This window comes from Erpetoichthys calabaricus, chromosome 3, assembly GCF_900747795.2.
Source record: "Erpetoichthys calabaricus chromosome 3, fErpCal1.3, whole genome shotgun sequence".
NCBI lineage: Eukaryota > Metazoa > Chordata > Cladistia > Polypteriformes > Polypteridae > Erpetoichthys > Erpetoichthys calabaricus.
In genome coordinates, this window is record NC_041396.2 from 71324470 (window position 1) to 71468648 (window position 144179).

The window sequence follows — 144179 nt, forward strand, 5'->3', positions numbered from 1 at the left end:
AGTGATGACTACTTCTCAACCCACTGGCTCATAGCTTGGCTTGGCAGGAAGATTGTCAATTTCTGATACACTAAGAGGAAGAGTTTAACAGTTTTCTGCTCCCCAGGCAGTGAACAGCTTATAAGGGTTTAGTTCAGAGCACGTTTCAGAGGTTGTCAGTCATTTTGGAGTGGTCCCCCTCCCTGAGAGAATCCCAGAGGGGGTGCCTTGAGAAAATCCACAGGGAGTTCAGTAATGGTTTTGCGTGGAATATCCCAGAGAATCTGTCCAGGATGGGATGAGTGTAACTAGTTTTAAGGGAATGCATAACGTCTCCTGATTGAATTAAAGTCACTTCCAGTTACAAAATCAGTGTTACCTCATAGGTGAGTTTTTCTGACCAGCAGAGATGTCATTCCTTAAATTATAGGTGTTTGTTCTTACCTAAGTCCATCTTACACCTTTTGATTCAAGAGGTCAGCAGAGTGGCCTCTTTAGAAATGTCAGTGCAACTCAGATTTACACCTTTGTTATCAGATGAAGTACAGGAAGATCCTGGTATTAGTGTTGTAGAATGGGTTGGCTCCATGCTTCCTACTTGCTTCTAGGAGCCTGTTCAACCTGTAACCATCAATAGTCTTAGACCGAGATGACCTGCGCAAATGAGGACACATGCATTCAGTAAGGGGTTGGTGCAAAAGTGGTTCAGTGCTTTTATTACAATCCAACAAACAGAAAGTGCAAACAGTCTCCATCAACTATATCCGTCACATTTTCTTCCTTTGTTTTTTACATCTACAGCAGTGAATTAAGAGAAAATAGCAGGACAATACACCATGTTTCCAGTAATTTTCACTTGAAGCCGTCTTTTTCACCTGCCCTATCTCTACCATTCTCATATATATACTGTAGAGAGAGAGTACTCAAAAGAATCTGTTATTTCCTACATTTTGTGTAAACACACTTTCTGGGTATCTATTTGTATCTATATTGTATACTGTATATATATATATATATATATATATATATATATACACAGTATACTGTATATATATTATACATTATAGAAAGGGCACTATATATGCACCCGACCCGACACTGATTCACACTGGAGGCACACATATAAAATAAATAAACTTTTATTTTCTTCAGCTGGAGGGCACGTCTTCCCCGTGTCCCCCAGCCGCAACACAGTCCCAAAGCACCAATACAGCAATATCAAACGCTCTCTCTCTCTGCACCACCACTCCTCCCGGGCAACCTTGTCCTCCTCCACCCAACTCTGGCCGCTGAGTGGTGGTTGCTGGCCCCTTTTATTGGGCACCCGGAAGTGCTCCAGGTGTTTGATTGCCGACATCCGGCTGTACTTCCGGGTGTGGCGAATATGCTGCCCAGACGGGCTCAGGAGTCCCAGCTGCAGCACCCCCTGGCAGCGCCTGCAGAAGCCAACAGGGCTGCATAAAACTCCAACCCCCATGAAGCCCTGAGGGAGTCCGAGGGAGCCCAGGGAGGCTGCCATCTAGCGTCCAGGAGGAGATACTGGGTTTCCCATCCTTGCTCTCACAGAAGATATGCTGCAGGGGCGTCCCGGCTGGGCATGGGCCCATGCCCCCTGCCGCAACATATATTGTTCATATATTTACAAAGTATTCAGAACCTTTCTGTTTGTACATATTTTGCTGTATTACAACGTTATGCTAAAATCATTTCAGTTCATTTTTCCATAATCAGGCAACACTCAATACCACAGACTGAGAAACCAAAAACAAAATTTTCTAAATTTTTACCTAATTTGTTACAAATAAAAAACTGTATATACAGTCCTTGGATGACATTTATTCAATTAAACAACTTTGTTTTTCAGTGCTTTTGTGCTTGGAAAACCAAAACCCAACTAAATAAAAAAGAAAAGGCAAAAGTAAACATCAAATAAATAGTAACACCAGGAAAATGGTGTCAAAAAACACTAGCCTAAAAAGTAAGCTAAACAGTAGCCCTACCTGGAGCTCACAAAAGGTTGCTTCATCCCCAAAAAAATCATCACCTGTCAATTTTATCAAAGCACTAACAAAAACACCACAGTGCCAATAACAAAACAAAGAGAATTTCAGAAGCACAAGTAATTAAAAATGTACATGATTGGGAACACAAAAGCAAACAAAGTTTTCAAAACACAATATGTTAATGTGCAGAAGATAGGCAGAAAGTCAAAATACCAGGCATATTTTTATAGTTTGTTAATATATTTTACAATAGTTTTGGTGATGTAATTTCAATGTCATTGAGTATGTTTTTTTCTGAATGCCTCTATTTTATGTGTTAGTTTTAATGGCTGCTGCAATTTTATTTATCTGGTCATTATTAGTGATGAGAGAACCCTGCTGAATTCACCTTGTGTTCGGCAAAATCATGGAAATGTTTGTGAACTTTGCCGAACTCCACCAAATGCATTGAAGTCAATGGGGAAAGAGGAGCTAAACTAGTTTTGAGTGGATTATAATGGTGCAATGGTCTTTTAAGTGTCCTTCAGGGCTAGGAAAAATTCTGGACTGATTATTGTGACCAGATATGTGATTTGAGCTGTGAGGGAGCAGTGCTGTCCACTGTGCCACTATGCCTCAAACAGCAAAAGATACAGACCAAATGAATACCACAAATAAAATACAATAAATGGGCACAAATTAGTAATAAGTAAATAAAATATAGAAGCGGTGGCATGGGACTGGTTTGTTACATTTTTTGAAGCTGCGGCTCCGCGCACAACAGAAATATGTTTTGTATTTCATGCATCTGTACAAATACTTCACACCGTCTTCTTCCATCAAGAATAAAGAAGCACCTTTTAAATAGTAATAAAAATTTGTTTTTAATATTTCACAGCGTGCCCTGTGTTTACTGTTGAAGGGAGGGGGAGGGTTCCTTTAACACTAGAATTACCAGAGCCTACGAAAAAACTCGTAAATCCGTCCCACCTTAAATCACATCTTAAATCCGTTTGCACCTCTCTGCCAGAGTCTTTTGTCATCTAAATGTGCTGATAAACACAAGCTACTAGCAGCCAGCTATTCCATCCCCCCACCGACTTAGAACGAACTTCTCCTAGCTCATGCCTTGCCTTGATTTGATTACAGTATCTGGGATTGAAGTGGAGTTTTAGAGTGGAAATAATATAGCGTTATTTGGAATACAGTAATCCCTTGCTATATCGCGCTTCGCCTTTCACGGCTTCACTCCATCGCGGATATTATATGTAAGCATATTTAAATATATATCGCGGATTTTTTGCTGGTTCATGGATTTCTGCGGACAATGGGTCTTTTAATTTCTGGTACATGCTTCCTCAGTTGGTTTGCCCAGTTGATTTCATACAAGGGACGCTATTGGTGGATGGCTGAGAAGCTACCCAACTTACTTTTCTTCTCTCTCTTGCGCTGACTCTCTCTGATCCTGACGTAGGGGGTGTGAGCAGGGAGGCTGTTCGCATATCTAGACTATACGGACGCTCGTCTAAAAATGCTGAAAGATTATTTTCACGTTGCTACCTTCTGTGTGCAGCTGCTTCATGAAGCAACATGCCGCAAGGTGCTTCGCATACTTAAAAGCTCAAAGGGCACGTATTGATTTTTCTCTGTCTCTCTCTCTCTCTCTCTCTCTGCTCCTGACGGAGGGGGTGTGAGCTGCCGCCTTCAACAGCTTTGTGCCGCGGTGCTTCGCATACTTAAAAGCCAAACAGCCCTATTGATTTGTTTGCTTCACTCCTTTGAAGAGGAAGATATGTTTGCATTCTTTTAATTGTGAGACGGAACTGTCATCTCTGTCTTGTCATGGAGCACAGTTTAAACTTTTGAAAAAGAGACAAATGTTTGTTTGCAGTGTTTGAATAACGTTCCTGTCTCTCTACAACCTCCTGTGTTTCTGCGCAAATCTGTGACCCAAGCATGACAATATAAAAATAACCATATAAACATATGGTTTCTACTTCGCGGATTTTCTTATTTCGCGGGTGGCTCTGGAACGCAACCCCCGCGATGGAGGAGGGATTACTGTACACGCATTTCATGTGTGTTCCGTTTCTATAGTAGTCTGTGCAAACACATTTTTAAAACAGAAACGTTTTTCATATTCTAATAGTAAATGACAAAATGTAGGCATAAACTACAGTATATAACGTATGAAGCCTGAAGTCCATATATCAAAGAAACACTTTCACAAAAGGTACAAATAAGAGAACACGTGAGCTTTTATTCAAAAATATAACTGCACAAAAAAAAAAAAAGCTGCGTTAGCATGCCACATTGACACTCTTACTACAACCACCGCGGTGGTGTAATGGTATCAGCTCCTGACTGGGAATCAGAGGGTGGCGAGTTCAATCCCGCACGGCTCCACTTCGAGAAGGGAACTGCTCTTATTCTTACAATTTTAGAATAACAACATAAATTTGATTTCAGTCTGTAACAGCCGGTGTAACTTATGATACTGGTAAAGGTTAGCTTTTTTTTTTTTTTAATTCACTTTTCAATCTCGCGGTCGCATTCAGAATCAATCCATACAACCCCATCTGACACAGCTGTTTTCACATAAATAAAAGTGCACTTTTATTCAAGACTATAACCGAAGAATAAAGAAAGCAAGTTACAGTTGGTTGTTGATACGACAGCTTGCGTGGTGCAATGCTAAGAACTGCTGATTTCAAGTGACGGTGAAATACGAAGAAGGCAGCTTCGCCAGCGTTTGTGTGTCAGAACCCTTTTGGGGTGGGGGGGGGGGGGGCGGTAGTATGCATCGTGGTACACTGCAGACCTATAGCGCATCTTTATGTCAGATGGGGTTGTATGGATTGATATGAGTGTTAAGGCTTGTTTTAACTTCATTTCTGAACACATGGCTAGTTTCCATGCATAATCAGCCATGCAGTGCCGTGTTCCCAGCGCACAGTGATCAGTGTTATATATTCATTGGCAGTGCTGGAAATACTGCAGGTTTTTTATTTTCTTTAAATGCATGTGGAATGGAAATCAGGCAGGTGGTTTCACTGAAGCCCCTGGGAGTTGAAACGACCGTGAGTGGAAGAAACAAATGCAGTTAGAGATGAGAAAAAAATATTGTACAGCACTGTTTGGTGGGCAGGGATGGTTTTAGAGTATCTCAGTAGCTGAAATGGCATTTTTTTTCCTTGTGTGCTTGTGACACAGTAATGGCCGGGTCAGCAAAGATCTTAGAGTAAGCTTGCGTGAAAATTTAATGCATGGCTGCTACAGCTCTGTGATGTCACATTTGGCATCACAAATAACATCATGGAGTGTTTTAAAAAAAATGTTTGACTAAACCAGCCAGGGACACAGCGAATTTCTAGGAAAATATTCAGCAAACGATGTCACTAGTGAACATGGCATATTCGCAGCGAATAACAAAATGGTGATTTCATTGATCAAAACAAGTCACTATGATGCTGTCTTGTTAATAGCCATGTGATGCACATGCATTTAACATGCAACATCACTGCAGACATGTTATAAAAGTAGTGGCTGAACTCCATTTTGTAACATTTGTTTAATTTCTGCCACTCGATTTAATAAAAGTTTTCCATTAGGTCTATTATAATAAAAACACAGACAGATATAACGCAAATGATTGAAAGAGCTGACATTCTTACTTTGAGTCATGTGGCAATGCCAGCTGTGTCACATGATCACATCATGTTATTGTGGCTACCTTAACAGCAAAATCAGCAATGCATAATTAATATGGAAACCCTTCTTCAATATATATAATATTGAGAGTTACTTTAACACTGCAGGAGCGAACTTATCACTATTTATACTAATAATGAGAGTTCTAGCCATTAAAAAGGGAAAATAAATTACAAACAAAAAATATTTAGAAAATTATCCTTTCCCTGCTTTCTTACACAATTTCATCTCAAGATCTCCTGATAGTAACACATATCTTTGTGTATTTCTACAAAGAAAAATTATGCTGTCATAAAAAAATAAGACATTTGAGAATCGTGTTGCTGGCTATTAAACAGGAGTGGAGGCATTGGATTTAAGTCATTGTTTTCTTGAGTTTACAGATCACAAAAATGTATCTTAATTAAAAACAGCCAAACACCTAAGCTCTATAGCAAAATGGGCATTGTTCTTTAGACAATTGTACAGATTGATTCACTTTCATGACATTTTGATGAAATAAAGCTGTGGGTTTGACCCTGAACCACTGTCTTCACAGACAGATTTATGACCCTTGTTATGTTATTACTTGAAGAAAATGTGACTCTGACTCTGAACACTGATACTGATCTTTTCGCAGGCCTAGAATGTTTCACTTTTTGCACTTAATATGAGACATTATTTGTGATTTGATTGCTATATGGCATTTTTGGGCCCAACAATATGTAATCATTATCCTAGTAATATTTGCCCTAACACAAATTGTATTGATAACTATTGCACAAACAGTATGTGTGTTCTTAGACACCATTTTTTTCTAGATCTTTATTATTATCTCAACATGTTGAATGGTAATAGTACCAAATATATTTAACACTACATGATTTATAAATCTATACTGCTTCTGAAAGGCATTATTTTAAAGATCTAAAATTTGTTATTATTTTATTTATAGAGCACATATTCCATACTTCAAGTGCTCAACAAATATTCAGAAGGGAATCAAAAAAGTTAAAGTACAAAGTCCAAAAAACTAAAGGCAATAAATCACATTAAATAGATTTTTTTTAAAAATGGTGACATTTAAACAAAACTGTAATTATGGTTTAGCCTTAAAAACTATTAATCAAGAACAAAACTAACCATGCTTGAAAACAATGTTAGTCAAAGTTAAGTTCCTTCTTAAAAAGATGGGTCATAATTAATAATGTATAGATGTCAATAAACTCAGCCAATGTAGTAATTTTAAGAAAGCTTTTTTAAAGTTCTGGTGAAACAGAGCTGAGAATTCTTATCACCTAAATGGGTTAATTTGGGTAAGAGATAAGATTGCCAGCAAAATTCGACCATAATGTAATGAAGCATTAGTTGGTAATACAGTAAGGAAGCATCAAAAAGAAAGTTTCCTTATGTGATGTATATGAGTTTAATAAGAGAGAAGGATAAAACGCTATCAAGATTTCTCACATTATAATTCTGTTTTAACCAGTAAAGATGAAAAATTACATAAGCTATATTTTAATGTCAGATAAGATGTACTATGTTTGTAACTTTGAGCTGTACGATATTGTGCTTCATAGAAATATGAGGTTATAAGCAGTCAGACTTTGAAGATAAATAAGCAATCTAAGCATTTTTATGTTCTCATGAACTATCCTATTTAAGGAAGACGGAAGTGACAAGTCAAGAAAAAATGACACCTTTTATTGGCTAACTAATGCAAGCTTTCGAGGCAACTCAAGCCCCTTCTTTGGGCAAGAAGACATCTTACATTTTGCCTGAAGAAGGGGCCTGAGTTGCCTCGAAAGCTTGCATAATGCAGTCTCTTTTAGTTAGCCAATAAAAGGTGCCATTTTGCTTGACTTGTCACTACACTCATAATGCCTAACACGGTCCAACACCCTACTACTACAGGAAGACTGAACTAAGCTCACTTCACAAGGTTTCACGGCAGAAATGCTTAAATTATAAGTTGATTTTGAGAAGGTCAGTAAAACCTTTGAAAACTTTACAGAATGTGTATATATTATCATAAAGGGAAGAAGGCAAGTCCATCATCTAGGCATTGGTTCTGCCAAACTATTCACAAGGTCAATTTTCCTATGTTGTCATGCAGATCTAGAAACGTTTTTGTATTTCCCTGGTACTTGGGTAAAGATGATGTCCAGTTGTTATATAGCTTATGACAGTGTCAAATACATATCTAGAAGTGAGCATTTTATGGTGTCACTGGTAATTCTGTGATGTTTTTCATGCACATTCTAGATATGTCCATCATTAATTAAATAACAAGAAGATTTTTAAGCAATTGAAAAGCATACTGTATAATGGGAAGAAACACCATGATCCTTCAGGAAGGCTTGGTCATAGCTATATGTCATTAAATGAAAGAAATTAAGGGCTACTTATAAGCATTTGTGTTAGGTCATCTGTATTTGAATTGCTACAGTCCCAGGGTGACTAATCTAACTCTGTGGGCAGATAAATCATTTTAGTTCTTATAGCATTATCTTTGGCAACACTTAGCTAAGGGCAAAATAATTCATTATTTGTAAATATTGTTTGATCAAGCAAATGAACTCTTAAGTGAGATGTCATCTTCAATCAGATTCCAAAAGTCTGTATTCTTTAAACTACACAGGCTGGTGGCCCTGATACAAAATATACAGGCTTGTGTATCTCATTAATATTCATTTACTGAAAGTATCACTTGTTTTAAAATTGAATATGTTCTTATTTTTTGCTCATGCACCACATAATGAGTAATTGAAATAGGAGTGCATTGTAGTTTGCTACACCTTTGTCAGTTGAGATATTATCTGAGGACGTTGACACATTCGGTTTAGCTTACAAAATCCTTTCCTTTCATATATTCACGGCAAGGGTATAGTATCCTATATTTTCATTTAAATAATTTAAAAATATATAAAGGGTTAAATATATTTGTTTTGCTCCTGAGATTAAGCTAATAGGTAAAGGCATAAAGTCTAGTTTATATAGTCTGTACTCACTGAAGCCAACTTGCATATACTATAAATATAAATAACAGAAATAATAAATATAAACAGAAAAAATATATATTGAGGAGCTTTTTTAATGAAAAATATTTTTAAAATATATCCACTCTTTAAAAGGACATTATTGAGAGTTGCTCAAAATCTTTTTCCTTATTTTACAAATAATAAAGGTTAATGGCATCCATCCAATTAAATGAAATACTACAGATTTCATTTGAACAGTTTTAATATGTAGATGGTTTTATTACATTTTTAAGGTTTCTATGAACAATTTTAAATGAACAAGACACACTCTGCATCCTTGGCACAGCTTGTGTGCCTTGCATTGTGTAGTTACACCCTCTTCCGGAGTATAACTTACAAATTAAAATGACCATTACACCTCATGCTGCCAGACTATGGCTCAGAGGACCCCATAACTGAATTAAGTGCAATCTAAAAATGGATGGATGGATTTATTTAAATGTATTATGCATTTTGGAGTAAAGCCTGAAATAACACAGTAAAGGCGTATGTGTTGCTTGGAGTGGGCCAACTTTTTCCATATTATTTAAATTACTATTGTATACTAACAGTTCCTTGCTACAGGATACTCCCTCCTATCCCTGGATCACATGTAAGATACAAAAGGTAAAAGGCCAATGCATCTACTTGTTCTGACAGCATATATCTTTTCATATATAATTAGGTTTAGTCACACTACAGGTGACCTGGATAAATAACATTACTTCTTAAGCATCCTGGGATTCTGAAGACTGTATTCCCTTGAGTTAGAACTAAATAATGTTTGACTTTTCTGCTTTGGAAACTTTTAATAGAGTTCATTTTGCAATCAACCTTAGCAAAAAGCACAGTGAACTCTGACTTTCTTGTATTGATTCTTTCACATGTTTACTGGCTGGAGTCACAAGAATCCTTTTTACGCTTTTCAAAAGGTCAATAATGTCAATATAGTAAATGAGGTAATTTTGCTGGAAGAGATCCAAGGAGCATCATTCTTAAACTTTATATGCATACCAGACTACTGCACTTGCAAATCAAATTCTCCAGATCCCAGGAAAGCATTTCAGTCAGAAAAGGTGATTCTATATAAAAATCTGAGTTTAAATCTGGTATAAAAGTTGCATTCACATATATTTTGATTGACAGGGTAACTTGGCTATCTCCTGTAAAATAAACTAAACTGTAATCTTAGCATTGGTTTTTATAACTAACTATGCTGTTTAACTGAAAGAAAGAAAAGTGGGCTTATTTTCACGTTTCACTTTTTTTTTTTAATTAAATGTACAGGTGTTCTGCAGCATGTTGTAAAATCCTGACATTTTCACCTATAAACACATTCAATACCTTCCGGATAGAACAAATGGCTTAAACATATGTCTATATATCCCAAATAATGATTCTTTTTTTAAGTTTTAATCTTTTGATTATATTAAGCTTAATTTTGTATACAGCAAATTGTAATGTTATAGAATGTACTGCTGCTTTGTTCCAGAGCAAGTGCAAACATATCAGTTTGTGCCCAAATGTCTGCAGTGGTGGAAATGTTGCTCAGCAGTTTCTTTGCTTCACATCTCTACAACCTTGCATTTCAGTCCTGGAGCTGTATGTAGTTTGTTTGTTCTCCCTGTGTCGGTTTAGATTTTATTCTAGGTACTCCATTTTTTTCGGGTTAAATACATGCAGTATAACTAGTCATTTATGCATTGAAAACTGCCTTAATATGGACACATATATTTATTGGTAATTTTTGTTTTGGTATTTGGTACACTTTATTAATCCCCAAGGGGAAATTGTCTTTTCATGTGACCTTTGGAGGTCAGAGCTCAGGGTCAGCAATTGTAAAGCACTCTTGGAGCAATTTTAAGGTTAAGGGCCTCGTTCAAGGCCCCAACAGAGTAGTGTATCCACTAAGCTGATATGCTAATCCTGAGAACAAACTGAACAGCACATTTTGAAAATACAAGTGTACTCTGTTGTTAAATGTACTGTAGCAAATACCAAGATGGAAAAACTGAGACATCCACTATGTAGTGGGCTTGTTTAGTTAATAATGACTGGTTCCGGCTGCAAAAAGACTGGACTGGCCAAATGTTCCATTCCAGCTCTACAAAGAAAACTAGAGGTGTGGGAATTCTCATACATAGAACAGTCTCATTTGTAGCATCAGATGTGGTATCTGATCCTGAAGGGAGATATGTGATTGTCATGGGCAATTTATTTAACTGTAAAGTGATTTTGATAAATGTTCATGCACCCAATGTCGATAATAGAGAATTCATGCAAAATGTATTTACATCCATTCCCAATGTGAACACTCATAAAATTATAATGGCTGTGTACTTTAATTGTGTTTTAAATCCACTCTTAGATAGGTCTCCTGTCACAGGGGTGATGACATCTAACGCTGCAAAGACAATTACACAGTTTTTAACTGACCACAACTTATCAGACCCCTTGAGGTTTCTAAACACATACTCAAGAACATATTCCTTCTACTCACCAGTGCATCATTGATTATTTCTTTATAGATAATAATTTCTTGCCTACGATTAAATCTTGCAAATATAACACTATTGTTATTTCCGACCATGCCCCTCTGATCTTGGAGCTAAAATCACTATGCCCCACATACTCATCTCGCAGATGGCGTCTTAATCCACTTTTATTAGCAGACAAGAACTGTAAAGAATTTATATCAAAACAAATCAGTTTCTTTCTAGAGACAAATATATCCTCAGAGGTCTCTGCAGGAATACTCTGGGAAACTCTAAAGGCCTTCATAAGAGGACAGATTATTTCATATCTTTCCCACAGAAATAAATTAGAAACCAAGAAGGTATTAGAGCTAACCAGCGAAATTAGTAGAAAACAATTTCAATGAAGTTGGGACGTTGTGTAAAACATAAATAAAAACAGAATACAATGATTTGCAAATACTTTTCAACCTATGTTCAATTGAATACACTACAAAGACAAGATATTGAATGTTCAAACTGATAAACTTTATTGTTGTTTTGCAAATCTTCACTCATTTTGAATTTGATGCCTGCAACACGTTCCGAAAAAGCTGGGACAGGGGCATGTTTACCACTGTGTTATATCACCTTTCCTTTTAACAACACTCAATAAGCGTTTGGGAACTGAGGACACTAATTGTTGAAGCTGTGTAGGTGGAATTCTTTCCCATTCTTGCTTGATGTACAACTTCAGTTGCTCAATAGTCTGGGGCCTCCATTGTCGTATTTTGCGCTTCATAATGCGCCACACATTTTCAATGGGAGACAGGTCTGGACTGCAGGCAGGCCAGTCTAGTACCCGCACTCTTTTACTACGAAGCCACGCTGTTGTAACACATGCAGAATGTGGCTTCACATTGTCCTGCTGAAATAAGCAGGGACGTCCCTGAAAAAGACGTCCCTTGGATGGCAACATATGTTGCTCCAAAACCTTTATGTACCTTTCAGCATTAATGATGCCTTCACAGATGTGCAAGTTACCCATGCCATGGGCACTAACACACCCCCATACCATCACAGATGCTGGCTGTTGAAGTTTGCACTGATTACAATCTGGATGGTCCTTTTCCTCTTTGACCCGGAGGACACGACATCCATGATTTCCAAAAACAATTTGAAATGTGGACTCATCAGACCACAGCACACTTTTCGACTTTGCGTCAGTCCATCTCAGATGAGCTCGGGCCCAGAAAAGCCGGTGGCGTTTCTGGGTGTTGTTGATATATGGCTTTCGCTTTGCATGGTAGAGTTTTAACTTGCACTTGTAGATGTAGTGACGAACTGTGTTAACTGACAATGGTTTTCTGAAGTATTCCTGAGCCCACGTGGTAATATCCTTTACAGAATGATGTCGGTTTTTAATGCAGTGCCACCTGAGGGATCGAAGGTCACAGGCATCCAGTGCTGGTATTCGGCCTTGCCGCTTACGTGCAGAGATTTCTCCAGATTCTCTGAATCTTTTGATGATATTATGAACAGTAGATGATGAAATCCCTAGATTCCTTGCAATTGTACGTTGAGAAACATTCTTAAACTGCTGGACTATTTGCCCAAGCAGTTGTTCACAAAGTGGTGAACCTCGCTCCATCCTTGCTTGTGAACGACTGAGCCTTTTGGGGATGCTCCTTTTATACCCAATCATGACAAACACCTGTTTCCAATTAACCTGTTCACCTGCGGAATGTTCAAAACAGGTGTTTTTTGAACATTCCTCAACTTTCACAGTCTTTTGCTGCCCCTGTTTAATGTAATATATTCCCCAGCAATGTCGAACACCCCAGAGATGATATTATCGTTGGATGCAGAAAAAGCATTTTATATGATTGAATGGAACTACCTTTTCACTACATTAGAGAAATTTGGGTTTGGCCCAAACATTTGTGCATGGATCAAACTACTGTATACCAATCCAGAAGCTTCAGTTTGTATTCACATTTGTTCAGACTACTTTAAACTAGAATGTGGTACCAGACAAGGATGCCCCTTGTCACCACTGCTATTTGCAATCGCCATTGAACTGGCAGTTCACTGTTGAAATGCTTACCAGATAAAGGGGATTATCAGAGAAGGACTTGAACAGAAAATTTCTCTTTATGCAGATGATATGGTTTTGCATATATCAGACCCAGAAAATACTGTGCCTGCAGTCTTAACAGCACTTACAGAATTTCAAAAGATCTCTGGTCTCAGAAATTAATTTGAATAAAAGTGTGCTCTTTCCAGTGAATTCTCAAGCATACAATATTAGATTGGACACCTTCCTTTTTATCATTGCAGCTCTTACATAAACTCTTACATAAAAAAACATAAAGCTCTTTTATGCTCTTTTTTAAGGAAGGGACTGAACTGTGCGTTGGTGATATGTGCACTTCATCTTGTAAATAAATGCATGTAGTGTGGCAAAATCTGTCTCCTGCCTGTTTGTGTCCAAGTTGGCATCACAACTTCTATAACAAAATTACTTACTACATAATTTGTACCCCTCCTCGAACCACCACCTTATCGTGGTGGAGGGGTTTGCATGTCCCAATGATCCTAGGAGCTCTGTTGTCCAGGGCTTTATGCTCCTGGTAGGGCCACCCAAGGCAAACTGGTCCTAGGTGAGGGATGAGGCAAAGTGCGGTTCAACAGACCTTCTATGATGAATAAAAAATTTGGACAGCATTTTCCCTCGCCCGGACGTGGGTCACCGGGGCCCCCCTCTGGAGCCAGGCCTGGAGGTGGGGCTTGATGGCGAGCACCTGGTGGCCGGGCTTGCACCCATGGGGCTCGGCCAGGCACACCCCAAAGAGGCAACGTGGGTCCCCCTTCCCATGGGTTCACCACCTATGGGAGGGGCCAAGGAGGTCGGGTGCAGTGTGAGTTGGGTGGTGGCTGAAGGCAGGGACCTTGGCGGTTCGATCCTCGGCTACAGAAGCTGGCTCTTGGGACGTGGAATGTCACCTCTCTGAGGGGGAAGGAGCCTGAGCTAGTGTGTGAGGTTGAGAGGTTCTGGCTAGATATAGTCGGGCTCACCTCGACGCACAGCTTGGACTCTGGAACCAATCTCCTTGAGAGGGGCTGGACTCTCTACCACTCTGGAGTTGCCCCCGGTGAGAGACTCCGAGCGGGTGTGGGCATACTTATTGCCCCCTGACTTGGAGCCTGTACATTGGGGTTTACCCCGGTGGACGAGAGGGTAGCCTCCCTCCGCCTTCGGGTGGGGGGACAGGTCCTAACTGTTGTTTGTGCGTATGCACCGAACAGCAGTTCGGAGTACCCACCCTTTTTGGAGTCCCTGGAGGGGGTGCTAGAGGGCATACCTTCTGGGGACTCCCTCGTACTGCTGGGAGACTTCAGTGCTCACATGGGCAATGACAGTGAGACCTGGAAGGGCGTGATTGGGAGGAATGGCCCCCCCGATCTGAACCCGAGTGGTGTTTTGTTATTGGACTTCTGTGTTCGTCACGGATTGTCCATAACAAACACCATGTTCAAGCATAGGGGTGTTCATATGTGCACATGGCACCAGGACACCCTAGGCCTCAGTTCGATGATCGACTTTGTGGTCGTGTCGTCGGATTTGCGGCCACATGTCTTGGACACTCGGGTGAAGAGAGGGGCGGAGCTGTCAACTGATCATCACCTGGTGGTGAGTTGGCTTCGATGGTGGGGGAGGAGAGCCCCCTGTCAGAAGTAGCTTCAACTCCCAACTCTGGCAGAACTTCGACCAAGTCCTGAGGGAGGTGGGGGACATTGAGTCCGAATGGGCTATGTTCTGTGCCTCTATTGTTGAGGTGGCTGACCGGAGCTGTGGCCGTAGGGTGGTCGGTGCCTGTCGTGGCGGCACCGAGGTGGTCAAAAAAACTCCTTGGTGGCAGGGCCCCGGGGGTGGATGAGATACGCCTGGAGTTCCTCAAGGCTCTGGATGTTGTAGGGCTGTCTTGGTTGACACGTCTCTGCAACATCGCATGGACATCAGGGACAGTGCCTCTGGATTGGCAGACCAGGGTGGTGGTCCCCCTCTTTAAGAAGGGGGACCGGAGGGTGTGTTCCAACTACAGAGGGATCACACTCCTCAGCCTTCCTGGAAAAGTCTATTCGGGGGTTCTGGAGAGGAGGGTCCATTGGATAGTCGAACCTCGGATTCAGGAGGAACATTGTGGTTTTCGTCCTGGTCATGGAACAGTGGACCAGCTCTACACCCTTAGCAGAGTCCTGGAGGGTGCATGGGAATTCGCCCAACCAGTCTACATGTGTTTTGTGGACTTGGAAAAGGCGTTTGACCGTGTCCCTCGGGGAATCCTGTGGGGGGAGCTCTGGAAATATGGGGTACCGGACCCCCTGATAAGGGCTGTTCGGTCCCTGTACAACCGGTGTCAGAGCTTGGTCCGCATTGCCGGCAATAAGTCGAACCCGTTTCCAGTGAGAGTTGGACTCTGCCAGGGCTGCCCTTTGTCACCGATTCTGTTCATAACTTTAATGGACAGAAGTTCTAGGCACAGCCAAGGTGTTGCAGGGGTCCGGTTTGGTGGACTCAAGATTGGGTCACTGCTTTTTGCAGATGATGTTGTCCTGTTTGCTTCATTAGGCCGTGATCTTCAGCTCTCTCTTGATCGGTTCGCAGCTGAGTGTGAAGTGGCTGGGATGGGAATCAGCACCTCCAAATCCGAGACCATGGTCCTCAGCCGGAAAAGGGTGGAGTGCCCTCTCAGGGTTGGGAGCGAGATCCTGCCTCAAGTGGAGGAGTTCAAGTATCTTGAGATCTTGTTCACGAGTGAGGGAAGAATGGAGTGTGAGATCGACAGGCGGATCAGTGCGGCGTCCGCAGTGATGCGGGCTCTGCATTGGTCTGTCATGGTGAAAAAGGAGCTGAGCCTTAAGGCAAAGCTCTCAATTTACCAGTCAATCTATGTTCCTACCCTCACCTATGGTCATGAGCTATGGGTAGTGACCGAAAGAACGAGATCGCGAATACAAGCGGCTGAAATGAGTTTCCTCCGCAGGGTGTCTGGGCTCTCCCTTAAAGACAGGGTGAGAAGCTCAGTCATCCGGGAGGGGCTCAGAGTAGAGTCACTGCTCCTCCGCATCAAGAGGAGTCAGATGAGGTGGCTCGGGCATCTGATCAGGATGCCTCCTGGACGCCTCCCTGGTGAGGTGTTCCGGGCACGTCCAACCGGCAGGAGGCCTCGGGGAAGACCCAGGACACGCTGGAGGGACTATGTCTCTCGACTGGCCTGGGAACGCCTCGGGATTCTCCCGGAAGAGCTAGAAGAAGTGACCGGAGAGAGGGAAGTCTGGGCATCTCTGCTCAACCTGCTGCCCCCACGACCCGACCTCGGATAAGCGGAAGAGGATGGATGGACATATTTTGTTTGTAATCAGAGGCTTTGTGGTGTATAGCATAGATGGGAGCCTCATTAACTTTAAAATTGCTTATGTATTATGTAGCAGACAACGAAAACTGTTTTTCATGACATATACCTATGTATATAGGTATAGGTCAAAATGGATGACATCTATCTTTGAATATTCTGTGCAATGTTGTATAAAAATGTTAAACCTATTACCGGTCCAAAAATAGTTGTACAGGGCATGTAGCAGACAGAGTGAACTTTCTAAGACATACAAAATAGGCCATCCCATCACAAGGCACACTCATGCCAACACTCACTTATAAGATACTCAATATAGACTCACTAAATAACTTAACACCCTCGTCTTTGGGATGTGGTATTAAAATCAGACTCACTGATCCGTGCAAATCTTGTGAGAATATAGAAATATGAAAACAAAAAACATGTTGAGATTCAAAACCTGAAGTTGCACCATTTACTACATCTGAAATACATCAGATATTTAATTGTTTTTATATGTTAAATCCTGAGTACTGTGTACTTTGCATTTACTTATTTACTTTTTGTGTTGTATTTTTATCAACAGTTCTAGGGAGACATGCAAGTATGAATTTCATTACACATAACAATAGACTTGTCTTCATTATACTTTATCAGCTTTAATGCATTCATTTAGAGCTAGAAATTAAAAACTAAACTAGTGATGGTGTTTGCATTTTACAAACTGTTTAAGATGGATCTTCAGTATTTCATGTAGTGTATTTATCATAGATTATGTGTTTAAAAATATAGCTCAATATTTCAGTGATAAAGATACAAATAAACACAGTAAGCAAGTAAATCATAGCTTAATATTTCTGAGGCACTTTTGGACTTCTTTCATTATTTTTTTTTGTGCTCAGTGGTTAATGACTGTACTCAATTCTTATTATGCCAACCTTCAAGCAAGGTGGCAGAGGTCCTGTGTCTGTCCAGATATCCCACTACCAGATGGCCAGTTTCTTTCTGTCTTTTCAATAATCCAGGAGGGGAACACTGTCTAGCCAGGCAACTTCCCAGTCTGACCTATTCCTGTTTTGACTGTGCAGCTGCCAACCATCAGCCTCACAGATATCTGGTTTGTTTCTGAATGCCTGTCTGTCCTTTAGCATAGATGGCAGCTGCTTTGTCTCTTATCTATACAATCTGCTAAACCGCAAGTAGACACTGGCTTTTTTTCCCCCAGTGTGCACGTACTCAAACTCTAAAATTCAAATATAATATGAATGAATGAGCAGGCTTATATATATAGAGAGAGAGAGAGACAGAGAGGCTCCTCAGGCTACGTGTTTACCTGCTCAGTAACTATTACTTTGTTTGGGGAATCCAATTGATATGGCCTACAACTGCACCTACAAAACTATATTTTCCGATGCTTCATGAAAGTTTTTTCATTTCCCTGAGATGTGGGAACCGTCACTAGTATGTCTATTTTTTCACCTTAAACTGGAAAATGATGCTATAATTTAAATCCCTGCTGCAGTGTCTTAAAGCAGCTCTTATTCTGGCCATGTCAAACTTAGGACTCTGTTCAGAGCTGTGAAATTTACCAAAGTTATGCTGCTTGGTTCAATTAATATGCCAAAGAGTTGAGGGACCTTTCAGTATGTCCAAACCACACATGTTTTATTTCTACACAATACCACAATGCACAATTAGTCACAATGCTCACAGTCCTTTCATTTATTCTGCTGCCTCTACTCCCCTCCTCACAAGCTCCGTCCTCTTCCACCTGACTCCGGCTTGCTGGGTTGTGGCAGCTGTCTCCTTTTAAAGAGGACCCGGAAGTGCTCTAGCTGTTCTATGATCACCTTCCAGCTACACTTCCGGGTGAGATGGCAGCGCTGCACTGGAGGGCTCAGCCGTTCTCCACACACCCCCTGGCGGAGTCCATGAGCCACAGCAGGGTTGAGCTTCCTTGCTCTGTGGCAGTGTAGCAAGCCAGGAGGACTGGTCTCTGCCATCCCAGGGGAAGTATTGCCCCAGGCAAGCTCCTTACCCCGGTCCTCCCTTATGGAGGTGTCCCGGCCGGGTAAGCATCCTGGCTGCCCATTACACTGGTAACATGGAAAAGGTAAAACTTTATAACTGTCTGTCTAGTTTTTTTTGTTTGTTTGTTTTTTTATGCTCCTTTATTGTTAAGTGGATCCACTCTGGAGTGTTATGAGTGGATAGTTTCCCTAAAGCTGAATGTATGACTGAGACAAGCAATCAGACACCTGATAGGAAAGGTTTCAGTCTGAGCTTCTGGGTGGTTCTGTGTGTGAAAGAACTTTGGGAATGATTTTCAAAATGTGCAGTGGTGTAAAATCTGTTTTTTGCTGTTTTATATTGCTTGAGGTGTTTTGAGCAAATATTGCTATGATTTTTTTTTCTACTTTGGCCACTTTTCTTATATCAGTATCATTGCAGGCTGACTATATGGAAACACTACCCAGTAGTTCTTTTGGAAAGTTCTCTTTTGTTCCGTTGATCATATAGTAGTTGGGATTGTACTACCACATTATGAAAATTGGCAGGCACTAGGGCAACATAAAATATCCAGGAGTTGAAGATGTCAATCAAGACACAAGCAGGGTCAGAATTATCAAAATCAAAATGATTGTAAATGTGTTAACCAGAAACCAGGGACTAAAGGAAAGTTAAAAGTCAGTAGCTTCATAGAATCATTGCACGCCAAAAACTTGAATAAAGTATCCACAAATTTGGGGATATACACACACACACGACACTGTCTTAAATAATGTTGCACCAATAATGGCAAAGAGCAAGCCTTTCGCCACAAGGAACAAATACCCAAAATGGCTGCTCTTGCTAAAAACACAATTGTGTTTTGCTAATTTCCCCACAAGTCAAGTCAAGTCAAGTTGGGGAGCATGCACTGGTACAGTGCGTTGCCGCACCCACTACACAACGAAACAACTCGGGATCCCGGTTTGCAACCCCCCAGGAAGACACGCAGTCCAGTCCCACCCTCCGGAAATAACCCTCTATCTGCCGCAGCCAGGTGTTACATGGGCGATGACTTGGCCTGGTCCAGCCACTTGGGTCCCCAACAATGAGGATCCTACGAGCTGGATCACCCTCGGGGAAACGCGTCACATGGCCGTAGTGCTGTAACTGACGCTCCCTTACAATGCAGGTAATGTGCCTCATTTGGGACTCCACGAACAACCGCTCATTCGACACAAAGTAAAAACAAACGGTAGCCAAGGGTTTTCCGGAGAGACACAGTACCGAAGGAGTCCAGTCCTCGTCTCAGGTCACTGGATAGCGTCCATGTCTCGCAACCATATAGCAAAACAGGAAGCACCAGGACTCTAAAGACTTGGACCTTCGTCCTTTTGCATAGATATCGGGTACGCCACACACCCCTTTCCAGTGACTTCATGACCCCCCATGCACTCCCAATCTGTAAACTGACTTCATAGGAAGAGTCACCAGAGACATAAATGTCACTGCCAAGGTAAGTAAACCTCTAAACAAGGTCAACACTCTCTCCGCAAACAGACACACAGCTGATGGCTGTGCCCAAGAGGTCATTAAAGGCCTGGATCTTGGTTTTTATCCAGGACACTCGCAAGCCCAGACACTCAGACTCCTCGCTTAGTCTCTCAAGCACCCTGATCAGAGCCTCCATTGTCTGCGAAGATCACAGCATCATCAGCAAAGTCAAGATCCATCAACCTTTCTTCACCAACAGATGCCCCACAGCTGCTGGACCACACGACCTTGCCCAACACCCAGTCCATACAAGCATTGAACAGAGTAGGAGCAAGAACACACCCCTGACAAACCCCAGAATCAACTGGGAAAAACGCAGAGGTCCTGCCTCCACTCTGCACAGCATTCACAGTACCAGTGTACAGGCCGGCCATGATATCCAGCAGCCTCAAGGGGATCCCACGAATCCTCAGGAAAAAAATACACATCACCTCTGTATACTTATGGCAATCAAATCCATATTATTCTTCCTAATCACTACACCATCATTATGCCTCATAAAGATAATATATCTTTTTATGTTTAATTCCAACTTTTAGAAAAATTTTGCTAATAATTATCTTTCAATGAGTAAAACACATTGTATTTTAATGTATAAATACTAAATATTTATGCCAGTCTCATAATTTTGAAATCAAGGTATCAGTATTAGGCTACAATCTACATCTAGTGACATAGCATTGTGCTGAACTACTATTGCATGAATAACTTGCACTTAAAGGTTCCTTTCATTTTTTATTTTTTTCCATTTTTTTCTAAATAATATCATTTCAAGATAAAAAGTGTTTCTGTCTGCAGGGCTGTAGATGCACAATACTACAAAAATCATTAGTTCGAAATTATAGAACATGCCTCGCATTTATAGGTACCAGAGTGATGTGTTAACCTCTTCCCATGTTTGCCACTCTGCACATGTGGTGTTGGGAAGTTATTATTTTTTTTATCAAATACTGTGTATCAGAGACACTAATCTTCAAACCAAATTTTAATTTTATAGGAGCAATATAGAACTTGGCCAAAATAAAGCACAAGGTGTATCCAAAAATGTAGACTTCCAAAATGCATTTTGTGCTTTATTTTTGGCTTTGTGAATAAAACATTTTTACATCCTTAAGCAACAAATTGTAAATATTAAGCATGCCATGGATCGATCATATACATGATATGTATAATCTTAGATTAATCTGAAATATTACATTACATGTAAAATTGTCATTTTTTGTGCATGTAACAATACTACACTACTACTACTTGTACTTCTCACACATTTACTCTTATTACTGAAATCCACTCCATGCTGTTAGAATACACTGTAAAAAATGTAAAATTTACAGTAAAGAACTGGCACCTGTGGTAGCCAGAATTTTACCGTTAAAAATGTTGTGCCAGTATTTTTAGATTTATGGTATAATTTTTAAAGCTGTATATTATACAGTAAATAACTGTTTGCAGTGTATTAGAATAGAAATTAAAGTGTATTAGAATAGAAATTAAAGTTTTACTGTAAACTGAAATTCACACTGTAAAAAATTTGCCAATCAATTAACTGTCAAAAATGCTGTCAGAAGCACATACCAATAAACAGCATCAGTAAAATAACAGCATTCAAAAAAAATGTTAGGCCATTTCATTTCATACATTGAAAAGAATTCAATGTTTAATGAAGTTATGGCATGTTGTCAGGTGGAGAACAAAAAAAAGTTTTTTGAGGTGTATGGTGTATTACAGGTTTGAAAGTTTACCGAAAACAACCCCCCATAAATCAGCTTCCATTACCTCAAAAAGCCTTCAGCACTCTGGGAAGTTTCCTAGCTCTGTTTAAGTTTTTTCCCCAACTGTGCAAAGGTGTGTGGGTCAGTAGGAACAATATGGTAAAAGAGGGTGTTCCCTTATGCAAATGTCATTACTGTATGCAAATTTAGAAATTGGTGCCAAGCCAAACAAAAAGTTGAAGTTCTGAAAAATTGCATCCTACTCTCAATTGTGTTTGTACATAACTGAGCTCTGCATACTGCCCTCTGTGGTGCTTGTGTTGAGGGTCAGTGCTTGCACAGAAACTGAGGCCTGCCAGTTATGAAGTCCAAAATCCAGTTGCAGAAAGTGACACTACATTCAAGGTTGAATTTGATGATTAGCTTTCATTGTACAAACAGTTTAAGTCAGTGTATTTTATTATGTTTATTATGAGGACTGGGCACAATTACAAATGTAGTATTGTAAAATAAATAATAAAATAAAATGCAGCAAACTGCAAAAACACAGTGTAACACTGTATGAACATTTATTTTTCAGATACTTATATAAACATATACATTGTTTTATTTTTAATAAATTAGTTTACAATACTTCTTTTTAAACATATGTTGTGCTTCACGTATGTTTTTTTGTATTTTAACCTTGCAGTTACAAAATTTAAATAAATAAAACATTATAAAAAGAAAAAAAACAGTGAAAAGTCAAAATATGAGAAAACTCTCTAGCTAAGAGATCAAATCAGACAAGCAAATTAGGATATTCAGCAATACGGAAGAACATCAGCTCCATTAGTAAGCAGTTACATTTTTTCCTGTACATTGCTTCTCGTTTTGGAATAATGATCTGGCTTGCATCCCAAAGACAGAAGCTTTCAGAACTAATTTACAGATTGCAATATAAGAATATTACAGCAATGTTTCACACCTCATGGGAATTTCTGTTGAGCCTGGAATAAATTCAACTATTTAGTCATGATTAGAATAAAAAATGCAAACCTAATTTGTGTTATGATGCATCAATAGATTATGAAAAAAAAAATCCGTGGGGCTAAGGGCATTTTGTAAACTTTATGCCTGGAATTCATTACTCTGCTTTAATAACAGCCTTAATCAATCAATCAATGTTTATTTTATATTGTGCCATTCACATTATGCACTGTCAAAAGGTACTTTACAGAGCAAATAAGACTAAGTTTTGTCAAATTGAGCTAATAACTTGAATACAGTAATACAAGCAGTTCTAGCCAAAACAGGAATGCAGTACTGTCAGACTGTGACACCTACTGTATAACATGTTAAAATCTAGTAAAAAGGACACAAATCTAAACAAAGCAAATACTTTTTTTTTCTTTTAAATAAGACTGAGTTGCTTGTTTGTGTGTCAGGTACCTAAGCACTAAATCAGAAAAAATCAGGTGCTGATAACGTGAACTTTTCGTTTAAGAGGAGACGCTTATCTCAGGATCAAACACAATGTGAAACACAAGGAACATACAAAAGATCAGAGGGTGAGCAAAATTTTTATCATAGGAAAGTCAAGATCACAAATACTCTGCAGCAACCAACAATGAGGGAAGGCAAGTAGATGGAACACATAAGAAAGTTTTAAATGGTGTATACAGCAGGTGCTCTGGGCTGTTGTTGAGCCCAACCAGGAGATGATAGAAAAAAATGTTTTATGAGCAAACAAAATTGTAGTTATAGTCTTACAACAGTTAAAATAACCAAAAAAAATCATCCAAATATAACAAAAAAACCCTAAAACACAAAAACAGTAAACCATGGTTAAAATAATTACTATAAAATTCCTAACAGTAGCATAATTTGTTCAATCTCTCTTACCAACCAAGTTTGTTCTTCTTCAAACCAATACTTGGATGCATCCAGCTAGGTTCTGCCAACTGATACAGTATAGGCAGAGCGTGATGATACAATGTGACATGTGATCTCCACATCACAAGCCCAGCAACTGACATAGTGACTATAGACAACATGGCTGCAACAAAGCAAAGACAGATATAAAATAATGACAACAAAACAATAAAATGACATTGCTAGGATAGCAATACGATGTATAATTATACAAAGAGAAATGTATAGATTCCAAAAAACAGAGCAAGGACACTCAGAAATGTCCACCATACATATTTGTAAGACATGAGTGAGCCAAGTGCAGAAAGTATTGTTGGGGTCAGTCAGATGCACAGACAAACAGGATTATGGACCACTTTCACCTTATGGTGGGGACTGATTAAGTTAACTGCTTAGACAAAAGAGGACAAGGTAACTGCTGATTGGATATTTTAAGCAATTGTGCATGATAAGACAATAACACAAACAGGACAAATAGTCAACTAAGAGCTTGGACAGGCACACAAGACAAGACTGGCCTGCTTAACAGGCCTGAATACCCAGTCTGAACAGTAGAAACAGCTTCATACAATCAGTACGGTAGTAGCCACATAATGAGACATGGAATGTCATATTGAAAAAATACAAACAGACTGTAGCCATGTCTCTAGTAGAAAATACAGTAGTTAAACTCAGCAAGACAGTTAGCAGCACAGCTGAAAAACTAAACAAAACAAAAAACTGTAACGTCTAATCTGGAATTCCTATTCAGTCCAGGAATCCATTTGCTAATCTAATAAACAAAATAAAACAATCTGTATTATTTCTAAAATAAAAACATAAAAATGACAAAGAATCAACCACAGTTGTGTTCTTACAGGTTGGCTATTTTGCTATACCATCTGTTGAACAACATGTGAAGAACACATCCCTAGAGCACTGGTTGAAGATCAATGAATGATGCTGCCAATACCAACATACAACCAAAATAAGACAAAATTGCATTCCTAAATAAAATAAAAAACTGCATACATGTTGAGAAAAGTACAAAATGCACACTTAACCGCCAAAGAGATGAGAATATTTAAAGGAATATCAGATGACTTCAATTGAAAAGAACCCCATTTGTCACAAACTTTGTGTCAAGTAGGAATGTGAACTCACCATTAAAGTAAAACAGTAAGAAATGTGTGGCAAGATATAAATTTTTAGGATTGTTGCTATGCCTCATTCTGTCCCTTATATATTCAAATTTACTTAAGTTAACCTGTTTGTGGCTGTCATAGATATGATACAAAGGGGTTGACAAGGGGTAAAATGTACCTGAAATGGGGACCTCAAGCTCCTACATCTTCTGATGTCCTGCTTGCCTTATTAGAATTTGACATCTGCTGTAAATATGTGACTGATTTACCCAAGTGTGTCTGTCTGGATGAGGTGTCTTGTCCACCTACCCAGCACAGTACTGCACACAAGCAAACTCTTTCCCATCTAACATCTGTTCTTCCTTCTTTCTACCCTTGCTCTTCTTTCTTCTACAAGTTTTGCCTTAGCCTCAAATTAAATTCTGACTTTATCCCTATGAATGTAGTCAATACAATACAATACAATACAATTTATTTTTGTATAGCCCAAAATCACGAAAGAAGTGCCACAATGGGCTTTAACAGGCCCTGCCTCTTGACAGCCCCCCAGCCTTGACTCTCTAAGAAGACAAGAAAAAACTCCCCAAAAAGAAAACCCTTGTAGGGAAAAAATGGAAGAAACCTTGGGAAAGGCAGTTCAAAGAGAGACCCCTTTCCAGGTTGGTTGGGCGTGCAGTGGGTGTCAAAAAGAAGGGGGTCAATACAATACAATACAATACACAGAACAGAACAAATCCTCAATACAGTATAAAAATAAAAAAAATTTAGAATTAAGGAGCAGAATTTAACAGTAGATGATATCCCATAATATGATTTGGATTTGTTTAGAGTCCTGGAGACCTCATCCATCAAGCTGCCTCCCCAATTTGGCTATTCCACGGCTGAAACAGTGCTGGGCCAGCCAATCCGATGAAAGGACCTCTCTTTCCCATGATTCCTGCGATCCTCCATCAGGGATGACTTTACCTTAGGCAGGCAAAACAACTTGGCAGGTGGGCCGTGGCACCAAGTGCCACATTTGAGTACCGAGAAGAGAAACAGAATAGGTGAGGGTTAGTATCCAATTATAACTATCATGCTAGTCAGCTTTAAATTGCATTCCAGAGTAACATTTGTTTTTCACCTATGAGCCTTCTATTGTTCCTAAAGGGCCAGGATTCCAAGATATGGTTTTGTTTAAACATTCTCTAAGTGGAACTGCACAGTCCCATATCATCAGGGATGCATTCATTTTGTTTAATCTGTTTGTATATATCATTTTACCATGTTGAGGATGATGTCATCATTGCCATTTTGCAAGATGATTTTTTCTTGGGCAGAGCCATTTTGTATTTTAGTTTATATAGGCATTCTCATTTCGTGTGTCTGAAATCTGTGATGGTATTTGGTTACTAGGCATGTGATGCATGTACCATGTGACCCATGACATCATGTCAGCCATGTTATATAATGTAGGAATACAGTTGATTTAGTGTCTGAACTAGAAAAAAATTGGTGTTAAGCAAACATTTTTCCTCGAAAAATACTGCCTCAGACTTTATTTTGTTTAACAATTAAAATTGAATTAACTCTCTTGAACCTGAATAATCTCTGTCTTTTTTGTGTAACATCCTAAAAAAACATTTATAAATATCACTTCCACTCAAGTTATAAAATTAGTCCATGTGAACCTTTTTAAAAGTTCCTGATGGGCACAGTGTGTATGTTTTCCAACATTGGAAAGAAAGGAAATCCTTCTTCTCATCTCTTTGTCTGCTCTTGGAATATCACTTATCCCCATCACCTCTCTAATATACTGATTTATTGACTAGTGTGTTCTAGCTGGAGGTGCAAGGCAGGAATTCATGAATGGAGACGTTGATCAATATGAGTAACACATTATAATTCAGGCAAAATTAAACATGCTGAAACTAAAGGAGACTTCTGGAGAAAAAATATGACAGTAACAAATGTGATTGTTTATCTGGCAGATTTTTTTTTTAATTTTACAGTTTTGCAATTAACAACACATTAAGCTAAATGAAGAATATGATGAAATTTGAATATCAGAAATAGGGAAAACTGAAATGGGGAATAAAAATCTAAAATTTTAAATGGCCAGGCTTGTGGGTTACAGAACTATTGTATTAATTTAGGTACCATTTGAATATACAGTAATAAACAATAACCTCCAAGACATAATGAAAGCACCAAACATGTTTTGACTTTCCTTTGCATTGTTATGCCACAGTGTTTTTATATTGCTAAAGAAGTGGTGATAAAGTACATTAAACATTAACTATTTTGAAAATGTGCAACTGTTCCAAATTGTATTTTGCACCTGGCAAAAATCTGCATAGATATGATGGTGGAGCTGCTAGTTTTGGCATAATTGTTGCACAGTACTACCAATTCATTCTGCAACATTAGGGAGCAGAATCCTTAGAGGCAGCACAGATGCGGGCAATTAGATATCTGACACAGTGCTTTACTGTCTTATTGTCAAGACAGGTTTTGATATGCCACATCAAGAATGCATTTCTTATATGATTTGACAAACGTCAGGGTATTGCACATGCAGTAGGAACTTATACAAAGACAACATCTGGTTTCTTGTACTTCTGAATGTCACTGGCAGTGCTGCTAAGTTAATGGATGCAGGGTAGATGTCAATATTATAATAAACTGTCAATTATAACACGTAAATATATACATACTGTAGGATTAAATGAAACTTTTAGAATGTTGCTATCTTCAAAGCTCAATAAATGATTTATTCTTCTCTGGGTGTTGCAAAGATGAAAAAAATACAAAGAGGCAATGAATTAAACTGCAAAGGTTTACCATTCGACATGAAATTGGCTATGCCCAAATGTGTGGTGTTTTTGTGATAGAGCAGCTGGCAGAGCCAAAATACACACAAGTTTAAAAAGAGGTACTCACTCACAATGATACAAAGATGATTAAGACTCTGCCAGACTTTGCTATATCTTCCATCTTGACATAACAAACGTAGTGAGTGAAAAAAATTCTCTCAGATTTAAGAAAATATTTTATACCATGTGCTTTCTCTCTTTACCCCTAATTGAAGGACACTGCATAATTAGTGACTCAGACAGAGTGTCAAGTGTTATAGCCTTAAGATTACTTTATCATATAACTTCTGTACTCTAGTGAATGACAAAGTAAAGAAACACACAAGAATAGCTGAGAGGTGTTGATCCCAGTAGCTTAATAATGCTACTCTGTGTTCTGGGACTTTCAGTTAGAGGATGAATAAGGTTCAATTTCAACTTCACTAGAATAAAACCCTTGATTGCATTTAGTCACTACTTTCAGAAAATAAAGGCAAAATCTTATTAGACAATTCAAACAACAGTATTTCCGATTGGAATCAAGAATAATGGACAGCATACAAATTATAATGAAGATCCTGGCCTGCTGTTACACTCTTACGATTTGGCACCTTGTGTTACATAAATTTACCTCCTTCCTCCTTTTTCTTTTATTTGTAGCTCTTTTCTCTCTTTTAATCATGTGAGCTCCTCTTTGAAGCTCAGCAGTCTGCCCCATCCAGTTTGCTTGTTTTTAGTGTCACTTATTGCACTAGTAAACCTATTTCTTCTATGTACAGTACTATTCCTGTATAAACTGTACTACCAGGGTCTTTCCTTCTTCAATTTCTGGGTTTGTATCCTTCATTTTACTGACCTTTTTGTTTCAATATCATGTCAAACTATGTTTTAAGTATCCCAACAATAGTTTACATTAAGTTTGCTTTCAGGTTATGTAATACTTACCTCGCTGGCAGCATTTTACCTTGGGTATTTCTCCTTAGCCTTTTTGTTACTGTTTTTCTTCTGATAAATCTAAGTTTACTCAAATGCATTACATGATTTGTCTATTTGATGTTTTGCATATGCTGTGGTTTGGTCTTGCCCTTGTGTCTTCTTTTTCTTATTTGCTGATTGCACTCTTTTATTTTCTGTGTTTAATTTCTGCTTTCCTTTTACTGTATTTGTATTTATTTTTGTTAGACAAGCCCAGTGATCCTGAAGGTGAGACATGACCTCCAATTTGTCCCTTCTTACTGACGCTTTTGCCCTAGGCACTACAGTAGCCAAGCCTTTTTTTCATTTCTATGCAATTCTCCCAAAACCCCTTTACCTGAGACAGTGGTTTATGTATTTTTATAATTTTATTGTATACATTTTGTGCTTCAACAAAATATATGTTCACCTGGGAGAAAGATGTTTTTGGGTTTAAAGCACTCATTTAGAATTGCTAGTAATTTTTTTATTTGTTGCTTCTTGGAGTATCTGAATATATGTTTCTTGTATTTCATTTTATAATAGTTGTGTATACAGTGATCCCTCCTCGATCGCGGAGGTTGCGTTCCAGAACCCCCCCACGAAAGGTGAAAATCCGCGAAGTAGAAACCATTATGGTTATTTTTATATTGTCATGCTTGGGTCACAGATTTGCACAGAAACACAGGAGGTTGTAGAGAGACAGGAACTTTATTCAAACACTGCAAACAAACATTTGTCTCTTTTTCAAAAGTTTAAACGTGCTCCATGACAAGACAGAGATGACAGTTCCGTCTCACAATTAAAAGAGTGCAAACATATCTTCCTCTTCAAAGGAGTGCCCAACAGGAGTAGAGAATGTCAGAGAGAGAGAGAGAGAGAAAAGCAAACAGTCAAAAATCAATAGGCGCTGTTCGAGCTTTTAAGTATGCGAAGCACCGTGCGGGAAGCATGTTGCTTAACAAAGCAGCTGCAAAGAAGCCAAGCAAGGAAGGGAGCAATGTGAAGGTAGTCTTTCAGCATTTTTTAGACGAGCGTCCATATCCTCTAGGGGGTGGGAACAGCCCACCTGCTCACATACCCTCCGTCAGGAGCAGAGAATGTCAGAGCAAGAGAGACAGCGAGAGAAAAGCAAACAATCAAAAATCAGTAGGTGCTATTTGAGCTTTTAAGTATGTGAAGCACCGTGCGGGAAGCATATCGCGCAACAAAGCAACCACAAGTAAGCCCAGCAAGGAAGGGAGCAACGTGAAGGTAGCCTTTCAGCGTTTTTTGAGGAGCGGCTGTGTCCTTTAGGGGTGCGAACAGCCCCGTGCTCACAATATATTTGAGGAGTTTTATTTAATACATAATACATGCTCTGATTGGGTAGCTTCTCAGCCATCTGCCAATAGCGTCCCTTGTATGAAATCAACTGGGCAAACCAACTGAGGAAGCATGTACCAGAAATTAAAAGACCCATTGTCCACTGAAACCCACGAACCAGCGAAAAATCCACTATATATATTTAAATATGCTTACATATAAAATCTGCGATAGAGTGAAGTCGCGAAAGTTGAAGCGTGATATAGCGAGGGATTACTGTAATGTTATGTATTGAAGGTGATGTTTTAGTTTATTGATTTTGATTGTAAAGCTGTTTTTATACTTATTTAGTGGAGGTGTTTCTTGTTCACAAGTGGTGGAAAAGGGGAAATGGACATCGACAAGCAGATTGGACAGCTGATATGAAGGTGCTGTATCTGTCTGTGTTGGTCAAGCCGAAGCTGAGTCTAAAGATACACTCTTGATTTACCGGTCAATCTACATCCCTGCACTCACCAATGTCATGAGCTGTAGTTAATGAGTGAAGAAAATGAGATATGCAGATATGCGGTTTCTTTGCAGTATGGATGGGCTGACACTCCATTGTAGGAAGAGAGGCTCAGTGATTCAGGAGAGCTTTAGAGTAAAATTGCTGCTCCGCCAGAGGCAGTTGAGGAGGTTTTGGCATGTTGTAAAGTCCCTCATAACTGCTCAAGGCACCTCAAACTGGTCAGAAACCCTATGACAGACCCAGGTCATGCTGGAGGGATCATGTATCTTGGCTGGCTTGGGAACACCTGGGAATTTCCCAGGAACAGCTGGAATCTGTAGCTGAGGACAGGGAAGTCTGCGCTGAACCTATTTAGACAACTGCATCTTGATCCTCATCAGGAAAAGTGGTTAAGTAAATGAGATGAGATGAGACATTTTGAAGATGAAGATCAAATCAGGGAATATAAAACTTGGTCAAATACTAATACAAAATTCATGTGCTGGGATATTGAACACTGAAATAGAGAACTGTTAGATGCAATGGGAATCCAAATTCAAGTTATATGTTCCTCTTTTAATTATACATTTTTTATACCACTGATATAAGAAATGCTCATGACTCAATTTCAAAACAGGTAGGGTTGGGTTATCTAGGAAATTTGCTGAGATTATGCTACAGCTCTGTACCAGTTGTTTGTATGGGTAGGTGGAAAGAAAAAATAAATCCATCATAAAAGCCTGGGTTGAATCCCACATGATACATGTATAATGCCTGCTTCAGGAATCTAAAACCATTTGAAAGTGTTGTGATTTTTGTGAAATTTTTGATTTGCATATAAAATTTGTATTTGAGGGAAACTAACGCAGGTTTCATTCCCATCTCACGTGCCCTCTTGTGTGGAAGTTTCAAATCTCCTCATTTTCACGTGTGTTTTTCTAATGGACTCTTGTCTTCTGTTATTAAACCAATTGGCCTGGTGTAAAAGTCATTGTTTCTTCTGAGTAGTGCTCTACTTACATAGCTTTTACTGTGATCTTTTGCTGTTTGGATATTGTCTACCTTACTGTAAGTGGATCATAGAAAAATAAGGTTGAGAGAACTTGTCCTACATTAGTAAGTATGGCTGTGTGCATGAGTGTGCCCTGCGGAACTGCAACCTCATTCAGGGTTGGTTTTTGTTCTGTTTCCGAAACGGCTGCAATATGCTTGGGCCCCTACAGCCATGAAAATAGCTTTTGCAAGTTTTAAAATGAATAAATGGTCAAGGCTTTGTGTGCAGTTGTAAATATTAATCATTCCTTTGCCTTTAATTCTTAAAAACTGTACAATTAAGCTCTGCTCAAAACTATCACTGTTTCTATTACCACGTTAAGCAAGCAGTTGAGTTTGTTATGGGTGAGATGAAATAGATTCAAATGTGTAGCTTATTACACGTATCATTGCCTCATACCTAAATCTTGGCTTTAAGAAACATCAACCCTTAAATTGCAATTTGAAAATGTATCCCGGAATGGCATTCCAGAGTATTGCAGCACTTTTTTCCCCATTTAGATATTTTATCTGCATGAGTTTTGTTTTTCCTGTTGCACTAAGCTAACTTATGAATGACTTTTAAGTGAACTACGGCTGCATCTTTCTCTTTTTATTTATTTTTTGTTGTTTAACTTAAATGTCTTTCAGTTTTGCTGGATGCACAAAACAACATAAATGTCAAATTAAGCTACATCATAGCAACAAACAGAAGAATTGAAAGAGGACAATGATGATAATGTCATTGAAATAATTAGCTTTTAGTCCTGCTAATGTAAATTAGGTGAGACTGCCAATAGAAGGTTTAATAAACACAATCATTTTTCACAGCTTTAGGCATGAATTCTTTCATTATTTTCTATTACAGCAATTATTCCCCACAGGCAGCAAAAAGCATGAGAATTTTGCCAGCCATCTCCATGTTCATGGCCTCACTTAGATATCAGTATAAGTTTACATATACCTGGCTGATACAACTAATTACCTGTCAGTTTCCATCATACATTTTCCTTTAGGATAAGTGGCTTTGTGCCAGATATCTTTACAACATTTTTTTGCAGTTGCCTTATGAAATTGAGTGATTTTCATGGCAATTTAAACAGTGATTTTTGTATTGATTCTGAAGGTAAATAAAATGTTGAAAGATGCTATTATAAAATATCTTTAAGCAAATAAGCAATTTATATGTATAGTTATTATAATTTTAATTCATGTTAATTCCTCTTGCCATTTTGGTACATCAAATAACATCCCTGGTATAAGGTACTGGTTTTAATGGAATACTGCAGATTACTAATTTATTATATTAAAAAAATAATTCAAACATTTAATTGGAAAACTAGTATGACTTAAGAATGCATTGTTTAACCATGATTTTAACTGATCTTCATTACAGTCACACATGCATGACAGTACTTTTTTAATTTGCTTTTCCTGGAAGCCGTTTTTATCATTTATTTTTACACAAAAGGGCCCCAACAGTGGTTCATCAAAATTTCATTACCTCTTTTTCAGACTGATTTTTTTTTGTAATTCTATATGTGGATAATTACAGTTTTAAGTCCATACTTAATGTTATGGCTGTGAGGATCCAAAGCTAAGTTAAGTAAACATAAGTCTGGGGACTGTCTGGGGAAAAAGTGTTAGAGGACAATGCTACCAAATTGATCACCTTAACTGAAGAGCTTGAAATAGATAGATAGATAGATAGATAGATAGATAGATAGATAGATAGATAGATAGATAGATAGATAGATAGATAGATAGATAGATAGATAGATAGATACTCTATGGTCTGAACACACACTGTAGTGGAGGAGGAAGGAGGAAAATATTTAAAAAGTTTATTAAAAATAAAGGCATTCACAGTGAGACGTTATGCAGATGTATTGCTCTAGGCATAAAGGAGCCCCAGTAGCATTCCTTGACACACTTCTGCTGAATGGTTCATTCTTTGAAAGTACTCAGCATGTCCGTGAGTGGATGTGCAGCATTGTTCATAATGGCACTCAGGTTTGTTTTAACAGTCTTCTTTGTTACTACCTCAAGGGTGTCCATAGTGTGCCCCATAACTGAGCCTGCCCTTTTAGCTTGTTAATTTGGTGGGCCTCTTTTGAAGTCATGTTACCAGCCCAGCACACCACAGCGTAGAAAATCAAACTGGCCATCACAGAGTTATAGAAGATGTGAATGATGTCACTTTCCAAATTAAATGAATGCATTTCTTTGAGCCTATTCTCTCTTTTCTTATATAGTTCCTATGTATTATGAGACCAGTTCAACCTTTCATTGATGTGAACCCCTAAGTACTTATAGTAGTGCACCAACTCTATATCCATTCCCTGAATACTGACTGGAGCATAGATGCTCAGTGGTGCTGCAAAAGTCTATAACTAGTTCCTTGGTTTTGCTGATGTTCTACCCAAGGTTACAAAATGTATCAGTTAGGAATGAGGTGGGAAACTTGAATATTTTGCATTTTGGGAGAAGAACTGTAGGAAAATACCATCCACTTAAACAGTAGCAGAATGTGCCACATCCAAGCAGTCTCTAAGCAGGCCAGGATTTAAATCCAGGCTCTTGGATTTAAGAAGCAGCAGTAACCACTGCATTACTGCATGAAAGTGCTAACCTTTAGCAGTTAAACAAAAAGTTAAAAAGAATGGATTTTTGATAATGTTTTAGGATGCATTTTAAGTAAAAAAAGTTATTGAAAATAATTATTTATTATGCCTTGTTTACAAAATAAACACGAGCAAGAATGTGCAATAAAAAGCTATAAGAATCAGCACAGATAAAGAGTAAAAAAAGCATAAAATAAGGACAATAATATAATAGAAGGCTTAATGGAACTTGTTTGTCTGCACAAGTAGTGTAGCTGTGTTTGTCCATTGTTTCCAAAATTCTGCAACTTCAACTTCCTTCATAGACCAATTCAGGCAATGAGTGGGATGCATATTCAAATAATTCCACAGTGCAAGTATCTTTGTTATAAAAGTTTTATGAATATTCGAAGCAAAAACAGCTCACTCTAAAACAAAGACAAAAATTTAAAACACAAAAATGAAAAGTTCTAATGTAATATGTTTCTGTGTAAGGCTAATGTATCTTGATGGTTTCTATTCATTACCACATGCATAAATACACACGCAAAATAACGGTCATACGTCAGAGCATATGATCAGAAAACTGTACACTATTGTTCTGTTTGAAAGCAAATCTAACAGTTCATGCTTCTAGCAGAGAGACTTTCTTCCTAACTGACTATTTAAACTTCTGTTACTACGGGTATATACCTGAGGAAGTTCCATTACATGTTACTTTACAGGGGTAAAGGATTATACCATTATTTAAGTAACTACCATTATCTAAGCAAACTCTCTTGTGAATTTTAATATTAACATTCACTTTTTAAGATTAGCTATTACAGTTGCAACAACTTTTTGCATTTAGTTTTTTTAGGTAAAACAACTTCTCTAATTTAGTTGTAATATACAGTATTTCTACATAATAGGTACTAGAAATGCACATATTTTGAAATGAATGTTAAACACTGCTAGTGAGGCTTTTCTTTTTTTTTTACTTAATAGTTTTATACACTCCGTGTTACTGATTCATCCTATTTGATTTCTCTTCTCTTTATCTAGTGGGTGGTGGGGGGATATGGCTTGATTTAACTGTAGGTTATCCATTCTCTAATTGAAATGGAACTTTAAAGTGTTATTACCAATGACTGACTTGCTGCTGTTTTAGGCAGAGCCACAGATGTTAGTGGGACACACACTGATGGAGTGTCCAGAAATAGGTCCAATGATGAGGTGAACAATTTCAGATCAAGTCGGCATATCATGCAATTTTGCTTTATTCTCTCAATTGCCAGCTCAAAATATTCATGCCTTTTAATATAATTATTACCATTTACCTTCATTGAGAAATGCATGCTGAGAAATGAGCAAACATCAGCCACTGTTAGGGTGTATTTTTCCATGGTTTAAATAAAGAATGTGTTGCCAAAATGGAAACGTTCAGCTTGCTCTATATGTACCACTTTTACTTTAGGACCATAGGACAAAGTGTTTCACTAGTTTACTTTTTAAAGAAACAATCTTAATTTAATTGGATGTTTCACAGACATAACTTTGCATAATCAGTCATATAGTCTTTTGTGGAGACTACATATATTTTTGTCAAAACAGTTCATGATCTTTGTAGACATGCACACTTTTCGTGGATAGACATCTCTTTTTGGAATCATGGCTACTCAAGCAATGTCATTGTTCTTAGTCATTCCAACCAAGGTACAAGATTCATCAAGTATGGTTTCCATTGAAAGTCCCTCCATTTTAATCATTATGCTTCCTGGAGAAAAAAATCTCTGTGCTATGTATTTCCTGCACTGACAGTATAAATAAAGAATAATTCTATTTTGTTTTAAGAAAGAGATCAGGCAGCATCTGCAGCCTGGTATTTATAAGGTGTCATTTATGACATCATGCAGCTGCTACTGTCTTGAAATAAATACTAGTAAATATTATTGCTCTGCCTGTTTTCTGTTTTTTATTTATAGTATACATTTTAAATATACTGTATACCGGTACAGCATACATATGTAAACTTCTGTCATGCTCTGCATCTAATATATCAGTGGATGAATTTATTTACAGAAGGCAACTAAATTATATCTTGGCACTATAGCTTCACCATATCCATTTATTATAATGTTAAAATTGCAAACAGCTGTAGATTCAATTATACACTATATATTTTATTTTTAGAACAGGTACACTGAAAATGTTTTTTTAAGTTTCTGATTTATTGATAACATATGAAAAAACCCTTAAATATAAGTTGCATGCAACTGGTGTCTAAAACAAAAGTGTTAAAGTGCTCCCATGGCATTTTAAAAAGCAAAGGAAAAAAGTGTCTTAATGAGAATAATGTACTTTCTCCTTAAAAAAACAAGATACTTACAATCATAGGTTGTAGCATTAATTTTATATCTGTCTGATTACTCTTTAAGCTATTGTGCATATATAGAGATATCCTGCACTGTTTTGCTGGGGATGGCAAAATCCAGAAAATAAATAAGAATTATTTTTCTGTTCAGTGAAGAATTATTGAGTAATACCTAAAATTCCATTGAAGACAAACTATTACACAATTAGGGTTGCAAAAGGAGGAAATTAGAATAGAAAGTGCAAATATTCAAACTTTATATGAAAACCAAATGTATTTTCTTGCATTATTTATTTCTCTTGATGGGACAGTCATACACAATAAACGTTGGAAAGCATCCCATTAAAGGTTTAGCACATTATCAGAAGGAATAATTAGAGAAAGATAGGTATTTTAAACTGAATGATGTATGCTGTACATACAGTGCATAAATATTTAATTAATATATTCAGTCATTGGTCCAATTGTTTCAGTCCTGCTTTACAATTAATAATTTAATACAAAAATACTACATTATCTAGGCTGAAAAAATCATAATTACATTAGAATACATCAAACAAGAAGGTAGGTTCTGTGGTGTAGTGGTTAGAGCACTGGACTTTAAGCCACAAGCTTGACAGTTCATTATCTACAGTATCTCTTATTCACTGTTTCCCAAGCAAGTGACTTAATTTTTTCCAAGGGAAATTGATTGGAAAAGTATATCTTATTGTAGAAACAACTGCTTTGGGCCATGAAGTAATCCTGAAAACATCTCACACATGCAATATTTGTTAGTAGTTTATAATTTTTTCTAAGAGGTTTATTTTCTGATTTCTATTGTCCTTGTAATATAGTTATTCCTGTTTTTATAAATATTAAATATCATTAAAGTGTTTACTGGGTGGAATGATCATACAGTGGTTAGTACTGCTGACCAATAAATGCAATGTGTTGAAAACCCATGTTTGATCACTGCACCCTTGTGGATTTTGAACATTTCCCCAGTTTCTATGTTGTTTATTCTCTGGGTGCACCATTGTTCCCACTTCTGACCCGTCCAGGGCCAGATCCCAGATTGTAATTGATGCTGCCTTCAGTGACCACAAAATGTTGCATAAGAAGACCCATGTTTAAAAAAGATGTCAGCTGAAGGTTTAGAAACACATTCATTTCTTTACATATGTAGTAAAAAGGCAGGAAAATAAGGCCAACTTACAACAGAAACAAAGGAAAATAGTGACATATGAATTTTACAAATCAACAAAGAGAAAAAAAGAAAAAACTGAAACTTTGGATGGATTTTATGTGATAATTAATTCAGCTTCAGGGCTTAGTTGTAGAATCCTATTAAATTAGCTACTGTGATTAAACTGAAATATAAGGACACATGCTGTCTTTACATAACTGTGTTTTCATTTTTTATAAAGATGAAAAACAAGCCAATAAAACTAAGGAAAATAAGAGTCTAATGTTATATTCCAGGTGATGAAAATCTTGGTTTAAATGTGGAGGTAAATATAGAGAACAATATTTCAGGAAAAAAATGCATGTGTTTTGCATGTTTTGCACATACGACCGGATAACTAAAATGTGGATGATGCAACAAGAGTTTTTTTATGGATGTTTTTCAAAGCTTCAGTCAACATCAACTTTTATTATATAATACACTTTTTTATCCCTGACACATGACATTAATATTTTTTCTCAGCCATCACTACAAACTACACGGGGTAAATAACATATAAGGAATATAATTTTTGGGTGGAGTAGTCCTTTAAGATTAATTTTAAAATCAACTTTTAATTATTACTATCAGATATCATGAAATACTAAGTGAATGTAAGTATGGCATTTTTCCAGTTATTATTGTGTAGTTGTCTACAGAACAGTGGCAGCAATTCACATTTAGGCATCAACATTCAATAACATCAATAACTTTAACTTTCAGATGTAAAACCGTGCCATTGGGGATGAATCTCACAAAACTGTTTTGCTTTTTTACTTCCTAAAATGACATGGATATGCTGTTTCTCAGAATTTGGAATAATATTTGATAACATTATTGGCTTGGGAAATTGACATATTCAGTATGTTTTATGTTTTTGTTTTCACGTTTGGACCACTGCTCTATGACTTAAATTTTAAAATATAAAAACAGATTAAGTATTTTTTTTAATTTATAAAAATGTATATTATATAATTCATGATTGCGAATAAAAAAAATATCACATTTATCCTTTAACAGCCAATAGTTTCTGTCCCAGTGCAGGATGATGCAATGGTGCAGTTTCAGTGCCATTTAGTAAAGATGCCAAGGTGTGCATCTCGGTTGATCCCTGTGTGGAATTTTCAAGAAACCCCTTTCACCCCCCCCCAATCCACCAACTCCAAGTCTGTGTGGGTTTCCTCCAACTCCAGTTTCCTCCCACAGTTTAACGACATCAGCTTAGGTGAATTGCCATTGCTAAATTGGCCGTAATGTGGGTGTGTTTTGCCCTGTGATGGACTGTTGCATAGAATTAACACAAAAACATGGCGTATAGACAAAAGTGGAAATGTGCCTAAAAAATTTTAGAAAAAACTTTCCAAAACTGTGTGTAAGCCAACTTCCATGCACTTAAGCTCCACAAATTCAGGTCAGCATTAAAAGTAACACATGTGCACATGCCTGCCGTCCCACCCAGACTCCTCCCAGAATGACACCCCTTTGAATATGCAAATCAATATAAATAGTCCATTACATTCAGCATTTTGGCAAAAGCACAGGGAAAAACAAAAAAAAATCTTGAGCATATGCGGAGGTATACACTGGAGGCAAGGAAAAACATACTATTTGTTGGCTTAAGCAGTGTTGTAAATAACAAAAGGAAAGTGAGGCAATGTGGCGGAGACACTCGATAGTTCAAGTTCAGTAAAATCGCACAGTGCCCAAAAAAAGAAGTGGTCAAAGTCGAGGTGAAAAGGAGAGTTATAGCTTGCCGTCAGAGTGTCATATTAGGGCAGAGAGAAAAGAAAAAAAAAAATAGGGACACAGTAAAGAAAAAAAAGGTTGAAATGTAGACTTTAATCTCAAAATTTCCACTTTAATCTCATAGTTTATTTTGTCATTAAAGTAGAACGTTGTAAACTTCATCTTAAGATCGATGTTTTATTTTACTAGAATCTCTCAAATCCCATCATAACTAAAGTAACATGTGTCCACCATGATATTACAGCCCTCTGTTCATTTTAGAATACTAATATATATACTTGATGTCATTTTCATGATGAAATGCATTAAAGCATGTACTAAACATGTGGTACGGATGATCTGGCACCCCATCCAGGGATTGTTTTTGACTCCCCTGTCCAGGGATTGTTCCTGCCTCTCGCAAGATGCTTGCTGGGACACACGTGACCCTGAATGGAATAATTTAATGCAGCAGTACTGTCCTGTCAAACGTGCCAGCCCCCAATTCCTGTCCTTCTGTTTTCTTTCTCCACATAACCAATTGACACACAATGAGCTCTGCAATAAATGTAAAGTCAGCTGTAAGCTTAGAGCGCCAATTCTTCAAAACTTTTATGGAACATTGAAAAATCTTCATTATACATGTTTAATTATTCCATCCATACTGGGCCATGCCAGTCCCAGCAAACATCAAGAGTGAGACAGGAACAAGTTCAAATAGACTGCGGCATGGCTAAGTGGAATCCATTCAGATATTTGTGGCTTTCTTTAGGCAGTGTGTGCTATAAATGTCCTCCAGGGCTGGAAGCTATATCCTGATAATCCTCTATGCTCTCTGTACAACCCGCTCTAGAGCTTTCCGATCAGCTGCTGTGCAGCTATGATTCCGCACACACATACAATGAGTTAAAATGCACTGAGAGCAACAATGCTAAAGCAGCTTTGGTATTTGAAATAGTTTGTTCATTCCATGCACCATTATATTGTTACAGAATGATTACAATCAAATGAATTAAATATGTAAATGATATGCAGTTAATCCTCTTTAATAAAACCCCTGTGTGCGTCCAGGTGTCCGTGTGTGTGTGTGTCTTCTGTTGAAGTGTGCATCCGCGGGGCACTGTGCGATGCTTCAAAGCAGATGCTTCAAAGGCCACCTGACGCGTCACACAAGACAGACAGGGTGGGACCTATAAAATATCGCACAGCCGATCCAATCAGATTTCGCCAAATGAGGTAAGGCCTAAAACATAAGGCATGAAAAATCAAATCCGGTACTGAGACGCGGTGACCAGCTTCCCCAAAGAGGTGGGATTAGTGTTTGTTGTTGTGCAAGTGTTCACTCTGAGGATGTCAGATTTGTGATTAAGAAGCTTGGCCCGGTAAAGTGTAATGTGTCAGTCGTTGAAGGGGTTTTCTGAAATATACGAATTTTCATGATATTACAATAGGATGACTTTTAAAAGTAGATTTATTTTCACGCACATAAAATCCGTTGCTGGGGAGACGCCACACATACAATAATCAGCTGCACGCAGGGCACGGTGCGATGCTTCAAAGCAGATGCTTCAAAGACCGCCTGACGCGTCACACAAGACAGGGAGGGCGAGACCTATAAAATATCATGCAACCGATCCAATCAGATTTCGGTAAATGAGGTAAGACCTAAAACATAAGGCACGAAACATCCAATCAGGTACTGAGACGCGGAGACCAGCTTCCCCAAAGAGGTGGGATTAGTGTTTGTTGTTGTGCAAGTGTTCACTCTGAGGATGTCAGATTTATGGAAGTACAAACCAGTATTACTGCGAGAGAAAATTAAAGGCACACAATACAGTGACACATATTACAGCCACATATTTACAAGAAATGTTGTCTATAATGAAATTTTATAGAAAAATTTCATGAGGTAAAAAAATAGAAAATTTTTCCTAAATATCTTCTTCAGATATCTAACTTTTACACTAAGGCAATATTAATTATACTTACTGTATTGTTATATACGCTTCTATTTTATTTTTATTATTATTTTACTTTAGGCTTCTTGCAAAAATATTTTTGACAAAAAAAAATTAGGACAAGAAACAGAATGAGGTCAAGGTCCCTTGCCGTATAATATAGACTGTTCCTACTAATGTTTATGCACTACTGTTCTAGCGCCCGTTATTGTAACGGGCTTAATGTCTAGTTTTGATATATTTGATAAATCCCACGTCACTGAGACCACACAGAAACAGTAGCACTGCTTTGACGCTGGGTACCGCCAGTTTGCAAAACCTAGCAGAAACCTGTTTACTTAAGGGGGAGTGCTACCATGAGAATGTGTATGGCTTTACGCCAAGTTTAGTTTTTAAACATCTCAAGGTGAACATCGAAACAGGCATATGCAACATTTTTGAAAAATGGCGTACACACCATTTATACATGAGGCCCTATGTGTAGTTTCTTCCCTGTGATTGCTGGGATAGGCTCTAGCTGCCTGCTGACCCTGCCCAGGATAAATGTTGGAAACGTTGCAATACATAATACGTTCCAGCTGTGCTACTGTTTTGCCCCTAGTCAGTAGTGTCAACCATTTGGAATTAATTGGAAATTCTAAAAAACATTCTTATGGAATGACAGGCAACTGCCGGGGGTCTTCCAGTTTCTTTTTGTGCCTGTTTAGCTTTTTTGAAAATCTCACATTTGTTTTTCTGACTTGTCTTGGCATTGACCTTAAGATATTATCCACCACTATGCTTAACGTTTCTGAATCAGATCTATTTGTTAGATTGATGCAAACACAACATTCGTAAAAAAAAATCACTAATTGTTTATTAATGAAGAAAGCAGAACTCGTACAGTATTATGTTCAAATATTGTGAATTAAAACAAAGTAAGTGAAATAATCAGGGGATATTTAAAGCAACTAAAAATTACTGCAGTAAGTTTTCTTCTATTACTTGTTATGCAAAATTTAGGATAAAATCCTGATGATGAAATTAAATTGAGTTGTGCACATAATACACACGAGTGGATAATAGCATTATCACTAAAGGTGATGTGCTTGATTATTTTGGAAAAACAACTACAGTAGTCATAAATTTAAAGGTTTAATGGCACTGAAAAGTGGTTCATAAATATTATTTACAGTATATACTAACATAACAATGAAGTTTCTAACAGCATTAATAACCTTTACTTTGGATGAAATTAAATTGACTCCCAGAAAAACATTAATATTTATATTTGTAATAAAAAAAGTTCTGGAATGCTTTAAAGGTAAACTTTCTATTAGCTGGAATTTGGCAATGATAATGCTTTTTGGAAAAAAAAAGGAATTCTGCATAAAACGTGTTTTCATATTAGCACATTGCAATATTTTTTAATAGGTGTACACTGCTTACAAATTAATTAGTAATATGACAGATTTCTTTACACCTAGCATATTCATGCTTATTCATTGATCATATTCATGATCATATTCATTGATTGATAAATATTGATCATATTCATGCATAATCATTGATCCAATCAAGATCACAAATCAAAATTAAAACCAGCTGTAAGTGCACTTGTGATTGGATCAATTAGGACATATTTGGAGGTAGTCAGAAATGGATAGCAACTTTATTTAAATGGAAATGTGTTTTCTGTCTGCATACAATACACATATGAATGGAAGCTGATTTTAATTTTGCATGGGAAGGTGACATTGAATATCTTTGCAAGCCTTTCATTAGTATTGAAAGTGTTTTTAAATATGAAACAGTTTATGAAAAGAAAAGCCTTTTCATTAAATGGAAGTAAGTGGAATATAGTAATACACAGTATACATAACTGAAAATGAATTTTGTTATTAATTCAAGTTTAATAAGGGCTAATGGAATCTAGATTGAAAATGCAACCACCTTTTTGGCTTAATATGAAGTGTATGTGTGTGCTTGTTAATTTCTACTTTATTGGAGAATGATTATTACATGCTGGTGATCTGAAAGAGTGGACAAAATAAACAATTTGCAAATATTAACATATAAAGAAAACACTTGGAATACCTGACACTTTTCCCCACATGCTCTAACACTGCTCTCCTGTCTTTTTCTTTCAGTCTCATGTCAGTTCTTTGTTATGTTATGTTCTTTCGACAAAAATTTCAACTTCCCTTAAATCTTCCTTCATTTTCAAACTCTCTATGCTCTGCCTAATTCCAATCAACATAAATTATCTTGTCTTGGGACTGGCAAACAAAATAATTCTTGCTTCCCACTGGAAGATTCCTGAGTCTGTTATTGTTAACAATTGGCAGTTCTCGTTCTATAATTTAAACCTCCTTAAATTATCTGCTTTACGGATTAATGTTGCCTCCAGCAATTCTACTGAGAAATGGACGACTGCTGCTCAGATGTTTAAATCCTGGATGACTGCAGCCCCCTGAAACTGTTTTCTGTTACTGATGCTCTTTTTGCTTTGCTGCTGTAGTCTGATTGTGATCCTCTTTTTGCTCCTCTTCTTGAGTGACTGGGTTATCCTATAATATTTACCATTACTCATACTAGGAATAGGTGGATTAGACTGGGATTGTTTTACTTTTATTATTGTTTCTTTTTATATCTCTTGTTGTTATTCTGTTTTTGATTCAATTAAAAATTAATTACAAACAAAAATATTTCATTAAAATGGTTCTTTTATATGGAATTTTAAATTATTATTTTTAAGGTCAGGAAATAAAACACATTTTATTTATTTACAACTTAAAGAAAAGGTATTCATAATACTTAAGTCAGGTGTTTGATTTGTCCACAAATTAATCAGGGAAATGCAGGCTCAAAAATAGAAAGGACACGACAATGAGATGCTTGATGACAGTCATTTGAGGAAAAGATAGAACTACACTTATAAAGATTTATCTGTCAAAGATCAAGGACCACATGCATAAACAGTACATACACACAAATATGTTGTGTACCCCCGTTTCCACACTCACTTTGAGATGTATAAAAACTGAACTTGGTGTAAAGCCACGCACAGTTTCACGGCAGCCTCACACCATACACATGCAAGTTTCTGCTCGGTTTTGAAAACTGGCAGCACCCAGCATCAAAGCAGTGCTACTGCTTCTGTGGTATGCCTTTCTTTTTATATTTGCATCAATGATGCGGGATGTATCAAATACACAAGATTAATTCCTGACCATTTACAAATTTAATTCACTTGATTGTAACAACTTTGAAACAATATAATGATGCAAAGAATGGCCAAACGATTCCAAATATCATAGCTGCTTTAGCTTTGTTAGAAGACATCTCAAATGGAAGAATTAGAAGAGAGCACATATTTATAGATGATGATGACTGGCTTCTAAGTCGATTTCAGTTTTCAAGATCTATCCTCTTGGACCTGTGTGCTGAACTGGTGCTGGCTTTACAATGGCAGACTTTGAGGAATTGTTCTCTACCTGCTCCTTTGCTACTTCTATCCACTCTCGGGCTTTTAACCACAGGAGCTTTTCAACGTGAACTTGCTGATGATTGGGTATTTCATAAATATTATTGAGTTGCGCCATTCCAGCTGAATAGGATGGTATTATCCACTTGTCATCCAGATATATAAGATTTCCTTACACTGTGTGTAGGAACTAGGAAACATCAAAGTGCAATTCGCAGCAACATCCAGTTTTCCAATTGTAATCAGAGCGGTCAGCTGCACGCTCATTGCTATTGCAAAGGCGCTGGACAAGTTACATCAGCCAGGGATGAATCACCAAAAGAATGAGCTTGCATTACATCATCTATAGCAGTGTGGTGTCTCCACACAGTTGCAAGTGCTTTTTCCAACTAGTGTAGTAGTCCTTTTAAAGATAGAAACTCACCTCAAAGAGCCATATAAAGAGCAGAGAATAGATCCATTGTGGCACTTGGTGAAGATGCTACACTGTAAAGGTGCCTTCAGAGAATGAATTTATTATGTAAATAGAAAGCATTTCCACTCTATTAATGTCCTGCTCTATAGTTCACAGAAAGTATGTCGTATTGTGCAAGCATGTAGTGTGCTGCATAATGTGGCACACAATCATGGCTTGCCCATTCCTGAAGAGATATGATATGATGATCCTGACCCTGACCCAAGAAATGATAAGGCAGATTGGACAGTGTTACAACTTTGTTTGAATGTAATTAGCAGAATGTAAAAACAGGTAACGAGATGCAGCATTTATTTTTTAATCAATTCATTTAATATGTGGTCAAAATCACATAGTACAGCCCTTATATTCCTTTATTCATTGGGCCATCTCTTACAGCATCACAATTTTTGTGACTCCAGAACAGAGTCTGTCAGCACATAGCCAGAGAGTCACCCAGTGGCAGAGGTGTATGTGCAGCAGCACCTTCGCATGGGGGTCATCTTTTGTAATATTGTCTGAAACAAAATAAACAGATGGTGGGCTGCGAATCGCTTTTCACTTGGACTTTGATATCTGACTACTTTTTTATTTCAGGCATTGTGCGACCTTCTGAACTTGAACTTTTTTTCTGCATCACTCCCTCAACTTCCTTTTGTTGCTTATACCACTATTTAATCCAACAAATAGTATATTTTTCCTTGCCTCTACTTCACATTCACTGAATTTTTTTTTCCACGTGCTTTTGCCATTGTATTTTAACAAAACGCTGAATGAAAGGGCCTATTTATATTGATTTGCATACTCAAATATATGAAATTCTGCGAGTGGTCAGGGTAGGGCTGTAAACATGTGCATGTACCTTAAATTTCACCTTCATTGAGATTTATAAAGGGGAGGTGCGTGGAACTTGGCATGCACACAGTTTTATGCATCTGGATTTTTTTGTGCATATGCACATTTCCACTTTGGTTCATATGCCATGCTTTAGTGTGAATTCTATGCATGACATTATAATTGAGGCCACAGGTCAATATTTGACTGTGGAAGTCTGACACACTGAAATATTTATTACATAGGCTGGAGATCATTCTGATTTAGCTGTTACATTTAGGTTTAGGAGATTCTTCTACTGCTTCTGTAAATAAAAAATTCTTCTGGATGTTAGTTGAACTATATAGGAAGATCTATAAGGGATTCTAATTTATTGAAATCTTCACAACTAGCATATGTTGGAATATATTATATAGTTGAACATTATTTGAAGATCAAATGCTTGAATATAAAGATGGCTCTCTATGGTTGTAACTGGTCAAAACAACAGATGGCTTTTATATTTTGCTTTTTTATGTGGGAAAAGGTGATGATTTAACAATAGAACTAATGGTTATCGTTTTAGTTTCAGAATCAGTAGATAAAGCAAAACACCAAATATGATTATATGCTCTAATCAAACTCCCAATTTACAATATCCTTAAAAATGTTAAAATGTCATCTAAGTAAGATAGTCTTCTGGAAATATTATATTTACATAATAGTTAAAGTCATTTGGAAATCTGTGTGGGTTTTGTGTTAGTGCCAGCACATGTGGGATGAAGGGATATAAAAATTACAGATAGAGTTGCCAAAATGCAATAAAGAAAGATTCAAATAAAATAGTTGTGGCAGCTGGACATTATTAAAAGCATTGCATATGCAATTATAACAAGGGAAATTGCACAACAAAAGGAGAGGTCAGACACCTGTTTAAATGGGATAAGTTTTCTAAGCCATTTCTTTGGAAAAAGTCTTTTATTCTACAGTGCAGTGATAGAATTAGATATTCAAATATTGTTTAAATGGATCCTTCACCAAAGACAAAGGCAAAAACTGTTTAAAAAGCGGAGCACAATTTAAAAAACTGCACATTTCTGTGAGGCAGAGAAACTTCAAAGTCAGTTTTTCTTAACCTTTGTTGGTGTCATGACTCAGTTTTTCACCTGTCATCACGACCCACACGGTCCCCTAAGTGAATTAACACACCAGTCTCAATGGGGAATGGGGAGGTCAGTCTATGGTAACGTGCAATTGTGCAATCACCAGAGCATCTGAGAATTAGATGAATCAAGCCCGATTGCCAATGCTTTTCCTCCTTGGTGAATTGAGCACATTGTCAGAGTTGGGATTGGTGAGGTCATCCAAGATTGGTCACGATACACCTGTGATGCTGTTGCTGTGAATCAAGTGTAATTGTCGGAGCAAATTGTTTTGTGTAGGGCCTGGTTGGCAGCCCACAATTTAGGAAATCCTGCTCTAGGGAAATGCTCAAACTATTCTTGAAATATCTCAAATGTATTTGAATTGAAAAATCAAATAGATACCTACGGTTAATATTAGCACTTCATCCTCCACATAGCAGATGGCAGTAACATTTCTTTCTCTGACTAGAGAAAATCTAATGTAACTACGAGTTTCTGTGCTGCCTGAATCTTCACATCTAGCACTATCAGGAGGACATTTAATTAAGGTCTATATACTAATGAGTATAAAGTGGAGAGGAGGGACATGGCATAAATGTTGGCTAGGGTGGACAGAAAAATAAAAAAATCTCAGTTGGTGGGATTATGGAGAAAATAAATCTGTCAGGTTCTAAAGATAAAAGAAAATCCAGAGCACCCCATAGACATTCTAAAGTCCATGAATTTGTCAATGTTAACAGGATACTCTTTTTATCTTTTCAGCATGTCAAGTGGCTGCAACATACTTAGGCCAAGGTACACAACGCCACCACAGAATACTGAAAAAAAAAACACAAACATAATGATTAGTGACCAGCCTATACAGTAAATGAAAATCAAAAAAATAAAATTTGATTTAATGAAAAGAATCTATTCCCCCTCCTCTCAGTATGAAGGAAAATTAGTGATGCTAGTAATTTAACTGATCAAGAAAAAGCCAGATAAAAGAAGTGTGTTTTTTATTAGTTTTTAGAAGTGCTTAACTGAACTGGCCTGGCTTATCTCAAATGGTAAAGTGTTTCAGATTTTCGGTGCTTAGAAACAGAAAGCAGCCTCACCAGTTCTTTTAATGCTTCACTCTCAGAATATTGAGCAAACCGGTGTTAGAGGATGTACTGTAAGATAAAAATTAGGAATGGAAGGAGACAATCCATCCAAAAATATAAGAAAGTGCTAGATATAGAGCCTTACATACAATTAAAAGTATTTTAAAATCTATCCTAAAGGACACATCAACTGACTGTAATGATTCTAAAACTGGTGAGATATTCCTAGATTTTCTCTTTAAAATTCCCTTTAAATTCTTGCTGTTGCATTTTGGACTAATTACAGCCTATTTTTTTTTTTTGGTAATCCTCATAGGAGTGTACTGTAATAATCTACATGGCTAAAGACAAAAGCATGTATTAACTTTTTAGCATCCTGCAGAGACATAAAAGATGTAACTCATGCTGTGTTTCTTAAATGAAATAATGCAGTCTTAGTTATATGCTTAATGTGCAATTTCAAGTTTAGCTTTGAATCTAAACTGAAACCTAGATTCTTTACTTCTGTCCTTATTTGTAAATCCAGATGACCTGAATTATTTCTAAAGTACTTTTTTGTTTGCTGCCAATAATTAACATTTCTGTTTTATCCTTGTTACATTTAAGAAAATGATTATTTATCCATTTGATGATGCTGGTAAGACACTAGGTCAGAGGATTTACAGCCTCAGGATTATCTGGTGCTGTTAACAAATAAATATATGTGTATCGTCTGCATAACTGTGATAATTAACTTTCTGTTCTGAAAAGATCAGGCCTAATAGGAGCACAAAATATAATAATAAGGCGCACAAAATAGGAACTCTGAATGTATAAATGCCACAACTGACAAAGAATTTTCTTCCTGTAGTATACAGTAAGAGTGAAACCAACTCAAGGCACTAGCAAGAAATCCAACCCACCATCTAAGGTGTTCAATAAAAATAGTGTGATTAGTTGTATCAAATGCTGCACTCCAAAAAGAGTGAAAAGAAAGGCAGAGGACTTGGTGACAACAGTAATTATTAGCCCACACCACTCCTCCAAGGACCTGTAGTCAAATAGTGGTCTGTTTGTTGTTATGTAGAGTTTAACACATTCTACTCATTGTTTTACTCCAAGTATTTCGTTATTTCCTACATCTCAAATGTTAAGGCTAATTGCCAGCTCCTAATTGGTCATATGTGTCTTGCAATAGACTGGAATTCTGTCTGCAGTTGGTCCATGACTTATATCAAGTCATACGAGAACATTGTCTGAGTGTGCATAGCCCTTTAATGAAATCTGAACGTTTAAAAAAATGATAGATGCTGTATTTCTATCCATCCATCCATCCATTATCCAACCCGCTATATCCTAACAAAAGGGTCGCGGGGGTTAGCTGGAGCCAATCCCAGCCAACACAGGGCCAATAGATTATATAATCTACTTCAAATCTATAAATCCAGTCATTTCAATGAGAACATTATTCCACGCAGGCTGCAAGCTGTTAATAAAATGAAATCTCTATAACAATGGTGACAGAATACCTTTGTCCTACATACACACAGACAAACACACACCCACATACACATATATATATATATATATTATATATATATATACTGCCTATATATATATATATATATATATATATATATATATATATATATATATATATATATATATATATATAAAGCATATAGTAGAAATTTAGAACCGCCATTCAGGCTAATAGCATCCTCTGGGTTGAATGAAGGGTAGCAGAGGTATGAATTGAACCATGGAGACCATAACATTCCACTGATTCAATGCCTCTCACAATAAAAATTATTAACCATGAGTTGTAAAGGAACATTGCCTTCTAATGTGCTACTAAGTTCCCAAGTGTGTACAAATATTAGCTTATGTTAATTGTGATAACAGGTTATATTAAAACAAAACAGTTCCACTTTTTCACATGGCATTGTTTATGAGTTAAACTTTCATAGCTTTACAAACTGTCTTTTACAACATTATTGGTAATTTTTCAGCTAACCAGAGATCTTTAAATTCCTACTTCTTTGTTCATTAAAATTTTAATTAATAGAGAGAAAAAAATGTAACCAGCTCAATTAAAAAGGTTATTTAAACACAATAAAAAAGTCCTTGTAATGGTCGACAAAGATGCACAAATATGGCAATTAATGGCTAATTAGCCAAACAGCAAAATACTGTTATTAAGAAGGCATTGTTTTTAAGACAGTATTAGTGAAATTTATACTGTTCATTTTTATATTTGGTTCAGAGTCCTAAACTGACTCCAATACACTTTCCTTTTAAATATGTGCCAGTGAGATTTTTAAGAAGAAAAATAAATGAAAATAGTAATTATAACATGTAATAACTGGGACTTATACTTGTTGTGAAGACAAGTACATAGGTTCCAGCATAATGAGTTGGTAGACTCAGCTGTCAACCCCATTTATTTCAGGTTGAAATAGAAAATCAAATAAAAAGGCACACAAGGGTGCAAAATAACAGCATAAGCTGCCAGAATTAATGAAGAGGGTTCCTAGTGGTCAGGAAGGCTTTCGGGTTTAGAAAAACACTGACTCATTGTCCTTTTATATGAGTCGTTTAGGGCGGGATTTGACAGAGAAAGGAGAAATGAGGTCATTGCTCATCATCTTGAAGCTTCTGGACTGTGGACAGAGGGGAAGAATGCATTAACACTGGCACCTTAGTTGGTTCTGGATGGCATTGCTTATTCTCTCAGAGACTTTAAGATGACTCTGAGTTGTTTGTGCCATATGAAATGTAAAGATCAGACAGTAAATGCTAATAAATTCATCTCAAGCACTTTGGTCTTTAGTTACAAAGTTCTATAACATCATCCATCCATTTTTTAATGCCTTTATTCCAGCACAGTGTCACATCTTTGATTACCTTACCTACCATTCAAAGCAAATAAAAGAAGCATATTTTTTCTTATATTCTTCCCTCTAAACTACATACCACAAAGACAGATTCTCTGAGAAAAATATATAATATTGTAGAAAATCAAAAAGAAGACCTATATTATTTCACAGCACTGTATGCGCAAATAGAAGATGAAAAACAATGATACTGCAATTTTCAGTATTAAATGCCCTGTGTACTCTGAGTTTGACTTCTGAGAAAAGAGTTTATAACAGTAATTTAATTTATTAAACATATACAGCAAAACAGTTATTCTTGGTGTTGTTTCTGCCACCCAGAAGCCACCCAAATCATGCACAACGGTTTCTGAGAAAATAATGCCTAATTAAGCAAGAGATGAGCCAGTATAATGTACCAATCATCATCTTACAGTAAAAATATTTTAGGCTATATACTGTTTACATATATGAAACTGTATAGTATTTTCAGCAGGGGTACTTTTCTTCAGCAGATTAAAGTTTGAAATCTTAATTTGGTCAGGAGTACAAAGCATAAATGTGGATGCTTTACCACACAGCTTTACAGACAGTTTAACAACTAAAATCTGAATGCAGTATAACCACTGTGAAAGAACCTGCATATTTATTTGAAAAACATTTAAAAATGTCACAAGTTGATCACATATCACCTGAAGAGTGTGTGACAATTTGACAGTTTGATTCTGAACCTATTTTTAAAAGGTTGTACTTTAGGGTCACAACTCACTACTCAGGAGGATCAGGAGCTTTAGTACCATCATTTTTGGTAGAAACTCCATCAAATGATAACATAAAAATCTACTTTAAAGCACGTGTAACCTATAGTCAAGCAAAATCTGGTTCTGAAAATACTATAGGTTTGCTTTACCCAATATTACTTCCAAATAAAAAATGGGAGAAGACATTGTAATGTATTTTACTTCATTCCACATAGGAAACTTCCATCCACCAGTTTTTCTACGTCTGTCATTTCACATCAGAGACTTCTTTTTGCTTCCAGATTATGGAAAAACTTTTGTAACAGAATTGGCATATGAGTTATTTTTTACTGTAGGCTATCATCCCGAAAGTAATGGGCAAACAGAATTGCTAAATTAAAGCCTGAAAAATACTAAAGATGCACCTGTTAATTCATGTCAGTCTGTCTGGCATGAACTGTAACCACTGTCTTGAAATGTTTTGTTTAATCTTGCAATAGGAATATTTCCACCTGAGTATAAACCATCACTGCTCTCAAACAAATTTACATACATTTCATTACCAAGTCTAAAAAAGTAGCTTGCTAAATTACAAACAAACGTAAGTTAGTCTGGGAAAATTTATTGATGGTGGGAACTGTTGCAAAAACCTAGTCTGGTAAGAAAGTAAGGCTAGCTATAGAATTTAAGGAAAGGCAGAAAGTACCACTTATTTCACAAAACATCTGTCTGTGGGCTCTATCCTGGAACCTGGGTCCTAGATACATTGGGGGATACATGATTCTTAAGCACACTGGCACACTGTCTTACCATTTAGCATTCCCTAGCTACTTCTACTACATCCCCTTCTTTTCCTGGTTAAATCTGATTTATTTTAGTAGATGCAGACAGAATGTCTCCTCTGCCTCCTGTTAGTGTAGACTTGAAATAGAAGTCTGAAATGTAGAAAACTCTAGATTCTCATAGCTATTATCTAAAGTTTACTACTTAGTTCATTAGGAGAGTGTATGGAAAAATGAGGATCGATTCTGGGTACTCATGCTATTCATGCCTTGTGCTCAGTAAAATAATTCCATCTGTGTCATCCATGTAAGCAGAGGGGCCTTGTGAGGAGCCATAGAAGAAGGGCTCCATAATGATACACTTCTTCCCTTTGAGACTTAATTTATGCTTAGCACTGCTCTTTTTGAGTGTCTTTGTTTTTCTTATTTTGTTATGGGCACTGCCATTTTCTGTATGTTTTGTATGTCTGCAGCCATATTATTTATAACTGTGATCCTCATAACTGACACATCGTCACCGGCGTTGCTATGTGTCACTTCATCATTATCATGAGAGCCTTTTAAATGAACAGTATGTGAGAATTGGATCCCATTCAAAATTTCCTTGTCTTTTTACAGTGTATTAGAAGCAAAAAAGTATTTGCCAGAAGATCTTAGTGTTATAATTCATTGGTTTATTTCCTGAGTACATTTCTTGCTTTGTGTATTGGGCTGGAACACTAAGTTTTTCTGATTTTCCTTGAACTTTGATTTATTATATACCCAAGCCTACATTCGTGATAATACCCTTAAGGTTCTTCCTCCATGGTTTTATCTTTTCCTGACACTGCCTCAAGACTTCCTAATTTTGATGACAGGGATCTTTAAAGTATCCAGAAAGTAGAGATGAGTGCTGTTGAGAGCAGCTCCTACACAAACTCAAAACTGTATGGCACTCCTACTTCTTAAACAATTTACTTTTTCTGTAACATTTTGTTTTTTTCTAGCTATTTGTATCCAAAAAATATGCCAGCCTGTGAACAAAATAATATTCTTGGAAAAATCGGCTGAAATGGCAGTTGAATGTTTGAGATATTAAACCAGGGTTATAAATATTATGTAAGGTTCCGAATGATTTTGTCTTTTTAACAAAATACACCACAACTCCCAAAACTCAGAATTAAACAAAGTGGAAAAACCCTTAAGAGGCAAATTTTTAAGGAGCATAGAGTATTTAAAGTTCAAAAGGCAGATACACAAAGATGGTGCTGAAGCATGTGTTGAGACAACTAAGCATCATCAAGGTGTTCCGAGCAACCCTGAAGTAACTGAATAAAATGTTTAATTTATGGTATATCATAAAATAAAAAGAAATGTTAAACAAAATTAAATTATAGAGAACTAATTTGTGAAATGTTCTACAAGTAGTACCAGATGTCAAACATCAACAAATTCTGAGATCAGATCTCCAGCCCAGTAAGTATTACCTTCTAATTTTAACATTATTAAACAGATAACAAGACATAGCAATTAATGTATAGGGCATCTACCCATTGGTTTACTTTAATTTGTCCACAACATGCTACTACTTTCTAGGTGGGTTCAGGGGGTGGGGGGGTGGTGGGACCAAATGCAATTTTGATATACGGATTCCTAAATTGTGAGGTGATATACAGCTATGATAGCATCTTGTGCCAATTTATTTGTTTTGTACTCAGGAGAGACAGCCTTTAATACTGCATTTAGTCCTAAAGATAGATAGATGCAGGCTCTTGCTACAAATATCTTGTATCTCTGTAGCTTACAGGTGATGTTATACTTTAAGCATCATCAGACTCTGATCTCTGGTGATTATGAGTTCAATCAGCCAAAATGAGATTTCTGTACAGGGTCACAGGGCTCAGTATCATTATCTCCCTTATTGGAGTTAACAATACATGAAAGCACTGAGGTGGAATTGCTGCTCTGCTGAAGTGAAATGAGTCAGTTTAGGTAGTTTGAACATTCTGTGACAATGGTTCATGGGCAGCTCTCATGAGACATGAAGCAGACGTGACCCACTGAGAGAAGTTCCTGGGAAAGACACAGGACATGCTTAAGACATTTTATCTTTTAGCTTGCTTCTTAGATCTTTGTGTTTCTAACATCAGCCCTGCCTCAATTCATGTCTGACTAGGTAATCAGTGAGACCATGGCACTACATGTTTCACCACAGAAAAAAGGTCAGGGTAAGCCATAAGTAAAGAATACTGCCCTCTAGCAGATTGACCAAACACAAGCCATGAGTAAACAAGATCTTTAACTTTACTGATAGCACTGCCACCAGAACACTGTTTGCATTATGCAGTGGCTGGCTTTGAACATGCTTCTGGAGATCAAAGAATGATCAAGAGAAGCACATCCCCAAAAACTATCTCACTTCAAGTTAGAAATCAGAACCTCTGGCTCAAGTCCTAAATCCATGCTCCTTCTATGTTCCTAAAGTCCAAATTTTGGCTCATATATTTAACATAATCAATGAATAATACATGATATATTATAATATTGTCCAGAGAACTCTAAATTTCTAAAGTTAGTTTGAAAATGGATGGATAAATGATATTATAATATAAACTGCCACCATGGTTTTATAGTTTTGCTGTATGGTGATTTTTTCTTCATCTCTATTTATACTAAACTTTAGCAGGCTAGTAACATTAGAAAAATTTGGACGAGAACTGTCCATTGAGCCCAACAAAGCTCACCAGTCCAATCCACTTCATTAAAAAATGACATTGAGTCTAGTTTTGAAGGTCCCTAAAGTCCTACTATCTATCACACAACCTGGTTACTTATTTCATGTATCTATGGTTCTCTGTGTGAAGAAACACTTCCTAATATTCGTGAGAAATTTACCTTTAACAAGTTTCCAACTGTGCCCCTGTGCTTTTGTCAAACGTATTTTTAAAGTAACAGTCTCAATCCACTGTACTAATTCCCTTTGTAAGTTTAAACATTTCAATCATGTCACCTCTTAATCTCCTTTTGCTTAAACTGAAAAGGCTCAGCTCTTTCATTTTTTCCTAACAACATATTTCCTGCAGTACTGGAATCAACCTACTCACCTTTTTGTGGACTTTTTCCAGCACTTCTATATTGTTTGTACACCAGAGATCAACATTACACACAGTACTCCAGAAGAGGCCATAACAGTGTGTTCTAAAAATTAAGCATAACCTCCTTTGTTTTAGTTTTTAGTCACCATGATTACTGTAATGCACTCCTGACTGATCTACCTAAGAAGGACATCAGTCGGCTGCAGTAATTCCATGATGCAGTAGCAAGAATCTTAGCCAGATAAAGAAAATCTGAGCACGTCTCACCAGTTTTAGTGTCATTATATTGGTAACCCATGTCTTTTAGAATTGACTTTAAAATACTATTAATAGTATATAAAGCCTTAAATAACCTTTCTCCTTACTTTGTTTTGCAATGCCTACCCCTGTGCATTTCAAGTCATAACCTTCTGCAAATTACAGCGCCAACCATGCACCAAAAATCTGGAATACTTTACCAATAGAGATACGCCAGGCTAACAATGTAGATGATAATAAAATAAAAACTTTTTTTATTTGGCTTGTTCATAGCTTCATAAACTAAATATGCATAGAATTATCATACTCCTCAAAGACAAAACAAAGAAGAAATAATTTAAGATAATTTATGTTAGGAAGAAGGCCCAGGTAGGGCTGGGTGGTCCTTTGGCCTAGAACCTCTATAAATTTTGTTTTCTATCTCACCCTGGCAAACTGACCTTGTCATCAGACTGTCATTTAGAGACTTAAAAAAATCTAAATTTAAGGACTGTTTCTCTTAATTATATATACATATTATGTAGGTGTGCATTACTAATGTTTTTATTTATATACATTTACTTATATATCCCCCTGTAAACTTGTCTTTTTAATATTATTAAAAAGTTGTGCATTGAAATTACTGTCTGCATTAGGGGGTGTTTAACAAGCTCTTAAAATAAGGCCTCTTTTCCTAATGCTTTGCAGATGAATCCAGACAAGTTGTGGCTCATCATCCAACTGAAGACGTTATGCATTTAAATTCTGTTTTACAGAAGCAGAAACCCTTCCCTCCTCCTTTTCTGTTCTGCCTATCCTTCCTAAAAACGTGTAACCATCTATGTTATACTCATCCCTATCTTTGTTATTTAGTCAGTTTTCTGTTATTGCTATAATATTGCAATTATGTTCAGCTACATACAACTGTAACTCACTTGTTTCATTTTTGATACTTCTAGCATTAAGGCAACCTATTTTAACGTGTTGATTATTATACTTTTGCACTTAATCCTTGGGTTAGAATTTATGTTACTATGCATATTTGTTTTTACACTATTTTTCATCCCTTCATGTACAGTTCTAAACCTGGCTTGTCTTAAACTCTCTAACCCATTCTCTAACTTAAACAATCCTCTACTAACCAACTCACAGGCCTCCCCATTACACTGGTGCCCCTCCAATTCAGATGTAACCTGTCATGGTGGAACAGGTCCCATTTGTTCCAAAGGGAGTCCCAATGCCCCATAAATCAACATAGTTCTATTCTATACAAAGATTTGAGCCATGCTTTAAGTCTTCTGATCTTTTTAACTTTACCTGGACTGACATGTGGCAGAACTTTGGAGCAGACAATCTTGTCAGTTCTGCTCCTCAATCTGGCACTTAACTCTTTAATAGCCTGCCTTTATATTTGACATTTGTTCCAACATGGACAATGACATCTGGATCCATCCACCCTTTCTGTGAGTTCTCCCACATGAGCACTGGGAAGGCAACACACTGTGCGAGACTCTCTGTGTTCAGAGCAAACCTGTACTTCAGTCCTCATAATGATTGATTTCTCCACTATCACAAACATTTCATTCTGGGGACTGGTTTTGAGGTGATCCGCATGGGGATCCTCATGCCTACCTATCACCTCAGAATCTTCAGAGACACTGTCCAGCTCTGGAGGTCCCTGAAAACAGTTAGGCACTTCCAATTTTGGATTGATGCCCCTGGACAGTGTGAACCTTTGCCTTACACATACATCTGACAGTGACATATCTTTAAATGTTTTTACTAGATTCTCCTTGTGACCTACCTTAGGGGTGCACACCATCTCCATAAGGATACCCAGTTCACATTTGCCAATTCTTTACTACAACACAGACCAGCCAACTCTTCCTTCAGTTCAGAGATCCTGAGCTCGAGGCTCTGAAACAGCTGGCACCTCCTGCAGCTATAGCTTTCAAGGAGGACTGACTCCTCCAAACCATTCTCCAAAAAGTCTGACATGCAACAGGACTTGCATTGCACCAGCCTCATGTTTAAGATTTGGCTTTGGGTTACTAAACCTCTCAACCCTTTTTTTATGACATTTAAATGATCTGCCCAAATAATTAAAATTAATAAATTAGTAGATTAAAGAGCTACTACTGTTATTTTACATGTTCTGGACCCTTAAAATCCTGTAATACTCTTCCCCTTGACTGCCTTTTGTCTTTCTTTGAAGTCATTAAACTTTACTTTTCCCTGTCTATTTTCCTAACTTTGCACCACTCTTGCTTCCTTATATATCTCTCCAATTTGTACTCCTTCCTATTAATGAACCTTTAGCCTCTCACCCTCTCAATTGCATTAACTTTTCTGACGGCTAAGAACTGCTCTATGTTTCTGCTTGTCTGTTTCTACCACACCTGTTCAGCACTCCCTTGCTAGATGCCTTACTACGTACTTCAGGGCCCTCTATTAACCGCTTTCAAGTCAGACGCCTACCTGTACTTAAAATAATTCTTCTTCCAATGGAATGAACGTGTATGCCCTCGGTTTGTACTTAGTGCTAACGCTTTACTGTACGAGTGGTATATGGTTCTCTATCCAATTATTCTTTATATGCCTCAACTTTTTCTCACTACCAAATGACTGTTACTTTCAATTATTTGTTGCTATGTTGCCAGTTATTTACTTACAGACCTGTCAGTTTCAACAACTACTTTCTGCACTCTCTGCCCTGACTTATATTTACTTTTATTTGTTTGGCAGATGGTTTTATCCAAAGCGACTTACAACAGAGGTAAACAATTGAGTAACATTAAGCTGGGGCCTGTTTGATCAGTAAGTGCAATAGGACAGATAACAAAGGTTGATTGCTATAAGTGAAAAAATGTAATAACTAGTAATTTACAATTATAGATTATAACTGATAAAACAAATTAATCAACAATATAAAAGATCACTGGGCATAGTTTTTTTTTGGATTGAGACTTGATACCATGCAGATATGACATCACCAGATACTGTTCACTGGCAGACCTGAGTGGATGAGAAGGGCCAAAACACTTTACCCAGTGTGCTGACCCACTGACTACTCGGTAGGCAAGCATAAGGGATTTGAACTTAATGTGTGCTGCTACCGGGAGCCAATATAGCAACCTGAAGAGAGGTGTGACAGGTCTCGGCTGGTTAAATACAAGATGGGCTGCTGTATTCTGGCTTGATAGCACATGTGGGTACTCCGGCTAGAAATGAGTTGCAGTACTCCAGACACGACAAGACCAGAGCCTAGACCAGAAGTTGTGCTGCATCCATCAGATAAGGTCTGATCTTGCGGATATACAGCGTGAACCTGCATGAATGACAAACAGTAGAAATGTGGTCAGAGAAAGATAGTTGCTCATCAATCATCACCCCAAGGTTGTGTACACACTTGGCAGTTGATAGTGACAGTGAGTCAAGCTGTACAGAGATGGGGAGATGATCAGACTGGCTGGCCGGGATCACAAAAAGCTCCGTTGTTGACAGGTTGAGCTGTAGATGATGGTCCTTCATCCAGTTTGAGATATCAGTAAGACATCTTGTTGAGACTCTAGATGATAGCGTATTGTTCTCTGGAACGACAGGTACAGCTGTGTATCATTGGCATATCACTGATAAGGGAACCCATGAGATTAGATGATGGAGCCCAGCGAGGTGTTGTACAGAGAGAAAAGTAGAGGACACAGCACCAATCCTTGGGGTACACCTGTATGTGTCTGGTGTGCCTTTGACAACTTTCTTGCCAGGACAAGCTGTAGGATTTGCTCAAGATGTAGGACTCAAACCATCTGACAGTATTTCCAGTGATGCCAATGTCAGAGAGGGTGACGAGAAGGATGTCGTGGTTGACCATGGCAATGGCAGAAGAGAGATCTAGCAGAATCAGAACCAATGACATGTTGGTAGCTCTAGCAAGATGTAACTCGTCAACCACGGTTAGTACAGCCGTCTCAGTCGAGAGATTCCTCCTGAAGCCTGACTGGTTGGTATCCAGCAATCCATTCTATACAAGGAAGGAAGAGACCTGGTTAGAAACAGCATGTTCAAGTGTTTTGGATAGAAAGGAAAGTAGAGAGTTAGGTCTGTAGTTATTAACTTGGAATGAATCGAATGTTGGTTTTTTGAGAAGTGGGGTTATCAGAGCATGTTTGAAGATGGTGGGAAATGTGACAGAGCTGAATTAGTATATAGCATGGAACTGACCTATCTGTACTATTCTATTCTCTGCATCTCCTGGAGTACAAAAGAAATACTGCTATGCACCAAAATGTGGAGACTGGGCAAGATCATAAAAAAAACAAACAAACACGGTCACTGACTACAATTGTATAAAGGTATGCGAATGAATATAATGTTGCATTAGTACAACATTTTCCGAAATGTACTATATAGGTCATAAAATGAATTATTCCAAATGTCATATACCTATGTTTCTCTTTTTTGTCAGTGGGGCTTTAACATCAAGGACCAGAAGGTGCATACTAATTCAGCACAAGCAGGAACACTCAAGAATAAAACTGAATAAAAAAAAAAATTCACATCCACAATCATTTTCAGTCACGCACACAACTCACACCCACGTCCACAGTTTTCCCAGTCCCAGTCTCGATCACGCACAATATCTGACACTGTTTTCAAATAAAGAGGTTGTATAACAAAACAAGTTTGTTATATCACGTCTTTATCTGAAAACAGCATCAGATCGGGGGGTTGGAAGAGGGGGGTTGTGTGAGTGTGAATGTGACTGAGAGAATAAAAACTGAAAAAAAAACTTTTACAAGTGCTAAAAATTTACACCAGCTGTTACAAACGCAAATCAAATGTATTTTTTTATTGTATAATATTAACAACCAGTAACGCGCACTGACTTGAGCATTCATAGTTTTTATACTCTTTCTCTGTACGTTTAACATTCATTTACTCAGAGGTTGCTGCTTCCAGAGCAGCTCTTCTCCATCCTAGCGGCCTGTTTCTTCTCTTCTTTCGTTGGCATCTTTTCATGTTAAAAACGGTTAAGTCAATGTTTGTGTTGCAATTACTTAGTACGTTTTCTTTAATTTTTCACTTAAGCTAGAACTTATCTGCCTCAAGAATGATTTAAGATATGAAGAAGTAGGGAAAGTGATGGCGAAGGTGGTAGGGATGAGAACATCGCCTGTACACATACGCCTCATGGCCACCGTGCTGCCCGCTGCCGACAGTTGATTCAACAATAAAATAAAATACAAATAAAAAGAGGAATAACCTTGGAGGTCAATCATCACCCCGAAAGCAGATAGTAGACGTCACGTAGTATATGTGTATCAAATTTCAGGTAAATAGGTCAAACAGTTTTGCGAGCTACAGGTGATTTAAAATTCTGGACAGACAAACAAACAGCCACTCTACCGTATTATATATTAAGAAAGATAAGAGCAGCTCACTACTCAAAACAGTAAATTTGGGAGGCAGGCGGTATTGAACCAGCTACCTCTTGATTAGGAATCAGCAGTTCTTACCGCTACACTATGCAAGCTGATGTATCAAAAGCCTACCCTAACCTTCTTTCTTTTTCTTCAGTTATATGCTTTTGTTATACTTGTACCTTTTGTGAACGTGTTTATTTGATATTTGGACTTCATACCTTATACACTTCAAGTCTACATTTTGTCAATTATTACTAAAACATGAAAAATGTTTCTGTTTTAACAATGTGTTTACACATATGAAGTATACATATTCCAAATGACAATATATTATTTACCCTCTACAACTCTAGGCACTTCACTCCAAGATAAAAACTAACTACTGAGAACCTTCTTTGCGAATTGAGCCGCGGCGGTGGGTGGGGGATGGGATAGCACGCTGTTTGCTGCTTGTGCTGATCGACAAATTTACAACACAAAAGACAGAGAGGTGCAAAGGAATTTAAGGTGCGCCAGGATTACGAGTTTTTTTGTAGGCTTTGGGAATTCTAGTGTTAATTGTAGTCTGACAGAACTTTACCTTAGTTTTGATGGTGGCAGAACAAAAGAATGCATGAAGGGACTGACATTTAGCCAGCTCTGCCTAAGTCTTTCACTTCCTCCATTTCCTTTTGGCTGTGCTGAGGTCTGTCCATTGATTGTGGAGTGCTACTGAAAGCCAGGGACAAGAGAGTCTTTTGTGTGCAGGCCTGGAAAAGAGAGGGCAAACATTGTCAGGACAGGAGGACAGAGTGGAGCATAGAGTGTCTTAGGCAGTGTTGGTGTCGAGAGAGTAGAAGTGGTCAGGAGAAGGGAGAGCAGAGGAGACTATGGAAGAGAGGGAGCGGGGTTGATGGTGAAAAGATACAGTGGGGGGAGGAAAACAGTGAGAAGAGGGAAGCAGCAGAAAAAACTGAATGAAAAAGTGGTCAGACGTGTGTAGAGAAGTGACCATGTTATTTGTGGGAGTGCAGTTACGTGAGAGAACAAAGTCAAGTAGATTGCCAGCCTTTTGAGTCTGGGGGGTTTGGAGCTCTGTGATGTTGAAGGAGTAAAGAACATCAAGAAAGTCTGCAGCAGGAGGGTTGTTCTGGTGGATGTTCAAGTCCCTGAAAATTAGAAGTGGGCTGCCTTCATCTGGGAGGGAAGAGAGCAGTCCATCCAGCTCATCAAGGAAGATCCTGAGCAAGCCTGGAAGGCAATAAACAACAATGTTAATTAGAAAGGAAACAGTAATAGCACGGTATTCAAAAGTAGTGAAATTGCATACATTACCCAGATGGATGAATTTCCAGATCTTAGATGTAAGAATACCTGTCCCCCGTACCCTTACCACTGGAGCGGCAGGAGTGGGAGAACTTGAAAGCAGAGGAAAGTGCTGTCACAGCGTTTTCATGATGGAATTCATGTCTCTATCAGAGCAACCACTTGGAGACCTCTTTGGGTGGCAAAAGCTGGAATAAAATCTGCTTTGTGGACCGCAGACTGGCAGTTCCACAAGCCAAAGGTAAGAGGGTATCTGAAGTTGTGGCTTGACATAGAGGACAAGGGTTTTCTGGGTTTCTCCCTCTTCCGCTTAAGGGATGAGAGAAATGCTTTGAATTAATAAAGAGAATGTATTGTTACACATGTTGAAGATGAAATTGACAGGAAAACAAAAGAACGGTACCTTGGTCAAGAAGGAGTGTCCGTTGCCTTGTTCAGTGAACTCACACTGGTAGACTCACAGTCTGCACATGAGGATGGCTGACGTGTATGCTGATGTTTGTGCAACAGTGTCCTAAGTCTCCATAAGTGGGGAGCAGTTGTAAGCCCAGTTGAGAGCCATGAAGCAATTAACAACTCAAAGTAAGGGGCAGCCCTTGTTAAATAAAACAAAACTAAGCAGTAGCAGGCAAACAAAGAGATTGTATTGTTAAATTTAAAACATGATGCTAAGCAGTAAAATCAACCATATAACGATAATAATAACTAAGCACATAGAATGATGTATAAAGCACAAGTACAATCAGTAAAAGAAACCCAAACCTGAAAACACCTCTCTTGAAACAGGCCTGGAACCCAGAAGTCACTTGCCTTGAATATCCTAGTTTTGAATACAAGTAACAAGTACAAGCAACAATTAAGTTTTCTAAACAGGGGGGCATTTTTCGTACGTGGATTAGTCGTTTAGCCGGATGTAATTGTTGACGATTTGGCCTGATCCTGGATCTGTCGGTTTTTCGAAACTCTTGCTGGAAGTGTTGTCATAGCAACACATCCTAATCGTCAAACCTGCTCGGAGCAGGTTTGTTCTACGTAAACAAGGATGAGTTTACACATGTAATTGGTGACGGTGCGTGGAAGTCATCCAGTCATGGCTTCGCCATTCATGAATGAGCGACCAATTGATATTGGTGCGCAAATTATAAGAAGAGAATTTCATATAGAGAGGGTTCTGCACGATCGGCAAGATCCTTTATTGCTCCCGGAGGAAATTCTTTTCGAAAGATACCGCTTTAGCCGAGGGGGAATATTGTACCTCAAAGACTTATTAGCACCTTATATTCGAAGTCAAACTAGGCGAAGTTGGGCTCTCACAACCACACAGACAGTATGCATTGCTTTGAGGTTTTTTACAAGCGGCACTTTTTATATACTGTAGGCGATGCGGAAAAATCTATCTAAAAGTGCAGTTTGCCAGGCAGTTCCATGAAGAATCCAAATCAGCCTAACATTCTCATTACCAGGATTTCCAAATGTGATCGGGGCACATGGGACTGATCAGAGTGGAGTTTGATCAAACATTATTTGGAAAATGTACCTCTCCTCCTGATGAATAAGCAGACACAGTGTCTTCATGAAATATTTGACCTTCGTCAATATCTCGTTGGTCAGACACAGGTTCAAGGGATATGACATTCCCTGCAACTGACCCAACAAAAAAAGAGGGCTATATGGAATGTAACTATGGCACACATGGAGGACAAATATATGCAATGACCATCCTTTACCTGAAATGAAGTGACCACTGCATCCTGCCACTGGTTCTGAGGAGGAGCTTCCCCCTGGAATGCCCTCAGAAACAGGGCAATGGGCATTTTGCTGGAGAGCCAACTCTTCTGCAGGGGTTAGGTCTGGACCGCATGGACCTCCACCTGTTTTTTGCTTGTGTCTCTTCTTATTAGCTTTAAAATTAATGTTTTTTATATTATATATGATTATTTATGTCAACAATTCTTTAAATAGTTATATACCAATATTTACCAGTTTGAAGTATATTCTTGTACTTCACTTTAACCTGTTCCCCATGTTCTCCTTGTGCTCACGTTTGATCTGGAATTATGACATATTAAATAATAATTAATCTGACACATAGGAAATGAAACACTGCATTCAGTAAGTACAATGCACACTACTTAGCGTTTAATTTGTTGGCCACTTTTTGCCAGCCGTCTTTTCTGGTCTGGGCTGCTTTTGCAGTGTTACACCTTGTGCATATTAAATCTTGAAATTCTTCATGTCCTTCGAATAAAAAGGTCTTGCGCCGCATGTGTGAAAAAAAAAAATGCGCCCGTTCTTTCGTCATTTTGTTACAGCCTATCAAAGACTTGCTGATCACGTTTTCTAGACTCAATATATATGGGCTTTTCACTTAGCACGGGCACGCGCATTCATCTCGCATGATTAGATCCAGCTACACTAATCTAATACACGGCTGAAAAACCGACCTATCCCGGATGAGTGTCACCGGCATTAACTTATCCAAGATGAGGCACCTGATCTCGGATGATTTAAGCGACGTACGAAAAATACCCCCCAGTTCTCCAAAAACGTTTGTTCCTGTGAAAAAAAGCAAAACAGCCCTTCTAAAGGGAAAAGGCTTTCAAAATTCCTACATGGCTACTTAGCATTGATCAAAAAACAAAAGTTTCAGGAGCAAAATTTGTAATTTAATTAACTCTTACACTCTCATACAGCAGTAACATAAAACACTCAGCACCTCTTCAAGTTCATCTTGTAAGGATGACATCAGCAGGACACATGAAAATACAGTTTATTTGTTTGTCAGTGCATGGTGAAGAATAAACAATTACAAAAAAGATACAAATATTTTATTGAGCATTTCCATTTTATGTTTTCTCTCAAAGACCATCTGTCAGAAGGCCACATATAAAATTATTTATGCATCATATTTTTAACATATTTTATTTGTAGATGCATTGATAGTGAGCTGAAAATGGCTCTCACAGAGATCTATGCAGCAAATTAAATAGTATGAACTTACAATGTCAATAATGCAATAGAAGGTAAACCCATTAAAATAGTCATATAGTTACATCAGCAAGGTGATTTACACAGAATTAATGTACCATGAAGAGAGTATGTTGGAACATTCTGTTGCTGGTAACAAATAGGGCATTTATGAATTGCAAGCAATTTGAAAGTAATCTGCTCGTTTCTGTACATTGAAACAAACATGACACTCCTATAGAGTCATGCTGTGTCAAATTTAATGAATTTGTGTCCTCGACAGAAACTAGCAGTAGAATGTGGCATGCTAAAATAATATTCATATCTTGAAATGGGACCCTAGGGAAGAGTGAGTAATGGGAAAAACTCTCAGATGACAGCTTTTTTTTTTAATAAATGAGCTCTTTTAAAATGCTAAGGCAATGAACTTCAGGAATATTCTCTTCATACATTTATTCAGCAAGTTTTTTCTTTATTTTATTTTAGTGTTAAAGATAATATTGTTAATAAAAACTCTGTGTGTTACAAAGAAGCACTTTAATAAAATATTATGCTAATAAAATCTTTACACTGTTTTGATGATTAATGCGTATAATTGTAAGGCTAGAATCTTTTTTTAAATACATTTATTGTTTATGAAGAACATTGGATGGGTTTAAATGTATATCAGATTAAATGTTACAATGTAACCCTATGTACCTTATAATGTATATTATACATCTACACACTTTTATGGAACCATTTTGAAAGATATTTGAAATTGCATCACCTGGTAGCACATTTGCCAGTTTTTCTAAAAACTCTGTCTCATAATAAATATTATTAGAAGCTTAACATCTGGAAATTGGAGCAATTTTAGAGAAAAGGATCAGAAGTAGATTTGGGCAGTCATTACTGCTTTGACTCCTTACTAGTCACTATCTTTTTGGAGTTTGCACATTTTTCCTTGATTGTTCTCCCATTCCAAAGATGTGTAGGTAAGGTTGATTTATAAATTGATTATTTGGTTGATTGCTGTGTGAGATTGTGTGTGGTGTGTCTGGTAGATTCCTAATTTGTTCCAGATGCTGCTGGTATAGTCACCAGGGGCCTCATGTATAAACGGTGCGTACGCACAGAAATGTTGCGTACGAACGTTTCCACGCTCAAATCGCGTTGTATAAAACCTAAACCTGGCGTAAAGCCACGCACATTTCCATGGTAACTCATATCTTGGCATACGCAATTTCTCCACTCGGTTTTGCAAACTGGCGGCACCCAGCGTCAAAGCAGTGCTACTGTTCCTGTGTGGTCACCCTTTCTTTCTTAGCTCCACATTCCTGATGCGGCTTTATAAATACACTGAAACTAACTGCATATTGTTTATTAGTGTAATGCATCTGATTGTAATTAACCTGCAGCAATATAATGGTCCAGGAAATAGCCATAGTATTCCAAATACCATAACTGCTTTAGCGTTGTAACTCTCACTGCATCTTCTTCTTCTTTCAGCTGCTCCCGTTAGGTGTTGCCACAGCAGATCATCTTTTTCCATATTACTCTCACTGCACCACTTGGAGTATTTATATCACTGTATCTGAGTGGGGAATCACAGCAGCAGTTGATTGTAAAGAGAATTATCGGTACACAGCATGAAGCAGATCATGACTGAGCCAAGGCAAAACGCTTCAGAGACTTTCCTGTACGGACTTCGTGGTTTAGAAAAAGTTTCATCCCAAGAACTCTAAACGCACTCAATCAGTCCATCAAGTGCTCCTTGTAGAACTGTTTGTACTTATAAGTACAATTACCTCACTGTAAACTTGCACTACAGTTATAATATTGCACAACCTGCGCCACTTTATGAAGCGCGTACCTACATATGATAATGATATCATTTTTAAGATGAAATGCAGCAAAATATGTTGATTATATTATACAGATAAAACTTTAACTTCATTTAAATAATCTTTATTGTTAATAATTAAACATGTGAGGACACGGTGCCGCAGCGCTAGCTAGTTCAGGGATTGTTCCTGCATTGCATTGTATTCTTGCTGGTGCTGACGCGACACTGGAAGGATAGACGGATATAATAATTAAACATGTACTACGAAGATATTTCAATGTTCCTTAAAAGTTTTGAAGAATCTGCGTTTTAAGCTTACAGATGGCTTCACGTCTATATAGCTGATTGTGTGGCGATTGGGTTTTTGGAGAAAGAAAAGTAAGGACAGGAATTGGAGGTTAGTACGTTTGAAAGAGACAGTACTTCTGTAATAAATTATTTCATCGAAGGTCGCGCATGGCACCGCAAGCCTCTTGCGTGAGACATGAACAAGCACTGCGCCACCGTGTTCCCATGTTTAATAACATGCTTTCATTCCTATCATCATGAAAAAGATATCACGTATACATCTCATTATTTTAATTATTCAGAGAGCTGTAATATCATGAATGTAATGGATTATATGTCCTATCGGAGAAAGAGAAAGCCCGTTTAAGAAGCAGGTAGTGATTCACACACGTAGAGCACATAGAAGATCAAATACAGAACAAAGCATTTAATGTGCCACTTTAGTTACAATGGGATTTGAGAAACTAGTAAATTAAACGATTTTAAGATGAAGTTTATGATGTTCTACTTTAATGGCAAAATAAACTACGTGATTAAAGTGAAAATTTCGAGATTAAAGTTGACATTTTGTGCTTTTTTCCCACTGTGTGCCTGTTTTTTTTTGTCTGTATCCTAATAAGCTTTCATATGACACTCAGACGGTGGGCTACAACTCGCCTTTTCACGGCGACTTTGATATGTGATTTCTTTTTTATTTCGGGCACTGTGCGATTTTGTGAACTTGAGCCTACGAGTTTCTCCGACACTCTGTCACTCGATCAACTTCCTTTTGTTGATTATACCACTATTTAAACCAACAAATAGTACGTTTTTCCTTTGCCTCCACTTGGTATTCGCTGAAATTCTTATATTTCCCCCCGTGCTTTTCCCATTGTCTTTTCACAGAAGGCTATTTATATTGATTTGCATATTCAAAGAGGCATAATTCTGGGAGGAGTTGGGGCGGGACTGAAGGCGCGTGCACGTACGTTACTTTTCACGCTGATTGGGATTTATGTAGTGGAAGAACGTGAAAGTTTGCGTACGTACAGATTCCTGCATCTGGATTTTTCTGTGCGTACGCACATTCCCGCTTTTGTGCTTACGCCGTGTTACAGTGTGAGTTCTACGCACGGCGTTATACATGAGGCCCCAGATCCTGCAGCCCTAAACTAGACCATGGATTTAAAGAAATACATGAACAGAGACGTTAAACACAACAAGGCCATTCAAGTAACAGCAGTTCCGAACATGTTCTGGTGTGTTTCCAGAAAAGCATGGTAATGCTAAGAACATTGCCAACTCCATTGTAAAGATCGATCATTAATTTAAGGGTGTTTCTCAAACCCCATCATAACTAAAGTAACATATTCAGACATTTTTAGTACCGTATATGTGTTCCCCAACCTAATCATTAATCACTATGTGCTTCTTAAACAGGCTTCCTCTTACACTGACTGTAGTCATCACATATAATACACTAAATTCAAATTATGATAGCTCTCTGATAATATGGAATAGTAAGATTTATACTGAGATTATAATATTTTATACTATTATAATATTTTCATGAGATTATAATATGTTCATGAAGCATTTACAGTATAATAATTTATAAATACATTGTTAAACTTATTTAAATAATTTAGACTTAATAATTGCAAATTCATAAGTTAGTAGTTCTATGTTCTTTAAAAGTTTTGAACACTCAGTGTTCTAAAGTTGCTGCTCGCTTAACTTTCATGCAGATGTAGTACAACTAATTATGTGGAGAAGCAGAAAGAAAAATGAAGGACATGGGCTGGGGTTGATATACTTGGATGGAGAATGTACTGTGTGTGGCTGCATTAAAGAAAGCTCATCCAAAATAATATCCATTGAATTCTATGTTTGTGTCTTTGATTATCCCACTCACAAACCCATCACTTACATTATTAAAATTGATAAAGGGCTCAGAAAGAAAAGGAAAAGGATAAAGAAGCTAAAGTTCCATCAAAGTCTAATCTGGCTTCAATTTCACAGTACAGCCTGCCAGAGACTGACCTGGAACAGGCGGCCAAAGGAGCAGATCTGCCAGGACCTGATGCTGCAGCATCAGCTCCAGCTGAGAACAAAAGTGGGAACGAAACTGTGAGCGATGTGGGCTTGGAGAATTCGTCAATTCCAGGAGGAGTATTGGAACCGAGCATGGCCTTTTTATCCCTGCTGTCAACTACAGCTAATGACACCCGAGAGTCAGCAGCATCAGCCCCAACCTGACTCACAAATACACCTATGGAGTACAGAAAAAACATAAAGGCACTGTCCAAGCTGAAGAAAATGATTGCTGTTCTTGGGGAGGACATAAATTATATAAAGAGTGATGTAAACAAAGATATGTGGGATATAAAGAAAGAAATAAAGGACCTAAACAAGAAAAATGAGAAACAGCTTCAGGATATAAATGACCTGGAGAAACAATTAAGTACTACGTTTATTACAATCTTTCCTGAAATTCTAGAGAAAATTGATGAATAAACTCAGGAAAATACGAGTAAGTTAGAGAGTAAAATTAGAGTAATTGCTGCTCAGCTTGAAGATGTTAAGCAAACGTTTATGAATCTTATTGGAATGGTTGAGCAATCGACATCCACTGCTGATGAAAAAACAATGGCTACAAAATCAGAACGCAAAGTGCTCAGGCACAAACTTGCTGCGCTGAAAGATAGGTATGGAAGGAACACCATCAAAATCAAAGGTCTCCCTGAAAAACATGAAAGTCCAAACCCAGTGAAATGCCTAGCTGAACTACTCTCTAAAATAACTAGGGAGGACTTCAAATTGGACACTGAGATCTCAGCAGCCTACCATATACATGGATTAAATGCTCCAAAACCAAGAACAACAAATTACACCTTAAAGAAAACTTGATTACTTTTCTCAGACTGAAAGATGAGATTATATTTTAAAATAAGTGCATTCATATTCTCAGATTTCTCCCCTTAAACATCTGTTGCATTATACAGAATTAAACAGCATTAAACAGCAACTACATGGAGCTGAAATCACATATAGCCTCTTGTTCCTTGCCAAACTGAAAGTGGTTATTGAAGGTTAGTTTTACATTTTCAGCTCTCCGGATAAAGAGAAAAAGAGCTAATAAGACTGATCCTAACATCCTTTTGAAACATAATCATGGGTCATATCGTGTTCTGACAAGGCAAAGAAGATTCTGCTTGCAGCTTGCAACTTGGTCCATTGGTAATGTGACATTTGCCTTAACTATACAAGCTATTTCCTTTTCACCCACCTTTTGGTTAAATTTCAATTATTGTATTGAAATTTCTTCCATTGAATATATTGTGTGGTTTCTGAACTCATGAACAGGATGACACACTGAAGTGCGTCCCGAAGCATGATTGCCGTGTCCGTGGAAGATTGCTTGTCCGTTACCGGGGCAACCACAGGCTCACAGCACTGCAGTGCCATGGAAACAAATCTGAGCCGAATACAGTTGTGCTATAAGCACCTGTAATTGATGGGTGATGCAAGAAACATTATAAATGCAGGGAAAAGTATTACTTGGCCACTAACCTGGCCACGACCCTGCCTGACTGCTGTGTCTGTGATTGAGAAAATTGGTAGATCCCACTACAATAAATAACTGTGTATACCAGCTGAATAAAGCTCGTTTTACTAAGACACACCCTTATGTTTTGGGGTGTAAGACAGTGACTCATGTGTCACAATATGTACATTTTGGCAACCAAAAAGTAACTAGATATTTACAGTGTTTTTTTTTTTTTCCACATCATGCCCTTGCTTTATTGTATCAGGAATTGTCTCTTGGCATGTCAGAGGACTGGGACTTCATGATGTGTGTTCTTGCCGCAGGAACAATTCTTGAATGGGGCACCAGTTCTTCACTACCACTGTCCACCGTGTCCACACGTTTAATTATTAACAGTATACATTATTTAAATTAAGTTAAAAATGTATCCGTATAATGTAATATATTTACTTTACTGCACTTCATCTTAAAAATGACATCAACAGTTCCAAGAAGATAGCACCTGGAAATCTAAATTGACTTAGAAGCCAGTCACCATCATCTATAAATATGTGCTCCCTTTTATTTATTTTTAATTGAATTCCATTATTGTTTTTGTATGGTACAATGAGATTCAATACGCAAATACTCCATAAACTTATTTTCCTATAAAACGTTAAAATAACAACAACAACAATAATAATACGGTAAACAACAATGAAAAGTTTACAATATGAAAACATGGCTCAGGTTGTGCAATATTACAACTGTAGTGCAGGTTTATAGTGAGGTAATTGTACTTATAAGTACAAACAGTTCTACCAGGAGAACTTGATGGACTGATTGAGTGTGTTTATAGCTCCTGGGATGAAGCTGTTTCTGAACCACAAGGTCCCTACAGGAAAGGCTCTGAAGCATTTGCCGAATGGGAGAAGTTCAAATAGACTGTGCTCTCTTGTCACAATCTGCCGTAGAGCTTTCCGAGCAGCTGATGTATAGCTGTGATTCCACACTCAGATACAGTGGGTTAAAATACTCGTGGTGGACTGAGAGTAACAATACTAAAGCAACTGGGGTATTTGGAATAGTTTGGCCATTTTGTGCACCATTATATGGTTACAGATTGATTAAAATCAGATGCCTTAACCTAAAAAACGATATCCGGTCAATTTCAGTGTATTCAATAAAGCTGCGTCAGGGATGTGAAACTAAAAAAATAAAGGAAAAGCACACAGGAACAGTAGCACTGCTTTGACTCTGGGTGCCAAAAAAAATGTGCCAAAAACTTGCATATGCAGTGGTTTGAGTTGGCGTAAGAATGTACATGGCTTTACACCGAGTTTAGTTTTTATACATCGTGATGTGAGCATGTAAACGGGCATACGCTACATTTTTGTGCGTACGCACCGTTTATACATGAAGCTCCTGGTCTTTCTTTCCCCCAACTCATAATCTGTCCCTTGCTACTATCTCTTTCACTCCTTTACCACCTAATAGCTAACGTGTGGTGAGCGTACTGACACAAGAATAGCTGCCGTCGCATAATCCAGTTGGACACTTATACATTGGTGGTGGTTTAAGTGGTTCCTTGTCTATTTTAACCACTTTGAGTAGGTTAGAAAAGTGCTTCATAAATGTGATTAACAATTAATTAGTTATACTACTTTTTGCCTGTTTGTGCATCCACTTTCAAGTAATTATTTATACAGAGCTTCTCATATTTAACAAACACACAAAACAAGAAAATGTAATATTAAAAAAGTATTATTATAAAAGAAAGAAATAAAAATGAACAGGAAAATATTACTTTGTGAACATACCGATACCAGAAAAGGTTACAGTATATGTTCACAGAGTTAGAAACACAATAACCAGAAATGAACATAGTGTATGTAAATGAACAAAGAAAACAAAACAAAGAAAACAAAACTTCTAAGGGAAAATAACCATTTGTGTAGTGGCCAAGGTTCTCTGAAATTTATATAGTTAAATTCTGTCTGATCTAAAACTAAAGAATATAATGCATCAGAAGGAGTAATCCAAAGTAAATGTCTACCTTACCTCTTGGTGTTGAGATTAATACTTATAGTAGTTATTGGTTTCTAAAACAGAGCTGTCAGGATTGCTGTGACCCATCAAAGACAACCTGGTGGCCCCATTTTCAAAACCATCACTCTGAGACTGAAGTTCTTAAAAAATTGATTCAAATTTTAACTGTCTTTAAATTTTCTCACATAGTTTTTAATCATACATATCTCAAAATGTTCAACAATTGTTGCATAAAATTAGGACTACCTTAAAGTAGTTATTGACACTAGAGCTTTGGTTCTCAACCTGTGTATAACACAAGCAGATGTTTGGAAATATATGATTAAAAAATAAATAAATAACTGAGGAAAGAGTGGCCCTTAAAAGGACCATTGCTTATGCACCAACAAACTAGAGTCTTTATGCTCGACTGCTTTTCAGTTCCACTGCTCCATCTCACAGTCCTGCAAGACTCCACTTCCATCTGTGCCAATTTGAAATCTCCCACTGCTCGGTTGGGGTCTGAAGCAATAGCTTTCTATCACTCCCCACCTCTTTGAGCCAATCCATGCCAGGTCAGCAATCACTCTCCTTGGCTGATGGATTGTTGTGAAAGAAACTGTGTTAACAGGTAAATGCTGTCTTTTTCACTCCCTCATTGCAGTCTCTCTCTCTTTCTGTCACACACACATATTCTGTCTCTCGCTATTAATACATAAATGCACTTATTCTAAATTCAGGATTGTTTGAGTTTACCCTTCCAATAATGAGCTTGAGACAGAAACCAACCCTGAATTGACCAATAGTACATTCTAGGAGATACACACTAGGACAATTTAGAGTTGTGAACTAACCTAAAAAGTAATTCTTCCAGATGTAGGAGAGAATATATAGAAAAACCAACAAGGTGTAACATGACAATTTGTGTATTCCATGACATTACTCATGTGAATAACCTTGATGGAGTAGAATAGGTCTTTCTCCTGATCTGTTCATGCTCTATTTGGTAAAAGATGCACACAAGAGGAACAGTGTGCCACTACATAAGTAATTCTAAGGAGAAAGGAAGGACAGTAGCACATCACAAAAGTTGCTTTAACCTTATCGTCTTTAAAAACGAATAGTTAAAGGATCAAGTTTTCTCACACGAAAACATAACTCCTTTTCACATTTACATTTACTACAAAAGCTAAGATGGTCAAGAAAGTCTATGACAAAGACTTTCACATAAGCACTGAGTATGAAACAACAAACACTCAAAGAGGTTATTGTCTTTTTCCAAGTATATTTATGTGTATACTAACATGGCACCAAACTAGTATGGATTAAAAAATCCTTACTTTGCATGATTCAGTTTCCAGAATCGCAAAAAACAGTCATTATTGTTAAAGGTCACATTGCCATTGAATTGCTACAAACAGATCTTAACAAGATGAAAGATATAAAAAAAGGCATTTACCTGTGATCTTCACAAGTGCAATTTAAAGTTGTGTCATTTGCCTGGTGACAGGAAGCACCTTGAAGTAATTACCTCATGTTTAAAACTTCTAGCTTTACAGTTATCAGTTTTTAATTTAAATCAAGGAAACGTGTAATTGCAGTTTAGAGAAAAAAAAAATCTCTTACTCTATTCATGTTTCTGAACTCTTATTTTTTATTTTTTTTATTTTAAAAAGAATAAGCTAAATAAGCTTCAGCTGTAAAATGATTTTGATCTCCACTTGGGTCATCTTTATACTTAAGTAAAAAACCCATGATATTTCCACTGAAAGATGATGTGCACATTTTAAGAGCATAAATTAAAGTAGTTTCACAAGTTGAACCTTCTCTTCAAGTCATTGCTAGGTGGTCAGAAGTGAACACCACTACAGTTTCTAATCCATTTATTTCCCATTTTATCATGGATAATAAACATAAAAAACTCACAAATTCTTTGCAAAGTATATAATATCATGTCAAATAATCTAATTCAGGTAATATATTAACATACTGGTGGATTACATGCAACCTTTTTTTTAAAGGAGCTTTATTCCTCATTTTGACACCTGTAATTGCAATTTAACTTGTAAAATCTGATTAGAAATTTGATTCTGACTAATTATGCATATTGTCAAATACACTAACTAATTAAGGCTACATTTAATGTATTAAAAATGACATTTAAGATACTGTTGATGTATATAGTGTACATTAATAATACAGGTGATTGTAATTTCAAATTGTCAAAATGTAACTACAGATATTTCCGTAATTGAAACTGCCTTAAAATCCCATTGGATAGTCTTTTAGTTTTCAAAAGTCAACATTAAAGACATCTGTAGTAAAATAATAAGTGCAGACATTGAAAATAGGAATCAACACAAGGCATTACCTGTTTAAAACAGTTCGCCACATGTGTTCATAAGGTCATCTTGAAAGATAATGATTTAGCTCAGGAAATACTGCAGGCCAGGAATTAATTGATGGACTGATTTATTACTTATGTAAGATATACACAAAGCTAACAAAAATATAATTTGTGTTCATTATGATATTTGTGTGATGTATTTTAATGAAAGGACTAGTAAATTGTTTATCCTACTAGTCCTTCAGGCTAAAATTGTCTCATGCTTTAGTAAAGCTTTTTTTTTGTCCTGCTGAAGATTTTCACTTGTCAAATCCTCCAACGGGGGCAGCACGGTGGCACAGTGGTAGCGTTGCTGCCTCGCAGTTAGGAGACCCGGGTTCGCTTCCCGGGTCCTCCCTGCATGGAGTTTGCATGTTCTCCCCATGTCTGCGTGGGTTTCCTCCGGGCGCTCCGGTTTCCTCCCACAGTCCAAAGACATGCAGGTTAGGTGGATTGGTGATTCTAAATTGGCCCTAGTGTGTGCTTGGTGTGTGGGTGTGTTTGTGTGTGTCATGCGGTAGGTTGGTACCCTGCCCAGGATTGGTTCCCTGCCTTGTGCCCTGTGTTGGCTGGGATTGGCTCCAGCAGACCCCCGTGACCCTGTGTTCGGATTCAGCGGGTTGGAAAATGGATGGATGGAAATCCTCCAACAAGCAATATCTCAAAATTGCAATATTATTAATAGGAAAGAAAAGTATTTGAAAATAGTCCTCCTTATTTTCTTCCCATCACACTCCATCTTGCCTCCCAATAATGCTAAGATCCATGATTTCAGGGTCTTCATGTTTCCTCACATGTCAATCAGCAAAGCACACTGGAAACAAACTATTCTTATTAATAAAGGTGTAAAACTGGAGATCTACAAGAACAACACTAGTATAAGTTACTTTTTCCTAACAAGTATGGAGACATGGTGCAACTAAAATGTTAAAATATTGTAACTTTTCAATATAACTAATACTGTAAACAATCCTTAGCTCATATATATTGTATGTACTATATATCAGCAGTGATACTTACAGTAATGGCCTAAATGCTGTCTTATAACAAAACTTCATAATAGCTCGTAAGTTATTAGCTTTAACTATACAAAAATACTAATTAAAAGGATAAATTTTCCACATGTAGGCAGATGATAATGTAGAGTATTAATATAAAAAAAACAGTGAACAGTAATAAAGTTATTAATTAAGAAAATTTACTGTAGTACAGATAACTGCTTATAGTGTTTCTAATAATATTAAAAGCCTGAGCAGTCTGTATGTCTATGAATTTAATTAACATTTTAATGTGGGGTATAGACTAAAAACACTGTTAATGTTTGCCAGATTATTTCAATACAGTAAATATCAATAGAATGTTTAGAGCTAATCAAAGATCTATGTAACTTCTCACATTGTAAAAATGAAATAAACAGGAAAAAATTAATAAAAATACACAATAATACATAATATGAATGGTACTGTAAAATAAAAATATTATGTATCAAAGACAGTAGTATTTTATAGTAATATTATATATGCGGGAGAACCAAAAAAATTCTTGGAATATAATAAAATAAAAAAAACATTTATTATGAAACTTACATCGCTTCCCTTTTTAGTCCCTTTCTAATTACTCTCCTTGAAATGCAATACTTGCATGCAGTGTTAAAGCATTTAAAGAAAAGCATAAGGAAAAAACTTGACATTGCACAATTAGATAGATGGAACACTATTTGTGCTCAGAGGGAAAACTCGCTTTTTACAGAAGCTCTTTAAATAAATTAAGACACACACATGCACATGTATACCCGCAGACGCACACACACACACACGCCCATACACACACATATACATACAGTACATACAGTATATTGTCACAAACTTGACAAAAAGACACAAAAATGGTTGGAGGCAGCTACCTATATTGTTTTCCTGGCTGCAAAATTGGTTAAATAGTGGTAGTAGAGGTTAGAGTCTACAACAGAACTGATTTGCTGGTACAAAGATGGCGGCTTTAAAGGAGAGTGAAGGAAGTGATGTCATCATTGGGGCCGGAACCGGAAGTGGTGTCATTGGGGCAGGGACTGGAAGTGATGCCATCATTAGGGTCAGAACTGGAAGTGATATTATTGGGCCCGGAAACCGGAGGTGACGTCATCAGGGCCATGCAGAATTTCCCATAACTGGTCTGCAGAGAAGTGAGAGGAAGAGTTAGTACTCTCCACCACTCCCTGGTCTGACATGGAATTACTCTCATACATGCCCTTTAGCTGTCTCCCATGCGCACGTGTGTGACAATGTATACGGTTAGGCCCATAAGCATTTGGATAGTGATACAATTTTCATAATTTTGGCTCTGTACGCCATTTAGAAAAGACAGCCATTTTTAATACATGGTCCCCTGAAAGTATTTGGACAAACTAACATATTCATGAATAAAATGATCGTTTTCAATAATTGGTTGAAAATCCTTTACAGTCAAATGCTGGGTTTCCACCCTAGAGATGCTTTGCCGGGCCTTTGCTGCAGTTGTCCTCAGTTGCTGCTTGGTTGTTGAACTTTCTGTTTTCAGTTTAATCTTCACCAAGTGAAATGCACATCCAATTGGGTTGAGGTCAGTTGATTGACTTGGCCTCTGAAGAATATTCCACTTCTTTGCCACTTGGTTTGCTGTCAGAGTATGTTTTTGCTCATTGTCCATCTGTACTGTGAATTGTTGTCATATCAGTTTTGTAGCATTTATCTGAAACTGAGCCCACAGCATAGCCCTGTACACCTGTACATCTCTTCTCCATATTCTTCTCTATCCATCATTCTGGTACATATTGATCATAATTTAATTTGTCCAAAGAAAACTTCTCCAAAAGTGGACTGTTTTTTAAAAAGAAATTTCTGGCAAAGTCTAATGTATCTTTCCTATGCTTGAGGATTACCAATGGTTTGCACCTTTTAGAAAACTGTCTGCATTTATTTTTGTGAAGTTGTCTCTTGATTGTAGACTTTGGCAATGATAAGTTTACCTCCCAGAGAGCATTCTTGGTTTGCCTAAATGTCATAAATTGTTTTTTCTTCACCAAGGAAGAAATTCTGGGATTATCTAGCATTGTTGTGTATCATGGTTGTCCAGGCCTTCTGGTGTTGCTGAGCTCACAATTGCATTTCTTCTTTTTAAGAATGTACGAAATGGTTGATCTGACCACTCCTGGTGTTTCTGCTCTCTCTGATGGTATTTGTTTGTTTTTTGCAGCCTAATGATGGCCTGCTTTTACTTGCACATACAGTTCTTTGGACCTCATATGGACAGTTCACAGTGACAGCTTTCAAATGCAAATGCAACACCTGCTATTTATAAGATAAATGTCAGAAAAATGACAATTTTCTAAAAAGAAAGGCCATACCTTTCTAACTAATAAAGAGTTTAACCTCTTCACAAGGGAAGAAAAAAAATGGAATGAGACAGTGAAGGGAATAAGTGCCTGTATGTCATGAACTAACTTGACTCTCTTTCAGGCACATGCAGTAGACTCGAACTGGAGAGCCTCGTGGCAATTGGTAAATCAAGTATATATTTGATTTATGCAAGTTGTAATTTTTAAACAATTTTTAGACAAAGTAAATAAATGCAATTCTATTTAAAAAAAATCCCTGACTCATTTTGCACAATGCATGGTATATTTATTTCTCAAATATATTTGGAGTAAGTCAAGTACAATGGAATAAAAAACAAATTCGGGAAACCATCATAAATTAATGTTTACGATATGACTGATCTTGACGTGACGTTTAGTGCTGTGATGGTTTTGAGAAACCCACTACTATATCATACATAGCTGCTAACTAATGTTTATCAATATGGTACAAAGATATATTAAAAATCAAAACAAATCAAATCAAATAGCCTTTTATTGTCAATTCACTATATGTGCAGAACATACAGGAGAATCGAAATACTGTTTCTCTCTCAACTTCGTAATACAATAAAATATAAAAAGTATAAAGTATAACATATAAGATAAATAACATTAGAACTTGTAAAGTAGACCTGTGTACAATGTGCAATAGTCATTAGTGCAAAAGCCAATTACAGTAAAAAATGAGTAGGTGCATTATAGAGTAGCTTATGAGATGTACAAAAAGACAGACAGTTAGCAGCAGATGTAATATTGAGTCCTTATATAATACCAGCTGAGGTAGGGTACTTGGTAGATAGTGACTCTTGTTACGGTCCAGGGGCAGGGGGCAAGGGGGGGAATGGTAGTGGACAGAGTTCCTGACAGCTTGGTGGATGAAGCTGTTAGACAGTCTTGTGGAGCGGGCCCAGAGGCTCTGGTACCTTTTCCCTGAGGGGAGGAGGCTAAAAAGGGAGTGAAAGGGGTGGGAGGAGTCACCAGCAATGCTGATGGCTCTACAGGTGAGACGGGTGTGGAAAATGTCCTTGAGGGAGGGCTGTGGGGCACCAATGATCTTACTGGCCGCATCCACTATGTGTTGCAGGAACTTCCTACAGGATGCAGTGCAACTTCCATACCACACAGAGATACAGTTAGTGAGGATGCTCTCGATTGTGCCCCGGTAGAAAGAGCACATGATGTGGGGTGGAACTTGTGCTCTCCTCAGTTTGCGTAGAAAGTAGAGGCGGGTTTGAGCTTTCTTGGCCAGTGGTGTGGTGTTATCTGACCAGGAGAGGTCCTCTGAGATGTACGTCCCCAGGAACTTGGTGCTACTCACCCTTTCCACAGCTGCACCATCGATGGTCAGTGGGGGGTGCTGTGAATGACTTCTCTTGAAATCGACCACAATATCTTTGGCCTTTCCCACGTTCAGGAAGAGATTATAGTCTTTACTCCTGTAGTTGGCTTCGTCATTGTTGGTGGTGAGGCCGACCACGGTTGTATCGTCCGCAAACTTGACAATATGATTGGTACACAGTCGCGGGTCAGCAGGGTGAAGAGCAACGGGCTGAGCACACACCCTTGTGGGGCCCCTGTGCTCAACGTGATGGTCTTAGAGGTGTTATTGCCAACTCGGACATTTTGTGGCCTCCCTGTAAGAAAGTCCAAAACCCAGTTGCAGAGAGAGATCTTGAATTCCAAATGGTTGAGTTTTTGTATTAGCTGCTGGGGAATGATTGTGTTGAATGCTGAACTAAAATCTAAGAACAACATTCGCACATAGGAGTTCTTTGAGTCCAGGTGGGTGAGGGGTGATGGAGAGCAGCAGAAATGGCATCCTCTATGGACCTGTTTGACCTGTATGCAAACTGAAACGGGTCATGGGAGGGGGGAAGAATGGACTTAATGCTCTGCATAACCAGCTGCTCAAAGCATTTGATGATGGTGGAAATCAGTGCTACAGGCCGATAGTCATTATAGTTAGATACAGTAGTAACATCTATTTGTAATATTAATAAATTTAAACCATATTTTACAATCATTATCTCTTTTTTCTTATGAAGGAACATCCATAGCCTCTGTCTTTGTAACCCTTCATTATTTATTTATTTACTCCAGAGGATGTGTCTTCATGGCCTTCTAAGCTTTCTATGGCATAGTAAGCAGGTATGTTGGATTATCGATTGTCACCTCAAGTTAGGCTGGGTACATAAAGTTTTGGTAATGCAGTAACAGATGCAATCATTATTCAGTACTTACAGAGATTAGAAAAAATACCAATCCAAATAATCAAAAAACATTTTTATTATCTTGAAATTTCACATATTTAATTTTGAAAGCTCATTCTCATGAGGTTTTTGGTTTCCTATTTATGATGTATGCTGATTATTCAAGAAGTATATATTTAACAAAACTTTAGCAAAAAATCATACTTTGAGCATAAGACTGAATAACTGACATGAAGATTATGTAACACAAATAACGTAAAAAAAATTTCTTATTCTGTGGATGTATGTCATTGTACAGAATTGGTCGCTATTGGTTTCTATTATATCATTACATTTTTTTTCTCAATTCTGCACAAAAAAATGAGATTAAAACTTTTATGAGCTACATGGAGTAAGTAATATATGTAAAAAAATATAATTTTAGGGTGGAGAATTTCTTTAAGGAATGTGACAAGGCCAATGTCCAGTTTCTCAAGCTCCACTTCAGATCATATTTGGCTTTTTCAAGGTGCTTCTCTTTTTAAGACGATCTTTGAAGTCTTTTTTAAGAGGTATTGTATGCTCTGTATGATGGGAAACCCAATTGAAAGTACTGAGATGAGGAAGCCCAAAGAAATGAGATAAAGATGTAAAGTACTGTTGAAGAAGAAGTTGTGTAAGGCATTAATACTAGACACCTGGACAGGATCATTGCTATCAAACATTTTATGTTAAATCTAGCCTCGGATGTACATGTATGTTATAAAAATTTACCTTGAATAAAGGCATTTATTATGATGATTTTATTATAGTAAAGTACATGCAAAATAAGAATAATTCCTGTAAGAACATAATAAATGTGACTAACAAGAAGACGCCATTTAGACCATCAGGTTCATCCAAATTTTGTTTTCAGCTCTACAGCATACAGTAAACTGTGGTATTGCTAAGGGGAATGTGGGATAAATTAGTACAATGTAGACTTAGTTTATAAATGACAGTTTTTTTAAATGTCATGCTTTATTTAAATAATACTGTAAAACACTGTAAATTTCTATTTAAAAAAGAGTCATTGCAGAAGAGCATCTATGGATTAATGTTTCTACAGCCTCCATCACCTTATTTTCAATTACATACAGGTATTGTCTTTATGCATTATCTCACACAAAGTCTTGTTAGCAAATCTAGAAAAAATACACCTGTGAAATCACAAAGGAAAATGGGTTGGAGGAACACAAATAATAATAAAGCCATGATCAGTTCTCAAGTAGCACGAATGAACTGTCATCATTTTATACTACAGATGAACACATCACCTTGCCTCCTCGGCAATACTTACAGTTTACACAGAATCTAATTTTGTTTGTGTACATATAAAGTGGATTCAAAAAACATTCTGACCCTTTCATTTTATACATACTTGATTGTTTTCTGTATTAAATGTTAAATAGAAAAGTTTGATGTTTGTGCTCACAATCTGCTCTCATAATAATCCATCATGATAAACTGAAAACAAAGGTTTTCAGAAAGGTTTACAATTAATTAAAAAATCAAAAATTCAAGTTTATTAAGTTTGACTTGATTGTATGCAATGTTACTTACTATACTGTGCTGTTAAAGTAAGTCTTGATTGTATGGAATGTTATTTTCTTCAAATATCTGAAATCTCTCATTCAAATATGTATTCAGACTCTTAATTCAGTTCTTTGTAGAAGCCCTTTTGGCAGAAATTACAGCTGTGAGTGTTCTTGGGATAAGTTGCTGCAAGCTTCCCACAACAGGATTTCAGCAGTTTATCCCTTTCTTCCTGGCAGATTCTCTCAAGATCTATTAGACTGAATGGGAAGCATCTGCAAACTAGCATTTTCAGGTCTCTTCACAGATGTTCAATGGGAATTAAGTCTACGCTTTGGCTAGACCATTCATGGACAGTCAAAGACTCTTCCCAAAGTCACTCCTGCACTGTCTTGGCTGTATGTTTTTGGTCATTGTCATGCTGGAGGTGAACCATCACCCTCGTCTTACGTCACAATCTCTGTATTTGGCTGCATTCATCCTTCCCTAAATTCTGACTCCTTGTCCCTGCCACAGTGAAGCACCCCCATAACATGATGCTTCTACCAGCATACTTCACCATGGGGATGGTATTAGGCAAGTGATGAGCAGTGCCTCTTTAGATGTTATACTCATAGTTCTGCCTAAAGAGTTCAATATTTGTCTCATAAGACCAGAGAATATTTTTCCTCATTCTTTCAGAGCCCTTTAAATGCTGTTTGACAAACTCTACCATAAATTCCTGATTGATAGAGTGTTGCTGAGATGGTCATACTTCCAACAGGCTCTCGCATCTCAGCAGATGACTTCTGAAACTTTGTTAGAGTGACAATTGGGTTCTTGGTCACACTCCTAATCAAGTTCCTTCTTGCCTGGTTACTCAGCAGTTTGCCCAGACAGCCAATTTAAGAAAGAGTACTGGTGGTTCAAAACTTTTTTCATTTGACAATTATTAAGGCCACTGTGCTCCTAGGAACACTTAAAGCTATACAAATTGTTTCATGCACCTGCTCTGATCTATACCTCACCGCAGTTTGGTTGTAGAGGTCTACAGAGAGTTCCCTGCTTGTTTTTTGTCCTGACATACGGTTTGAATTCAGAGTCCTTATATACACAGGTGTGTGCCTATGCTCAGTCAATTTAGTTTGCCAAAGATGGACTCCAATCTAGTTCTACACACATCTTAAGGATAATTAAAGCAAACAGTATGGATCTCACTTAAATCTGGTATGACACCGTAAAGTGTCAGAATGCTTACCATATACTGTATACTGTAAATGAGATATTTCGGGTTTTGATGTTTAATAAATTTGCAAAACCTTCTGAAAACATGTTTTCACTTCTCATTATGGGTTATTAAATGTAGATTGATGGGCAAAAATGGCAAATTTATCTAATTGAAATTGAATCTGCAACACAGCATAGAGAAATTAAAGGAGTCTGAATTCTTTCTGAAACAATTGCATCTGAATACATAATATCATAATTTCACATCATCAGAGCATCACTCAGTCAGGCGTTTTCATTAGTCTCTTTTTGGCAAAACTCATTCCAGATTATAGAATTAAGGAACATGCATTTGCTGCTTGCTTTCATTATACACCGTTATGTTTTATTGTAAATAGATGCCGATCTCCTTCATAGCAACATATGGCAAATAAGAAGAACAGTGTGAATATGAATGAAAAGTGAGAGTAAAGCAATCTGGCTTCTGATGAATAAGGTGCACTTTGAAGAATGTGTGTTATAGTATGCCTGCATTCATTTCATTTGTTACTTTGTGTAAAAGTTATATTGTTGGTGTTCAGGCTATAGTTTATGATTAAAAATCTGGTCATGAGAATTTGTGTTTTATTGTTTTTTGCTGTAGCTAATGTCACTGATGAATGCATCTATCATCTGTTTCTAAAAGATTTTTCCGAAATGTCCCCTTACCATATAACCTAAGGCACAGCTTTTCAAATAAAGCAATTATATTAATCAAGAATTAAAAAAAAAAAAGGTAATGGTTGGCTGGTTGCTCATTCAAAGCAGAATTATTATCACAGGTCATATGGAGTATTGTCAAAGAACCCTCATTTTAGTTGTCAGAAAGAGGCACTGCTTATCATGTGTTGAGGTGGTGTCCAACCCCTCTTAGCACAGTGAAGTTATTGGTCTCCAGATGTTATGCCAGTTGCAGAAAATATGCCCAAAGTCATCTTTTCCAAACCAACCACCCCAAGTTTTCCACTGCACAACTAATGAAAATGGGCACACTGAAATGGTCAACATGTCACTGTGCTTTTGTTAAGATTATGTAAATTAAGGGTATAACTGAAAATCATAGGAAAATAGTGTAGTTTGATGCCAACTTAATTGACTGTCATGATTGTTCCAATTAAGTTAAAGAAAACCTCACAAACAGCAGGTCTATTGAAACCCAAACGTGGAATCAGGCTTTGGAATGGTGTTCACTTGCAACTAGTCAATAATATTGTTGATCGCTGAATGGTTGGGCATATCTCTCTATTATAAAAGAAAATCTTGAGACGAGACGAGACTATTGCCAAGAGATTTTTTCAAGTTCCACCCTCCTATCAACGATTTACGGTTAAAGGCCCATACCCATGGTCCTCTCACCTCTCATTTGTTTGAATGCTTTTGTCAAACACAGTTCCTGCACTGTCAGCTCTTATACATTTTTACATGTTCCTCTCTTTAAGTTCCCAATAAAAGAAGACTTACTATGTCCAAATCTTATTAAAGAATTTCATCCTGAAGGTTTATCAACAGAAGAAATGAGTACGCAGGCAATCCTAGCACCGTGAAACAATGAACTCAAATGAATTAATGCGAAAATTGTCGATCGGTTACATGGCAAATTGGTTAAATGCATATCAATAGACTATGTTGAAACAGTTGGTGGTAATTGTGCGGAAGATGAAAACATCAACTTACAATATTCCATAGAATATCTACAACCGTTAACACCGTCCGCTCTTCCACCCACCGAATTACTGTTGAAAGAAGTATATATCGTAATGTTATTGCATAATTTATGTATGAGTGATTGGTTATGCAATAGGACAAGATTAGTTGTATTCAAAATTGGTCGAACAATTCTGACTTGTAAAATTTTAACAGGCGACAAGAAAGGTAATGTAGTACATCTTCTGCGGATAACCTTAGACACCAAAGGAGATCTTGATATGCCATTCGTATTAAAACATTTACAGTTTCCCGTTAGAATAGCTTTTGCTATGACAATTAACAAATCACAGGGAGAAACATTTTAAAAAGTTGGTTTATTTATTAGAAAGAAAGAAACAATATTCACTCATGGGCAGTTATACGTTGCGTTGTCGTGATGTAACTCCAAACACGGAATCAAAATTCAAAACGATACTGATGTAAAGTTAATTCCAAATATTGTTTTTACTGAAGTTTTACAGTAAAAGTGTAAGTTTAAAAAGTGGTTGAGTATTAATTTCAAAGCCAAACAGAATGAAAACATATAACGCAAAGAATACCCCTAATGCAACATGAAACATAACTTTCTATCAATTTATTACGTTTTACTATTTATTAATATGGTTAATTACTCTCTGTAATGTAAAATAGTTAGGTCTATTATGCATATGTAACAATTCCCATGAAAATAACAATTTGCTTAAATTGTATTCCCCATACACGAGCAGCAGAGCCGCGAAGTGGCTAGTGTGTAGCGTCTGCACGAGAGTTGCTGAGCGAAGTGAGCAGGGGGCAGATCACCCTAGTTATCGATATAAATAAACATCTTCAATTGGTATCAAACATTTGCCAAACTGCAGCTGTTACTTTTTTTTTTTAATCTGTCAGGCACTCATATTCTCAGCTGGAGGTGTGTAATGGTAATGACTTAAGCTAGTTTTGCAGTTGTGCGCTGTAGTTGAGGAATGCATCTTGATCAGTACATCAGGTACAAAGTTTGAATGGGAAGATCGCAGCTATATGTGGCTTTGGAGCTTGCAGATTCTGCATGCTGATTGTTTCTCACTCTTTACAGTGCTTGTTTAGGATGCTATCTAAAAAGCGATCACTCGCTGTGGAATTTTGAGACTTTGCCATTTATATGATGGAATGTCTGTTCATACAGTGGATGACTGTTTTCCAGGCAAATGGAAGTTGTCAGCAACATTAAAATATTTTTCATTCACCATCAATTTTCCTAAATAGCTTATTCTTGGCAGAGTCGCAGGGCAGCTGGAGCCTATTCTTTTTGGTGTTATATTTTACATATCCTAAGCAGTGAGATTCAGGCGCCAAAAAAGGAAAGTGGTGGAGTGGTGGTTCTTGTTTGATATTGTGGGCAGTGCTTGATGTGTACCAGCAGTGCTCAATACTTCATGGGAATTCCCCACTTCCTTAAATATCATGCACTAATATACACACTTACCAACCTTAAAAGTATTTCCCCCTGCCCTGTCATATAAAAGCAATAATGAATTGGGAGTTTCAACTTCAAGCACTGCTTGTGGGCAAATAGGGATGTAATTGTACTGTGCACACAAGATCCATCCATCATCCAACCAGGTATGTCCTAAGTACAGGGTCACAGGGGTCTGCTGGAGCCAATCTCAGCCAACACAAGGCACAAAGCAGGAAACAAACCCCGGGCAGGGCGCCAGCCCACTGCAGGCACACAAGATAATAAATTTAAAATAAACTGATTACACTGTATATTCTAAGCAGTGCCTTATGTTTTTTAAAAAGCCAGTACCATTGTCCTTTTGCATATACATTAACACTCAGCATTTTGTGCCACGTCGTTAGCACACATGATAAGAAAAGACAAAATGTGCTATAGCCAAGCTACAATGAAACAACGAAGTACACTTTTTTGTATAAGGAAAGAAAAAGATTTTAGAAAGAGAACAACTGAAGATGCTGGCTATGTTTGAGTGAATAAAAGTAATTAGTAACTTCTAGTTTCCTGTTGGTACACATTTATTCAGATCCATTTTACGTGGCAGATCTAATTTCTGGGGTTTGGGCCAGTATGGCATCATGATTTGTAGCAATTTTAATTGAACTTGAAATGAATTCTCTTTGGATCATTGTAATAACATTACTAAAAATGGCTATGTGTGCTGGGTTGCAGCAATCCTGCATCCCTAGCTAAAATGCCCAAGAACCACTCCCCCATAACATCTTGAAGAACACTTTCTACAATACATGGGTTGAGCAGCTAATTATTCATAATCTACAAACATCTTTCCATCTAACCCAACTCATGTAACCCAACAATGGTATCGGACATCATCAATATTTTGAAATGACAGCATGAATTTTTAAGACATTGCAAGTGTCTGGTGGCTTGGTGACCTGCATAGTTCATGTAGGTTGAGGCAGAAAAAGTTGTGTGGAGTTTTCATGTCAACCCACCAACCACAAGGGAAAGTGTAATGGCAAACAAGACAATACCGACTTGTTCTTTTGAAATGAAGTGTAAATTGTATTGGAGTTGGGACTCATTTGGGTGGTTAAAAAAAGGCTACGTATAGCCAAGTTCACCAAATTCATGGCATTGTCTTTTGAACCAGACTTCATCAACCAAGGTAGACTCTCGCCTACTCTAAAGTTAAACCACCAGAAAGACCCCAGACAAATGCAGAAATATTCTGACACCTCAGGTTTGTGCTGTACTGTTTGTAATGTTGGAGGAGAGGGATACCTCATTGTGACTGTGAGTTGCAGCTGACGCATTTTGGTAGCAAGTAGGCACTGAACAACAATTTTGAGGTCTTCTGCCATTACAGAGACATCTGAGTCAGTGTTCAAGAGGGTACTATTTACTGCCTCAGTAGTTTTACTAAGAGACATCAAAACTTAATAAAGAGAATGAGAGTGATACCCGGAAGGGCATAATTATTAGGAGGAACAACATTCCTGAATCCAAGCAATGAGTTGTTACTGAATTTCTGTACTGCTCATGGAGTGCCCATAATATGCACCTTTGTTGTACACAAGATTTCACGTGTCCCTGAATACCTTGGGGAAAAGGTGAATGATCAACTTTGTAGTTATGTCATCTGATCTGAGGCCATATGTTCCAGACAGTTAGCTAAAGAGAGGTGCCATACTATCATCTGTTCACCAACTGGTAGAGAGCTGACTTTTATGTACAGAGCACCTGCTGGACAGACCTGGAAAACCCATACTGGCATTGAGGCCATGCTAGAAACACCTAGAGGATGCCTAAAAGGAGGCAGTGTCAGAAATAATAGATGGAGTTGTGTTCCTCCCTGTGGCTGAGGAATCAGTGATGATTAAAAAGCTCAATAGTGGCAAAGTTACAGGAATAGATGAGGTGTGACCAGAGAGGTTGAAATTACACAGGTATTGACTAAGGCACATTAAACAGCTTTACATGTAAATCAGGGATGATGTTTGGAATAGACTGGCTTATGGAGGTAGGATAACCTCATTATTAAAAAGAAGACAGAATGGCGTGTTCCAATTATAGAGGAAACATACTCTCTGCCCCCTGAAGAAAGCCTGTGACAGAATACTAAAACAGAGATTCATCCAACAGTTGAACCTCACAGTCAGGAAAAGCAAAATAGATTCCACCTTGGCCTTGGGATTGTGAAGCAGCATTTTGTCCTTGCACAGATATATTAGAGGTCGTGGGAGTTTTCCAGTCCTGTCTACATGTGTGGTGTGGACTTGGAAAATGCTAACAACTTTATACCCAGTAGTCTCTTGTAGAAGGTGCTATAATAACAAGGGGCCACTGTGACAATGCAGGTTTGGCTCCACGCTCCCATCGGCTGTTAGGGAGCCCTTGAACCCAACACCGTCGGTAATGTCACCGATGAGCTAGACAGTGAGGACAGAAGAGGAGACAGAGCAGCAAGCGGGATTGGTGCCAGACTTTGATGAACCCACGTACCCGAGTCTGAGGAGGACATTTTTAAAGGACAGAGCTTTTTATGGACATTTATTTATTGCTGGTTTTATTTGTCTTTTAAAGAGTTCTTATTCTTTTAATGTTCTGTTTTTATGAAGGGGAGCTTGGGTTGGTTTTATTGTGGGGATTAATGGTTTTAGTGCTTTTATTGTTTTAGTACAGTGTAGAGTGGCCGAGCTGTGGATCTGGTCTCCAGTTGTATAGGGTTGGTAGTGGCGTGGAGCCTTCCCATGCAACTGGAGTCTTATGGAGGGTGGAATGTGGTGTTATGGGTCCACAGCTCTTCCAGCAAAGGCCAGTTTGTTTTTAAATAAATAATCGCCGCACTCGCAGCTTAGCGAGGGGGCATGGTAACTGTAGCGAGCCACAGTGCGATCTGCGGTGTGGGCGTTTCTCACCTAAGTGCACAGGTGAGAGACTGCCCACATCCGTGGTCGTTCCTGTGGCTAATGGGCTGCAGCTGCCATGTCCTCTCCGCATATATAGAGAAGCGCGAGCAGGTAAAAGGGAGAGAAAGAAGTAAGAGAAAAGAAGTAGAAGAGAAAAGGAAAGAAACGGAGGTTGCAGGAGGAGGCAGGAAGCAGTGGAGAGAGAAAGTCGGTGCAGGAGAGTGAGCAAGCGAGTGCAGGCTCGTGCAGCAGCTGTACAGGTAGCTTGGGTGTTAGGTCGACACCCGAGGAGTAGTAGTAGTGGTCGCTCCCGCAGCGTTGATTTTGAAGGGCGGGAGTGACCGGAAGATGGATGACTCTCGCATAAGGCCGCGGACGGCAGCGGGAGTTAAGACTTGGGGTGTGTATTCCCCAGCGTGAGCGCCCCGGTCGCTGAGGAACCGAAGTCGTTGTCTAGAAGAGCGTACCGGAACCAGGGGTCGGTGAGGCGATCCAAACAGCTGAAGCAGGCAGAGAAAAGGTCAGCTGCATGTAGGGCGACTCTCCGGTAGAACAGCCCAGATGGGTGTAGCAGGGGAGCCACCAGGCTAAACGGAAGACATCGGGCTTTTTGATTTTAACATATTGCTTCCTGTGCTATTTTACCTCGTGGTTTTTAGAAGAGTTTTTCTATTGGTTTTAACCTCCACTTCACAACTGTTTTATGGATAATGTATTTATTGAATGAACTGCACAGTACTTTACTTTGAACACTGTTTTGGATTTGTTGTAAATAAAAGCACTTAGCACTTTTAAACCATCCCCTTGCTCATTGTTATTGCCTCACTGTCTAGCTCATCGGTGACATTACCGACGGTGTTGGGTTCAAGGGCTCCCTAACAGCCGATGGGAGCATGGAGCCGAACCTGCATTGTCACAGCCACTGCTAAGTACCATTCAGTATCTGTATTTTTGCAGTAAGAATTGTGTTTCCATACTCAGTACTAAGTCAAAACCATTCAATGTGAATGTAGGACTCTGCTAAGTGTATATCTTTACTCCTGTCCTGAAGATTCCCAAGGATAGGATATAAAGGTGCAGCTGAGTTTTGGCAAGTATCCAGTTTGTCAGGATTATTATAAGGCACAGTCCACTGGGGAAGGCCATGGAGCAGACCCAGGACATGCTAGAGGAATAATCTCTCTCTCTTGACTATCCTGAGAGTGTCTGGGTATTTCCAGACACTAGTAAACCCAGAACAAAACTGATGATGACAATAATAATGAATAATGATGTGAAATAAGATTAAGTTTAGTATTTAATTTTTATTAAACTCCTGAGCATATTCATATACAGTATGTAATAACTTATTAAGCCTTATATATGAGTCATAACTGCTTTATTCTCATTCTATAAAGACATTACTTTTGGTTCAACACTTTAAACCCTGTCATGTAAGTGTCTCTTCTTCCTTCAAGACAAAAGCAGCCAGCCTCTGCAAAAGAGTCATTTAGGACATATAATAAAGTCTGTATGCTTACCTGACTTGTCTATTGCTTTATCTTCACATGTCGATACCTCATTGGCCTTACTAGTGAAGCCTAAAGGCTTTGATGCTTCCTTCAGTTTTTACTCACTTAAGAATCTTTGACATATGAGGTGTGCCATATTTAGTAAAGCTAATGGCATGAAGGGCTCAGCCATTAACCTCAGTAAAGAAAAGCAAGGCCTGGTGCATTCAGAATGGCAAGGGACAATATTTCACCATGACAGGCATTAGCAATGAATAATTAAGCTTTTAATACAATGTTCTTGTGGTGAGAAGGGAAAAAAAAGATAATTTTACAATTGATGGTCCTTAAACCCTATTCAGCATTATTACCACACATTACAGAGAAAAGAGCTTTGATAAAATAAATAGCTTTTTGATGGCCTGGCCAAGGTAGTTATGGTTATTAGGTTCAGAATCTTTTCATGATGGAAGTGGAGTCCCACAGAGAAGATTTCATGAAAAATTTAAGAGAAGAACATTTACCCTGGAAAGGTTTCATGTATGAAGTCTGAAGCTTGCCTCAGGTCAGATGTGTTTTGATCAGACATAATGCTAACTTAATGTCACTGAAATAAATACTTAAGTAGCTGCATTTTAAACTGAACTAGATTTTTGTTTCTTTCATTTAATTGAAAGCCCTTAAAACAGCAGGATGCTGTGTGAGATGGAAAAACCTGTACATAGATGGGTTAGTTTTTTTATTTGAAATATTTAACTGGAAGTAACCTCAACTGTAAAATCCCATTTAATACAGTGACCTTAACAGCAGAAGTTTCAGTACACAGACTGGAGCTCGTCTACAACCAGTGCCACTCAGGACACGGAATTGGACATTGAAAGGTACACCTCTTCTGTCCTAGATATCTGTCCTGTTAGACATCTGGCGCCGCCGTGAGTGGCAGCCTTTTCAGCAGCTCCGTGTATGACTGTATATGTATGTGTACTTTTCTACTTTTATTTTTCTATTTTTATTTATTGATCACTGCTATTACTTTATTTTATGTGGATTCGTTCCCTGGGCACACTTACTTTTACAACGTGGGCATGGATTTTAACACGCCGAGACTCGCCTATTCAAGTACTCAACTTCAGGCGCTGAGAACAAATGCCAGTGCCGGTGTGGTTCCATATTTACCCGACGAGGTAAGAAGGCTGTATCGTGGCAGCAGAGCCGGCACTAAGCTAAAAAAGAAGCAGCTTGCGAGAAAGTGGCGTTTCAAGCCTTCGGTGCATTCTGTGATTCTGGGAATGTGAACTCAATCTCAAATAAGATCGACGAACTGGCTGCGCTGGTGAAAAATGTCAGGACCTACAGAGAATGCAGTTTGTTGTGTTTTTGCGAAACCTGGCTAAATAACACCATCCCAGATGCCAACGTGGAGCTACCCGGGTTTAGCACAGTTAGAGCGGACAGAGATGCAAGTACCTGTGGGAAGCACAAAGGAGGAGGACTTGCTCTCTATGTTAATACACGGTGGTGTCACTCTGGACATGTTAACGTCAAAATCTCCACTTGCTACAGGGATATTGAACTGTTGGCCGTAAGTTTACATCCCTACTACTTGCCCAGAGAGTTTGGACATGTCATTGCTGTTATCGTTTACATCCCTCCTCGGGCTGACGTGGAGTCAGTGAGTGACATCATCCATTCTGCTGTTGCTAAGTTACAAACGCAGCACCCTGAGGCGCTTGTGCTAATCGCTGGAGACTTTAACCATGTGACGCTGGACAAAACATTACCTGCATTCTCCCAGTATATGGACTGTAACACCCGGGGAAATAAGACTATTGATTTACTGTATGCAAACGTTAAAGACGCATACAGCGCCACCCCGCTGCCTGCACTTGGGACAGCAGATCATAACCTGGTTCTGTTTCAGCCTCACTATAAACCAAAAGTTAGAGTCCTACCTGTAACCACACAATCATTCAGGAAGTGGACCCCAGAGGCTGAGAATACTCTGAGAGAATGTTTTGGAATTACAGACTGGGATATCCTGCAGGGATCTCATAGTGAGAACATTGAGGAGGTTGTTGACTGCACTACTGACTACATCAACTTCTGTATGGACATTGTAGTTCCAGTAAGAACAGTACGCTGCTATGCTAACAACAAGCCATGGATTACAAGTGACATCAAGGGCCTTTTGAACCAGAAGAAAAGGGCTTTTAAAGGCGGTGATCAGCATGAGCTCAAGCGCGTGCAGAAGGAACACTGAGTCCAGCTCAGGGCGGCGAAGGAGCAGTACAGGAGAAAGCTGGAGCAGAAGTTGCAGAATAACAGCATGAAGGAAGTGTGGGATGGGATGAAGATAATCACTGGCTGCAGCTCGAAGCGGGGTACCACCATTGAGAGAGACGTGAAGAGAGCAAACCAAATGAACAACTTCTTTAACAGGTTTGACCACCCTAACCCACTCTCACTGTCACCTTGGAGTATTGCACCCTCCACACATCCTTCTGCTGATACCAGCAAAGGAAAGACATCCCCACCCATAATTACAACAGCGCAAGTGAGCAGAGAGCTGAGGAGACTTCGTGCCAGCAAAGCAGCGGGTCCAGATGGAGTATCGCCACGACTGCTGAAGGTCTGTGCATCGGAGCTGGGGGGTCCTCTACAGCGCATCTTCAACCTGAGCCTGGAACAGGGGAGAGTCCCGAGGCTTTGGAAAACATCTTGTATCACCCCAGTCCCAAAGGTATCACGTCCTAGTGAGCTGACTGACTTTCGGCCTGTTGCTCTGACATCACATGTGATGAAGACCATGGAGAGGCTGCTGCTTCACCACCTGAGGGCACAGGTTCAACACGCCCTTGACCCTCTGCAGTTTGCATATCAGGAGAAGGTGAGAGCGGAGGATGCCATCATCTATATGCTACATCGATCCCTCTCTCACTTGGACAGAGGCAGTGGTGCTGTAAGAATTATGTTTCTAGACTTCTCTAGCGCCTTCAACACAATCCAACCTCTGCTCCTTAGGGACAAGCTGACAGAGATGGGATTAGATTCAAAGCTAGTGGCATGGATCGTGGACTATCTTAAAGACAGACCTCAGTATGTGCGTCTTGGGAAGTGCACGTCTGACATTGTGGTCAGCAACACAGGAGCGCCACAGGGGACTGTACTTTCTCTGGTCCTGTTCAGCCTATATACATCGGACTTCCAATACAACTCGGAGTCCTGCCATGTGCAAAAGTTCGCTGATGACACTGCTATCGTGGGCTGTATCAGGAATGGGCTGGAGGAGGAATATAGGGACCTAATCAATGACTTTGTTAAATGGTGTGACTCAAACCACCTACACCTGAACACCAGCAAAACCAAGGAGCTGATGGTGGATTTTAGGAGGCCCAGACCCCTCATAGACCCAGTGATCATCAAAGGTGACTGTGTGCAGATGGTGCAGACCTATAAATATCTGGGAGTGCAGCTGGATGATAAATTAGACTGGACTGCCAATACTGATGCGCTGTGCAAGAAAGGACAGAGCCGGTTATACTTCCTTAGAAGGCTGGCTTCCTTCAACATCTGCAATAAGATGCTGCAGATGTTCTATCAAACAGTTGTGGCAAGCGCCCTCTTCTACGCAGTGGTGTGCTGGGGAGGCAGCATTAAGAGGAAAGACGCCTCACGCCTGGACAAACTGGTGAGGAAGGCAGGCTCTATTGTTGGCATGGAGCTGGACAGTTTAACATCTGTGGCAGAGCGAAGGGCACTCAGCAGGCTCCTATCAATTATGGAGAATCCACTGCATCCACTAAATAGTATCATCTCCAGACAGAAGAGCAGCTTCAGCAACAGACTGCTGTCACTGTCCTGCTCCACTGACAGACTGAGGAGATCGTTCCTCCCCCAAACTATGCGACTCTTTAATTCCACCCGGGGGGGGGGGGGGGGTAAACGTTAATATTTAACATTATACATAGTTATTGTCTGTTTTTTTCACCGCATTATTATCATTCTTTAATTTAATATTATTTATTGTATCAGTATGCTGCTGCTGAAGAATGTGAATTTCCCATTGGGATTAATAAAGTATCTATCTATCTATCTATCTATCTATCTATCTATCTATCTAGATTACATCAATACAAGCATTAATGAAATCTCAACAAACAAAAGGATTAAGACCTTACCTAACCAGAAGCCTTGGATGAAAAGAATGGTTAGACTCCTGCTGAAAGCACATAACACAGCAGATCTGGTGATGCTGAGATCTACAGAACATCCAGGGCTAACCTGAAAAGGGGCATCAGGAGAGCTAAACAGAATTTCTATCAACAAATTAAGGATCATTTCAAAAACTCTGTCCCTAGACATATGTGGCAAGGCATCCAGACCATCACAGAATACAGAAAGGTAAATACAAACTCAACAACAAGTAATGTATGTCTTCCTCACAAGCTAAACAACTTTTAGACTCATTTTGATTGGGAAAATAAAACCAACCAAAACTCCCTTCTCCAGACAACCAGCCCCTCAGAATTACCACCTCCGCTGTACAATCTGCACTGGGCAAAGTGATTGCATGCAGGGCTACTGGTCCTGATGGCATACCTGGGTGTGTGCTTAAGGCCTGCACTGGGCAACAGTCTAAGGTCTTATCCCTGCATGCCTTAAGGTAACAATGATTGTTCCAGTGCCTAAACTATCCTCTCTAGGGAGTCTGAATGACTACTGCCTTTTTGCACTCATCCCCATCATCACCAAGTGCTTTGAGAGACTGGTTTCGGCCCACCTCAAAACCATTTCATCTCCCACACTAAGTCCCTACCAGTTTGCCTGTGATCCCAATAGGTCATGGGAGGATGCCATGTCCTCGACTCTTCACGCTGCCCTGACACACCGGGATAACAACAACTCCTATGTCAGGATGCTATTTGTTGATTTTAGTTCCACATTTAACAACTTCCTCCCTGCATATCTGCAACCTTGGCATCAGTATCTCTCTTTGTAATTGGACACTGGACTTTATAACCAACATACCCCAGTCTGTCAGGTTAAACAACCATGCAGCCATCATAAGTTTGCAGATAACACCACGGTAATAGGACTGATCAGTGACAATGACGAGTCAGCCTACAGAGAGGAGGTTCAGCACCTAGCAACATGGAGTGCTGACAATAACCTGACAATAACCTCACACTCAACACCAAGACTGAAGAGCTCATTGTAGATTACTGGAAAACCAAAGGCAGCAGACACGCTCCCATGTAAAATGGGGCTAAAATGTAGTGTGTTTCCAGCGTCAAAGTCCTGGGCGTCCATACCTCTGAGGACCTTTACTAGACAAACAACACTTCCAGACTGGTTAAAAAAGTGCAACAGCGTACTTTACTTTCTGTGGAGGCTAAAGAAAGCCTGCCTATCTCCATGCAAAGTGAATGCATGAAGGGCTGCTGGTACTGATGGCATACCTGGACCATTTAATCTCCTTCCATCAGGGAAGGCGCTACAGGAATCTTTGGCCCCATACCAGCAGGCTCAGAAACAGTTTCTTTTGGATCATCATTATCATTCTGAACTCTCAATTCATACCACTAAATAGCTGACCTTTCTAAATATCAATAACTTCTGACTGTACTCATATATACAGTATATATATATATAGTTAGGTCCATAAATATTTGGACAGAGACAACTTTTTTCTAATTTTGGTTCTGTACATTACCACAATGAATTTTAAATAACACAACTCAGATGCAGTTGAAGTGCAGACTTTCAACTTTAATTCCGTGGGGTGAACAAAACAATTGCATAAAAATGTGAGGCAACTAAAGCATTTTTTAACACAATCCCTTCATTTCAGGGGCTCAAAAGTAATTGGACAAATTAAATAACTGGAAATAAAATGTTCATTTCTAATACTTGGTTGAAAATCCTTTGCTGACAATGACAGCCTGAAGTCTTGAACTCATGGACATCACCAGATGCTGGGTTTCCTCCTTTTTAATGCTCTGCCAGGCCTTTACTGCAGCGGCTTTCAGTTGCTGTTTGTTTGTGTGCCTTTCTGTCTGAAGTTTAGTCTTCAACAAGTGAAATGCATGCTCAGTTGGGTTAAGATCAGGGGCCTCATGTATAACGCCGTGCGTAGAACTCACACTATAACATGGCGTAAAAACAAAAGTGGGAATGTGCGTACACACAGAAAAATCCAGATGCAGGAATCTGTACGTACGCAAACTTTCACGTTCTTCCACTACATAAATCCCGATCAGCGTGAAAAGTAACGCACGCGCCTTCTGTCCTGCCCGAACTCCTCCCAGAATTACGCCTCTTTGAATATGCAAATCAATATAAATAGCCTTCTGAGAAAAGACAATGGGAAATGCACGGGGGAAAATATAAGAATTTCAGCGAATACCAAGTGGAGGCAAAGAAAAAAAGTACTATTTGTTGGTTTAAACAGTGGTATAATCAACAAAAGGAAGTTGATCGAGTGACAGAGTGTCGGAGAAACTCGAAAGCTCAAATTCACAAAGTCGCACATTGCCTGAAATAAAAAAGAAATCACATATCAAAGTCGCCGTGAAAAGGCAAGTCGTAGCCCACCATCTGAGTGTCATATGAAAGCTTATTAGGGTACAGACAAAAAAATAGGTACACAGTGGGGAAAAAAGCACGAAATGTCAACTTTAATCTCGAAATTTCCACTTTAATCAAGTAGTTTATTTTGCCATTAAAATAGAACATCATAAACTTCATCTTAAAATCGTTTAATTTACTAGTTTCTCAAATCCCATTGTAATTAAAGTAGGACGTTTAATGCTTTGTTCTGTATTTGATCTTCTTTGTGCTCTATGTGTGAATCACTACCTGCTTCTTAAATGGGCTTTCTCTTTCTCCGACAGGACACATAATCCCTTACATTCGTGATATTACAGCTCTCTGAATAATTAAAATACTGAGATGTATATGTGATATCTTTTTCATGATGATAGGAATGAAAACATGTTATTAAACATGGGAACACGGTGGCGCAGTGCTTGTTCATATCTCACGCAAGAGGCTTGCTGCGCCACGCGCGACCTTCAATGACATAATTTATCACAGCAGTACTGTCTCTTTCAAATGTACTAACCTCCAATTCCTGTCCTTACTTTTCTTTCTCCAAATCCCCAATCGCTATGTAATAGACGTGAAGCCATTTGTAAGCTTAGAACGCCGATTCTTCAAAACTTTTAAGGAACATTGAAATATCTTCGTAGTACGTGTTTAATTATTCTATCCATCTATCTTTTCAGTGTCGCGTCAGCGCAAGAATACAACGCAATGCAGGAACAATCCCTGAACTAGCTAGCGCTGCGGCACCGTGCCCTCACATGTTTAATTATTAACAATACAGATTATTTAAATAAAGTTAAAGTTTTATCTGTATAATATAATCAACATATTTTGCTGCATTTCATCTTAAAAATGAATACCGTCATCATATGTAAATACGCACTTTATAAAGTAGCGCAAGTTGTGCAATATTATAACTGTAGTGCAAGTTTACAGTGAGGTAATTGTACTTATAAGTACAAACAGTTCTACAAGGAGCACTTGATGGACTGATTGAGTGCGTTTAGAGTTCTTGGGATGAAACTTTTTCTAAACCGCGAAGTCCATACTGGGAAGTCTCTAAAGCGTTTTGCCGTGGCTGAGTCAGCATCTGCTTCATGCTGTATTCATGCTGATCAGCTGCTGCTGTGATTCCCCACTCAGATACAGTGATATAAATACTCCAAGTGGTGCAGTGAGAGTAATATGGAAAAAGATGATCTGCTGTGGCAACCCTTAACGGAAGCAGCTGAAAGAAGAAGATGCAGTGAGAGTTACAACGCTAAAGCAGTTATGGTATTTGGAATACTATGGCTATTTCCTGGACCATTATATTGCTGCAGGTTAATTACAATCAGATGCATTACACTAATAAACAATATGCAGTTAGTTTCAGTGTATTTATAAAGCCGCGTCAGGAATGTGGATCTAAGAAAGAAAGGGTGACCACACAGGAACAGTAGCATTGCTTTGACGCTGGGTGCCGCCAGTCTTCAAAACCGAGTGGAGAAATTGTGTACGCCAAGGTATGAGGTACCGTGGAAATGTGCGTGGCTTTACGCCAAGTTTAGGTTTTATACATCGCGATTTGAGCGCGGAAACGTTCGTACGCAACATTTCTGTGCGTACGCACCGTTTATATATGAGGCCCCAGGTGACTGACTTGGCCATTCAAGAATTTTCCACTTCTTTGCTTTAATAAACTCCTGGGTTGCTTTGGCTGTATGTTTTAGGTCATTGTCCATCTGTATCATGAAACGTCGCCCAATCAATTTGACTGCATTTAGCTGGATTTGAGCAGACAGTATGTCTCTGAACACCTCAGAATTCATATTTATGGACCTGTTATTTGAATTTTTTGGTAAGATGCTAAACTGCATTTCGTTGTACCTGTACAATGACAACAAAGTTGAATCTAATCTAATCTAATCTAATCCAAAAGCTTTTGTGTTATTTTCCCATAACTATCATATTTAATAATGTTACTTTTTAAAATATGTTCTTTAAAATATACATGTACAGATGTATTTATTTAAAGGGATATTCATAAAAAATGCCAGCTTAGCAGCATTTAAATTGAAAAAGAAAGAGGACTTCTTCCAGTCAAGTGACCCAAAGAGAAGATATAAAAGGGTTAGGAGAAGCGAAGGGGCAATTTTCCTGGATCACCAGATGTGAAGGAACTCTGCCAAAGAGGTTTTTTCAAGTGAGAAAATGCTCCCAACCTATTAATTAGGAATTACAGGATTTTGAAAAAAGAAATTTTAACTAAAGTTTTCTTAACTTTGCCCTTCAGCAATACCGGTAATTAACCAAATAATTCGGTAAGGCTCATACTTATTTTACCTTACCCACACTTCTGTGATTTTCCATCAGTCGGCATTTGGAGTTCAAGAAAGAAGCATTGGTTCTTCCTTACTCTTTGGATTGCCACAAAGCAACCTGCTAGATTGGAGAAAGGTTGAAAAGAGATCCTGAGAGGAAACGACAGTGTCATGAAAACGAGACGGACTGTGAACGGAGAGAAGCAGAAATGCTCCTCCACCACCACATAATTACAATTCGGACAGTGATTCTGAGTAGGCCGTTCCTATCGAATCAATGTCCAAGGGTTTTGTTTTGTAATTTTGTTTCCCTTATAAAAAATCATAATGCTGTGCGACGAAGGGCCCAGTTCACGACTGGCAGCCGCATTTAAACAGGGAGCCCTTCACAGACAACTTTAACACATGGCTAGTATATATATATATATATATATATATATATATATATATATATATATATATATATAAAAAATATATATATATATAGAGTTCTGCTTTGTCTTTGCACAGATAAAAAGTTTTATGATGCAGTCTTTACAGATGATGTCCAATTTTGTGTGGAGTTGTTGCTTTGTTCTTGGTCTGTATTCAAGTCGAGGATTCTTAATGCGTTGCAGTGGACTCTTTCTCTTTGCTGCATGATCCTTGTCAGTGCTGTGCTGTTGCTTCCTCAGCTCGCCTTCTGCTGTCATTTTGCCACCTCACAGGGAAAAGTCATTAGACATTCTGGCCCAAGAGTGTAGATGCTGAAGTTCCCTTCTTGAAATAGTGGTTTGGTTTCTCAGCCTTGTAAGACTACTGCTACTTAGCTTTGGCTTGACAAGTTGGGTCAAAGCTTCTGGTCCACAAAGAGAAGATTTTAGAAAATCATTTTGGAGAATGTGTTCAGAGTACCCCTGGGAAGCATCCCAGAGTTGACTATGATATTTTAGGGAATTTCAGTGAATGTTTTCAATTCACAGTTTTCCAAACTTCCTCATTCTCTGCCATTCTTTGCTTTTTCCCACTTACTTTGAGAAATAGGATGATTGTGGTTTTAAAGAAAGCTTGAACCTTCTCCTGATTGGATTAAATTCACTTCTAGGTACAAAAGTAATGTCTTCTAATGGGTGAGTTCTTCTGTCCATCTTAGTTGTCATCCCTTGAATTATAGGTGTTTGTCCTTGCTTGAGTCCATTTCATGTTGTTTGGATGAAGAGCTCTACAGAGTGTCCTCTGAGGAGATGTCAGTGCAACTCTGATTTACAGCTTTGTTATCAGATGAAGTCCAGGCAGATCCTGGTACAGGCTGGAGTTCAATCACCTAGTTTGGAACGCAAGTGAAGGAAGGTGCAGTTGGATGCCTGAACCCCTGTTAAATCTGCTTTCTTAACAGGCCTGTTGTGCCATGAAAGCCTAGCAGAATGGGCAATACCCACTTTGTCCTATAGAGTAGGCACATGTCATTCACTTTATCTCCAATATTTATTTCTCCTGAAGAATCAAAGGTTTGCTATTAAAAGCAAGCAGCGTGTGTGGATGTAAAATACATATCTAATTTTCTTGTGTCTTGGTTTGCTGACAGCCACAGTATATATAACTTGAAAAAAAGCAGTTGTAGTCATGTACACTTAGTCAGTTTGCCTGAAAACCATGAGCACAAAAGGAAATTAATAGTTTTGTTCCAAAGGAGAGCTACATGTGCAATGTTGGTGTCAAATAAAGCCATCATGATTTGTAATAATATTAGCAATGGATTAAGGAGTCTTACTATTGCCAATGATATATCTAGGCCAGCATTATGCAGCTGCTCCTTCAAGTAGACAATACTTTATGGAGACTGTTGGTCAGTCTGCATATACCATCCAAAAATACATACATAATCTTTTTTGTTTTATTTTTTTAATCTAAACCATGTAAACACTGATAGACTCATTACAGCATTCCTAAAATTCTCCATACTACTTGGATAAAATATTTTGTCTTGCTTTTACAGTCACTCTTCTGTATGTAATTCGAAATCTTCATCATAATTAAAGCATACCCCACAGAGGTTGGGGAATAGGTGGTTGTAACACTGGGCCCTTTAAACACATTGTTTTACTGTGTAGTTTTCACATCCCATGCAACGTGAGTAAAGCAAAAGGGTAGACAGTCAACATCTTTCATTGTTGTGAAGCAGAAGGGGGGTGTTCAAGATCCTTCCTCATTGCTATTCCTATATTGTTTTACGTAAACAGCAAAGTAAATCAATATGGACTACACCCTGAGAATCATCAAACATTCTTCTCATAATCAATCGCTATACTTCCACTATTTCTACTGTTGTTTGGACTATAGGTGATAGCAAAGTTTACAGGTTTTATTCCCAGGTATGAAAAGCTTCTTAAATTTCTCCCAGAATGAATTCACAAGTGTTGTGAGCCTCCTTGTAACATTAGATGTGGTGATGCTTAATTTTAGGAGTTAGCATTCTGTGTACCCAGTGCTCATATTTAATTATTAAATTATTAATGATGAACAGATGCAAATGACTCATAACTAATTCCCACAGTGTATACCATCTCATGCACCATTATTCTTCAGTAACGCTTTACTTTAGGTACTTCAACAATGCATCTATTACTCATTTACTCTTATGTACCAAGATCTTAACAAAGGCTACTTTTGGTCTTCAAAGTGGTTGTTCAACAGTGCAATGTGGTCTACTAAAATAAATTCACTTTGGAACGGTCAGAAGTATGTCAAGTGTGACATATTTCTCTTGATATTGCAAACTTCAGAATACAATCTGTACATCCTTCATATTTTATGTAATTTTACCAGCATATCAAATGCCACACAACACAGAGATGAATAAACACTTTACTGATACTTTGTGTTATTAATACCAAAAGAAGCCTTTGTTAAGGTCTTGTTACATAAGAGTGAATTAGTAATAGATGCCTTTTTGCTGTTTCTGAACTAAAGTGTTACTCATTCCTTAATTATCCATTACTGTTATCTCCATAGTGGCAATACTTTCTTGTGTTATATATGCTGAAGACCTGCCAGAGGTGTCCTACCATAATGGAATTCTGCCATCTCTTGACGGCAGTATATGAAGGGGGGTAATCCTGGTTCAAGCTGACTAAGGAGGAATGAATCTCAGAAGTCATATGGTTTTACAGCATTAATAAATTAAATGATAGCCCAAAACTAGATTTTAGGTTTTTTGGCATGCATGTTGACTCAGTTCTAAAACAAGAAACACACACTTTACAATACAAATGCTAGAAACGTATTATGTAGTTTTGTACATGGGAGCCACTTACAAGATCTGCATCATAGAATACTATTTTCAGGTTCAAAACATTTTGATCACCCCTCATATTTTTGTTTGTAGTGCAGTGTTAATTGCTGTTTTACAACTTACTTGCTAGCGCATTTCATTTCAACCAGCTTCTTAATGAACAGATGGAGTGCTATCCTCAATTAAACTTTTTTTATAGATCACTTTCTGTTCTTAACTGCTGCATGATCTGAACATCTTGAAAAAACTATAATTAATGAATGGAATTGTTATTGTAAGCATTATAATAACTAGTGTAATTGAAATAAAAATGCCTATAAAAATCTGGACATTCTGTAAGTTCTTTGACAAATGTGCTACTAAAAATCCCTGCACTTCACTATTTTCTACAGGCTATAAGCAGCTGAAACACTTGCCAAGAATGATACATCACTGAAAATCCATTGAAGCTACTCAATATGTGCCTTGATTTTAAGTGCTGATTACAACCAGATGATACCTACCATCTGTCTGAATACTCAACTTTGGCTTTGGACTATGACCTATTACATTTTTACTTATTCCGTTATGCAATCATTTGATAGCTGCATATCCATTGGCAACTCTTTTGCATAACTGTTAACACTTATTCTTAAATATGAACATTTGTCAATAAGATCTACTGCGTAATTTCTTGTCATATATATCACTAGTAATGACTGTACTCTAGTTAAAAACAATAAACAATCAAAACACATAGTTCTTAACTATTACTAAATGAAACAGCATTAAAGTGACCAAGCTGTATAGCAGGATTGGATATTGACTTTAAAGGACACAGCATTTTGGCTCAGCCTGTTGAAATCTACAAGTATAAGTAGGGTAGAATGTGAACTGTGATCGACACACTACATGAAACACCAATGAGTAGCAATGTAGAAGCTCACTGATGTGTTGTTTTCCTCATTTAAAAATTTCAATTGACTGTAAGAATTACATAGTCTTTTACTTTTTCACATTCTTCTCAAATTCTCGTTTTTTCATTCCTCTTTTAGTGAAAGAATATACTGCATCATAATTCATAAAAAGTCAATGAATAATAAAGACCTCTTTCTTACTATTGCACTGATAGAAAAATCATTAATTACAGGATTATTTCAATCTAATTTTTAACTCCCAGGGCTGAAGATGTATTTTATTTTATAATAAGTAAATAATGAAAGGCACTAAGATTTTACATATTTGACATACTAATTGATGGTACATTTTTAATATATAAATTGCCCCAGAGTAGTATTTGACAACTGTAGAACTGTAGCACATAGTAAATGTTAAACTGTGCTTATAACCTCACTTTTCTCTGTCTACATACACATCAATATTTAACATTTGTAATTAAACTTTTGCTGACCCAAAAATGAATACTAAGTCATATAGTGGAGCTGGCAGTAATGCAAAGGCTAAGATAAAATGCATTTTTTTTCTTTGCTCATACTCATTATTTCAATATATTCCATTTAAATTGTAGTAACATTAGAAAATTACTATTACAAAGCCATTTTTCATTGTCAGCTTGTTAGCTTCAACATTATAATTACTTTTTGCCTGCATTTTGCAAAATATGTGCTATTAACTCAGTTTTACACTGTTCATTTAATTATTAAAGCATTTGATGTGTTAGAGTATTTGTATCAAAGTATATGCCCAATTTGAGATATTTTTATACAGTTATCGTGATATTTCTGCAACTATAATTTATATATGAACCTGAAGTAAAGTCCAGACTGTTTGTTTTTATTATGAAATAATGTATTTACTAGTATTTTTTAAGACATGTAATTTTTAATATATATATTGTAAAGAAAGCACAACAAATAGGATGAAGGTTTGAGGATTCCATCCGATATACTGTAGGCAACATCAACAAAACAAATGTTCATTCAAGACTGAGTTTAAATCAAGACTAAAAAAGAGGATTAACCGGTCTGGTTACATATAAAGGAGACAGGAAGGGGTGGGATCATGACCGGAAGTGAGGTCTTGTAGGAGGCATGTTCACCAAGGAAATAGGCAGAGTCTTAGGCAGGCTTTCCTTCTGCCAGTCTGTGGAGAAAGGAGAAAAGGCATTAGTACCATTCAACAACCCCAGTCTCTGTGTCTTACTCCCAGTTAAGCCCTTAGACTGCCTCCCAAGCATGCATGTATGACAATATATTTTTTAAATATATGTATTTAATAAAACTTTTTTTATTTTTATTAATTTCACATTTTGAATGTAATTACAAATTTGACAGCAATTAATAGCACCTGACAGAAAAAAGTAACACAAACTCTTGGTACAAAGGATATGTGGAAACTGAGTCCAACTTAACTGTTAGTTAGAAGTCTGTAATTGTGGATTGGTTCCAGAACAATTGTTAAAAGATGCACTTGCTATTTCTTTAAAGTTTTTTTAAGGAGAAACTGTTATTTCATTAGCAAACAATAATGCAATATATGCAGATTTTTTAACTAAACAGATTTATAAAACAAAAAGTTGTATAACAAATAAAAAAAAAAATATTCAAATGATTTTAATTCATCTGGATTTGTTCAATACATTTTTCTATAGTTGTTGACAGGATGCACAATTGGATACCAGTAGTTCTTCTCTGTCTTTGGGTATTTGTTTTGAAAAATAGAAGGCGCTGCATGGCTTTTCCTTTTCTAAAATCAAAGTTCAGTTTGTTTTTTCATATGAAATATTAAATATTATACCAGCTAACAAACTTAGGCACTTTGTATCTAGCTATCTGTCTTCTTTCCTCTCTGTTGATATTCCACTACTTCATGATACCCTGATCCTTTTAAACTTGTCATCCCAACATTTCACCCCTTACCAGCAGAACCTTATCTTCTTAGGCAGTCTTGCTATTAAGCTTCTCCTTGATTCAAAGAGAAAATATCCTGAGGCTGTCTCGATTGATAACTGGATCTCTTAATTTTATAATTTATTAATAAAACTCACTCTCACAAAACAGAGCACCCCAGGTCACTCTGCCAAATTTGTTGCAATGTCTTTCAGTGTCATCTAATGTCGCTGTGGCTCTTTTCCCAACAGACATGCTGCATACCTGATAGGCCCAAAGCCCACTAATGTTGCATAGGAAGCCTGCACCTCCAACTGTTTGGTCAAGTATGACTTTTAGTCAGCCTGTGCAATGTACCTCACTCTCACTCTCACTCCATTTCTGTCATTGGCTCATGATGCTGTGCTGTTCCTGTCAGCCATGGCGTGTGCCCGGGTTGCTGCTTGCTGTGAGGTGCAAAGCCAAATTGCTGCCTGTCATGAGATTGATCATCTGGCTGTGCTGCCTCTGTCACTGGCATATGCAGTGTTTCACATTGCTACTTGCTATGAGAAGAACCTGAAACAAAATTTTGAGGCCAAGGTGGTTAACACATCCAGTTCATGGGTTGTATAACAGGTATTATGGCATAAGTTGTCAATTGAGACCAAAATCAAAGTTCAAACCCCAGGGTATGCAAGGGTTTCTGTGAAAGACAAATAACCCTTAGCATTTTATTTATATAGATACTGTAGCTTACACAGAAAGTTATCTTCATCTCAAATTAATAAAGTCTCCACAAAAATGATAGCGGGCTGGTCTACTGCTGTTTGTGTCTGCTCCTTATTGATGGTTCTGTTAGTTCAGTGCTTTCCAACTCAGAATTTGGATGTTGTTATAGTATGTAATCCTATTTTGAATATTCTGTACAATTCTATATAAAATTTGGAAATGCTCAATAAATAATTGATTACAAAAAATAAACTAAGCAGTAAGCAGCCAATCTGCATAGTGTAACATTCATTCTTCTTCTTCTTTTGGCTGCTCCTGTTAGGGGTTGCCACAGCGGATCATCTTTTTCTATATCGTCCTGTCTTCTGCATCTTGCTCTGTCACACCCAGTCACCTGCACGCCCTCTCTCATCACATCCATAAACCTTCTCTTAGGCCTTCCTCTTTTCCTCTTGCCTGGCAGCTCTATTCTTAGCATCCTCTTCCCAATATACCCAGCATCTCTCCTCTGCACAGCATAAAAACACAAAACCGATAATGATTTTATTCTATACTTGTATGAAAGAAGTATTTCAGTGTAAATATCACATCAAGCTCACTTGATGAATGATTCTGTGCAGTTACAAAGCTGTCTCTTTACTTTGGTCATTATCTTCTTTAGGTGGTCTCAGAGGGTGCAGATGTTTTGAGGATGGAAGGCTACAGATGGCCACAATTCAATTTGGTCGTTGGTAGTAGAGCTCTGGTATGTTCAGGGTTCCGTGATTGTGGAGGTTCTCAAATGTCAGGCTGTGTTAACACTTTTTATAACTTTAAAATAATATTGTTTTGGCACAGTAAACCAATTAGGTGTTCAACTAGGAGCCCAAACCCCCCTTTTTTTGCTATGTCTCACTAAGAACAAACAGCTCAAGAATACTTTTTCTCAAAGACTGATAAAGCACAATGGTGAAAGAAAAAGCAAAAATGTGTAATATAAAGGAAAGGCTTGCAATATAACAAGATTATAATAATAAGGAAAGGTTTAAAATATATTGTATAGGAAAGAATAATATTGCATAAGCAAGCTATGTGTATGACTGCAAAGCACACAATCCCAGACAGCAGTGATACATTGGTTATTGATTGAATTTCACTGCATACAAATACATTTCTATGCATGCACTCACTCTTTCCTTCCCAAATCTGCTTAATCTGATTACGTTTTTCGGGGCAGTGGGGGCAGTAGAAGTCTATCTTAGGAGTATACCTTGTACAAGCAGTCCATTCCAAATCCATTGGCATTTTTGGAATGAAAAATCTGGAGGGGTTACACAGGCCTGGGAAAGAGAATCTGTCTGAAGGGACAGAGCCATAGTTAGAAGTCATGCAGAGGGGGTTTGTAAATGTTATAGAGGGAGGGAGCGAGAGAAAGAGGATCAGGCACTTAAAGTGTAGCACTTATAAGACCTATGCTCCTTATGCAAATCCATTGGCCTTAGAATGTGGATTGTCTTACAGAGTTGGGGGGATTGAGTGCGGATGGTATTGCTAGTGACCCCAAGTGGGTTGTGTAAGCTAGTGGAGCTGGTGGTGTGAATGTGGAGGCAGTAGAGCCATTAACAAACAAGTAGGAAAGGAACTGTGGAAGATTAGTATGACAAAAAAAAAATCAACATTTTATTTTGTGATACAACACAACTACTAAATGACAGCTCTTTTAACATCAATATTTAATACTCAACACCTGTAGGTGTTTTATCTGGTTACCCAGCCTCACATTCCGTAAACAACGACAGAATAGGAGTTGTTCTTAGTATAAAAGACAAATTTTGTGTTTATGAGATGAATTATCTACTTAAACATTGCCATGTAGCTGTAGCTACTAAATATGTGAGGTACTGTGACTATTTTTTACAATGTTTAAGGTTACAGACTCCTATAAAATAATCAAATTGTGCCTAGTAGTCACTTTTTCATTACTAACCTCTGAGAATAATTGTTATTTAATAAATGTGTGCTTTAAAACAAATTTTAAGTTTAGCTAAGTAGCTAACAGCATGTGCTGTATAAATACTGTTTCACACTGTATGCAGCCTCAGAGGCTAAGCACCATTTCCTTAGTGTGTGGTTTAGAATAAAACATCAAAGAATAGGCAGCTTAACTTAATGTGTATTAGATATAATTTAAAACCTAACTAATAAAGAAAGCTCACCAACTATGAATATTCAGATTGTGTGCCCACAGAAAAATATCATCTCTTTCCAGTTCTAATTATAATGATAGCATGCAAATATAGTCAAAACTTACAATTATTCATCATTTTTAATGCTAAACTCAACATTAACATCAAGCAGTAAACTAGAAAAAAATTATCAGAACAGCAAAATAAAGAAAACTACAAATGAGGAAACATGCATTCTGAAGTTAATTATCTTACTTTTGTGCATTTATCTTATTCTTTTTATACACTATGAGAAACCAAAAACGCAAGTCTTAAGATCAGAGTGATCAAATAAAGATCAAAGCTTATGAAACAGAAAAAGTATGACCATATAAACTGCAAAAAAGTTTCCTATAACTTTTGTCTCAAGGCTGCTGAAAAACCTAGAATACATACTTTTAATATATAAATGAGTGAAGTTCAAGTATAAACAGGAATTTATGAGCTACACTTTATTTTTTGAATACAATGAAACAACTTACACACTGTTTATCTATGTAGTCTCCTGTTACTGCAGTATACTTGTTCCAGTGCACAGGAAGCTTCTTAATCCCAGAAGAGTAGAAGTCTTTTGACTGCATGTTGACCCATTCTTGCACCGAGTCAATAACAGTGGACTAAAGAGATGATAGACCCTCTCTGAATGACTTGCACCAATCATACACTCTAGATTGTGAGAGACACTCATCCCCAAACTGATTTTTAAGTCTTGAATAAATCTGAGATGGAATAAATCTTTCATTTGTCAAAAATGTAATAATAATTCACTGTGCTACACTACTATGTACCTCCTGCTCCGACATGTTGATTACAACTGACCAGAATGAGGAAAGGGCAGCTACACTACTAATATATATATATATATATATATATATATATATATATATATATATATATATATATATATATATATATGTGTGTGTGTGTGTGTGTGTCAACCACAGTATGACAGACAGCTTAAATCCTTACCTTTTCAAAAGGACGTAACAAAGAAAAATTGTGGGCTTACATGAACACAGGTGAACCTGATGGAAAAGACAGACCTTAAAATAGACAGGGAGATTTAAGGATCCTGTTGTTTACTATTATAAGGAATTGGAGTACTCTGGAGTACTCTGAAATAGATGGATGGTTTGGACAGGCACCAAATGAACATCATTTTGGACAAAAAATCTATCAGCTTTGGTGTCACAATCACTCCTAATCCATTAACAGCTGTGTTTGGTGTGCTCACAGATGGACTTAAAGTGGAGAAGGACAAACAAACTGTAATTGCCTTTAACTCACTACTTGCACATAGACTTATCTTGCTCAACTGGAAGAATCCCAACCCACCATCTTTAAGTCAGTGTGTAACAGATGTCCACTATTATCTGAAATTGGAAAAAAGCAAATTCTCATTGAGAGGATCTGTTCAAACCTTTTTAAAAATATGGTAGGATCTAATCAATAACATTTTAGAATTATATTCTGTATTGGGGAAAAGTATACTGTACTCTTCCTTCCTTGCTGCTTCAAAGATTTGTTTTGTTGGCTGGCTCTCCTCTCTTTATTTTGGATGGGGGTTGAATTTTGGTTTTGTTAAGTTTGATTTAATTGTATGGATTGTTATTTGCTTTTAAGTAAAATTAATAAAAAAAGGAGTAGCTGGATGAGCCACGTGGGACTGAAAGATGTGAACTTAATAGAAAGACTCAGTGACAGTTGACCATTTCATTGTATGAAGAGGAAGCAGAGATGGATTGTTTTGTTTCTCTTTGTTGATTGGTGGTTGATAAAGCTGTTTAAGGTATTTCAGAAGAGAAAGTAAAACTTAATTCCTGATGAAAATAAATGTTTCAAAATAATTAGGCAATTTGCAATGTAAACAAGTCTACAGTGAAAAGGGTGAATAATTTCTAAAGATGTGTATAAAGAGACTATTATTCATGCACGGTTTTGTGACTAATTGTGTGAAATTAACCTCCTTAATATATGCATTTGTGGCTGTTGGTTTTACTTGGACAGGACTGGTGTTATTGATAATGTTTAAAGGTAACAACTTTGAACACCATTTTCCTGTTTTCTGCCTATCATAGTAACTGTTTTTTTTCTGTAATAAGGTATGATGCACTGCATGGATAATGTGAATTAATAACAGTTGGTAATTGATTAACCTTCCTGAATTGGTGTAATTGAGAACAGTCCACTTTACAATTACAGGCCTTGCCTTTACATCCGAGATTCACTCACACACATACCCACACTTACTGGGTCAGTTTAACATTGCCAGTCAATTCAATATTAATAAATGTTTTCTTTTATGAAGCAGAAAAGGAAAAAAAATCCATGTGGGTCATTTCCAGATTTAGAACTGAAGTCTGTTTCCCAAAGTGATGAGGCAGCAGCCTTAAGCACTGCAATACTACATTGGTAAACATTCTATTCTCCCTGAATAACAGTAGTAAAATGAAATTTAGTGTAGGATTTTACAAAATCAGCAGGCAATTTTATAAGATAGCTATCTATAAGCTATTCAGCAGAAGTTAAAAGTGTGAAGTTCAGAAATGTCTGATTGTAAGAAAAAGATTTACATAAAATGTTTGCCTTTCAGAATGATCTGTCTTACGTTTGAGATAATAACAATATCCATCCGTTTGTTTCATAATACGCATTACTTTATCCTTCTGTTTTTCTGTTTTCATTAACATCTTATTTGCAACACTACTAAAGACAAAATGCAAAGTGTGTGCTGATTAGAAAAGCAAACCTGGTGAAATGGGAAAGTAATGCTGGAATTAACTCTCTAATAAAGTAGTAGTAATTAATGCAAATGAAAGTTAAACCCTGATCCACCTTTAATTGTAATACATTTTATAATTGTGCCTGTAGCTTTTTGCTAAATGCATATCAGAGATGGAAAAAATGTTGTATTTAGCAGATAAAAGCTGTTAGCTTCATGTAAAAGTATCTTTATATCACGTTTGATAGAAAACCATGTTTTAAAATAAACAGTTCAAAAATCACAAACTGTATAAAATGAATTCAAATACAAAGACAGACTTTTTGCTAGACTGCTTGTTTGAGTAACACTCCTGCTAAAATTTGTCATTTACTGCAGGTACTCGTTCCCCCTATGTTATGCATGCTAGAGACCAGAATTATGTTCATACCTTCATATTTTCTGTTTATTTTTACAATAAATACAACAGGACAAAAGCTATAAATCTATATTTTGTTCTGTACTTTGAAACACATTTCTTCACTCTTTATTCAGTCCATACAGCCATTCTGCTTAATTATTTCTCACCTGTAAGGGTCATTTAAAATCAGATTTGAAACTCTCTGAGGGTTAGAAGTCATATGACACCATGGCAGTGATTGCGCTTTGTTGAGGTTAATATGCCAAACGTGAACAATGACTCTTGGGTCTACATTAGGCAATGTAATAATTTACCTTATTAAATTGTGATGGTTCATCATTGTGCCCACTAAAGTGTAATAATATCATCAAGTGCTACTCAGCACCATTACGACAGGGTCAGGTAATACAACCTACCAAAGGTTAAAGTACTTAGTTATTTAATAAAATGGAGGCTGGAAAATAAGCTATACGACTGCTGAAATTTCCTGCTTGTACAAAAGTTCCTGTATTTGGTACATATGTTACAAGTGCAAGTCATCTTTGTTTCAGAGAAATGACGCTCTCTGCAAGCTTTCTGAAATTAGATTTAACATTCAGTAAATGGATGAACGAGCTTTAATGCAGACTAATACAAGAAACAGTTCAGTGTGATGTGCTGCATGCAGTATTCATATGAATAAAAATACCTTTTGAATTTTGACGTTTAACTTTCTGAATTATTCTGCTGCTGCTGGCAAGTACTCTGCCTTTAACATAGATTAAAAGTAAACGCTATCAGCCATCTAACCAATTTTAACATATAAAATTAGTGGATTTATATATACCTATATGTAGGTTTATTTTATACTACTATTCATGAAATTACAATAAATCTTTAACAGCTGGTCATTAAAAAAAAAATCAAATACATAAAATGTATGACATTATGAAGTAGTCTAGTCTTGATAACGTTTTTACTTATAATGTAATCTCTATGACGTAGCAACATTTTGTTATTATATTCTGTTCTGCTTGACTTCATAAAATAAATTGTGTGGAACTGAGCCAAGATTGATGAATTTGTAAGTGACAGTTTTCCTTTGGGTGTCACGAGTCTATTGACAATTCACTGCGAAAGCTCCTTTTTTAAATCGACTAACAGTTGTTTATGCCCTTAGCCACGCCCATGTCAGTCATCTGAACTTGCTGTTGCTTAGCAATATTAGGTCCATTTAGTCATTATGCAGGTCTTTAGTATCAGGCTCTCATTTGCAGAGACAAGATTCTAGTTCCTTTGATTTCTTTCCTTTTTTGTTTAAATTTTGTGCTTCCTGTGACTTTTGCCATTTTTGCCTTTGTGGATTTTATTTACAATTGTTACCAATACATATATTGTCCGGAAATGTTCTGATGTTACTTGTTTTAAATGTTTTTTTTCTGTCTCTCTAAAACTGAACTTTTTACTACACATAAATGCTGTAGTTCTTCCTTGACAATCTCTGTGTCAACACTCCTGTCCAGTTCAATGTGTTTAATGGATATTAGTTAGTAGGAGTGTTTTGCTGGAAAGACCACACTGCTGTTCTCGGCACATGATAGTGCAAAAGAACTCAATGGTGTAGATACTCATAAATGACGTTGAACACTATATTCTTGTCAAGTCTCAGTGATGGTTTACTGAGAAACTGGTTTGTCAGTACAAAAAAAAATTAAATGCTTCCATGATATCTATCGGTGTAAAACTGAAGTTGCATCTGATTGTGTTGTGATGTAAGATTTTGAATACTGTATAACTTGATAAATATTTTGTATGTCTTTATTTGAAATTTAGGCAAAGCAATGTGATTTAGTGTTACATTAGTGAGTGTGTACCCCCCCCCCCCCCTTTAGAAATGGGTCTCTCTGAATTTTACAACAGAGTTGGGGGGAGGGTGTGCCTTAAACCAGTTTGGCGAGTGTTTCTCTGCTAAAGTCTTTCAACCCCCGCAAGAAAGCCATAAAGACATATGGTCTTGGGGGTGGCAGGTTTTAAAATGTTGTATTCCCCCATTGGTCTGAAGTATGGCAGTTTGGAATTAGCTTGGATCCGAAGCTTTTAAGTATCATGATGTCCTATTGGCTGTAGGGGTTGGACAGACAATCTATAAATCTGCTTGTTCAACCACATTCTCTCTCTCTTACTAACCAACATACTGTATGATGAAAAAGTATCTCTCTTACCAAACTGATGAAGACCATCACACCATGAACTGAAGAAGACAACACAATGGAGACCACAGCTTAGCAGCCATATTGGAACAGGCATACGGCCTGTTCTGAAGAAAGCTGAGCACCAATGATGCCTTAACTAGAGACATTTCAAATAACTACAAGTCTATGTGCCGCCTGAAACTACACATCACCATTTAATCAGGTTGTATGGTTGCCAATATTCAAATGTACTTTGCATATTGTTATTATGTGTCCTGCGGTGGGCTGGCACCCTGCCCGGGGTTTGTTCCCTGCATTGCGCCCTGTGTTGGCTGGAATTGGCTCCAGCAGACCCCCGTGACCCTGTAGTTAGGATATAGCGGGTTGGATAATGGATGGATGGATATTGTTATTATTTGTGAATATTACCAATAATACATTGTTTTATGTGTAAAAAGCTATTTGGTACCCTAGGCAGGGTGGATGAACATTGCTCCTCATTGTTCACAGAAAGTAGTTGGTATTATTAGATTTTGACGACCTGTGGTTCCCCTTCTGTGTCCGAAATGTGCGTCCTTTAGCATTACTAATGGCTCCACTTTCTGTATTTACTGCAAATTTTATGAAGTGCATTCCCCCTGGTGTACGTAGCATGCCCAGTGGTTAACAGCGGCCACAGAGTTCAACAACTTGGTGGCCCTCCTTGGTGTCCGAAGCGCACACCCCTTCTATAGCACAAACGGCTCCCATTTGTGTATAAACCACAGAGTTTAAGGAGTGCACGCTCATTAGTGTAGAGAGCATCCGCACTTACCCTTTTCATCCCAGAGAAGATGGTGCCCTAAGAGGCCATCTATATTGCCTAATGGATTGACTGTCTCTAGTTACTGTCACTTCTGGAATGGACTCCCCTGCTGTACCTGGCCGGGAGGCCCAGTTGTCAAATATGCATGAAAAGAGGCAGGAGGTTCCCCGCCTACACAAGAATCTGAGCACTGCATATACTCTGAAGAGTGGGTATGTTGGCATCCCAGCAGAATTAGATGGAGGAACATTACCTGGCCAGGAAGCAAGCTTGAGGGAAGGACAGGGGGAACAGAACTGCTCAAGTAACATGCTCCTCCGAACTGCTAGGTGGCAGCAACCCTGCAGTCCGGAACACCAGTGAACACCTAAAGGTCATGCTGTGAGTTGTAGTGCCGTAGAGCTGCCCTGTTGGGGTCATTAGGTGCCACCAGGAGGTGCTACTAGGAGCATTCTGATTGACCCAGAAGAACTTCCATCGGACTATGCCCTGCCACCGGAAGTACTCCTGGGTCCAAGATAAAAGGAATCGCTCTGCCACATTTAGGCAAGTCTGAAGGGAGGAAAGTGGGCAAAGCTTGCCTGGAGGTGTGGAGAAGAGGAAGAAAGAATGTGGATTTGTGTTGATGTGTATTAAAGACCCATTCTGACAGTCCCGTCCTCCCTCATTAGCTGTGGTGCGCGCTATAGCATGGCAGCATTTCACACCTGAAACAGATTCGCGGGACAGAACAGAATTCAATACAATCAATAGGGATGCTTGAAAAATCGGTCACGTGACAAAAATAGAACTCAATACAAACAATAGGGACGCGTTTAAAAACAGTCGTGATCGAACACCACCCACATCAAAAAAAAAAAAGTAATTTAGGTAACAGGCTGTGCCAGTTACACCTGCTCTTTTTTGTCTTCGGTGCATCATACGTCAGTAGATGTTTAGAAAACACTAAAGGCCAAATTCGAGGGGATGAGGGATGAAGACTCAGTATCAGCCATATCAGTAAACAGGTGACACTGAATGTTTTAAAAGAAAAAACAAGAAAGGGTAATAGAGAATGGACGGAGAAGAAATAAAACTATATCGTCAAATAACATAAAGCAAAGCAAGGTAAAAGTTCAGTAGGTGCCTTTAGGAGGACTTCTTGGCCCATATCCAGAAAAAATTTGCCCACCAAACCAATTTGTAAAACATCATATTTTGCATAGGTTTATAGGCTTTCACTGGACGTGTTTTACTTATTAAAACTTAAAATAAATAAATAACCTGACACAAATTTACTTTTTGTCAAATAGAGTGAAATGTGTCATTATTTTACCTGGACAGCAATTCCCTGAGATTCTGGAGGACAACTTTCAGAGTGCTTGATTTAAACAGTGAGAACAAAGGACTTCATCTTTATGGTTTGCTTTGAACTTCTCAGGTATAATTTGACAAGAAGTGTCTTGATTGTTTTGTGTGTTTTTGAAAGATTTGGTTGCTGAATTCCCTATTACGAAACATATTTTTAGCTGTCAGTTATAATTTTTTTTTATCGTTTTCACACTATAACTAAACATCAATCTTTTATTTTAATGATGCTATGTTTCAATTTTAATATTTCCGAAAACTGAAATCTCTGTTTAAAGCAAGCATTTCTTTTTAACAGCTTTTAACTACTTTGAGCATCATTGGTTCGTGTGGAGACCTAAAATTTCTACATGTATCTTATCGTGTCCGCAGTCAGGATACACACAATTCCCAGATTTTCTCCGGAAAGGGGACAAGAGAGCCAAGAATTGATATTTGGGTTCAGAAGGAATGGCCAGCTAGAAAAAAAAGTTACAGCTTGGTGCCAAAAATAACATCAGACCAGCTTGGTGGATCTACTGTAGATTAAGTGCTCCTACCATGCTTCATATTTAGTTTGCTACAATGAAGCAGTGTGTCAAAGTCCTATCAATAGACGGAGCATGTTTAAATTATTTTTGACAAACGTTTGCAGGCTTGTCTAAGGCTAAATTTAAAGAGGGTAGTTTTGCTGGACCTGATAGTGGAATTGAGATTTCAAATCCAGAACTAGGTGGTTCGATAAACGGCGAGGATAAAAGGGGTATTGTGTATGTCTCGACTGCAGATCCAGTCAAATACACGGATCGTTCAGGTGTCCCCATTTAAATCAATGGTATTCAATTACTTCAGAGCAACAACTCTGTGAATGCAGTGTAATGCAGTGAAGAGTGAAAATGGCTGTACATGGGAGAGATAAAACAACCGCTAAGCAAATTCATGGCCCATAAATAGGAGGACTAAACCCTGTGGTCCGTACTCCTTTCAGCATAGTAAAGTTGGTGTCACCCTACTTGAGACTGAAATTAAATTAGTTAGAGGGCCTGTCAGATTTAATGATGGCAACTGCTGGACCTTGCAACCTCTGACAGCATTGAACTGAACAACTAGGAATCGCCAGGAGTGACTGATGGCATGATTCCCACACATACAGTAAAGCACTTTTTGATTACAACTCCAAGTGTCCTATTTACGCCACAAAAGTATCATAAATTTGTCTCATTTTAAAAGATGATTAGAGACAACTTCAATAATTAGCCTGGAGACTAAATGGGCACTTACCGGACATGCTGAGTTCAGCCACAGTCTCAGCCAAGCTCTTGTCGGCCCCAAAGTCCAATGAACTGTTCCTCTGTTTGTGCAGTCCAAACCTTTCACGTTCCTTCTTTTCTTGTAGCCATTCCTCTTCTTCCCCGTTTGTGTGAACTGCTTTACCCTGCGGTGCACCTGTGTAAAACTCCAAGAAATAACCGACAGAAAGTCTAACCCCAGTGGCGCTTCCGCCTGGCATTGTGCTTTTAAACTAATGACTTGGATACAATCCATTTTTCTTTAAACTTCTAATGTCTCAAATGAATGTTTCTGGTGAACATAGCGTTGAAGGAAAGCAGTGCCATTCCGCAATAATCCCGCAGAGCTCCTGGACTTTTTCGCAAGATGAAAAGAAGAGATGTCTGAGCTTCACAGTTGAGATCGGTCTTTAAGAGAAGTCTTTTGTAAGGTAATTGATAATAACAAAATCACTTATTTTAACCAAAGACTTGTGTTTGTGTGGTGGTGTCTGAGGTTTAGGGTTTCTGCAACGCCCCCTACAGGTCACAGGGCATTGTCTTTAGGCCATCAATCACTTGTTTATATATTTAAAAACAACATTTACCATCTTTCTATGGTTTTTAAAACCGCCTACAATTTTCAACTTTTGCTTGTGACTTTTGAACATGATGTTCCCTTAGTTCTTTCTCTTTGATAAGACCTACAGTATACTGACATTGACTTTTCTAGCTAATCTTTAAATAAATGTTTTGACACTGACAACTTTAATAATATACAATAAAGCATTACTTTATAATACTAGTTAAATCTAAGATGACGAGCTTCAATTAAGGGAACAAAAATGTTCCAATGTTCCTCAGGTGCCAAAGATTTGTTGCCATCTTCTGCTTGAAGCTGCGAGGATATGTTTCATCTCTGTCAAGTCTCTCGTTTGAAAGTGGCACATTCAGCAAATGGTTGAATGGGTGGAACTAAAAAGTTCTAATTAACACTAGGCATTATAGTATTTTTCCATGTTCCATTAAGAAGGCAATTTGAGAATTAAGGTTTATTTAGTGTTCTATTCTACTATAGGTTTATGAATACTTAACATCTATCCATTCATTTTTTTATTTATTCCTTCATTTGCAGATCATTATATATTAATTTTGTTTTTTTTTTAGTTACAAGGTGGAGATTGGCTCAGGCCATTCTTGTTATGTTTCAGGCAGGGTTGTAGCCTATTTTGTGTGTTCTTTAATGTTTCCTAATAAATTGTTAATTATTAAAGGGATCGTGTTCATTTTTCTTTGGCCAGAGGGATTTTTCATATTTTTCCCCTTTCTCAATTTGATATTTGAGGATTAAAACTCATCCATCCATTCATCTTCCAAACCTGCATGGCCACCCTTTGGCCCATTAGTGTGTCTGTGCAGGTTATAAGACTGCTTTGGGCATTTGGGGCCAGGCTTCCCAAGGTGGTGAGGCCTATTCTTTTGTGGTGAGCCCTGAGTAAAAGTCTGGTCTATCTTTTCCTTTTGAGGCCTGCACTGTTTTGAGATGTACAAGCTGGCAGGAATCACAACAATTTTGGGCTTAGGTCAGCTATTTTAAGCCTTCCTTTAAGCCTTTCATTATTTCTTTTTATCATTGTCATTATTATTATTATTTCTCATTGTGACATTTTTTGAAGCAACTTTAAGGTTTACTTGATCTTTATGTTTACTTTTCCTTTTCATTTTTTGCATTCTTTTTTTTTACTGAAACTTTATCTGTCTCTTCTCTTGTAAGAGCCATTACTACTTCATCCCACAGGCCCTTTATTTACTTTGTTCAATGAGCAGTGTCTCCGGTCACAGTTTGTTGTGGTATATCAAAATTGTTTAGTACACTTCACAATACGGACAATATTGAAGTAACTTTTAGAATTAGAAAACCTTATAATAGCATGTAAATTAATTGTTGTGTCTCCCAATGATTGTCATTTTCCTGGTTGGAGTGTCTTTGAAGCAGTGCCTAAGAAACTAAAACTGAGAATTTCATATCCTTGGCACATTAATAAATATTTCTTATACTACTAATTATATCTCTGCAAAGGTAAATTCAGACAATTGTATATAACAAAAACAAAAAACAAATACTAAATCTCCCACTAAGCCAAAAGTCTTGGTTTATTATTAAATGGTGCTTAATGAGTTTCATCAGATAAGTAAAATTCAGTGACATTCAATGGTCATTTCTGTAGAACTGTGTTCATGCAGAATACACTTGACCACCAGCATCTACTCTACTGTTAAAATGTGCTGTACCTGTTTATCTGCTTTAGCGTGGTTAAGTTTTCCACTGATTCATTTAAATCTCTGGGATTTGCATTTATGCAATATATTCTGAGTAGGTAGTTTATCTGGTAAAATCCTTCAAATCAAGCAATAAACAACATCTTCAAAAATTATGTCATTAGGTACAAATTAGGGATGTGAACAAAAAACATTTAAACATTAGGCGCACTAAAAATTAAAACTATCTAGCAAGTAAAAAAAATCCTCCGATTAGCTGTGAGCCACCACTCTCACTGGGATTGCACAGGTGGTGAACCAGCAGAGGGTAGAGAAGGCTGCAAGGATCTGTAGTATCCAGGGTGAACTTATCCAGGCTGGTGGTAAGGCTGGCATTGCAAGAAGTCTTTGCTTTCAGTTGGGTGATGGGTCTCATCCCAACTGACTGGAAAACGGAACTTGTTGTCACTATCTGGAAAGGGAAGGCTGATCGCCTGCATAGCAGCAACGATGGGAATAACACTGCCGAGTAGGATCCTTGCTAGGATTACCTTCAAAAGGATCTGTGATCACTTGCTCACCTACCAGTGACCGGAGCAGGCTGGTTTTATGCTTAAGAAGTCTACTGTGAACCACATTCTGGCACTGAGGTTTCTCATGGAGTGCAAACATTAATATTGGCAGAGTTTCTTTGTAGCCTTTGTTGATTTTCATAAAGCGGTCTACTCCTTTGTTTGAGCTGCTCTTTGGGACATCCTGTGACTTCACAGTATCTCCCTGAAGTTGCTGGATGTCATGACTAGCCTTTACACTAGTACTGTGAGTGATGTGCAGAGTGGAGATAGAATCTCTGCATTTTTCCCAGTTGATTCTGGGGTGCATTAAGGGTGTGTACTTGCTCCTACTCTATTCAATGCTTGCATGGTTTGGCTGTTGGACAGGGTCATGGGGTCCATCTGTAGGGCATCTGTTGATAAAGAGAGATTCACTGATCTTGACTTTGCTGACAATGCTGTGATCTTTTCAGAGTCAATTGAGGCTCTGATAAAGCTCTCGAGCGACTGAGCGAGGAGTTTGACTGTCTGGGCTTGCATGTGTCCTGGATAAAAAAAACAAGATCCAGGCCTTTAATGACTTCTTGGGCACAGCCATCAGGAGTGTGTCATGTGAATTAGACATAGTCGAAGTGAGAAGTATTTTATTGATAGAAGTGTCTCTATAGCTACGAAGGACAAGGAACTGAGGGAAATTGAGGTGCAAAGCCCCGCCCACTGACCAGCGCTATTTGCATGTTGAGAACTTGAAAAGGAAAATGCAAACTAGAAATGTGTTTTATTTTTAATTTATGCAGCTTCATTGCTGTTCAGGCTGAAAATGAAATAGCAAATGGGGGTTATTTCATTTTATTTGTAATATCAGCAGCATTCATTCATGTAGACTTTGAAAATGAAATAGCAAATGTGGTTATTTCATTTTAATTTTTGCAACATTCTTGCACGTATGGGTTATATAAACAGGTTATTTCATTTTAATTTTAATTTTCTTTTTTTCAGAAAATACCTCACATATTTCAATATTATAGAATTTTGAATATAATCTATAATAATAAAAGGCAAAGCCCTCACTGACTGACTGACTGACTGACTGACTCACTGACTGACTGACTCACTCATCACTAATTCTCCAACTTCCCGTGTAGGTGGAAGGCTGAAATTTGGCAGGCTCATTCCTTACAGCTTACTTACAAAAGTTAGGCAGGTTTAATTTCGAAATTCTACGCGTAATGGTCATAACTGGAACATATTTTTTTGTCCATATACTGTAATGGAGGAGGCGGAGTCACGTATCGCGTCATCACGCCTCCTACGTAATCACGTGACCTAAAAACAAGGAAGAGATTTACAGCACGAGTCAAACGCGGGAACGAAGGTAAATGACGTTAATTTTTGACTGTCTTTTAATACTGTGTAAGCATACATATTAACACATGTGCAATTAAACGTGTGCATTTACGGGGTGATTTTTCATGCTTAAAAGCTCGCCTTTTATCAAACGCGGAAACAAAGGTAACTGACGTTGTTCACTGTCTTTTAATACTGTGTAACCATACATATTAACACGTGCAAATAAACGTGTGCATTTACGGGGTGATTTCTCAGGCTTAAAAGCTCGCCTTTTACTAAAAAGGTAAATGCAAAACTATTTTCAATCATTCTATGATCTGCTTCTCACAACTGAAGGCACCGTGGCTGATGGTAAATGATGTTAATTTTTGAGTGTCTTTTAATACTGTGTAAGCATACATATTAACACGTGCAATTAAACGTGTGCATTTACGGGGTGATTTCTCAGGCTTAAAAGCTCGCCTTTTATGAAACGCGGGAACAAAGGTAAATCACGTTCTTCACTGTCTTTTAATACTGTGTAACCATACATATTAACACATGTGCAATTAAACGTGTGCATTTACGGGGTGATTTCTCAGGCTTAAAAGCTCGCCTTTTACTAAAAAGGTAAATGCAAAACTATTTTCAATCATTCTATGATCTGCTTCTCACAACTGAAGGCACCGTGGCTGATGTTACGTCACTTGCTGTCCGACCATAAGCTTTACCTGGTAGGTAGCCGGACACTCACTTCACTCCCTTTCGGGAATCGAACCTCTGAGGTTTTCTTTTGTTCTTAATTAAAATTTAAAACCAATACTTCACCGCTGCTAAGCCCCTCTAGCGCTGACGTCTGAGGTTCGATTACCGTAAGCAAGTGCAGTGAGTGTGTAATTACATTCACGGCATTCGTAGTCTGATTCACAATCTGATTGTATGGGTGCTTACTTCCAGGTAACGCTTACACTTGGCCACCAAGTCAGCTCGAAGTGATCACTCGAGTAAAGGCAGCTTCACAAAAAAACTGATCCTTAACAAACTGTTATTAGTATATTTTCCCTCAATTTAAAAACGTTTTATTTTCTTCTTAATAAAAATTTAAAAGCGGTACTTCGCCGCTGCGAAGCGCGTGGATTTGACCGACTGACACATACAGACATATTCATGAGTGCAGGTACTTCGGAAAGAAAGCACCGCGTAAACCTAAACTTTAAATTAACTTCATAGACCTACAAAAGGTTGCCATTCATTTGAGGCAAGATTGCTTTTCTTCTGTACAACTATACATTGCATTCTCAAAAGAGTGTGCTTGCACGGCTTCAGATGTAGATATATATATATATGTATGTCTATATATAAATATGTAAGCTTATAAGTACTGCCTTACTTCTCTTTAAGAAAGGAAGATGTAATGATACTTGATTTAAACGATTCCATGTCTTCCTGGGTTTGCGTAGCTTATTGTCTAAAAAGGAGAAACCCTCATTTATAAAACTTTGCTGCAGATGACTTAGCTTATTGTCAATATCTTTACACGTTTTTTTAACACTTATTGACTGAAACGTGCTTTCACGAAAAAAGTTAGGGCTTTGCTACAGGATACACCCTCCACAAGTTAAGCAAGTAAAAATAAAATATATATTTCTGTTTTATTTAAACCTTTTAAGTTCGTATGCATAGCCCCATTTGGCTGTTTAATTTTTTTTTTTCTTTCTTCAGTAATATTTAATCTCCTTAAAGAAAAAGAACATATCCATTTTACTTTTTTTATATCTCTGTAGTAATATTTTAGTGTAAAAGAATAACCAGTATTTAAACTTTTTATGTTACTTTATACATTTATTTTACACAACGTTGAAAAATTAATAAAAAAGCTACATATTTTGGCAGCTGCTGCTTTCATTTTCAATAAAATGAAAAAAGCTCTCCAAGAGAAAACGTCAATAAAGAAGAAACAATTTGCACTATCTAAAAATCAGAAACCCTCATTTATAAAAGTTTGCTGCAGATGACTTAACTGAAAATAAATGAATAGTTCCTATGTGTATAATACATATTTATCTATTTTACTTTTGCCTTTATTCCACCAACTTACAACATCTGAGGTACAATTTGTTACATTACTTTTGTATTTTGCACAACATGCAGGTGAAGTGACTTCCTCAGGGTCACACAGTGGTGTCAGTACCAGGATTTGAACTGACAAGCTCCGGGTTTGCTGAAATATTACTGAAGAAAGAAAAAAAACGAAAACGGACAAATGGGGCTATGCATACAAATGTCCATCCGTCCATTATCCAACCTGCTATATCCTAAATACAGGAGCCACTAAGTAGATATGTATATATACAGTATATATACAGTATATATATATATATATATATATATACAGTTTATATATATATATATATATATATATATACAGTTTATATATATATATATATATATATATATATATATATATGTATATATATATATATATATATATATATGTGAATGTATGTATGTATATATGTATGTATATATATATATATGTATATGTAGATATGTAAATTTGTATATGTATATATATGTTTATGTGGATGTGTATATGTGTATATACGTATGTATATGTAGATATGTGTATATGTAGATATGTATATATATATCTATATGTATATATATGTTTATGTGTGTGTGTGTGTATATTATATATATAAAAGACAGCAACACTCATAACAATGACAACACAATTACATTGACAATCATGTTACGTTATTTTTAAAATGTTTCCTTTTTTTTTTTTCATAACCTCTTTAACACACTACTTCTCCGCTGCAAACCGTGGGTATTTTGCTATATATATATATATATATATATATATATATGTGTCTGTATGTGTATATACAGTATATATATATATTTATATATATATATATATATATATATATATATGTGTGTATGTATGTATGTGTGTATATGTATGTGTATATATATGTTGATATATGTATATATATGTGGATGTCTATATGTATATATATATATATATATGTATATATGTAGATATGTGTATATGTAGATATGTATATAAGTATATATGTTTATGTATATATATGTTTACATAACCTCTTTAACACACTACTTCTCCGCTGCGAAGCGCGGGTATTTTGCTAGTGTAATTAATAAGAGATTACTTAATTAATTCTACATTTGGCCAGCAGATGTCCTCATTTTGTTTCTCCTTGTGTCAATGAAACTGTTAGTAAAACATGGAGGAATTAGTGGCGAAGAAACATACAACATCACCAGACTGGTGGTACTTTGGTTTTATTCCCAATTAAAAGGGTAAACAGAAGTATATAAATGAAACAATCTGTAAATTATGTATGAAGGCAGTTTGTGCAAAATAGTCCCAGACAAAGAACCTTTATGATCACTTGTGTGTCCTTTAGAGTTACCCCCCTCAAAAACATTGCTACTGCAAGCAAAGGAGGCAGTAGTCAATTAAAGTGGTTTTTACTAAAGGTACAAAATATAAACAATAGAGTGCAAGCTTGACAGGGTACTAAGGTGATAGCATGCTATTTAGCCAAAGAACTGCTCTCTTTTCACACTGTAGAGAAGAGAACCTTCAAAGAGATGCTCAGGATGCTGCGCATGACATGGATGTCTCCTAAAGAAAAATGTAATAGTATGCTAAATGAAGTATATTAAAATTTTAATATGAAACTGTGAATCCCTGTACTGTGTAATACTCATATCTATTAAGGCATGAAAAACACTTTCTATATAATTTCTGGACCTCATCAGTGATTTATAATAGCCTTATAATCTATGTGCTACTATACATTTTGGCTGATACTATACAGCTAAGACAACTGTTCTTTAGAATAATATACATACTGTATTACTGTATATACATATATATGTGTATACTGTGTGTGTGTATGTATATATTAGGAAAATTAGGACACAAACACTGTCAAAGGTTTGGGGCCCCACACTGTATACTGTAGAGCAGTTCAAAACTAATAATATCTTTACAGACGAGTTCAAAACAAAACTGAGAAAAACGACAAAATTATGGTTGTATATATAGTCAGCAGCAGGAAGTGATGTCATGGGTGAATGGCATTCTGGAACCGGAAGTGACATCAGGAGAAGGCGGGGAAATTGACATTATTATTTGAGGACCGGAAGTGCTGATTAGGTTGTGGATTCGCCGGGTGTTGTGCAGGGAGAGAGGAGAAAGAGTTAGATGACAGCGCCAACCCCTGGTTTGGTTGTTAAATGCATCTATTTAGTATATATATATATACTTTGTTGGTCATTTTGTTCTGTTTAAACTGTTCTTAAAACTTAAAAATATAATGACTCATCAAGAAAGAGAAATGTCAGCTTGAATTCAGGTGTACTTGCTGAGCTGTGCTGCAAACTAACAGTTCACACCGACCTCCCAGACTGGGTGTCTGTGCAAGGGCTAATATGGCCATTCCACTTTTACTATGTTAGTCTTTTGTTCCTCTGCTCCTTCATGCACTCCAAAAGAAAAAATAAGAAACAAACCACGATGCACAGCTATAGCATATCACAGGAATCTCACATCTCTCCTGCTGCAAATAAGTACTTGACCACTTTCTTGTCAGGAATGAAAGATATAAAAAATGTGATGGCTAGGGGTGGGCGGTATGACCAAAATTCTATATCACGGTATTTTTCTAAATTATCCCGGTTTCACGGTATTCAACGGTATTTTTTTCCCCATGAATGAGTGGATGTTAACCACATTTTCCACTGCAATTACTGGCTAAGAATAACCTGTTCCACTGTCAAGAGTATTGTACATTGTACAAAAAAAAACATTTTAATGTGCACACAAGTATTAATACAGTTTTGCATTGCCCCATAAAGTGATAGTTTTCAAGGGGGTGGCACTAATGGAGAAGGTATCACAAGTTTTCAAGGGGGTGGCACTAATGGAGAAGGTATCACATTGCATGACAGATGCAGTCAAAATATAGAACCTTTTTATTGAACATATTTTGCAAAAACAAACTATAATTTTGACAACATATTTTCAACCACACAAAGAGGCATTTAGACTTAGTAAAATATCCAGAAGTGCTTGTCAAAAATTGTATTGCACTGAATATGTCTTAGAAAAGGAATAAATAGTAAATATTTTTTGTAAACCAACTACACTTTCTGTTAATGTTAACAATCTCTGTCCACTGACACGTTAAAGTGACTTTTTAAACAACTTTATCATCATTAAACTGCATAATATTTAAACTAATAAATAATAACAATAAAATAAATAATAGTATTATTACTGATAGTTGCACTATTACTTCAAGACTTCAAGCCCAGGTGCATTACACAGTATTCACCAAATTAAAATAAAATACAACTAGTGCAACTTGGTGATGACATCTTTACCAGCTGAACCATCATTTAGGCAAACTGCATTAATATGGACCTTGCTTCAAGCTAAGCTATACTGGGAAGAAAAAAACAAACTATATGTCAAGAACAAAGTCAACATTTCCACTTTATTCTCGCCATTTATGTCGAGATTAAAGTCGACATTTCCACTTTATTCTCATAGTTTACTTCATAATTAAAGTAGAATGTTGTAAACTAAACTTCTTCCTAAAATCAATGTTTAATCAATTACTTAATTTACCCCGTCATAAATTAATGCAGCACATTAAATGCTTTGTGTTACGTTCCCCGACCCAGTGGTTAATCACTACGCTTCTTAAGCGATCACCATACAGAATCCATTCACTTCATGATATTCCTGCTTTCTGAAAATTTAGAATGCTAAGATAAATACTTGATATCATTTTCATGATGAAATGCATTAAAGCAGGTATTACACATGCACGGTAGTGAGGCGGTAGTGCTGCTCCCTCGCAGTAAGGGGTCCCCAGGTGTATGTTCAGTGTAGAGAACTTTATGGCAGGTATGACGAGGCTCCAAAAAACTGGATGTATGAATAGCTATCGCATAGGTTTAACTTAAATATTGTGTAAATGTTGGGTTTGTGATCTGCTGGTCGGAGACACGAACACAGAATTCAATGCATGTTCTTCTGAGCGGGCTATTTTTATTGCATGCATGCTGTCTCTATCTGACGTAGGCTACCAAAACCCCAGTTCCTATCCTTCCTTTTTCTTTCACCACATAAGCAATCACCACACGATAAACGTCTTTGTGAAATTAAAGCTAGTTATAAACTTAGCCCACGGAGTGTTCAGAACTTTAAAAATATCTTCGTTATACATGTTTAATTATGCCATACATTCAGAGTTGCGCCCATCTCTGAACGAATCACTTAACAAAGCATTTAATGTGCTATATAACTTATGATGGGGTTTGAGAAAATCTAGTAAATTAAATATTCATGTTGGAAAATGGATGGATGGATGGATTTTATGATGAAGTTTAGTTTACGATGTTCTACTTTAATGACAAATTCCGAGAATAAAGTCAAAAGAATATATTCTCGTCATAAGCGTCAAGATTAAAGTGGAAATGTCGAGAATAAAGTCAAAATGCCGTCACACTATTACACAGTACCCAGGTACATTACACTGTATTGAAAACAAATAAAACAAGTACAACTTGGCTTGCAGTATTCTCCAGTAGTATAGAAACAGTATTTACACATCTGACCTTTTAAAACTAAAGCATCTCCAGGTGACAGATGTGACTGCTTTTTTTCGTGATCTCTGTCCATTTTCACCGCGCGGCATACTTATGCTACCGCCCACTATTTGGTGGTGTAGCAGTGAAAAAGATCCCTAGTGCAACAAATCTGTGTTTAGCGGTGTAGCAGTGAAAAAGGTCCCCACTTGAACAGTTTACCGCTGCACCACGTTCCGAACGTCATTTAGGCAATTTAAACTGGTGTTGCGGTATAAGAAAAATCCATATCATAAAAAAAATAAAAAACGGTTTTCGGTATGAACCGGTATACCACCCAGCACTAGTGAAAATATCTGCAAATGTCTGGAGCCAGCTGTCGATTTTTTGTTTAAATTGACAATGTGACCAGTCAGTTGCTCTTAGACAACAGCCATTTCCTCAGCCCTACCGTGCATAAAACATATATATTTATACACATGCAGACACATATATAAATACAGACTATATTTATATTTCACAAGAGAATTGATTTTCAAAATGTACACCTTCAGATATAATTCAGTAAAATTAAGTGACAAATACACTATATATCTTATATATAAATGTCTATGCGTGGTAGTGTGTGTATCTGTCTGTCCAGCCCGGAAGTGCGAGGCTACATCAATGCAGCTCAAAAGCCGGCAAGGCGGCACCAAGTTAACAAGTTGGAGACGAACTCACCTACCCGCTAAAAGACAAGGGGGGCGAGCACACCCGCAAAACAAAACCACCGACTCTGCATTTCAGTTTATTTTCTGATGATTTCAATAGTTTCTAAGAGTCTCAAAGAGTCAAGTCAGAGATAAAAGAATCGCCACTCCTCTATAGGTACTCAGTTGATTAAATACAACTAAATGGTTTTATGATCCTCAGCTATAAGAATGGATAATAATAATATATAAAAATCAATGGCATACACAGTGACAAATTAAATAAATGCCTTGGAATGAAAGTTAAATTAAACTCTGACTCTTAAGATGGCAACATCATGTACACTGATCATACTGGTATTGAAGATTGCACTTTTTAGTCCTAATCTTAACAATAACTTTGTCAAAAAGCACGATTGTGCTCAATGAATGAAAAATAACCGCCTAATCAGTGCAACCAAAGAGAAATTATGTGAGACACTGCTGTCAATGGAAGCAGCATGATATGGTAAGCAACATCAGAACCAAAAAGTTTACCTTTGAGGCATGATTACTAATTCGCTTCCATGGTGTATTTTGTCACCGCATTGCAGCATAACTTCATTTTTTTATTTCACTTAAAGCAGGTGATTATAGTAAAAAGGGACTTTTTACACAATTTACCCCTGGTACCACTTTGATGTTGTCAGCCCAGTACTGAGTGCACAACCTTTCCCTCCTCCCCAACTCCCAGCAGCTTGAAGAAACCATCTGGCAGTACAACATCTGTTTTGTATAGTAGCCAAAAGAATACATTTTAAAAAACTGACTGCCAAAAGCAAGGGATACATGTATTATTTAAATATATGATGTCTTCCTTCATGAATGCAATAATTTGTTTTATTTCTTTATTCTTTCTTGTCTAAAATGAAAAATTGTACCCAAGTATTATGTACCATATAATAAAACCTTGATTGGACATCTCCATATAATTGCAATTACAGTCTGTTGCATAACAGTGCTCAAATAAGCATAACATTTATTCAAATGACTTTTCAACTCAGTGTTTGAAATGTAATAAAAATTACCAGTCCCAAATGAAAGCAACTTTAGTCCTTGTAAATATTGGTGTTTTGTTTTAAATTTACCATGTAAATTATGCTTTGATATATATTTTTGCTGAGTACAATTACTGAGAGTTGAAATTTAGATCCTGCAATAATGATTTTAATCTGTAATGGAATATTGTCCAGGTTTTTGTCACTTCTCTGATATATTTGAGGTGTCTTAATAGCTTGCCAGCCCTGCTTACATGTTCTTTGTGAACCTTAAAAAGAGTTATTTCTGTGTATCCCATAATTTTTAGTGGACGTTTATTTACACAGCAACAATTTGTGTTTATATACTTGAGGTTAAGTCGACTGTGGATGTAGATCTTCTGTCCTCCTCATGATTTTCATTGACAAGTTACCAAAGCAAAATATACAATTTGCAGACTTAAGACTTTTATCTTTTCTGTTTCCAGAAACATTGTCCTCTCAGCCTCACAGATGACAGTGAAGTAGCAAGGATGAGAACTAGCACATCTAAATTTAAGTTCATCAGTCTACATATAGATAATGGATTAGCAGCCGCCCTGAGAACAGGAGTTCACGTATCCTTACAGGAATTTAAGGATGAAGGTAATCGTGAGATTTACTAATGAGTCAATGCAGAGGCGTTTGTTTTAGATAGATAGATAGATAGATAGATAGATAGATAGATAGATAGATAGATAGATAGATAGATAGATAGATAGATAGATAGATAGATAGATACTTTATTAATCCCAATGGGAAATTCACATACTCCAGCAGCAGCATACTGATCCAAAAAGCAATATTAAATTAAAGAGTAATAAAAATGCAGGTAAAAACAGACAATAACTTTGAATAATGTTAACGTTTACCCACACCCATCCCCATCAGTCCCCCCGGATGGAATTGAAGAGTCCCATGGTTTGGGGGAGGAACGATCTTCTCAGTCTGTCAGTGGAGCAGGACAGTGACTGCAGTCTGTTGCTGAAGCTGCTCCTCTGTCTGGAGATGATACTGTTTAGTGGATGCAGTGGATTCTCCATAATTGACAGGAGCCTGCTGAGCGCCCGTCGCTCCGCCACAGATGTCAAACTGTCCAGCTCCATGCCTACAATAGAGCCTGCCTTCCTCACCAGTTTGTCTAGGCGTGAGGCGTCCTTCTTCTTAATGCTGCCTCCCCAGCACACCACCGCGTAGAAGAGGGTGCTTGCCACAACCGTCTGATAGAACATCTGCAGCATCTTATTGCAGATGTTGAAGGACGCCAGTCTTCTAAGGAAATATAGCTGGCTCTGTACTCTCTTGCACAGAGAATCAGTATTGGCAGTCCAGTCAGCTGCACTCCCAGGCATTTATAGGTCTGCAACCTCTGCACACAGTCACCTCTGGCAATCATGGGGTAGATGAGGGGTCTGGGCCTCCTAAAATCCACCACCAGCTCCTTGGTTTTGGTGGTGTTCAGGTGTAGGTGGTTTGAGTCACACCATTTAACACAAGTCCTTGATGAGGTTCCTATACCCATGCCCACTCCTGCCCACTCCTGATGCAGCCCACAATAGCAGTGTCAATGTTTTGTGGACATTGAATCAAACCTCAATGATGAAGCTAAGAATTCAGTTTAGAGTGTAGGTTTAAGTTTACGGGTTCAGTCTATATCCCTATCCTCATATACAATCATAAGCATGGGTAGTGACCTGAAAGAATAAAGTAGAGATAACAAGTTGCCTGCACAGGATTGCCCCTACTACTATTTCCTTCTAAGGAAGTATAGTTGGCTCTGTCCTCTCTTGCACAGAGCATCAGTATTGGCAGTCCAGTCCAATTTATCATCCAGCTGCACTCCCAGGTATAAGCAAGTAATTATTTTAATTACCCATTAGAAGCAAATTAAGTGATCTTTGTTCAACAACATTTACCATTTTGCCTGATAAAAAATGGCCAGCTGTGTTTTTTTTTTTTTGGTTCTGTACATTACCACAATGAATTTTATATTTTTATTTTATTAATTTTCATTGTAATCATTCCATACAAACAGATCAATTTATAACCCAACAAAATTGAAGACAAATCAAACCCCACCCCTGAGAAGGAGAGCTTTAGCTAAAGGAAAATTGCTTAAGGCTTTTTAATAAGGCAACATTAAACAAAAGAAAGGGAGAAGTAAATATATACGTAAATAAAAGATGGAGAAGGGAGTTAAATGCGGTAATAGTTATTTCTCTTATTCTAAAATAATATTGATTAAATCCTGCCAGGTTTTGAAAAAATTTTGTACAAATCCTCTAACTGAGAATTTGATTTTTTCCAATTTCAAATAATATAAAACATCGGTTTCCCACTGACTTATAAGAGGAGAATTAGGATTCTTCCAATTTAACAAAATAAGTCTGCGTGCCAAAAGTGTAGTGAATGCAATCACCGTTTGCTTGTCCTTCTCCACTTCAAGTCCATCTGGAAGAACACCGAACACAGCTGTTAATGGGTTAGGAGGGATTGTGATACCGAGGCTGTCTGAAAGGCACTTAAAAATTTTTGTCCAAAATGATGTTAGTTTGGTGCAGGCCCAAAACATGTGACCCAGTGAGGCAGGAGCTTGGTTGCAGCGTTCGCAGGTTGGATCCTGCCCTGGAAACATTTTGGACAGTTTTAAGCGAGACAGATGAGCTCGATATATAATTTTTAGTTGAATAATTCTATGCTTTGCGCATATAGAACTCGAGTGAATTCTCTGCTTTGCTACCTTCCACTCATTTTCTGATATATTGATTAAGAGATCTTCTTCCCAATGTCCTCTTGGATCTTTGAAAGGTAGGGACTCTAATAAGATTTTATATATTGCGGAAATAGTGTTTATTTCCTCGAAATTGAGCAGTATTTTTTCCAGCATTGTGGAGGGTGTAAGGTGGGGGAAATCGGGCAATTTCTATTTAACAAAATTTGTAATTTGAAGATAGTAAAAGAAATGTGTAGCTGGGAGGTTGAATTTTGAACGTAATTGTTCAAAAGATGTAAATATGTTGTCTATATAAAGATCTCTGAGCATTTTAATCCCAAAACTTTTCCAGGTATTAAAAACTGGATATACTTGCGAAGGTTGAAAGAGGTGGTTCTCTTGCAGAGGTGCCACTGATAAAAGATTTTCCATCTTAAAATGCTTTCTAATTTGGTTCCATATTCTGAGTGAGTAAAGCACAATTGGGTTATTAGTATATTTGCGATAGCTTTCATTTATTGGAGAGCAGAGCAGGGAATATAAAGAAATACTACAGGATTTTACTTCTATTGCGGACCAAGCCTGTGTATGTTCATTTATTTGTGTCCAGGTTTTTATGGCTTGTATGTTTGCTGCCCAGTAATAAAACTGAAAATTAGGTAAAGCCATGCCACCTTCTGCCCGAGGTCTTTGTAGGGTCGCTCTTCGGATACGTGGGTGTTTTGAGTTCCAAATGAATGAGGTTATTGTTGAATCTAACTGTTTAAAAAATGATTTATTGATATATATTGGAATAAATAATAAGAGAAGTTTAGGAAGGATATTCATCTTAACAATGTTAATTTTTCCGGCTAGAGTGAGATGAAGGGTTGACCATCTATGCAAGTCTTGCTTAATTTTTTCCATAGACGCCAAAATTTTGTTGATAAAGAGCTTTATGTTTACTTGTGGTATTTACCCCAAGGTATTTAAACTGACCTGCTATGGTAAAAGGTAGGGTGTCTAATCTAATATTATATGCTTGTGAATTCACTGGAAAGAGTATACTTTTATTCAGATTAATTCTAAGACCAGATATCTTTTGAAATTCTGTTAGTGCTGTTAAAACAGCAGGGACAGTGTTTTCTGGGTCTGATATATATAAGACCATATCATCTGCATATAGAGAAATTTTCTGTTCCAGTTCTTCTCTGACAATCCCCTTTATCTGATAAAAATTTCGGCAGTGAACCGCCAGTGGTTCAATAGCGATTGCAAACAGCAATGGTGACAAGGGACATCCTTGTCTGGTACCACGTTCTAGTTTAAAGTAGTCTGAGCAAATGTTATTACAGTGATCCCTCGCTATATCGCGCTTCGCCTTTCGCGGCTTCACTCCATCGCGGATTTTATATGTAAGCATATTTAAATATATATCGCAGATTTTTCGCTGCTTCGCGGGTTTCTGCGGACAATGGGTCTTTTAATTTCTGGTACATGCTTCCTCAGTTGGTTTGCCCAGTTGATTTCATACAAGGGACGCTATTGGCAGATGGCTGAGAAGCTACCCAGCTTACTTATCTCTCTCTCTCTCTCTCTTGCGCTGACTTTTTCTGATCCTGACGTAGGGGGATTGAGCAGGGAGGCTGTTCGCACACCTAGACGATACGGACGCTTGTCTAAAAATGCTGAAAGATTATCTTCACGTTGGCTACCTTCTGTGTGCAGCTGCTTCGTGAAGCGACATGCTGCCCGGTGCTTCGCATACTTAAAAGCACGAAGGGCACGTATTGATTTTTTTATCTATCTCTCTCTCTCTCTCTCTCTGTCTGCTCCTGACGGAGGGGGTGTGAGCTGCTGCCTTCAACAGCTTTGTGCCGCGGTGCTTCGCATACTTAAAAAGCCAAACAGCCCTATTGATTTGTTTGCTCCTTTGAAGAGGAAGATATGTTTGCATTCTTTTAATTGTGAGACAGAACTGTTATCTCTGTCTTGTCATGGAGCACAGTTTAAACTTTTGAAAAAGAGACAAATGTTTGTTTGCAGTGTTTGAATAACGTTCCTGTCTCTCTACAACCTCCTGTGTTTCTGCGCAAATCTGTGACCCAAGCATGACAATATAAAAATAACCATATAAACATATGGTTTCTACTTCGCGGATTTTCTTATTTCGCGGGTGGCTCTGGAACGCAACCCCCGCGATGGAGGAGGGATTACTGTAATACAAACTGAAGCTTCTGGATTGGTATACAGTAGTTTGATCCATGCACAAATATTTGGGCCAAACCCAAATTTCTCCAATGCAGTGTAAAGGTAATTCCATTCAATCATATCAAATGCTTTTTCTGCGTCTAATGATAGTAATATCTCTGGGGTGTTTGATTTTGCTGGTGAATATATAACATTAAACAAACGTCGGAGATTTGAAGATAGGTGTCGGCCTTTAATAAATCCAGTTTGATCTTGTAATATTAACGAGGGCAGCACTTTCTCCATCCTTCTAGCTAGGATTTTTGAGAGTATCTTAACATCATTATTCAGGAGTGAAATTGGTCTGTATGATGCACATTGTAACAAGTCCTTATTTTGTTTAGGAAAGACGGTGATTAATGCTTGTCGAAATGTTTGAGGTAGTATTTGGTTGTCTCTAGCTTCTGTAAATGTTGCCAATAAGAGGGGAGCTAGCTGAGTGGAGAATTTCTTATAAAATTCTACAGGGTAACCATCAGGGCCTGATGATTTCCCTCTTTGTAGTGACTTTATAGCGTCTAGTAATTCTGTTAGCGTTAGAGGTTTATCCAGTTCCTCAGCACTTAAAGCATCTATTTGTGGTATCTGTGATGTATCCAGAAATGCATTAGATTGTGTGTTGTCTTCTTTGGGCTCAGTAGAATATAAAGACTTATAATAATCTCTAAATGTGTGCATTATTTTATTATGGTCAATGATTTCTTCTTCATTCTTGTTGGTGATTACTGGTATTGCATTGTGAACTTCTTGTTTGTGAATTTGTTGAGCTAAAAGCTTATTAGCTTTTTCTCCGTGTTCATAGTAATGCTGTCTAGACTTATAAATAAGTTGTTCAGTTTCTTTAGTTGTTAAGATGTTAAGTTCTGTATGCAGGGCCTGACTTTTCCTGCGGAGAACTTCATTTGGACGCCTGGCTTGTTCTTCATTTATTCTAGTAATTTCACTTCTTAGCTCTGACACTTTCTTGGTTTCTAATTTATTTCTGTGGGAAAGATATGAAATAATCTGTCTTCTTAAGAAGGCCTTTAGAGTTTCCCAGAGTGTTCCTGCAGAAACCTCTGAGGGTGTGTTTGTCTCTAGGAAGAAGCTGATTTGTTTGGATATAAATTCTGTGCAGTTCTCGTCTGCCAATAAAAGAGGGTTAAGATGCCATCTGCGAGGTGAGTGTGAGGGGCTTAATGATTTTAGCTCCAAGACTAGAGGGGCATGGTCAGAGATAACAATTGTGTTGTATTTGCATGATTTAATGTGTTTTTGAAGATTATATACATTATTTGAAAATATTTCAAAGAAAAACATAAAAATAAAAAGTAGGACCCCCTTTTTACCCAAAAAAGTATTTCTAAAGCAGAGATATATACAGTATTGCTTTTCTTTCTGTAGATGTCAGTCTGTAACTCGTGCTATCAACAGATGACTTAGTCTGTGGTGGACAATCGTCTGATATACCACTGTTTGTGAAACTGGTACATTTTGTACTTTACAAGAAGGTTAAAAATAGGAAGAAGTAAACATGGTGTCATTTAGATGTAAGATCCCTATTCATAAAATACATGGCAGGAGAGAAAATAAATGCCAACACTTGTATTAAGTAAATAACTACAGTAGAAATGAAAGGTAAGAATTTACTGAAAACACCACAGACAAAACATGTCTAACACATGGAAGGCAAGAAAAAAAGTAAAGTTACAGAGAAACAAGCAGAATTTGTGAAAGACAGATCAGTGACTAGAAGCTAAAAGCTTAAATTCTGTGACTGCTTAACAATAAACTAATGTATACAGATTAACAAGATTATCTACTGCTTGTGCCACTGCCTTGTAATATGTGATGCGGTGCTGAAAGGAGGTCAATAACAATTTGATAGTGAGGGAGAAATGCTGTAATAGCAACAATTAAGCCATTAGAGACATTTGGTTATTAAATAAACAAACAACAAAATGTGTGATAATTACTAAGCTAAGCAAACACCAACAGTATGGTAGTTATTACTTAATATTGTGATATGGTGTAGGTTTTGTGTAATACCTGTGGTCTTTAAATAAAAAAAATTACACATTTAAATCCAGCTTTATTGTGAAAACCAGGACAAGTCTACAAATTGATAAAATGTGTACTTGTTAATCATTTTGAGTTGGTACTGTAAATATATACTCCAATTCAGGATCACATAGGACTGGGGCAGGTGCTGGTATCACTCGATGCAAGGCAGGAACAAATCTTGGACAGAACACCATTTCATCTCAGGACTCACACACTCATTCAATGTCAATTTAGAATCAGTAATTAACTTAAACTGCACATTTTTAGAATGAAAAATTGCAGTAACGGTTGAAAAATAAACACGGACACAGAAGAAAATGTGCAAATTGTACACAAGAAGTGTACAAGTGTGGGATTTGGTCCTACGATGGTGGATCCATGTAGACAGTATATCTAGCAACTGTGTTACCCAAGCACTGTGTAATTAGAAATATATTTTTATTTAAGATTTTTCTTTATTTTTGATATCATGTACCATGGGGGCAAACTTAGAATCATCAGTTAACCTACCAGAAATGTCTTTGGGATGCGGCAAAGAAAACCAGCGTACCCAGAAAAAAACCTACACAAACACTGGAGGGATATGGAAACTACTAGCTGTAGACAACTGTCTGGTGTCTGGGCTGAATGGGTCTGATGTTAACTATGAAACATGAGTATATCATAACCTAAGTTTTAAAGATCAAGCAGGAGTTTTAAAACTGGTCTGCAGATGCTAATTTAACTTAGTATTTCTTAATTGCTTACATAAGCTGATCAGACCAGCAGTGCCTGTCAGCCAGGTCTACACACCATATGAGCAAAACCACAAATACCTTTGCACAAGAGTGAAACCAATTCTGATTGTATGAATGTCAGTGTCAAATGTTAAAGAACTTTTGCACAACAATAGACACAGCGGTCTTCTGATCCAAAAATCCAAAATCTCTATTAAATGCCCTCAGGTAGCAATAATTAATTCCAGAACACTGCCTCAAACTGGCCCACCCTTGCAATGAATTAGCCATTTCCTGCAAATCTGTTTTATTAAACTAGTGTTGATCGGTGAAATGCACCCAAGTCTTTTTGCATCAAATATGTTTTGTTTGTTGGTTAACTTGTCTGCCAAATATTTTACTGGAAATTCATTGAGGGGATGGCTTAGACTAGCTTTTTTTCCCAGGACCCAATGATGCTTTCCATGGCCAGAGTGACAACACGAGCTGTAGCAGCCAATGTTAGTTGGGGATGTCACTGGCCAATAAGTATGCATAGAACTTTCATGCATGCATACTATAAGCATACTCCACCTAACATTTTACAGTATATCTCTGCCCAGTCTGCTTCGTGCATGTGTGATGTCATGACGCAGTTGGTACTCCAGCCAGACCACACATGCGTTAAAAACAAAATCCTGCAGTATTTTCATTTGAGGGGTACATTAGCAGGCTATAATGAGAATATTATGAGTACTGCCAACCAGTATATACTGTAATGCCGATCCCTGTGCGCTCACGCACTTGCTGCCATGCCACATTGGCTAGTTTCACATGCTGGCCAAATACACACAGAGTTAGACACTTGGTGCAGTGGCAGTCAAAGCAAACCTTAAAGCAGCCCTTCTCTCCCACTTCCACATTCATAAAACAGGAGACCCTATGAAACAATAATAATAACGCAAGTTTAATTAGTATTTATAAAACATTTCTATTTTCTGGATAGAAGAAAAAAGCTCAAAACATCTGCATAGATAGAACAAAAACAAAAAAGATGTGCCAGCTGCGTGCTGCGCAACTTCAAAAAATGCTGCATAGCATGGCCATTCAGTGCCCCAAAGATTGGAACTCTGTGAGTGCAATGACTTTTTCTTTTACTTATTTCTAGTTTGTGACCATTTGGTGTATTTTGTTTGCAGTTTCTTGTTCTGTCTTTGTCCTTTGTGATAAACACTGCTACCTCATAGCTCAGGTCACATTTTTGGCCATAATAATTAGTCCAGAAAAGTAGGCAATGCAACTGAGGTGTTTTTTTTCTGCATGGAGATTGAAGGTTTATGACCACTGTCCTTATGACCAACTGCCACTCTTTGATGCTATGACTGAGGCTGTTGGACAATTACTGCAGTAGACTATCAGGGTTGAATCAGGCATTCCTGGAGGTATTATATTTCATAAGATGTCAATTAACACATGTATCCCAATCTCAGGATTGATTACAGTGTATGAAGGAAAATCAAAGCTTTATATTGCACTAGCCATTTTAACTGTCATTGACAGAATAGAATAAATTTAAAAATATTTGACATCTCTTGTCAAGTGTGTACCTTCAGCACCTTTCCTCTTTATACTCGTGTCAGCCGTGTTCCTATAAAGCCTGCTTCTCAGACTCTGTCATTTCAAGGTGCCTTGCTCACCTCTTGCCAACCTTTATACTTCCCGTCTTTTAAGACAAACTCAGGATGGCTCTTACGCCTTTACTCCTCCTCATGTGTCTCACGCTCGCACTTCCTCTTTCAATCGTATCAACAAAGCCAAAATGTCCAAATACACCAAATCCAAAACTTACAATTCAGATTGCTTGTAGGGACTGGACACATGCACACACACAGACAGACCTCTGTGTTTTATTATATAATAGATGTGTATTGTGTGTGACCTGTAGGGGTTATAACAGAGCCTCAAACCCCAACACAACTTCACAGATGCAAGTCCTGGATTCAAAATAAAAAGTTTTATTAACAGGATACAGGCTCTTCCACTGTAAACAATTCTTTCTTTTATACCTTTACTCATTTCCTCCCCAGGCAAGCTATTTCCTACTCCCTGCCTAGGTAGAGCTTCCTTTATGGTAGACATGGGAGCATTTCCACTGCCTCTATATTGAACCCAGTAAGTACTTCTGGATCAGGCTGAACCCCCTTAAAACAAGGAATCTTCCTTCCCACAGCTCCCCCTGGCACCTTCCACGAAACCAAGCAAAGCCACCCATTGAGGCTACAATTCCCTTGAAGCCTTGTGGAAGTGCACATGGCAGATTCTCCAGAGGGATGCTGTCACCTGTAGTACTGAGGGAGCACATGGCCCTATTAGCCCACTTCTGTCCATCCATCCATCCATTATAAAGGCTTCCTGGGTGGGTAAGGAACCATCCATTGCTAGTCAATCCACACTCTCTATGACATGTGTAACATACATACAGTAGTTTCTGTGTTTCCTTGTTTCACTTTTACCTGTATACAGTACTATATGAAATACAGTAAAATTACTTGCATTACAGTTAAGATATGTATTCTCATTATTGCATTTCACTCTGTTAGACTATCTGCATGCATGCTGATTTTAGTTCTAATCAGTATTTTTTGTATATTTATAGTGAGTTACAATAAATGTCCTGAAGCATTGCACATTTGTAAGACACAAGCTCAGCCCTGTGAAACTGATCAATTTTTGTGCTATGTCTCAGTAAGAAGCAAGCTTTGTCTTTTGCTTATGATTATTCAATGTTGTGCTGCCTATGTATTTTCTATGCAACATGTATTTATTATTAGGATTGGCGGAGTCAGTCCAGCAGTGAAAATGAAGAGTTTAGCAAAACAAATTATGGTTTTAATAGGTTTTGTTGATTGTGTTGAGATTGTGACTATTGTTTTGACCACTGTGTTTAAGCAACTGAAAAAGCTGCAATATAAAGGGAAACTGATAATGGCGTGGTTGAGAATGTGACAGATGATATGAAAAGAATGGACCTCAACCCAATGCGTTAGCAGAGAGTGGAAGATAAAGATTTTTACGCAGACAGATAGCTAATCTGTTAAAATCAGAAAATGGCAGTTAAAAAATTGATTATATGATGTTACTGTGCACTTCCTCCTCAAAATTTCAGGTACAGACTCTTTCAGATATATTAGAAAAGAATGCATTTTTGAGGCATCCAATAAGAAGCATAAAATGCTAGAATAAGCAGACAGAATAATCCTTGCACATGGCTAGTCTTATTGGTGGTCTGACCATCACAATGCTTAAACTAAATAGTACATATAAAACCATAGGTATTGTTGTATACATTATTCATAAAACATCACAGAGATAGATAAAAAGAAGACGGGTAGTAATTGGGACTCTGGGGTTTTAGAAAAGCCCTGTACCAAGGTTTACACATGCTTCTGCTAATTCATAGAATGCTCCCTAAAGACTCTCTCACACCTCATGTATCACATTTCATTAATCCTTATCTCACATTAAAAGGTATGAGCCATCTGTGCATATGTATCAAGCTGGTTTTCAAACCAAGTACACGGTATTCTGTTCCTTCATCCCTTAGGATACTGGAAGAAGAATACTATAAATATATTGTTTATATTGAGGGCTATTAAAAAAGCAGTAAAATAAATAGAACTGAACCTAAGGTTCAATTTTGACTATCAGAATACTTATTTAAGTCCTACAGGTAAAAGTAGCTCCATTTCCCAAAAAAACGTGTTTCATACCAATAGAATAAAACAGATTAAGAAGATGAATAAATGGATAGACATTTTGGTTTAGTTCCTGTCAGGCTTCATCCCCTCCATAATCCTGAATTGGTTTAAGTGAGTTTGAGAAGGTAATGTTTTATGTTGTTATTTTTGCTTCTGCATCATCGGTTAATTTAATTAATTATTTCGAACTATAATTTATATGATTTATGCAAAAGTGTAATTCAGAAAGTGAGTGTTCTTTTTCAATTTGCTCTTGGAAGCATAGATCCATTGTATAATGCAGTAACAAACTTAGACTTCCCTTTTGAAGTATTTTGCCAGTACTGGGGTTAACATTACATCTCCATGTACTGTTTCTTCCAATGAAGTAAAGATTTGAGGTCTGTGGAATTTAACGTGCAAGAGGAGTGAAATTTCAGTAAAGTATGTCAGCACAGCCATAGGCATGCACTTCAGAACAGGTAATCCACCTGGAGCTAAGCATATCTGGGTCCAGTCAGTACTTGGATAAGAGATCATCTAGGAAAAGTTTGGGTTGCTACTGGAAGTGGTGTTGGTGAGACCAGCAGAGGCCGCTTATGCGGGGACACTGTGCTGCAAAAATGGTACCATCTTTCGGATGAGATATAAAACCAAGGTCCTGACTCTCTGTGCTAATAAAAGATCTCTGGGCATCTTTCAAAAAGAGTAGGGTCTTTCCTGATCTACTGGCTAAATTGCCCATTACAGCCTGGTTGATCTGGCCTCCTAATCATCCCTTGTCTCCAAATGGCTGACTATCAACCCTTTCACTACCTAATAGGTAATGTGTGGTGGCTGTTACATCATCTAGGTGGATGCTGCACATTGGTGGTGGTTGAAATTACTTCCCTTTTTCTATGCAAAGCACTTTAAATGGAATTTCGCTGTTTTCTTTATCAAACATTTTTAGGCAAATTTTATAGAAATTTCAAAGAAAACAGCAAGTGTCACTGCTGAAAAAGCCATATGCCCAAACATAGTAACTACTGAAAAGAATTTTCATCAAATATTGTTCAGTGATTCATTTCAACAGAAATGTAACTGTTTATAAAACCAATTTCAGATAATGACATAGTTCAACCTAACCTTTTTAATGGTATAAAAAAGAGAGAGCAACATTAGGCTAAGCGTGTTGAAAAGAAAGGGGTTTATTCCACAATGTGGTGGGATTTTTAGATTTGTGTTGGAAGTACTTCCAGGCTACAAGAAAGCCAGGGAAATCCTTCTCTGGCAGAACCCTCTACCGTCACCTCAGGAAACCTAAAGGGCTGCACTCTGAATACCAATGCAGCCCTGCAGGTATCCAGACTGGAACCCTACATGAGGGACACTGCCACCTAGAATGCTGGGGAATTAATTGCTCCCCTTAAGGCTTCTGACATCTTTGGGCATCCCAATCAGGACAGTAATTGTAAGACATCTCGACCAGGTATTGCCTCCACTTATTCCATCCTCCCATTATGACATCCCAGCCGAGTAAGGAATTCGATTCCTTCCTAGGCAGGATGCCCACTCATCCTCTAGGGCATCTACAATGTATATTATATGATGTACGGTTTTGAAGAAAAATAAGCATTGCTTGAAAAGGTCACATGAAAACATTGCACAATTTCGCTAATGTTTTTACATAGAGAGAGTATATTGTTTCCTTTTATGATAGTCTGTCTCTATTACAAAACAGTGAAGCACCCAAGACATGTGTGAATGTGGGGGGTTACATGTTGGTTGGGTGGGATGGCTAAGTGTTACCATATAAATTGTGATGTTAGATGTTTATGTATTTATTAAATCCGCTACTAATGATATTAGTTATTTATTCAATTAATATTTAACAATATTGATTGTTTATTCATCACTGGACATGGTAAGGACCAGAATGCAGGGGTAGGTCTTGTTAGATGCTAACAGCCTGCCTTCTACCTCTACCTCATCCCACGTGAACCACGGTTACAGCAACTCATTTCTCCTGGTG

At 37.6% G+C, this 144179-nt stretch overlaps 1 pseudogene; it reads right to left on the reverse strand.

The window, feature by feature from the left end:
* Positions 1-57879: 57879 nt before the first annotated feature.
* On the reverse strand, positions 57880-118468 carry LOC127527077 (uncharacterized; annotated as a pseudogene).
* Between the last annotated feature and the right edge of the window lie 25711 nt (positions 118469-144179).